The following is a 130,103-nucleotide window of genomic DNA, read 5'->3' as shown; positions in this document are numbered from 1 at the left end:
CCAAACAAATCGGGAGAGGTTCACAGCGCAATTGAAAACGGCGCTGGACAAAGGATGGATGGCGTGGGCAACCCAAGCAGCGGAATTGCATGTGTATCGTGTGGACTGGGAGAACCGGCGAAAAGACGGTCGAGGTTTCTATAAACTAAATGAGGAGAGCATTGCGACCGTACGGGAGGACCTAGCGCAAGACTATCGTGCGCTAGCAGACCAACACTCCAAAGAACTCACACAGCTCTTAGATGATTTTGGTGAAAGTCAGGAGGAGCTATTTCACCATATCACACAAGCCAGCAACACGCACACAAACGAGGAATCCATCGCGACGCCAATTCTGGGCACAGCCGAAGAAGAGGAACCTCAGGCCTGATCACCAGAGATGACAACAATGGACAATAGCGGGGACCGATGAGCGGAGTTCCCCACAGGACCAGACAGTGAAACCACGACCCAACAAGAGGTCCAGCCGCACGAGCCCACACTATCATCAGACCACGCGGAGAACGGTGCGGACCAGGCGAAATCTCCGCCCCACTCCCAGGAACACACAAAAACGGCCAACACCACAGAGGACGTAACAATAGAGGCAGAGCCACAGCCGACTGCAAGCACGACAACGGCGGAGCCCAACCCACTAACTCAAGAAGAGCCCATCGTACCCGGACCACCCACACACGGCGAGGGCGACTGCAGGAGAAACCAGCCCAACCAAATAGAGGAGCCACACCACGATGCACCTACGGTCCCTACATCACCTCCAGGTGAGGACACCACAGCAGAGCCGAACATCCGGCCCATTTTGGAAGAAGATTAACGGGATGGGTCCGACGTGCCAGGGCACTGTCCCACAGGCGTGCCAAGTGTTGTCCGGCGGAATAGTAACCGACGGACAAAAGCGTAGGAATAAGAAATTATATAAGAGCATAACGCATGTAACGGTTCACGCAGGAAGCGTGAACGGCTAATTAGACCCTGCACATATAAAGGGCAGAAAACCTCTGATGAAGGTGCGTGTAATTTTGGGAATGTAAAGAAACGCCTGATAATAGAATTCTATCTTTTCTGATCTTCTGTGTATAGCTACAGCTAATTCAGTGTGTGTGTCTTGAATACTTAAGAGTTTGAGTGCGTAGTATAACCCTTGATAGGGATTCGGTTGTAGCCATCTCCCCGTATACGTTGATAGGTTACAGGGGTTCTTCCCTTACGCATTACACTTAAACCCCTATTCGTTGTTCCACACCCACTTTGAGGTCTACGTCGAAGGATTGACCGTGGACCGTGTTCCTAAACAGCAACAGATAGTACCTCTCTGGTGGTTGAGGCAATTTTTTAGATCTTCTTAGGACAACTGGGCTCGCCGAATCACCACTGATGATCGTCTCCTCAGTTACAGTCTATCCACCTTCTGGATCGCAACTTAAGTGTCTTGCTCAAACAACTTGTTCTGAAGTGTTGGCTGTAGTCATACTTTGATCCATAGGGGCAACTTTCCATGTGGTCGCTCTTGTGTTTTGCATTGAGCCATCGTAAGGGCTCAACACGTCCGCGAATGTGACTCTTCTTGATTCAATAGGACAATTGGTTGGCTTATGCATTTCCGACTCATTGAACACAATGTCCGAACTTCAGACGATTTGTCAACTCTTCGGGTCCCAAAGTCGGTACCTAAAATTGTTGTTAGGTTCATAGGTTCATATCTGAGAAAAACACATTTTCTCGACCTCTGTCCAAGCTTTTGGTGTTCATCTTTTGGTACAAACGCATATGCTTCACGACCGAAAATCTGCAAGTTTCCATAATTTGGTTCCTTGCCGGTCCAGAGCTCTTGCGAAATCTTCAGTTCAAGAGGTTTACTTAGAGACATATTGATGATATGTACAACATTAAGTAGTGCCTTGGCCCAGAAGCCATTCGAGAGTTTGGAATGGTGCAACATAGCAACAATTCACTTCTGAATTGTTCTGTCCATACTTTCTATGATTCCATTCTGCTCGGACTGTGTGGAGCCATAAATTCATGTCAAATGCCGCGTTGTCAGCAAAAGTTGACAAATTCATCTGGCTTGTATTCTCCTCTATTGTCCGACCATAGGCATTTGAGCTTTTCGTTAGTCTAATTCTCGACCATGGCAAGCTGTTGGCCGGGCAGGACGGCCAAAGGTGTGAAAAGGGACAGAAGGCCAAGTATAGGTCAGAACCAAATCGGGAAAAAGACAAACAAGTGGAGCTAGCCGATAACCGAGTAGGGTGGAATGATAAAGCCTAAACAATTAATGATTTGTAACATTTTGTAATCGACCTTGCTTCCCATAAATAGGAAGCAAAGATTCTTATATAAGTATGTGTGATTGAGAGGAGGGCATGACTATATTGATAAACGAGAGAACTGTACAGACAGGTGCGCATGTTCTGAGAGAGTCGAGAGTCATAACCGATAGTCGATCAATTTTCCTTGTAATAGTTCTGTATCATTAATATAATTCTGTGCTCATGGGGAAACCCTATGTTTTATCTCTAAAGTCTCTAAGTGTATTATTCTTACTATGAAATTGTGTGCATGCCTCATTGGGAGCCGATTTGGCAGAAATCCATACCCTGCACCCCTTTTGGGCCTCGAAGCGATCATCTGTATTGACAAGTTTCGTCTGGAGCAGACGGTTGGGGGCTATCTCTAGTGTGAGATACCTAGGTAACATCTACATAGAGCTACCTCATGTCACGAATCCAACTAAGTACAGTGTTGGCGTGACATTCCGAAACCTACCTCTCCTTCCTACCACAATACCTTGATTCGGTTATGTTGGGAATCAACGCTTCGATTCACCTTCACCACTCGGCCACAACCGAGTAATCGCGGATCAATGCAGCAGAAAATAGGAACCAAACGGAGAACCACAACGAGTACACAGGGATTAACGTGGAAAACCCTAGATGGGAAAAACCACGGGAGTACAAGACTCCAAACAACACTATACAAAGAGAAGTATACAATGACGAGCTCCAAGGCGACGACCTTGAGCTCGCTGTCCTCGCCACAGGCGGCGGAAATACACAGAGGCGTCGTCCTCTTTCTCTCTCGCGCTCTATCTCTCTCTCTCTCACGGCTGCTCCCTCTTCACTCCTCTTGAGTGGAAAAACAGAAAAATGATCAGCAACACTAAAACAGTTTGCCCTAAGTCATATTTATACATATATGACTTTGGGGCTATTTACAACTATAGCCTCAGGGGCCCATAGCAGACATATTCACGGATATGTCCCTGCATTCGGATCGCTCTCCGGGTACATTCGTCATCCGGCTCCGAAGTCGGGGTCTTCCTCATCCGGTTCCGAAACCGAAACCGGGCTTGTCGGCATTCATCTCCGAAATCCGACCATCCCATCCGAAGGGACCGTAATTCCAACAAACTCCCCCTTCACTTCGGCATGGGATGTCTTTCCAATCCGATCCTCTTCCGGCATGCTTCCAGCTTGTCGGGTGTGAGCACCTTGGTCAGCATATCCGACCCATTCTCGTCCGTGTGGATCTTTGTCAGCACGAACTGCTTGTCTTCTATCCTTTCCCGGATCCAGTGATATCTTCGCTGGATGTGCTTCGTCCGGGAGTGATAGGCCGCGTTCTTCGCAAGGTGGATTGCACTCTGACTGTCGCAGTAGAGTCGGTACTCCTCCTGCCGGATACCGAGCTCTCTAATGAAGTCCTTCATCCATATTATTTCCTTGCCGGCTTCAACAGCTGCCATGTACTCCGCCTCCGTGGTTGACAACGCAACCGTCTTCTGCAGCCTCGACTGCCACGAAACAGCTCCCCCTGCATACGTCATCACATACCCTGATGTGGACCGGCTGGTATCTGCATCAGCCGACATATCCGAATCGGTGAAGCCGTCGAGTTCGGGCTTACCGGAGCCGAATCGGAGGCACACGTTTGCCGTGCCCTTCAGGTATCGGAGTATCCACTTGGCCGCGTTCCAATGCTCTTTGCCGGGATTGCTCATGTACCGGCTCACCACTCCGACTGCATATCCTATGTCCGGTCTCGTACACACCATGGCGTACATCAAGCTCCCGACGGCTGAGGCATATGGCACTTTCATCATATCCTCCTTTTCAGCCTTTGTCTTGGGACTTTGCTTGCTGGACAGCTTGCAGTTTGCCGGGAGGGTCGATCCGACCGGTCTTGCTTCCGACATGTTGAACCGGTGAAGCACCTTCGTCACGTACTTCTCCTGTGACAGCCACAACTGCTTCTTCTTCCGGTCCCGGATGATGTGCATCCCTAGTATTTGTCTCGCCGGACCCAGGTCCTTCATTGAGAAGGTTCGGTGAAGAGCCTTCTTCAGCATCCGTATCTTGACCTGGTCCCGTCCGACGATCAACATGTCGTCCACGTACAGGAGGAGTATTAGAAAGTCTCCTCCTTCGAACTTCTTCACAAACACGCAGTGGTCGGACTGCGTTTTGAGGTACCCTTCGTCGGTCATGAAGGAGTCGAACTTCCGGTACCATTGCCAGGGAGCCTGCTTCAGTCCGTAAAGGCTCTTCTTCAATCGGCATACCAGGTGCTCCTTCCCTTTCTTCTCGAATCCTTCCGGTTGCTGCATGTAGATCTCTTCATCGAGGTCACCGTGAAGGAATGCCGTCTTCACGTCCATCTGTTCTACCTCGAGGTCCATGCTTGCCGCTATGCTCAGCACCGTCCGGATGGAGGTCATCTTCACTACCGGGGCAAATATCTCGTCGAAGTCGACGCCCTTCTTCTGCTGAAACCCCTTCACCACGATCCTGGCTTTGTATCTCGGGGGGTTTCCGGCATCTCCCGGTTTCAGCTTGAACACCCACTTGTTTCGAAGTGCCCGCTTTCCTTTCGGCAACTCCACAGGTTCATATGTGTGGTTCTCATGCAGGGAATCCATCTCGTCCTGCATGGCACTCAACCACCTGCGGCTCTGGGTGTCATGCTTCGCTTCTTCAAAGCTCTCCGGCTCCCCCTCGTCGGTTAGCAACACGTGCTCTGGTTCCGGAAATCTCCGGGGGGCCCTTCTCTCTCTTAGAGGATATCTCCGTTCGGGAGCTTCGGTAACCGGTTCTTCCGATTCTTCTTCTTCATCCGAATCCATTTCGGGATCGGGGCCGGTTCCGGTATCATTTTCATCTTCTTCGGCCGGTTCTGTTTCTTCACCGTCTTCGGCCGGATCCTCGAGTGCTAACCGGTCCCTTGCCGGTCGGGACTGCTCCTCGTAGAGTTGATCCTCACCGGTCGACTTGGAGCTCTTCATCTTCTTCTCCGACTCCCAGTCGGCGAGTGTCTTGTCCTCCATGAAGATGATGTCTCGACTCCTGAATATCTTCTTGTCGACCGGGTCCCATACTCGGTAGCCGAACTCGTCGTCGCCGTAACCGAGGAATATGCATGGCCGGGTCTTTGGATCTAGCTTTCCTCTCCGGTCCTTTGCCACATGCACGTATGCGAGACACCCGAACACCTTCAGATGCCGGTAGGATACTTCCCTACCGGTCCACACTCTCTGCGGCGTGTCTCCGTCCAAAGGTACTGAGGGTGATCTATTTATCACATATGTCGCCGTCGACATTGCCTCAGCCCAAAATCCCTTGGGTAATTTCGCATGCGCCAGCATACTCCGGACCCTCTCCATTATGGTCCGGTTCATCCTCTCGGCCAGCCCGTTCAGTTCCGGCGTCTTCGGCACAGTAAACTCGAGCCGGATTCCCTTCGAGCGACAATACTCCTGGAACTGCCCCCGGTATTCCCCTCCGTTATCCGCTCGTATCGCTTTCAGCTTCTTGCCGGATTCTCTTTCCACTCTCGCGTGGAGTTCTTTGAAGACGCACAACACTTGGTCCTTTGTCTTCATCGGTGCCGTCCACAGTTTTCGGCTATGATCATCGATGAATGTTACGAAGTACTGGGCTCCGCCATGTGACTTCGTCTCTACCTGACACACGTCAGTGTGCACCAACTCCAATGGTGCGCTACGTCTCGTCGGTGGCCTTGAGTGGAAGGAGGTTCGGTTCTGCTTACCGGCCAGGCAATCGGTGCACTTCTCCAGGTGCACATGCTTCACTGGGATGAGGTTGTCTTCTGCAAGCCTCTTCATCCCCTTCTCACTCATGTGGCACAGTCTTTTGTGCCACAGCTCACCGGCAGTGTCGGCTGCCACATTCAACTCTTCCGGACATAGCCGGGCATTCATAAGGTACAGTGTGTTGTCTTTCCGGGCCCGAGCCACTATCAGGCTCCCCTTGCTGAACTTCATTACGCCGTTCCGGATGCTACCTGTGTAGCCTTCATCGTCTAGCCTCCCGGCCGAAATCAGGTTCAATCGAACCTCCGGAACGTGTCGAACATCCTTCAACAGCATTTTGCATCCGGTCGGGGTTGTCAACCACACGTCTCCTATGCCGGCAATCCGGCACGTACCTTCATTTCCCATCCGAACACAGCCATGCTCACCGGCTGTGTAGGATGAGAAGTATCTTCTCTCCGGGGTCAGGTGGAACGATGCTCCGGAATCGACCACCCAGGTCGTCTCATCGCCGGCAACGTTTAGCTCACCTTCTTCGGTGATGAGCATGATTTCTTCCTCACTTGCCGCGAGTGCCGTTGTTCCTTTCCGGTCCTGCCCTCGCCGATCCGAACCTCTCCGGTCCGTGGCTCCCCGGTATGCACCGTTTCTCTCCGGTGACTTCTTCGAGTCGGTGTCGTCGGCTCCGTTGTCTTTTCGGTAATGCCGACAGTTCTTTCGGAAATGCCCCGGCTTCCCACAGTGGAAGCATGTGGGTCTTCCTCTTGACTGCGACCGGGTCCCCGACTTCTCCCGTCTTTGCGGACTCCGGTTCCATTGTCTTCCCCGATCCGATTCGGTAAGCAGCGCCTTCGAGTCGGAGGCCGGTTCTTTATCTCTCCGACGCGCTTCTTCGTTCAAAATACTTGTCTTTACCGTTTGCAAGGACAAGTTATCTTCTGTGCAGGAGGTGCTGAGAGTCACCACCAAGTTCTCCCAGCTTTCCGGCAATGTACACATCAGGATGATGGCTTGCATTGCATCCTCCAACGGGAACTTGATCGCCGCAAGCTGATTCACGAATCCCATGAACGTGCTTACGTGTTCCACCATACTCTCGCCGTCCCGGTACTTGAGATTCACTATCTTCCTCATCAGGGAGGTCCGGTTCAACGCATTCTTCCTCTCGTAGAGGCCCGACAGCTTCTTCCACATCTCATGTGCGTTGGTGTCGTTCGCCACATGTTGTAGGACGCTTACATCGACATATTGTCGGATCGTCGCTACGGCTTTCCGGTTCAGGAGTTTCCACTCCGACTCAAGTACCCCTTTCGGTATTTCCGACCTGTCAATCGGTTCGTACAGGTCCCGAACAATCAGAAGATCCTCCATCTTGATCTTCCAGTCGGCGTAATTCTGCGCAGTCAGCACCATCATCCCCGGCTGCCCGCTGCCGCCGCCTTCCATTTTCTGCAGCAACCCGCTCTGATACCAGATTGTTGGGAATCAACGCTTCGATTCACCTTCACCACTCGGCCACAACCGAGTAATCGCGGATCAATGCAGCAGAAAATAGGAACCAAACGGAGAACCACAACGAGTACACAGGGATTAACGTGGAAAACCCTAGATGGGAAAAACCACGGGAGTACAAGACTCCAAACAACACTATACAAAGAGAAGTATACAATGACGAGCTCCAAGGCGACGACCTTGAGCTCGCTGTCCTCGCCACAGGCGGCGGAAATACACAGAGGTGTCGTCCTCTTCCTCTCTCGCGCTCTATCTCTCTCTCTCTCACGGCTGCTCCCTCTTCACTCCTCTTGAGTGGAAAAACAGAAAAATGATCAGCAACACTAAAACAGTTTGCCCTAAGTCATATTTATACATATATGACTTTGGGGCTATTTACAACTATAGCCTCAGGGGCCCATAGCAGACATATTCACGGATATGTCCCTGCATTCGGATCGCTCTCCGGGTACATTCGTCATCCGGCTCCGAAGTCGGGGTCTTCCTCATCCGGTTCCGAAACCGAAACCGGGCTTGTCGGCATTCATCTCCGACATCCGACCATCCCATCCGAAGGGACCGTAATTCCAACAGGTTACTCATGAGTGGTAACCAACAACCTGTTCCTCTAGAGGGGAGTAACACGAGCCATTCTATGAAAATCGTGAGCACACGATCTTTTTGTTCGAGTGGGATATGCCCACACCTTCTAAATCACATCGTTGATGATTGTGGCAAAGTACAATGCCCCGTCAACAGACCGATGTGGCATCGAACCAAAGACATCCAAATGGACTAAATTGAGTGTAAATTCGAGTTTCTCAGCTCTTTGTTGAGATGTGAGGCTATGGCTTGCTTGCCATACTGGCAATGCTCGCAAAATTGATGGTTGGAGAAGGAGATCTTAGGGATGTAGTCGGCTCTGGATAGATGTGTGATGCCAACTTTGTTCAGGTGACCGAGTCAACCATGGCATAGGGACAATACAGGAATATCTACCAAGAATAGGTCACCCTTTCTAAGGTGACATATAGTGGGTACAATGAGTGTACCTTCGGCCCCCGACCAAGCAGGAGGTTCCATTTATTGAGTGTTCACCCTCTTGACGAGAAGTTGGCACGGATGCCTACTTTGTCGAGTTGTCCCACTGAAATTAGCAGCCATGTCAGTTCTGGGACATGTCGGACATTGTCTAGTACTAGAGTAGAGCCACTCGGAAGGTTAATTTCTAGTGTTCCAAACTCGATTATGGCGCAATGCTATGAGTTTCCGATTCAAACTAAGCCACAATGCTAAGCCGAATATTGCTGAAATTGAGATCAGTGCGGGGTCACATGCTCTGAATCGAGAATGTAGTTGGTGGCTTCTTCGGTCATATGTAAAACTTCTAATTCGACCATATTCTCGATCACCAAAATGTTCGGGTCGTTGGATAGAATTTCGGGTAAGGAGCTGACAAAGTTTACCTCCTCTTGCCAGTGGATCTAATGTTTGAGCTTTCTTGTTCTTGACTTTGAGGGCATGGCATTTGACCTTGCTGTGTCCAGGTTTCTTGCAGTAATTGCATATTCGGGTGTCCTTGGATTTACTTCAACCTCTCGCATTGGTCGGTTGTCGAGAAGAACTTCTGCCTTCACTGTTCGGTTGGTCAGCTGAACTTTGCAACATGAAAGCATCATTTTCTGAATCCTATGTGAATGTTTTTCTCTGAGCAACTTCAGATAGAATGAAGCTCGTGATCTCAGAGTATTTGACGGTCATAACTAATGCATTACACACAATCATGAAAAAAGTTTCCCATGTTGGGGGAGACTACTCATTAACAAGAGAGCTTTCAAATCGTCATCCCCTGGGCAGAAATTTGCAAATTGATGCTTTCGTATTCGTTAATATGTGCCTGAACCAAATTGGATTCTGTCATCAGAAGATTGTAAAGGTGCCGGATAAGATAAGTCTTCCTGGTGGCCACCTTCTTTTTGTATGTGTCAGACAATGTCTTCCATAACTAGTATGTAGCCGGACATGACTGCACTGTATAATACACCGTTTCGGATAAGTGCATCTGAATGGTGGCATGAGCAATTCAATCTAATTTCATCCACTCATTTGACTTGTATTCATCTAGAGACGATTCATTTTCGATTGGGTTGATCTGAGCCATCATGATTAGGTAATCTTGCATTTGCTCCTTCCAAAAGTGGAAGTTTGTCGTCGAACTTCGTGAGACTCATCTCTGACGAGCAAGATGTGGAGGCCATATTTATCAAGAGTCGACAGGTCAGAAGTCTTGCTCAAAGTTACTGCAATCAATAGAAAGGGTACAACCATCTAGTTTACCCAAAGTTTGATCTAGCTGAATTGAATACAAACTAAGTCGATTGGTTTGAGGTTTTGCTTTATGTGTCTATGATCAAGAAGAAGATACAATCATATGGTTTATCTGAAATATGATCTAGTCGAATTCGCCACAAACTTGACAAAGGGGTGTCTCTTTCTCTCATGAACTGTGCGTTTATAATCAAGCAATCTTGACGAACTTCATCAGGAACAAAAGAAGATTAGCAGTGAAAATGAACCTCCAGCTCTGATACCAAATGTTGGAGTTGAGTTGTCTTAGATTAAACAGCAATATGATGATCTTGTCTGGAACACTAGTACACACTATGTACATGAGGTAATAAAAGACAAATATCAATGGAAGCTTGAACAAGAAACATAGAGGGGTAAAAGCATGCGAGTGGAAACACTATTATAGCTAGTTAGCTACTAAAATGGCCACAGCTAATTAGCTATTTGTTTAGCTAGCTTTTTGTGGGAAAATCATAAGGATGGTTTACGAAATTTTATGTTTTACTAGTAAAATACATATCATTTAATTCATGAGAATACTCAAATATTTGAACTTTAGTTTCTGACGTTCAAATTCTTGATAATCCTAAGTTCGAGTTTGAAATCCAAACTGATGGAGTACTCTGAGCATGAACGCAGACGAAGCTCCCGCAATAGCACAAAAACTCTAAGATCAACATTGCACCTTCAGAGCTACAACACACGAGCAAGTCGATCGTCGTCCAGGTATGTATCAGTTACATATTAAAAAAACTTATTTTTCCTTTCTGATAAATGCCTGTAACTTTGGTGCCTGTTCATCTTTCCCAAAAATCGAATAGGGCGAAGTCGTTGGAGTCCCAAACAAGGATATCTCGAAGATCAGGGTGTAGCAGCAGGTGTGTTTCGGATTGATAGAATTTCGTAGTACGGTTGATTTTTTCCTTTAGTGATGATTAGGGTTTGTGTTTCCCTGAAGTGGTTTAGGGTTTCTGATTACAAGTTTTTGGTTACAAATTTCTAATTACTATGGCAATGTGTTGTAATTTTGCACCAATTCTCATGACAAATTCTGATTAGGGTTTCTGTTTTTTTAAGTGGTTGATTTTTTATACATGTTGAAAAGGACAGATTATAAATTTCAAATTACTGTCTCAAAGTGTCGTAATTTTGCACCAAATTCACATTAAAAATTTTGTTTTTGCACCAATTTTGATTATTGATTTTCTATTTCAGGTGGCTCGTTCCTCCCTATCCTAGAGTGCTTAACTTCACAAACTTTTGCGAGACAAAGGAGGACTTTCACAACATATATGGTATGTCGCTCGAGGGTATTGACCCTGTTGTTCTAACAGATAGATTGATTAGTGATGTAGATTGGATGTCAGTATATAAAGTGCCTAGAGTGAAAGGCAAGGTCAAGCTCAAGCATGTACAATTGGACCTGTACGACGACTGCATGAGACTGCACCAGAAAGTACATCAAGAGATCCTGATCAACAACGAGTTGTCTGTTTCATTTGCCAGAGCTTTTGCATACGAGTATTGCAAAACAACGAAGGAATCTCGTGACCCTGAAATGTACATGGTAGCTTGGGCAATTTATAGTGAGGCATCGATAGAAAGTTGTCAGAAGATGGGGAGCTTGCAACAAAAACTAGCAAGTATTTTTAGCATGGTAGTTGATGATGCAATTGTCGACTCCCAACAAACCCGCAAGTATATGCCACTCCAACACACAATGAAAGTCAATGTCGATGAGACAGGTGAGACATTGCTTAGCTATATGCTAAAAAATGTCCATGAATCTTGTGAGACATTGGATTTTTTTAAGACTGATTTAGAGAAAGCAACATTGGTTGCTGCGATGGAGAGCAAAGTCATTTTGGCAGTTACAACAATTAGAAATAAGATTCGGGTACCTATTGTTTTGCTAGTATGTAATATGTTATAAATAACTTGTACATGAAAATGTGCTACTGAGGCATTATCTGGAACAGGTTGCTCAACATGAACTTGAAATTGAGGGGTCGCTGGATCCCCAGCGGAAAATTCAACTGCAGACAGAGATTCAGGTTCTTTCAATGAACCTAGACCTTCTAGGTGTAAATACCGTCGTTAATTACAATTTGGACAAGCTACAAGTAAGTTAATGATTCTTGTTTCTTGTTGTTGTATCTTCCTCATTAAGGAATAATTAATCAGTAAATTTCTCGGCTACATTGAAGGAACAATACTCCCGTCAAGAACAGGTAGTTAGCTGCCTTAAGAAGCAGCTACATTTTGCGGAGGGGATGGTAAGGAGTAGACAATAATTGGACCTGAACATTCTTGCTCCCTTACCAAATGAAGGAGAACCAGGAAACGATATATTGACTGTTCAAGCACGTTGCATCGCTTGTGGATTACGTGTAGAGGACAAATCTACTACTCTATTGGTTCACCTACAACCATGCCAGCACACATACCATATCATTTGTTTTCAATATGCCTGTCGCATTGCTGCATTCTGTTTGGGGGATTGTAGTACAACTCTCCCAGATGAGTGGAAAAAACACACAGGTAAATTTGCTACTTGTGATCATAGTATAGCTAATTAGTTCCATCTTTGCTAATTAGGTAAGCTGTATAAAGTGTGGAAACTATTTAGCTGTTATGGTTGTAGTGTAGTAGCTAATTACCTAACATGTTAATTAGCTAAGTGGTAGCTAATTAGCTACTACCATACTTTAGCTGAGTAGCTAATTATCTAAGTGGTAGCCAATTAGCTACTACCATAGTTTAGTTGAGTAACTAAGTAGCTAAGTGGTAGCTAATTAGCTACTACCATAGTTGAATACAATAGCTAATTATCTACTACCACAGTTTAGTTGAGTAACTAATTAGCTAAGTGGTAGTTAATTAGCTACTACAATACTTTAGCTCAGTAGCTAATTAGCTACTACCATACTTTAGTACAATAGCTAATTAGCTAAGTGGTAGCTAATTAGCTACTACCATACTTTAGCTAAGTGGCTAATTCGCTAAGTGATAGCTAATTAGCTACTACCATAGTTTAGTACAGTAGCTAATTAGCTAAGTGGGAGCTAATTAGCTACTACCATACTTTAGTTATAGTGGCTAATTAACTAGTACCATACTTTAGTACAATAGCTAATTAGCTAAGTGATAGCTAATTAGCTACTACCATACTTTAGCTGAGTAGCTAATTAGCTAAGTGGTAGCTAATTAGCTACTACCATAGTTTAGTACGGTAGTTAAATAGCTAAGTGGTAGCTAATTAGCTAGTACCATACTTTAGTTATAGTGGCTAATTAGCTACTACCATACTTTAGTACAATAGCTAATTAGCTACCACTTAGCTAATTTGCCACTACCATACTTTAGTTGAGTAGCTAATTAGCTACTACCATAGTTTAGTAAAGTAGTTAATTAGCTACTACCATACTTTAGTTATAGTGGCTAATTAGCTAGTACCATACTTTAGTTGAGTAGCTAATTAGCTAACTGGTAGCTAAATAGCTACTACCATACTTTAGTAGAGTAGCTAATTAGTTGCTGCCATATTGACAAAGAGTAGCTAATTAGCTAATGTCATAGTGTAGAAGAATAGCTAGTTAGCTAAGATGTAGCTAATTAGCGACCATGTTGTTGTAGAATCTTGTGGATTAAGGAGGGTGCATGAGGTGTCTAGTATTGATGACACTGCAACCGATGAGGAGATAGTTGCCAATGTGGCTGAAAGTAAGAGTCTTGCTATCACATCTCCTTCAGATAAGCTCCACCCTATTCTTTTAGAAAATGGTACTAAATTAGGCAACGATGTGAAAAGCCATGAAATATTGGAAACAACATGTAAATCTGAGGTTCACAACAATAGTGTTTTTGAACACTTGATGCAACATTTCTTCGAATCCCAAAACCTTGATTCCACCCCACTTAGCCCAACTACTAATAATGTCCAAATTGATCCCACTGTACTGGAAAAGCTAGCGCAAGACACGGCTGATGTGCAAGCCGCTGCTGAGGTGATGGAAAGGTTGTCGGAGGAGGACACACTTGCGCAATGGGTCAAAGAAGCAAGGCTAAATGGGCAACCGGCTAGAAAAAGGCTAAAGAAGGGGCCACGATCGGGGACAAGACCAGTTACTCGATCAAGGGGCTCTTGAATTGGAGAGAAATACTTATTAGTGGGATAGGATTGTTAGCGATTTACTATGATCTATTTGGACAAGTAAAACCTCAGATTGGTTGTCCATATGGCTCAAGAGGCTTCTGAAGGATCTGTGAGTGGAGGTGTCTGGCTCAACGACAATCTATTGCAACAACCTCAGCAACATCCAGTGGGCAAAGAACCTCATCTTTCACACCCGGACTAAGCACATCGACGTGCACTACCACCTTGTCCGTGAGCTTGTTCTCTCCGGTGAAGTGGAACTGTCGCATGTTCTGACGGATTGGCAAATAGCCGATATCTTCACCAAACCCCTCGGCTTAGACAAATTGCAGCAATTTTCCGGTGCTTTGGGTGTGCAGTACCTCGATATGCCGAACTTCACGGGGAGGGGTGAAAGGAGGAATGAGAAAGAAGATCGAGCCGAATCGGAAACCGATTCCGACTTCCGCCCGACTGAAGAAGTCGGACTGCACGGGATGGCTAAAGAAGTCGGAGCCACCGTAACGGAGAGCCGAAGCCGAAGCCAACCAAAAAAGGGGGAGGCAAAGCCGGGAAGACTAAGACACGGACATGGTCTGATGTCATGAAGGCTCTGAAGATTGAGGATGAATTGGAGACAACCAATTTGGACAAGAGCTAGACCGAATCGAAGGCAGCCGATTCTGAAGAAGAGTTCAATTCAGAGGAGCCGAATCAACTGAAGGCCAAACAGACGAGAAGGCATCGAAAGCTGCACCGACACGGAGGAACTAAGGGGTCGAGAAGCGCCAAAGTCTAAATAGCGAAGGAGCTGAGAAAGGCCTTATGAGAAAGACAAGCCGACCAAGAAGGTCAAGGTGCGCGGGACCGGACGAGTCGTGGAAAGTGGAACCGGACGGGTCGAGGAGCGCGAACAAGGCAGGAGGACGCCAGGGGGAGCCGGAGGAGAGGACCGGCGACCATAGACACTGACACTTCAATCCGACCTCAAGTTGAGCTTCAGGGGGAGTGTTGGCGGACAAGCTCAACTGAATCCAAATAGGTTGAATAAGCCAGACCCGGATCGGTATCCAGAACGGAGAACCGGGTACGTGTCCGGATGGTATTTGGAACCAATCGCCAGATCGGATTGTAAATGGTAGGCCATTAGAGGCCTACAAATCTAGCCTAGTATGTAGGCATATTTTTGGGATTTAGTGTCAGTCACTCGTATGAGCATTGAAGTACTTGTCAGTACTTCTGTTAGTCCGTATTAGGACTTGTATAAAAGTTCTCATTGAGCACATTGTATGTACAGAGTATTATTATTTTGAATTGAGTTTATGCTTTCTACTCTTCTGTATATTCTCTGTTCTTAAGCTTCCATTAAACCTTCATTCTTTGTTTTATTGTTATAATCCAGCTAGTAAGCCGGTTTTTCTACAAGCTTCCGCACGTTATTCTTTACAGGTTTCGACAACTACCTATTGCTCCGGCTTTTCCAGAAACGAGAACCACTATTCGTGGCTTGTCATGTGGTTAGATGCTCCGGAGTCAACGTACCACACTTCCTCCGATCCGGAAGTGGTCTTCTTCATGGAGTTCACCTTGTGTTTCATCACAAAAGTTGGCCCTTTTCCGGTCTTTCCGATCCCGGATCCTTCCGATCCTTCAACATAGTGCGAGCTTTGCCAATTCCCTTGTCCGGTCTTGCCAAATCCGGATCTATCCAAATCAGCACATTTCTTTGAGCACTTGCTCTCCCGGTGGCCTTTCTAGCCACAGTACCAGCATTCCGCGTCGGCCTTCCCTTGCCGGTTTCCAGCACCGATTTGACTCCCCCTGCTTGTGGAGGGTTTGGAACTGTTGTAGGCGCCATCTCTATGCCTCTAGTTCTGCTCCTACTCGCCGCCGTTATTGTGTGCCGACCCACCTTGTCCTCCACGGCCCCGATCCGCCTCTGTGTACATCATCCAGTTGTCCAATTGGGTGATCCTTGACCCACTCACGTGGTTTTCTTTGATCATCAACATCAATTGCAGGTTGAAGAAGGACGGTGGCTTCTCCCAGGTGCAAATCGTCGTACGGATTGGCCCATACCATTGTGCTAGACCACCGAGGTAGATCTAGATCATCTCGTCTTCATCCACCATCACGTTGATGGACCCAAGCGCATTGCAGATCTCCTTGATCTTGGTGGTGTAGTCAATGACCGACATGTCTTGTTGCGGGATATTGTTGAGCTCTTGCGAGCTGCGAATTCCGAGTCATGGTACTTGCGGCGAAAATCTTTCGGAAATTTTCCCATGCCTCCTTTGACAACTTTGTGTCTCTAATGTAGCCGAGCATCTAGTTGTGCACACAGGACACGAGGCAGTACAACACTATGTTCACTCCTTGTTCCCATGCCGGGAAGTCCTTGTGTGCCGAATCCGGCGCTGCTACATTTGCTCCTTTCACGTAGCTCTATTATTCGTGCCCCAGCATGTACTGGTGCATTTTATACGACCAGGGATGCATAGTTGCTCTGGTCAAGCTTTTTTGTATGAGGCGAGCTCGCCATGCTTCTGTCCATATCTTTCTTCTCTCTTTGGTCCATGCGTTCCTAGAAGTTAGGGTTCGTCTATTTTGATTGTTGGCAGCAAAGGTTCTCAACCCTCGCACTCTAATACCATGTAAAAGTTAAGATGCAGAAGCTTGTAGACGAACCAACTCAGTCGGGTAGCAAGAGAGAATAAGTGTAGGTTTAATGGAAGCTTCAAAAATACACAAAGCATACACGGGAGTGACAGAGAGAGAGTAGAACAACATAAACTCAATTTCAAAATATCACTCTGTACATAGAAATGTCCTACATAACACTTTTTATACAAGTCCTTAAAAAGGACTGACAAAAGTACTAACAAGTACTTCAATGCTCATACGAGCGACTGACACTAACTCCAAGGAATATGCCAACGTACTAGGCTAAGGTTGTAGGTCTCTAATGACCTACCGGTTACAATTCGATCCGTCTCTCCGATACCAATCCGGATACCTATCCGGTTTAGCTTATTCAGCAAATCCGGATCCGGTTCAGCTTGTCCACTCAACAACTGTATTGGATTGATTATCCAAGTCGAAGACTAGGCCAACTAGTCAAGCCGACCGGATGGTCCATGACAAAGTCTACTAGTCGGATCGATTGGATAGTCGACATAGGAGTCGGCTAGTTGAATTGTCTGGACTGTCGACTTGTGGGTTGGACAGTCGAGTCGACCAATCGGCCAATTAACTATTATTATTATTATTATTATTATTATTATTATTATTATTATTATATAACATATTCCTTCTATAAATATGTTGAGCTAGGGAAAACTTTAGAAAACAAGAAAAAAGGTGTAGAACATAGTAGTGTAGACAGAGCAGATACTGAGATATAGTGATAGTGTAACAGTGAGTAGGCAGGAGACAAGAGAGGTAGTGTAGGCATAGTTAGGTGAACTTGCCAAAACACTCTGCTCATCAGAGTTTTGTAATATGTTTTTCCTCTTGTATCTCTGGTATATAATGAAGATCTGTTGCCCCGTGGTTTTCCCCATTTTAGGGTTTCCACGTAAATCTAGTGTACTATGTGTGTTCTCTCTATTTTGTTGTTCTTCTGTTTCATATTATGTATAACAGTCGAGTCTATATTTCTTGTCGATTTACGGTCCATATCACAACATTTTTATCCATTTAATTCTCATAAGCCTTAATCAACATTGCCATCAAAGCCATTTCCCCTCGTTTAGGACCCCAATGGTCCCACTCATATCTTTCACACCCTTCTCACCGATTCTCGTGACAAAATGTAACGACTAATATGCTTTGGTGTTGGACATTGATCCACATATTTTGCACTAAATAAACAATGTATTCAATTTTTCCAAATAAAAAACCATAGTATGAACATATGTGGATATAACATGTTCAATAAGTACCATGTGCAAATGAACCTCATGAAAATTGTTCCCAAGAAGAGGTTTCAAGAGACAAAGGAAAATTTAATAAAAAGTAGAAGACAAGGCGACTCATTTGGGATCATCGTTAGAAAGGGGATTCTCTTATCAAATGGATGTACCTCCATTAAAACCACGCATAAGCAACTTCTAATAAATACGATCAAAATAGAATTTCAACCAATTGTGATACTCTAACGTAACAATGCAAAAATAAGCCACAACTAAAGTGCATGGTTTAAACAAGAACATATGCCCAATCAAAACCAAGGATAGTAAATACTATCAACCATAGAAGATTGTGTGTAAGATTACTCCTAACACACTTCTCTCTTAGTGGATTTCTTGTTCTCACACGAAGATCATTATGTTAGGGAGGTTCATTACGAGCGATTGTTACCAATTAGGAACACTTTCTACGGTCAGTCCTTCGACCTAGACCTCAAGGTGACTGCATTGCAAGGAATGGTACCGCCGTACCGTACTACGTAATGGGATACTTCCCCGTATCCTAGTAGCATATAAGGGAGACGGCTACAACCGACTCCTTCGGAAGTGCACTAGTATCCACACTTACGCCTACACCTTTACGATTAACAGTACGCAACAGATAACAAAGACACAGTAGGTAAAACCATAGGTATGCACCGAAATCAGAGAAGATAGTATTCTATTAGAATAACGCTCTATGCACCAAAATTACACGTTGTCGTGTGGCGCGTGACACATGTGCCGAACGTCGGGATGTGCGCGTCTCAAGCGCGAACAAGCACCGAGCCTCTATCCGCTAGTGTTTATGGATGATGGGCGGCTGAAGTGACGCACTAATGTGGTTAGAGTGAGAGACAGAGAAATAGAAATTGAGGAAGTTTTTAAGATAGATAGATACACATCACCAATAAGATAACTAAGTTTTCTTATTATTAATTTTCTATTTGATGCATAGATTGATTCATAGATTGTTTGATTCATCCATTGATTGATCCCCCCCCATTACACAAGCCTTACAAGGGTTTTTATAGGTTTATCTATCCTTCTAACATGCACAAAACCATAGGCTAAAACCATGGTTTTGTGTACACGGTTTTGTATGTTTGTTTCCTATTGTTGAGAATCAAGCTCAACTTGGTCTAGTCTATGAACTCACCTTGAGAGTGAATAGACACTCCAACAGTCGAGAGCCACCATTAAGTCACCACTTTGTATTCTAGCATTTAGTATGAGTCATAGAATCATATTCTATGACACATAACTTATGAGCTTTCACATTCCCTATGCTCCATGAGCCTTGTAGTTAATGAAGAGAGAGGGTGCCTATATAAAGCAGCACCCTCCTCCCACCTTGTATATGTTGAGTCTTCTCCTTTGTTAATATAATCTAACTTGCGTATACTCTGTGTCTTACTCCTTGTCTATCTCTCTCTCTCTCTCTCTCTCTCTCTCTCTCTCTCTCTCTCTCTCTCTCTCTCTCATACACACACACAGTTCACACCTATTCCGCTACACAAGAATCCTATCTTAGGTAATTGCTTCCTATCTTAGAAGTGCAAGGTTCAAATCTTGCTTGCACCCTTCTATATGCACTTGAATGTCATCAGACCCTAGGCTAATTTTCATATTTATAATCATTTGTATAATGTGTTGGAGCCACACTATTTCACAATTTCTCCCATTGGACACAGAACATCACGACAACGCTACCTCTTATAGAGGATTTCTGCCCTTTATATACACAAGGTCTTTTAGCCGTTCATGCTTCCCGCGTGAACCGTTACATGCGTTTCTTACGCTCTTACTATATTCTAATATTTCTGCGCTTCTGTCCATCGGTTACTATTCCGGCGGACAACACCTGGCACACGTGTGGGACAGTGCCATGGCACGTCGGACCCACCCCTTTAATCTTCCTCCAAAATGGCCCGGATGTTTGGTTCCGCCCCGATGTCCTGGTTCGGGGACGGCGTAGTGTCCGTAGGCGCGTCGTTGTGTGGTTCCATGACTTGTACTTGCTCGGTGGGGCTTTCCATGGTGTCACTATCTCCCTGTGTGGGCGGTCTGGGCTCTGTTGGCTCATCCTGTTCTACTGTGGCTGGCTCATCTGTCTGCGGACTCTTGGTAGGTTGAGGCTCTGTCGTGTCCGTAACTTCCTCCGTGTTGCTGGCCGTAATCGTACGCTCCGGTGATTGGGGTAGAGGTTCCTCCTGTTCGGCAGTCTCACTTTTCGGTATCACGATGGGCTCCACTCGTTGTTCCATGTTGTCTACCGTAGTTGTTATTTCTGGTGACGTGGGCTGAGGTTCCTCTTGTTCGGCAGTATCACTTACTGGTATCGCGATGGATTCCTCATTTGGTCGTGTGCTGCCGGCTTGCATGATTTGGTGAAACATGTCCTCCTGACTTTCGCCAAAATCGTCTAGTAGCTGCGCGAGTTCCTCGGAGTGCTGGTCCGCTAGCGTGAGATAATCCTAAGCTAGGTCCTCGCATACTGCCGCAATGCTTTCCTCATTGAGTTTGTAGAAACCTCAGCCGTCTTTCCTGTTGGGATTACGGTCCCTCCGGATGGGATGGTCAGATGTCCATGAATCGGGAATGAAGACCCGAATGAGGAGTACCCGGTATCGGAACCGGATGATGAAGACCCGGTTTCGGATCCGGATGATGAAGACCCGGTTTCGGATCCGGATGATGAAGACCCCGGCTACGGAGCCGGATGATGAAGACCCCGGCTACGGAGCCGGATGACGAATGTACCCGGAGAGAGATCCGGATGTGGGGACATATTTGTGAATATGTTTGCCAAGGGCCCTCTAGGCTATATTTGTAAATAGCCCGAAAGTCATATGTGTATAAATATGACTTAGGGCAAACAGTTTTGTTGTTGTTGCTCATTTTTCTGTTTTCCACTTAGAGGGAGCGAAGTGAGAGCAGCCGAGAGAGAGAGAGAGAGAGAGAGAGAAAGGAAGAGGTCGACGCCTCTGTGTAATACCGCCGCCTGTGGCGAGGACAGCGAGCTCAAGGTCGTCGCCTTGCAGCTCGCCATTGTACATTCTCTGCGTATAGTGATAGTTGGAGTCTTGCACTCCCGTGGTTTTTCCCATCTAGGGTTTTCCACGCTAAACCCTGTGCATTCAAGTCTCTCTCTGTGTTTTCGATATACTTCTGCATTGACTCGTGTTTCCTCGGTTGTGGCCGAGAGGTGAAGGTTTTTTTGGAAAGCGTCAAAACCTAACAATCTGGTATCAGAGCGACTGCAGTGCAGAAAATGGAAGGCGGCAGCAGCGGGCAGCCGGGGATGATGGTGCTGAATGCGCAGAACTACGCCGACTGGAAGATAAAGATGGAGGATCTACTCATTGTTCGGGACCTGTATGAACCGATCGACAGGACGGAAATACCCAAGGGGGTACTTGAGACGGAATGGAGGCTTCTGAACCGAAAAGCCGTTGCAACCATTCGGCAATACGTCGACGTGAGCGTTCTACAACATGTGGCGAACGACACCAACGCATATGAGATGTGGCAGAAGCTGTCGGGCCTCTACGAGAGGAAGAATGCGTTGAACCGGACCTCCCTGATGAGGAAGATAGTGAACCTCAAGTACCGGGACGGCGAGAATATGGTGGAACACGTAAGCACGTTCATGGGATTCGTGAACCAACTTGCGGCGATCAAGTTCCCGTTGGAGGATGCAATGCAAGCCATCATTCTGATGTGTACATTGCCGGAAAGCTGGGAGAACTTGGTGGTGACTCTCAGCACCTCCTGCACCGAAGATAACTTGTCTCTACAAACGGTAAAGACAAGCATTTTGAACGAAGAAGCGCGTCGGAGAGATAAAGAACCGGCCTCCGATCCGAAGATGCTGCTTACCGAATCGGATCGGGGAAGACAACGGAACCGGAGTCCGCAAAGACGGGAGAAGTCGGGGACCCGGTCGCAGTCAAGAGGAAGGCCCACATGCTTCCACTGTGGGAAGCCGGGGCACTTCCGAAAGAATTGTCGGCATTACCGAAAAGACAACGGAGCCGACGACACCGATTCGAAGAAGTCTTCGGAACGGAACGGTGCTTACCGGGGAGCCACGGACCGGAATGGTTCGGATCGGCGAGGGCAGGACCGGAAAGGAATGACGGCACTCGCGGCAAGTGAAGAGGAGATCATGCTCATCACCGAAGAAGGTGAACTAAACATTACCGGCGATGAGACTACCTGGGTGGTCGATTCCGGAGCGTCGTTCCACCTGACCCCGGAAAGAAGATACTTCTCATCCTATACAGCCGGTGAGCATGGCTGCGTTCGGATGGGAAATGAAGGTACGTGCCGGATTGCCGGCATAGGAGACGTGTGGTTGACAACCTCGACCGGATGCAAAATGTTGTTGAAGGATGTCTGACACGTTCCGGAGGTTCGATTGAACCTGATTTCGGCCGGGAGGCTAGACGATGAAGGCTACACAGGTAGCATCCGGAACTGCGTAATGAAGTTCAGCAAGGGGAGCCTAATAGTAGCTCGGGCCCGGAAAGTCAACACACTGTACCTTATGAATGCCTGGTTATGTCCGGAGGAGTTGAACGTGGCAGCCGACACTGCCGGTGAGCTGTGGCACAAGAGACTGTGCCACATGAGTGAGAAGGGGATGAAGAGGCTTGCAGAAGACAACCTTATTCCAGTGAAGCATGTGCACCTGGAGAAGTGCACCGATTGCCTGGCCGGTAAGCAGAACCGAACCTCCTTCCACTCAAGGCCACCGACGAGACGTAGTGCACCATTGGAGTTGGTGCACACTGACGTGTGTCAAGTAGAAACGAAGTCACATGGCGGAGCCCAGTACTTCGTGACATTCATTGATGACCACAGCCGGAAGCTGTGGACGGCACCGTTGAAGACAAAGGACCAAGTGTTGTGCGTCTTCAAAGAACTCCACACGAGAGTGGAAAGGGAATCCGGCAAGAAGCTGAAAGCGATACGAGCGGATAACGGAGGGGAATACCGGGGGCAGTTCAAGGAGTACTGTCGCTCGAAGGGAATCCGGCTCGAGTTTACTGTGCCGAAGACGCCGGAACTGAACGGGCTGGCCGAGAGGATGAACCGGACCATAATGGAGAGGATCCGGAGTATGCTGGCGCATGCGAAATTACCTAAGGGGTTTTGGGCTGAGGCAATGTCGACGGCGACATACGTGATAAACAGATCACCCTCAGTACCTTTGGACGGAGACACGCCGCAGAGAGTGTGGACCGGTAGGGAAGTATCCTACCGGCATCTGAAGGTGTTCGGGGGTCTCGCATATGTGCATGTGGCAAAGGACCGGAGAGGAAAGCTAGATCCAAAGACCCGGCCATGCATATTCCTCGGTTACGGCGATGACGAGTTCGGCTACCGAGTATGGGACCCGGTCGACAAAAGGATATTCCGGAGTCGTGATATCATCTTCATGGAGGACAAGACACTCGCCGACTGGGAGTCGGAGAAGAAGATGAAGAGCTCTAAGTCGACCGGTGAGGATCAACTCTACGAGGAGCAGTCCCGACCGGCAAGGGACCGGTTAGCACTCGAGGATCCAGCCGAAGACGGTGAAGAAACAGAACCGGCCGAGGAAGATGAAACTGATACCGGAACCGGCCCCGATCCCGAAATGGATTCGGATGAAGAGGAAACGGAGGAGCCGGTTACCGAAGCTCCGGAACGGAGATATCCTCTAAGAGAGAGAAGGGCCCCCCGGAGATTTCCGGAACCAGAGCACGTGCTGCTAACCGACGAGGGGGAGCCGGAGAGTTTTGAAGAAGCAAAGCTTGACACCCATAGCCGCAGGTGGTTAAGTGCCATGCAGGAGGAGATGGATTCCCTGCATGATATCCACACATATGAACTTGTGGAGTTGCCGAAAGGAAAGCGGGCACTTCGAAACAAGTGGGTGTTCAAGCTGAAACTGGGAGATGCCGGAAACCCCCCGAGATACAAAGCCAGGATCGTGGTGAAGGGGTTCCAGCAGAAGAAGGGCGTCGACTTCGACGAGATATTTGCCCCGGTAGTGAAGATGACCTCCATCCGGACGGTGTTGAGCATAGCGGCAAGCATGGACCTCGAGGTAGAACAGATGGACGTGAAGACGACATTCCTTCACGGTGACCTCGAAGAAGAGATCTACATGCAGCAACCGGAAGGATTCGAGAAGAAAGGGAAGGAGCACCTGGTATGCCGGTTGAAGAAGAGCCTTTACGGACTGAAGCAGGCTCCCCGACAATGGTACCGGAAGTTCGACTCTTTCATGACCGACGAAGGGTACCACAAAACGCAGTCCGATCACTGCGTGTTTGTGAAGAAGTTCGAAGGAGGAGACTTTCTAATACTCCTCCTGTACGTGGACGACATGTTGATCGTCAGACGGGACCAGGGCAAGATACGGATGCTGAAGAAAGCGCTTCACCGAACCTTCTCAATGAAGGACCTGGGTCCGGCGAGGCAAATACTAGGGATGCACATCATCCAGGACCGGAAGAAGAAGCAGTTGTGGCTGTCACAGGAGAAGTACGTGACAAAGGTGCTTCACCGGTTCAACATGTCGGAAGCAAGACCGGTCGGGTCAACCCTTCCGGCCAACTGCAAGCTGTCCAGCAAGCAAAGCCCCAAGACAAAGGCTGAGAAGGAGGACATGATGAAAGTACCATTTGCCTCTGCCGTAGGAAGCTTGATGTACGCAATGGTGTGTACAAGACCGGACATAGGATATGCAGTCGGAGTGGTGAGCCGGTACATGAGCAATCCCGGCAAAGAGCACTGGAACGCGGCCAAGTGGATACTCCGATACCTGAAGGGCACGGCAAACGTGTGCCTCCGATTCGGCTCCGGTAAGCCCGAACTCGACGGCTTTACCGATTCGGATATGTCGGCTGATGCAGATACCAGCCGGTCCACATCGGGGTATGTGATGACGTATGCAGGGGGAGCTGTTTCGTGGCAGTCGAGGCTGCAGAAGACGGTTGCGTTGTCAACCACGGAGGCGGAGTACATGGCGGCTGTTGAAGCCGGCAAGGAAATAATATGGATGAAGGACTTCATTAGAGAGCTTGGTATCCGGCAGGAGGAGTACCGACTCTACTGCGACAGTCAGAGTGCCATCCACCTTGCGAAGAATGCGGCCTATCACTCCCGGACGAAGCACATCCAGCGAAGATATCACTGGATCCGGGAAAGGATAGAAGACCAGGAGTTCGTGCTGACGAAGATCCACACGGACGAGAACGGGTCAGATATGCTGACCAAAGTGCTCACACCCGACAAGCTGGAAGCGTGCCGGAAGAGGGTCGGACTGGAAAGACATCCCATGCCGAAGTGAAGGGGGAGTTTGTTGGGATTACGGTCCCTCCGGATGGGATGGTCAGATGTCCGGGAATCGGGAATGAAGACCCGAATGAGGAGTACCCGGTATCGGAACCGGATGATGAAGACCCGGTTTCGGATCCGGATGATGAAGACCCGGTTTCGGATCCGGATGATGAAGACCCCGGCTACGGAGCCGGATGACGAATGTACCCGGAGAGAGATCCGGATGCGGGGACATATTTGTGAATATGTTTGCCAAGGGCCCTCTAGGCTATATTTGTAAATAGCCCGAAAGTCATATGTGTATAAATATGACTTAGGGCAAACAGTTTTGTTGTTGTTGCTCATTTTTCTGTTTTCCACTTAGAGGGAGCGAAGTGAGAGCAGCCGAGAGAGAGAGAGAGAGAGAGAGAGAGAAAGGAAGAGGTCGACGCCTCTGTGTAATACCGCCGCCTGTGGCGAGGACAGCGAGCTCAAGGTCGTCGCCTTGCAGCTCGCCATTGTACATTCTCTGCGTATAGTGATAGTTGGAGTCTTGCACTCCCGTGGTTTTTCCCATCTAGGGTTTTCCACGCTAAACCCTGTGCATTCAAGTCTCTCTCTGTGTTTTCGATATACTTCTGCATTGACTCGTGTTTCCTCGGTTGTGGCCGAGAGGTGAAGGTTTTTTTGGAAAGCGTCAAAACCTAACATTTCCTTCTGTTCTCCCAATCCCCCCAGTAAGTATGCAACTCCGTTGCTTGTGTAGCCCATGCCATCCAGCCTTTGTCTAGTGTCGCTTGTAATTGCGCCATAAACCTCTCCCGATTTGTTTGAAGAAGTATGCGCACGTTGTCGGTTATTACTTAGCAGTGGTTAAATGCTTCTTCCATGGTTTTCTTGAGGTTCTCAATTTCTTGCTTACTGACCATCGCCACTTCCTCATAATTGCTCTTTATTCCTACCCATAACTGAGATTCCTTCGAGTGTAATTCCTCCAGCTTTCCCATTTGATTGTTCAGGCGGATTTCGACCTGATGCCTCACCTCCTGTTCTCGTATGAGTTGCTCGTCGAACCACGCTTTCTTCTTTTCCAATAACGCCCGAAGTCATGTGATCGCTGTTTTCGATTTTTGCGCTTCCTCCCGTAGTTTGGTATTTTCTTCTTTCATGTGGGGGTGCGCTGCTGCCTCCGCTTCGAGTTTCTCTTCGAGGTCCTTCACTGCCTTTCAGCCTTTGGCTCAGATGTCCTCTTCTCTGTCGGAGGATTGGCAAAGTTCGGAGCGGAGGCGGTCAATCTCGGATTCCGCTAGCTGCACGATCCTCTTTGCTTTTGAGGCAATGGCGGTTTGGGCTTCAACCTCTTCTCTTAGGGACTGGGCTTCGGCGGTGTTGTCTCTTGGTCGAGATTCCTGTTGCGTCATAGTTGCGTTCCATTCCAACTCTACAATGCGTTCGTTGGCCTTTTGTAGCTCAGCTTGGGTCTGTTTAACCGTTTTCCAGACATTTTTGTTTTTAATCACCATAATATCTTTGGCACCCATACTGACCTTAGCCAGTTCCCTATGAACCTCGACGAGGGCCGCGTTTAATGGGGGTAGTTCAATTCCCATTCGGCGTATACCGACATTCCGTTGTCTACCTACTCTGGCTAGCGGCCCCTCATCATCGCTTTCCGTCGTTTGTGTTAGCACGCGCTCAACCATTTGTTGTTCTACATGCTCCTCGGCCATTCATTGTGAGACTTTTATTTGTTGCATTGCCAAAAATTCCATGAGTTCGTAAGTAGTTCCGAATTGTAATAGTTCGCCGAACTCATGGCTTGTGTCCGGAATGTCCAGATACTTCAGGACCTCGCTTTCCGCCGTAAATACGCATTTCCCCCATTATGATTCGGCCGTAATGATCGTTCGTGGTTCCCGGATTATTTCGAAAGTGGTGTTGGGCTCCGTAGCTACGGAATTGTCGACCACGGTGGTCGTCTCTATGGCCGCGAGTGTGTCTTTAACTAATCCACGCCTATCTTTCCTGTCCAACCTCCGTCGTTTCGGCCTCTTGCTCCTGCGGAGCTTCCTCCCTACACTCCATCCATTCTTCCTGTGTTGTCCACGTGCTAGGCTAGGCCGATTGGGGTTCATCCTCCCATTCTGTGGTGGCCAACTCCGCTAACCTCCGTTTCGTGGAACGTGGCGACGGCGTGGGTTTGCTGGGTTGTGATGCGAGCAGACCTCGGGGTGGGAATAGTATCGTCAGATACTGTTGTATGATTGGCCTTAGCTTCTTGCCGCCTTGATACACGTGCTGGTCTCGTAATGACCCCCCAATCGACCGCGCGCCTTTTGAAGGTATCAATGATGATGCATGCCTTCTGCTTTGGCATCCCATAGGCATTTACATGCACGCATCTGACCTCCAACAAGAACTTGGCTATTTCACGAAAGAAGGGGTCGGGGATTTCCTTCGTCCTATATGCCTTGGTGGACGCCGAATATGCCCTGAAATATCTCTACAAGGTTTCTGTGGGAGGGATGTCGAAATGTCTTTCTCCAAGCTATGACAGGTCAAGCTTCTTCCGGATGGATGTGTTGGTGACCGTGTCCATATTGAGTTTCCTAGCAATGTCCAGGGCTTCAGGGTGAGCGGATGCCTCGGCGACTTTGATGTATCCATCCAGGCGCTTTTCGATGAGCCATCTACGCAGGGTGGCAGAAATAGGGATCGGCATAGTAGGTGGGTGAGACCCGTGGGTAGAGGGAGAGGTATGCTAGCTATGGCGAACGTGAGCTCTATGGTATGATGGAGAGGAAGGTGAGTGAGGAGAGCGATGAGGTTTAGACGATTGGTTTCTGTACTATGCAGAAAACCTTCTATTTTCTTCTTTTTGTGGCCTAGGGTTCATTGGTCTGTGAGCCATCGTGGTGCCGCGTGTTCTTGCTCTAGAAGTTTCTGCATGCATGAAGTCCTTTTAATAGCGTCGCTATCTTCTCTTTTCTTTTCTTTTCTTTTCTTTTCTTTTTCTTTTCATTTTTTTTTTCTTTTTTCTTTTTTTTTTTTCTTTTCTTTCTGTAACAGTTACATACAATATTATGTTTACACTATAGTACAAGAAGGTCTCTATAATTACTCCACGGATTCTTCGGCTTTGTCGTGTTCGGCGGGGAACGGGTTAGGTGGCGTAGGTCCTAGGTAGGGTTTTAGGCGAAACCCATTCACCTTTTGTCGTAGCACTTCTCTGGCCAAGGTGCCAAGTTGAAACGTGTCGTTCTCCGCTCCAACTATCCAGTACGGGCCTATCCAGCAAAATCTTAATTTTCCTGGTATTTGCCCCATGCGTGTTTGAAAAACTAATACCACTTTCCCGACCGTAAAATCCTTTTCACGCGCATGCCGGTGTCAGTCCACGAATGCTTTGTGCCGCCGCTATTCCTGTTCTAATATGGCCATACTGCGTAACTGTGTTTCACCTAGTTCTAACAATTGTTGTAGCCGTATTCGTTCGGATTTGTCCTCTAGCAGCCGGTCTCGTACTTGAATCCGCAGACTAGGTACCTAGAATTCGACTGGCATTACGGCCTCCAACCCAAATGCTAGCCTGAAAGGCGTGGATTGTATGTTGGTCTTATAGTTGGTTCAATATGCCCATAATGCGCTGTGCAATTTGGTATCCCAATCTGTTCTATTCTCATTGACTATCTTTTTGAGGATAATTTGTAATGTTTTGTTCGTGGATTTGGCCAAGCCATTTGCCTGTGGGTAATACGGCGTACTCTTTTTGTGGACCACGGCGTAGTGTTGGGTCAGTTCGCTGATGACCGTATCCAGAAAATGACTCCCTTGGTCACTAATGAGCTCAATAGGGCAGCCAAAATGACACCAGATATGTTCGTAAAGGAATTTCATCATGACTGTTGCGGTATTTTCGTGTAGTGGTTTTGCTTCTACCCACTTGGTGCAGTAATCCGTAGTCACCAAGATATACTTATTGTTGGTTCAGGCAACCGCCAGGGTAAAGGGTCCCACAAAATCCAGCCCCCACTTTTGGAAAGGATCCAACAGCAACACCGGTTGATGTGGCATTCTCGCGACTTCCGTGGGCTAGCCCATCCGTTGGCATAAATCGCACTGTTTGCAATATTCATACGAATCCTTTTGCGTAGTCGGCCACCAAAGTCCTACTTGCCAGATTTTCTGGGCCGTAACATCGCCCGCGTAATGTCCTCCCACTGTACCACAATGAGCTTCACGTAAAACCATTGCCTTCTCATCCTGCCGTATTCCGCGCCTCTAGATGTCGTCACTGCCTTTGTGATATAGGACATTTTCGACTAAACAGAAATTACGACTCCGGACAACCAGCCATTTTTTCTCGTCTGTCCTTAATTGTGGTGGCGGTAACCTCGTGGTCAGAAAGAAGGTCATTTCCATCAACCACCGATCTGGAAAAGTCTTTTATGTTCTTGCTGCTAAAGTTGTTATACGCAAGATGTCCGCATCCGAAAAGTCATCGTCATCTTTTTCTACTCAAGAAATCCACCACCGCATGTTGCGTACCCGGTCGATGCTGAATTACAAAGTCAAATTCTTGGAGCAACAACATCCATCTAGCCAATTTTCCTGTCAATGCCTGTTTCCCCACCAAATATAGCAATGGCGTATGATCCACGTGAAACGTGAATTTTCACCCTAGCAGATAATGCCGGAATTTATTGATATTGTATATCATACCCAACGCTTCACGTTCCGTTGTGGAATAGTTACGCTCAGCCGTTGATAGTTTCCAACTAGCGTAGTACACTGGTCGGTACCAAATCGGCTCCGTGAGCTCCATCAGCGCACTATCTATTGCTATATCTGAGGCATCCACAAACACGTGAAATGGTTTCGCCCAATTTGGTGGTTGTACAACCGGTGCCTGCATTAGCTTTTTTTTTTATTTGTTTTTTTTACAGGAAGATACACCTTAGTATATTACTTGAAAAGTCTACATAAGAAAAACAGAAGGAGACATTTCATCTCACTTCTTTTTGTAAGATACAAAAGCTAGTACATCTTATGATACAGATGATGTCATATATGAACTAGTAGAACAATACTTACTATCCACTATCCAACATAAACGAAGGTATGGCATAATTCCACTTTGGACCAGCAATTGTCTTTGAAAATAATTGGAGTCCTTGCCATCGGTTCTTAAAGGCCACTTGTCGTTGCCACAAAACATCATCCGAACCCTGCAGATCATCATATTGGCCATGAAGTGTGTGAACAAACAACATCCAGAATTCAATAAGCATAGTGTTGAATTGTATATGGGCATTGTTAAAAACAGAATCACATCTCGCTTTCCATATTATCCAAAGAGCCAATGACGTAATTGTACGCCAAATGACCAAATTTTTAATTTTGAACCATGAAATAGAAGAAGGAAACGAGGTGAGAGAGCGCATCATACGCCTTTTCTTCCGTTGTTGTCCATTTGAAAGGAGTACGGTGGACTTCAGCATGTAATGGTGTGGCAAAATCCGCCAAATAGCGTATCATCCGACTGTGCCATCGTATTTGTCCCAGAAACTGGATGAGTGCTTTGGCATTTGTCGGCGTCTTTGCGTGAGTAATCGCGGAGATTTTGTTTGGATCAACTGTTATCCCCTCCTTACTGACTAGGTGGCCGAGGAGGGCCCCGCTGGTGCCGCCGAAGGCGCATTTGGCGGGATTCGGGCTTAAGCGTGAAGTTCGGCAACGCTCCAGGCAAAGTTGTAGATGCATAAAATGTTCAGTTGTTGTCCCATATACCGCAAAATCGTCTAAAGAGACCTGCATGAAGGTAGGTATATATTCCCCAAAAATCTCCATGATTGTCCGTTGAAATGTAGTCGGCGCCGTCTTTAGTCCGAACATCATGACGACCGCGACATAGACTCCCCAGCCCGTGACAAACGTTGTCTTCTCTTGCTCGTCGGGGTGCATACGTACTTGATTGTACCCACTGAAGCCATCTAGAAAGTTGTACATGTCATGCCCTGCGACTGCATCCAGTACGTTGTCGGTGAAAGGTAAGAGGAACGCGTCTGTAATGGTTACGGCATTCCATTTCTGGTAGTCCACGCACACACATATTTTGCCCTTTTTCTTTGGTACGACTACTATCGGGCTTAGCCATGTAGCTTGCTTGACTGGTCGAATGAATCCGGCCTTGAGAAGTTTGTCAATTTCCTCTTTTACGCGAGTCGCGTTGTCGTGAAGAAAACCGTCCCCAGGCGCAAACCGTGTATAGTGTGTGTGAACCGGCCCTTACACGTGGGCACGCCCCTTGTTGTATAGTAGATAGGTAGGCACAAAGGTCAAATCCTAGGTAGCAATATTCTATAGGGGAAATTGAGGAGTATCTCTGTCCGAAAGGACAGAGAATTAATGTGATGTAAACGGGTGAAACGGCCTCCCTCCTTGAGCTATAAAAGAGAGGGAGACGGGGGAGAGAAGGCATCGCGCGCTAGAGGGGACGAAGTGCTGTCGGACTGGGACCGAGCTCTTCTTCTCTGTCGTTCTCCATAGCTTTCTTTTGCGCAGGTTCTCAGGAAGCTGATCCTGCTCCGTGGAACGCCCGTGTGCTTCCGGTAGAATCTCCATCTTGCTCTCCTGTGTGCGTGGGTGATCAGGCGCCGGCATCCATCTCGCTGACCTGATCGGCTGTAACCTTTCAAGTCGTATGCATACATACAAATACATACACATATTTATATACATACACTAGCGTTCTCTACTCATGTCTCCTGTGTTGTCGGGCTGCGTCCCCGTGCGCTTCTTTGTCTATACGTGTGTGAGCGTCTCTCGCTCTCTCTCTCTCTCTCTCCCTCTTCTCACCTATTCCTTGGTCCAAGACCCCAGTGGTCCCACCTTGTTCTCCACACACAGCGTAATTTGGATTCATGCGGTATCGACGCTGTTGGACTGGTTTCACATCGGTCGCTAAATTGATCTTATGTTGATAGAACTTCGGATCAAATCCCTTCATGTCCTCGTGGGATGAAGAGAACACATCTTTATACTTCCTGAGAATTGCTATCATCGCCTCTCTCTGATCCGGTAGTAACTCTTTTGCGAAGGAGAGGAATCGGGGGTCTGACGTTGTACCTACGTTCACTTCTTCTAGGGTTGAGGCAGTGACTCGTTGTGAAATTTCCATTTCCCTCTCGAACACCGCCCGTCCTCTACTTAATTATAATATCGACTCTGGATCTGGTTCATAAGGCTCGTCGTGGAGCGCAATAGGCGTGGCGTAATCCACTGCAGTTTCTATTACGTCGATTTCGAATAGCGGAATGATTCGGGGGTGCTCGTCGAGGTATGCTTCTAATTCTGTATCATCCACCCCATCCAGCATATTTATATCTTCCGCGTATAACGGTGTTACCCCCTTGGGTTGTGCCGCCATTTCCTCTATGGGTATGCAAACCTTGGTGCGTCCGCGTCGAAAACTAATGCACTTATGTTGCCAACTCTATTTGATATTCGTCGAACGAAGCCAAGGTCTACCAAGCAGCATAGGATACACTCCTGGGGCGTCGAGGGTGAGGACTACCGCCGAGATGTTGAAACGATGTTCACCGATGATGATGCCTAATTTTCGGATTAAGCCTAAAGGCCTTACTGAGCGGGTATCCGCCATGCGAAGCCAAAATGGGCAAGCTTCCCATTTTGAAATTCCCAATTGTTCACATGTCTTCGCGCTAATTACATTGACGCCAAAGCCTCCGTCAATTACGCATCCTGTGATTTCCTGACCGTGTAATACCAACTTAATAGCTAAATTGTGGTGATCCACCACCATTGGTCCGGCACTGCTGTCCGTAAAGTTGGCGGAGACGCTTACCCCAGGTCTGCTCGTTATGTTATCCTCTACAGCTTGGCAGAACCGTGGAACTAGTTGAAGTAGCTTCTCCATGGTCAGTGTTATTTCGTAGCCTGCTAGTGCTTGCCATATGGGATCTGGAGATATTACGTCTTCCTCCAATGGCCCAACATTGTTCGCGGATTCCTACCGCATGCGTTCCGTATTGGCCGCGTTTGTTTTTTCGACCCATGTTGGGCCATCTGACGTAGCTCATCTTGCGCAGCCCAATCAACATTTTTCATTTGCTGCCTTGTCGTAACTTGCTGAACTTCCGCCATAATCGTATTGACAGCGGGGCCCTTGCCCTTGCGGAGTGGACATTGAGTGGCATAATGTCCGAGCTGTTGGCAAACGAAACAATGGACGCTGGATTCGCCTTTCTCGGCAGCTGGTGGCGTGTTCCTATCCCCAGGTGTGACTTGCTCCTCCCTATCTTGGTTCATTCTTCTGAAAGTCTGCAGTGGTTGTTGTTGGTCCCGGCGCGGCTCCTAGTGCCGGTCATTGTCCGAACTTTCGTCATAACGTCATTGGTTCCTATACTGTTGATGTTTCCCACGAGGCCCATTGAAGCCACCACGTTTGTTCACCGGACGGTAGTTTTCGTAACGTCGTCCTCCTTTATTATGTCTGTGGTTGCCCCGGTAGTCTTCGTCCTCCAGTTCTTCTTCCTCGGAATCGTTGTTATTCCGGCGATTCCGGTAGTGCCAGTCACCGCGTGGATTCCGATCCGTATACCGGGGTCGTTCTTCTTGGCGCCTTTGATCATTACGACGAGGTGGTCGTTGTGTTTCTATGCTTCGTACTGTGGGCGTGGGTCTGTTTAACATATTGTACTCACACTGCTCGACCGTGTGTGCTTTTGAGTGACAGATTGTGTAGTGGATTCACATGTTGCATTCCACTACGGAATGTCCAGAATTGAGGTAAATCGTGCACTGGATTGCTTGCCAAAAATGTCATTCCCTGTCCTGAGGTAACGCTTGTCGTAATGAGGACATAGAAAACTTTTCCTCATCTTCGTCCAGTTCGAGTTGTAACGCTCGTTCTATGACCATATCACGTGTTTCTCCTTTCACGCTATTGTTGTTGAGCGTCGTCCGTATCGGTTGCCGTAAGGCTGCCAAAAATGTCTCCCGAGCCTCGTCCTCTGTCGGGCCCCGTTCTAATTTCCGCCGCAGATTTTGGAAGCGTAAATTGAAGTCCACGACAGTCTCAACTGACAACTATTTGATTGTATAGAACTGCCCGAGGATTTCGCGTTGCGGCACCCTCCGATGAAAGAACCGTAGAAAGGCCGATTGCAGATGGTCGAAGGTCGTGATTGCTGGCAGTTCCATCTGCGAATGCCAAAATGTGTCGTGACTTGAGAATAGGAGAGAGAAAAATAAGATGACAGTAGAAGGTAGAAGGAGAGAGAGAGAGAGAGAGAGAGAGAGAGAGAGAGAGAGAGAGAAAGAACACTAGAAATGGAAAGAGAGTTTATATTATAAGAGAGCAAGGATTACAAAGAGGCTACAAACTGGTGTTGAACCGAATGAGTTGTGATGAATGAATAGACACCTATTCATAGGTCTTTATGGAGTATTCTAGAATGTTCTAGAATATTTTAGATATTTATGATATTTAATATAATCATGGAATATCCTAGAATGTTCTAGAATACTCTAAATGTCTTGTAATAACTAATAATACATTTATTATAACTATACATCATATATGTTAGTATAATAGTTAAAGGTCTAACATATAGACCAAGACGTCTTGGGCTCGAATCCTTGTAAGGCCAAAATCTATGTCTTCATGACATTATCCCCCCTTTTCGACGACAAGTTCCACGAGTCGGAAGACAAGATTTCGGACTTGGCTTATGAGGATATTTGTTGTGAAATGCAACAACCATTTCGGAGGCATTAGCAAGATCTCAAGAGGTTCCCATGTTCGATCATTAAGTGTATAATCTAACCAGTCAACTAAATAATACAGTTTGTTGCGAACGATCTTGGAGTCGAGAATGGCAGCAACTTCATATTCAGAGCCATCCGAAACTTCGATTGGAGGTGGGGGAGATGTAAGACGGCCTGGAATAGAGTTGGTTGTGTACGGCTCCAAAAGTGAAACATGGAAGACCGGGTGAAGATGCATATGAGGGGGAAGATCAAGGCGAAATGCCACATCATTGATCTTACCTGATATCACATATGGGCCAAAACGTTGATAATCCAATTTGCAGCAAGGTCGGGTTGTTTTAATGCGACCTTGTAAAAGCCATACTCAATCCCCCACTTGAAACGTAGTCGATGAATCACGTCGATGACGGTCGGCAACCTTCTTTTGAGTGTTTTGAGCATCACATAAATGGTGCAAAAGGATATCTTGAACTTCTTGGAGTCGGGTGAGCCGATCTTCAGCAGTCGGGTTTGTCGGGAGTTCGGGATGTTCAAGCATAGTCCAACGAGGATGGTACCCAATGTTTGCAAAAAATGGGGAATATCCAGTAGAAGAATGTTCTGAGTTGTTGTAAACAAATTCCGCCAAATGTAATAGATCAACCCAATCATCTTGTTGATAGTTGACAAAACAACGAAGATATTGGTCTACTGTTTGGTTGGTGCGCTCACTCTGTCTGTTAGTTTCTGGATGGTAGCCGGAAGAGAGTTTGCAAGAAGTATATAAGAGTTTGAACATGTGCCGCCAAAATTTTGAGATGAACTGGGGACCCCGATCACTGATAATATCATCAGGAAGACCATGATGCCGAAACACCTCTCGCATGAGTAACTCGGTTGTCTCTTGGCTCGTAATGGCCTTTGTGCAGGGAAGAAAATGTGCCATCTTGGTAAAACGTTCTACTACCATGAGAATAGAATCAAAACCCTTGGAAGGTGGTAGATCCGTAATGAAGTCCAATGAAATAGATTTCCATGGACTCTCAAGAATAGGCATTGGCTGTAATAAGCCATATGGATGATGTCGAGGTTTTTTGGATCGGCAACATGTATCACAACTACGAACATAATCCGTAACAAAATGGAGAAGTCGTGGCCACCAAAATGGCGAAGTTGTGGCCACCCGTTAACAAGGTACCAACTAGACCCACACAAGCAACATCAGTTGGGTAACGGCTAGGATGCAATTTAATCACAAGTCGTACCTGATTTAAAAATCCACGAAATTGAGACCTTGTACCATCAAATTTGGCCGGCAGACTAATCTTGGGTTCCTTCGGCGAGGTTTGAACTTCTGCTGCTTGTCGTTGCAATAGAGTAGTCTCCAATTGATGCACCCGTTGAGATAATTCTTCATATTGTTGTACTTTCTCAGCACTTACTTGTTGTAGGTCTCCCAATAATCTTTGATTTTCATGCTCTAGTGCCACGAATTTGGTTGTTAGCATTTTGAGCTCGGAGAGAACACGCATATATTCTTGCTTGCTGACGGACTCCATAGTTGCGATAGAAAATTGCTAGATTTGGTTGAATAAGGTTAAGATAAGAAGAAGAAGTTGGAGAAGAAGAAAAGAGATAGATTCGATTCAAACTGTCGTGACTTGAGAAAAAATAAGATGACAGTAGAAGGTAGAGGGAGAGAGAGAGAGAGAGAGAGAAAGAACACTAGAAATGGAAAGAGAGTTTATATTAAGAGAGCAAGGATTACAAAGAGTAGGCTAAGGGGCTACAAACTGGTGTTGAACCGAATGAGTTGTGATGAATGAATAGACACCTATTTATAGGTCCTTATGGAGTATTCTAGAATGTTCTAGAATATTTTAGATATTTATGATATTTAATATAATCATGGAATATCCTAGAATGTTCTAGAATACTCTAAATGTCTTGTAATAACTAATAATACATTTATTATAACTATACATCATATATATTAGTATAATGGTTAAAGGTTTGTAGCCCCTTAGCCTACTCTTTGTAATCCTTGCTCTCTTATAATATAAACTCTCTTTCCATTTCTAGTGTTCTCTCTCTCTCTCTCTCTCTCTCTCTCTCTCTCTCTCTACCTTCTACTGTCATCTTATTTTTCTCTCTCCTATTCTCAAGTCACGACAGTTTGAACCGAATGAGTTGTGATGAATGAATAGACACCTATTTATAGGTCTTTATGGAGTATTCTAGAATGTTCTAGAATATTTTAGATATTTATGATATTTAATATAATCATGGAATATCCTAGAATGTTCTAGAATACTCTCGAATGTTCTAGAATACTCTAAATGTCTTGTAATAACTAATAACACGTTTATTATAACTATACATCATATATGTTAGTATAATGGTTAATGGTCTAACATATAGACCAAGACGTCTTGGGCTCGAATCTTTGTAAGGCTAAAATGTATGTTGTCATGACAAAATGCAGCTCTACCATCCAACGTTAATCCAAACTCTGTCATTTTGGACTGGTGCGCTACCTCTTCTAGAAGTCTCTGCGCCATGTGATTCGCATTCCAGACATTCAAGAACAGGCGAATGTGGGTTGCGGCGTCTGTTTCGCCGTTGAAGCGGAGATAGGAGAAGGCCATGTTGAACGCTACAGCGGGCAAGAGAAGACCACCGTACTTGTGTGGTGATGGAACTTCCTGCGTGTCGTCAGGGTATTTGGTGAGTGGGAAGGTGATTTTGTGGTCCCGACAGATATCATTGAGCATCACTAAGGCAAGGTTTTTGCCTTGCACATTCCTCTACCTGGCGTGTGATGGACCTTGTGATTGGTCGGTCGTGTCGTCTTGGTTCTTTGGGACGTCTACGGCTAAACATCCATTCGTCGTTGTTCGTCTGTGAGAAGACACAGATCACCAGGCATGCTAAACATGTTACCGATTAGGAACACTCTCTACGGTCAGTCCTTCGACCTAGACCTCAAGGTGACTGCGTTGCAAGGAATGGTACCATCGTACCGTACTACGTAATGGGATACTTCCCCGTATCCTAGTAGCGTATAAGGGAAACGGCTACAACCGACTCCTTAGGAAGTGCACTAGTATCCGCAGTTACGCCTACACCTTTACGATTAACAGTACACAACAAAGAACAAAGACACATTAGCTAAAACCACAGGTATGCACCGAAATCAGAGAAGATAGTATTCTATTAGAATAACACTCTATGCACCAAAATTACACGCTACCTCTTACAAAGGATTTCTGCCCTTTATATACACAGGGTCTTTTAGCCATTCACGCTTCCTGCGTGAACCGTTACATGCGTTTCTTACACTTTTACTATATTCTAATATTCTTGCGCTTCTGTCCGTCGGTTACTATTCCGACAGACAACATCGACACAAGAAGGGACAAGTGTCAACCCTTCCTTATCCACTAGAGAAGAGTTGACACATTTGGCTAACTTCTTGTTAAACTCATAACTCTAATACTTAATTAAAATAATCAAACATAACCTATTAGACGTAAGAGCACTTTAATCAACTAATTCAAATGAAGAAATACTATACTTCCATTAATAGATATCATGTTAAATAGAAGTCAAGCCCAAATACTTCAATTATTAAGAAAATTTAAGCGATTAGATGTTGCTTACATTATGAGAGAGAAAGATTCTAGAAAAAGAGTTATACCCTAGGTGTTCAAGGACTACAAAAAGTGGCTTTTAGAATAAAAATTTAAACGCTTTATACCTTTTCACACTAGATAATCACAAAACATTTTATTCTCAACACTTTGTCTCTTGCCCTCTTTTCGTAGCATGTACACTTCTATTCTTGGTACTAATGTCATTCGAATTGTCATTCAAGAGCATGGGACAAGACGATTATGACAAATACTTAACAAAGTCTAGAGAGGATGTAGACAAGACATAATGAAGGTAGGACTTTCAAGAAGGGTGTACATTTTAGGCACAATTGATATCTAAGGAATAGGGAAGAGTTAGAAAGAACTTTGAGCTAACACCAAAGGAAGTGATGAAGCACAACTCACTATTGAGTATGGGATGCACCACTCAATTACAAAGTAGCCATTTTGATGGACTTCTTGAAATTAATGCTCTACTTTAACTAGCTAGTGGTTGGATGAAATACAATAAAATGATAAATCTATTGCATATGTTGAATAAAAATGTACAAATTTTAGTTCAAAAACTTATATTATTCCTCAACTTTGTGGCTCAAAACATTATTGGATACAAATGCTTTTGCTTTGTGCATTGCCCAAACACCAACTTGATTTGTTGTTGGAATCAAGTGATGAAACATATCGAGTGGGTAATAAAGGGATGAATATCAAGGTAATTCTATTTGGGTTTGATCCTTGGAAAGTAACAATCGGCAACGGTTCGGTTTGAACCGAACTGAACCACGAAACCATAGCTTAACGGTTTAAACGGTTCAACTTTAGGTTTTTTTAAACGGTTCGGTTCGGTTTTTTTAAACGGTTTAACAAATTTTTTTTAATTTAAAAAAAAAATACAATCTTTTCATTTTTAGACCTTATTCTCACATTTTAGGAACATCTTTAAAAATTAAAAAATTAAAAATAATGAAATATTAAAAATTTTAAATTTTAATATTGACCTAAGTTGAAAACCGAAACCGAACCGCAAAAACGTAGTTTTAACGGTTTTGTGGTTCACTTTGGTTCAGGTTTCAAAATTTTTAAATGGTTCAGTTTTGACCCTCTCAAACTGAACCGAATCATTGTCGATTGTTATTGGAAAGCTTAACATTAGAGAAATATAAAGATCATAATGAATAAAGTCACATGTGACAGAATATATTATCTTCCTTGGTGAAAGACAAACACATGACCATTATATTCTCGTTATTTTTCTTGCAAAAAGTCATCCACTATCTACAATTATGGTTTCCTATCCGTTAGTTATGAAAGTTCTTTTGGCTCTTTGGATTTTTACCATGATACTTAGAGTCCCATCCTAACTTTGCATATCTAAGATCGGGCTCAATGGACACTCTACTTGGACGTGATTTGTGTAATCTAAGAAGGGGAGGGGGATTCATCGTTTCTACTTTATATTTTAGATGTATTTACATTTTTATGCCTCTCATGCAATTGTTGGGTGCATTCATCCCCTATTTTTTAATAGTTTCAAATTTCTTTTATCCTTTTTGTTTGTTGGAACTTGGGGGAGGGAGAAATGTTATCTATGCACTTGATTTACTGTGTTAATGTAAATGAGGGCATGGGATTAACATGTAACCTCCTGAAACATGTGCCAAGTTTTTAATTCTTCTATGAGGAAGTCAATATGCAAGTGCACATATTTAGCTCCAAAATCTTGTGCATAGAATACAATTATTCTTGACCAAAAATCTCCCCTCACAAGGATACTAGTAAAAAGCCAAAGAACCTAAGGAATGTTCATAATTGATGGCCACAAAACTGGTAACTTTTTTGAAGAAAAGTAAAGGTAAGATAATGACCATGTGTTTGTCTTTCATTAAGGAAGATAATATATTCCATTACCATGACCACATCCCTTACTGTCTTCATATCTTATGTAATATTAAGCCTTACATTTGGGTATTTCTATGCATCTCAGAATTACCTTGATTATTAGTGTAAATATTGCTATACTTGATTATGTTGCAAACAACTTTGTCTTGACATGAAATATATAATATAATATTTGCCATTTTTTGAGATAATAATTAACATACAAATCAATGACTAATTGAAGGTTTTTTTGTAGAGTTTATTGTACATGGTGTGCTTTTTTAATTGCAAGAAGGGGGGGGGGGGATGGCTTGAGAGGCAACAAAATACATTGATTTTATGAGGTTATTAGGTTTCCTATGAACTTGGTGATTTGCCACGCTAACAACAAGGGGGTACATAGTTGTAATATTACCAGATGAGTGTACAATAATAACATCATTATTTTATCATATACATACTTGCATGTGTAAGGAAGAAGGTTGTTCGCAGACACTATGGCTAGGGGTGTGTTTTGGGGAATTTTAATACACATTCCCCACAACATTGTGTGTAAAAGCCAACATGATATATGTATAAACTTCCCCACATTATGTGAAAAAGTCAACAGGTATAAATTTGTTGCATGAAAAGTTCAAGTTCAAGTGAACATTTGTTAAAGCTATCATTATGTGTAGTGATGGAAGTTTCTACTATTATTATAAATAAATGGGAAACATTAAATAAGCTTACCAACTTTGAGATTTAGGCTAGGGGGTACAACTATGAAACTTGGCATTTATCAAATGGTAATGAAATGCTTGTATGTCTTTTGTTTAAGGGTTTTCCAAGTGTCGAACCACAAAGGTGTGGCATCTAACCTTGAACATAAATGGCATCTACCTTTATCGCTGCACACTTTCATTGTTTCCATTCGATATAACTTTATCAACCCTTAAAACGGTGGACAATCTTAAAGTTGTTTATCCCACATATTATACCCCACTTATTTTGTGGCATATCATTATGAAATTTGATCATGTTGAGGTAGTTATCAAAACCTATCCTTGGTTTCTAATGTCTTGTAAAAAATATATAAGCAACATCCATTGATTGGGTGATACACTATGATGGATTTCCATCTCTTCAACACTTTATCTATGGTAGGGCTTTGAACTTGTAGTGTATTGTATTATGTAGGCAAGCATCCACTTAGATTTTGATACTACAATAAGCACATCTCTTTGTCATTGCATTGAGTTTAAATGTAGCTTAGGCATCACATGCCTTGTCTTGAATAGTTGAGCAATTACCAATAAATTTGTGCCGCATTATTATAAAGTTTGGCCCAACTACATAGTTCAAATTATTTGTGCCTTAGTGACATGGGGTTTTTTTGTCTATGTGCATGTGCATGAAGCATGAACTAGGCTACCCCAACAATACAAAGTGTTGTCTTTGGAGCAATTCAAGCTACCACTCCGAAACCTTACAAACAAATGTGAACGGCTAACAGTTCACACATATGCAAATGCATGCTAAGGCAAGTGAAGAAGCCTCATATTATTTAGGTTAGTGCGGTCTAGTTATAATGTAAAAACCCAAATTGATTTCGATCATACCTCATGCAAAGCCCATGCTAGGAATCGTTTCCCCTCGCATTTTGACTAACTCTAGGCAATGGGCACATGGGTGCATGTTTGCATCTGGGCAATTTGGCATGAACAAGAAGAAGGGACGGTGAAGATGAGGCTGGTGACAACCGAAGTGTCGAGCACAATAAGAAGGTGTGATATCGTCCGATTTGATTGACAAATAGAGAGACCACATGACGCGACTCTGATACCAACAGTTAGAATCTTAATTAACGTAAAGCAAAATCAAGCTGTTAGAATCTTAATTAACGTTAAGCAAAATCAAACTGTTAGAATCTTAATTAATGTTAAGCAAAATCAACGAAGGAAGGGTGCTAGTCAAACCGACCACCTCGTAACGAAGGTGAGGGACAGATCATGGTTGGGTGGCTGGGTGAGATAGAAGAAAGAAAGGACGCTCTTTCTTCTTTCTTCTTCTTCTTCTTCTTCTATACATAGATATTAAAAGGTGGGGGTATATTCTATTCACCTTTTCTGAGCTTTTCCTTTTTTTTTTCTTCTGTGCAAGGCGAGAAAAAAGACGCAGCCCAGACGAAGCATTTCCCTGTGGAAGAGGAAGAGGAAGAGGCGGAGGAAGCAGAAGAATGTGGTGATGACACAGACAGAGATCGGAGAGAACTTCGTGAATCATCAACGAGGGATCGATCGCAAGGAAATGACGTGGCACGAAGAAATCCCCGATGGATCATTTGCTTTCTGGATCTTCTTTCTGATCCAATGACACCATCTCTGCTTCTTCTTTTTTTCCCCCCCATCCTTCCCGTGACACCAATGTCAGTAAAAAAACAGAAGAATATCAGCGAGAAGAGATAAAAGAATAGCGTTGCATTTTGATCTTCTTTCTGAAGGCATGTGATGCACTCCGTGAATTCAGTAGCATTACCAAATAGCAAGAAGGTCAAAATAACACAATCTCCTACATCTTTTGCATCCATTGGTAAACCTAATTATGCCTCGAACAACGGAACCATATGTCCATGATGATTTGACCCGTTTTCCGGTCGAAGATATAGTACAAAATCCTCTTCCTGGATATGTTGCACCATCGTCTGTTTCATTCAGTCCTGATGATAAGCTCATTTCATATCTATTCAGCCCGGATAGCACTCTGAGTAGAAAGATATTTGTTTACGATCCAACTTTGCATCGGCAACAGATGGTTATTAGCCCCCCTGGTGGTGGTGTGGACGAATGCAACTTGTCTGTAGCGGAGAAGCTAAGAAGAGAACGGTTGCGCGAGCGAGGCACTGGCATCACTCGCTACGATTGGGCGGGAGGAGAAGACAATCCTTGCTTGATTGTGCCTTTGCCTGGTGGGGTATGTTGTTCCAAACTTGTTCCTTTAGAGAGAGAGATAGAGAGAGTGAGATGGATGAAGATGAAATTGGAACTGTATAAACATCCATGCTTGGCCAATATGACCCTTGGGGATTTACAGCCATTACAAAGCAATCTAGAAAATTGTGTAGGTGACGGTTGGGAGATGTGGACATAAAGGAAATGTAAAAGCTGAAGGAAAAACTGACCTAATTGCTGAATTTATTTGCTTTTGAACTTACATGAGTTCAGTTCTGTTGTCCAGTAGAGGAGCAAAGAGCATGCTGCATGCTTATTGTCATTGAATTTGGTTCTATCCTCACTGGAAGTGCTTGAAAGGTAAGCACAAATTTTTAGGAATTCATGAAAATCATGTCCAATGTCTGCATATGTGAGATATTCCTCTATTTTCAATATGTGCGAGTGCAGGTGGATTATTGTGGTGAAGCTATTACAGGCATAACCATAGGGACCAACTCTAAAGGCTATTTTGAAATGGTTTAGGGTAAGATCAGTGGGAAACAGGTTATTCTAACACTTGGGATAAAGTGGACTTCAGAACATGTGGTGGTTCAGAGGAGTAAGGATTTGAGCTATAGAAAGGGGACTAGCTACCCCCTTCTTTATGGCATCTCTTAGATGTTGTTTAGACTCTATTGGTGAGGTAAAACTTTCATCATAATGATTCATATTGACCTCAACTGCCAAGGTATAATCTAAGATCATATTCAGTGGTATGGGACTCTGATGTGGTTTTATGTTCATCTCTTGTCCTCTGGGTAGAGTGGCTGTTATGGTTAATTAAGTACCCCTAAACTATTATTTCCTTCATGTTTTCATTTATTTCTATCATTAAGTAATTGACGCATATTAGAAGCATCTGACCCTTTTTGGGTGTGAATGTTGGGATGTGAGCTTGGGCAAATATCTGTCAACCGTCCTTGGTAGATTTCATTTAAAGAAATGACATTCTGAACGTATTCTATTTCCTTGCCGTATGTCTCCATGCATCGTTGCATTTGGTAGTGGCCCTAATTTTCTTCTGGCTTCCTTGTGTTCATCTTGGAACAATAAATTCATTATGTCATGGACCTTTTATGTGTCTTTTCTTTATGATAACACCATGGTTCATTCTGTAATGAGAATGACATTGATAAGAGTATAAACAGAAACGTCTCCAGCTTATATTTCAATGACGGCGCGGTTTTCATCATGCGGGCGTTCCGAGAATGCCTGCCTGCCGGGGGAACTGAGGCAGAAACCTTGGTTCCCCCACATTGCATTTATGAAAATCAGCCTTACGAAGATATGGTATCCCTTTGCATACACATGTTCATGAATCACTTGCTTCTGGAGTGGTGTTACATTCATTATCAAACCATACACCATGAGGGGATCCCTTCTACATTTCTTTTCTTTATATTGATGCTGTTGTGTGTTCTATAGCGTCACCCATTACAATTATGAAAAATAACCATGTATTCTCAATGTCATATGGAATGTGTTGATTCATAAGCAATTTCTCTAGCATGTCAGTACAATACTCTCTTTGTTTTACCATTTCATCTTATACTACCAATCCGAGCTATATATTGGCATAGCTTCTTCATGTAATAGCAAATTTATCTTACAAGTATTGTTGTTTGACCTGAAACCGGGGATATATTTCAAACTTCAAGTTTTTATATCAAATCCAAGGTACAAGTTTTCAGTAGTACATAATGGATCACATCAGATTCAGTGCTTGTTGTATGGCATGCCCAATTGTTTGAGGTAGGAAAATACTTTGCTCTATTGAGATATACAAGGTGCACAGATGTCATCATAATTGTGATGAAGGATCTTTGTGCACTTGCAGTACAGTCACATGAGATGAAAGGAGGCCAAGGGGTTTATTTTGGTACCACCTGTGTGTAATGGTGGATTTGGAACAGGAGTGACAGGAGACAGAAAATGGCTGAAATGCAGAGAAAACTGAGGAGAGGGAGGAGATACGGGTGGTTGTTGGAGTCCCACAAAATAATAACAATATGTTTTAGAGTAAAAGTATCATGTTTTAATAGAATGTGAATTTAGAGAATTTGAGCCAATTCACACCGGTTGATGTTGTGCCTTTGAGAGGCACTTGGTGAGATCATCTGCTGTATTCCATGCAGTATTGATTTTACAAAATGAGATGAGTCCATCCTCTATCACCTGCCTGATGAAGTAATACAACACATCTTCTTGTGGACTTCCGTTTTCAGCCCACCCAACAACTTGTTTATGCATTGCATGAGCTTTCCTTTTGGCTTCTTCCTCTAATGCTGCTTAGGTCACTTCTACCTTATCTACGGGTGCTTCCTTTTGCTTTTCAACAATGTATACAAGGAGCATTTGCTTACATCCCATCTAACTTATCTATGTGTGCTTCCTTTTGCTTTTTGACATCGTATACAAAAGGAGCATTTGCGTTTATTACTTCTGAGAAGATTAGGCCTAAGCTTTAGCATTTTTTTGTACCTCTGCCCATGTTATATTGTCTACATTATCTTTTACTATGGAGATGCATTTTTTGGTTGCCTCTTGACCTTTCTTTAGATTGACTTTAATGGTAAATCAATACTATCTTGACCTTATTCGATAATGTTTCCCCTTTTAGGTACTTTTCCATGTCATCTTTAACATCTAAATTCAATTGCCTTAAGAATGTCTTTTTGTAGGGCTTCTACTAGTGTGGTCTTCAAAAAGAACCACAATTCTGTTTTTTTTTCTAATTCCCATTGCATTTTCCCTTTCACACATCAAGACTTGGTGCTTCGAAGTATGAATATCCCTTCTTAGGAAGGAGACACGCATCAAGAAAACTTTTGTACTTAGGTTCCATGGGTCAATATTGGCCTCTCTATGGACGCGAAAAATATCTATCTATCTATCTTTATTATATATTATACCATTAACCTCTTAACCAATTGGTTGCCGTAAGGCGCTGTCTTTTCCCTTGTCTCTATTTAACTAGACTTGCACTTTGGATATCTCGCCCTTCAAGCATTCCCCGAGGTTGCCCACACTCTTCCTTTCCTTCTTCAGTACCTTCGTGGGATCTTTCATATATCTGGCCTGTCTTCGCGAGTCTCTTAGGACGCAGCTTAATTAGTTGTTCATCCAGAGTCTGTGGTGTTCTAGCAAGATAGTATGTATACTAGAGGCCAAAATTAGCCTATGAGACTAATCGATTAGAAATATTGGTGACTTCATGCTATGCACACTGAAACAAAAATAAAAGATTTAGATTTCTTAAAACCTCCATGATCATGATAGCAATGCATGTGTGGAATGATTTTGGAGACGATTTACAAGCATGAAGTTTATAACCTATTTGTGTGGGTTGAGTAGTGGTGATTGCAATCGTAAAGCTTGCAATCAGAAATAGAATGATCTGCATCAGAAATGGAATGATCTGCATCATTATGAGTAGCTTCGAAAGGCTGAGAAGGTGCCTCAAGTGGGCCAACACTTTACTGTCCACTTGTAAACAGAGGCAACAAAGTGTCATACACATCTCTGGAGCTAACTGATGTCCCCTTTGTACATGAAAGAAGTGGCTGAATTGCATCCTTCACAAAAACATCATGGCTAACCAAAATGCGTTTAGATTGTGGATGATATAGCCTTTACTTTCAGAACTGTATCCTACAAAAATACATTTCATTGCTTTATCATCCAATTTTTTGCGTTGTTGTTTAGGCACTAATGCATATGCCAAACAACCAAAAACACACAGATGAGCAACAAATGGCTTTTGGCCATGCCAAGCTTCATATGGAGTGATAGAGTGTAGTGCTTTAGTGGGACACCTGTTGAGTACATATGCTGCACACATGACAGCCTCAAGCCAGAAACTATGTGGTAAGGCCTGACTTTTGACCATACACCTCGCCATTTCCATGCGTGACCTGTTCTTTCTTTCAGCAACTCCATTTTGTTGAGGTGTATACGGCACTGTACACTGATGTTTTATCCCACATTTAGCCAGAAATGCATTAAACTCAGAAGACGTATACTCCCCCCGTCGATCAGAACGGAGGGTGCCCATTTTACATGTTGACAAATTCTCAGCCAAAGCTAGAAATTATTTGAAGCACAGAAACACTTCGGACTTTGCCTTCAATGGATATACCCATGCATGCCTAGAAAAGTCATCAATGAAAGTCACGAAATAAAGATAGTTCCCAAGAGAATGTGTCTGCATAGGACCACAGACATTGCTATGAACAAGCTGCAATTTCTGCGAAGCTCTAACTGAACCATCTTTTGGAAAGGAGGAACATTGCATTTTGCCCAAAATATAGCCTTCACAAACATGCTTCCGAGGTGTTTCAAGTTTGGGCAAGGACACCATTTCAGATTTCTGCAAGCGAAGCAAACTTGCAAAATTCAGATGACCAAAGTGTGCATGCCAAATCTTTGCATCTGAAATAGCATGAGAATCCTGTACTGCACAGGCTGAATCATTTATAGATCGTTCATAATCTACGAGCTTATACAACCCACGACATAAAATGCAAGAAGCAATAATAACATCCCCATTGGACAGATCATGAACTGTACACCTGTCATCAACAAATTTAACAACCAAGCCAACCTTGGCTAATGCTGAAACTGACAACAATTTTTTCTTGATCCCTGGCACAAACAAAGCATCTGACAAGATGAAAGGACTACCATCAGCAGTAGTCAAAATGATCTTACCAACACCCATAATTGGATAAGATGAGTTGTTGGCGCATGTGACAGTATTCCCTGTAGGGATAGGCTTCAATGAAGTGAAGAAATTGCGTTGGGAGGTAATATGTTTGGTTGCCCCACTATCGAAGTACCAAACATTTGATTGTACAATAGACATACATTGTTCAAGTGAAGATGGGTCAAAACTGCAAACAGTAGTAAATGTCCATTATTCATTCTGCACAAGATTTGCAGACTCTGTTTTTGGTGCAGAGACTTTTGCAACAACGAGTCCTGCCTCCTTTTTCTTTGCCTCTTTTGCAGTCAATTTTGGACAGTTCTTCATAATATGATCAATTCCTTTACAATATTTGCAAAACAGTTTTTGTTTCTGCTCTTGTTTTTTTTCATTCACTTGTGAATATTAGCAAATCTCTGCTTGCTAGCAGAAGAGTTCCATTTACCTTTGCCCAACTGACTAGCTAGGAAAGCTTGATCTTCAACACGCATAATAGACTTGTTTTGCCTAGACTGATCTTCCTGTGACAAAACGGAGACTAGCTCCTCGAATGATAAGGCATTGGGATTACCCTTCATCATTAAACGAAGAGTAGAAGCAACTCTGATATGAATCAGGAAGACCATTTAGAACGGTGTCGCGTTGTTACGCGCGTGCGTGGAGAACAAGGCGGGACCACTGGGGTCTTGGACCGAGGAATAGGTGAGAAGAGAGAGAGAGAGAGAGAGAGAGAGAGAGAGACACGCTCACACATGGATAGACAAAGAAGCGCGCGGGAACGCAGCCCGACCAACACAAGAGACACAAGTTGGGCAGGAGGTAGAGTATAAGAACGCGTATATAAATATGTGTATGCAGATGACTCGGATGGTTACAGCCGATCAGGTCGGCGAGACGGGTGTCGACGCCTGATCACCCACGCATACAGGGGAGCAAGATGGAGATTCTGCCGGAAGCACACGGGCGTTCCACGGAGCAGAATCAGCCTCTCGAGAACCTGCGCAAAGAAAGCTTATGGAGAACGACAAAGGAGAAGAGCTCGGTCCCAGTCCGACAGCACTTTGTCCCCTCTAGTGCGCGATATCTTTTTCTCCCCTGACTCCCTCTCTTTTGTAGCTCAAGGAGGGAGGCCGTCTTACCCGTTTACATCACATTAATTCTCTGTCCTTTCGGACAGAGATACTCCTCGATTCTCCCTATAGAATATTGCTACCTAGGATCTGACCTTGTGCCTACCTATCTACTGTACAACAAAGGGCGTGCCCACGTGTAAGGGCCGGTTTACACACGCTATACACGGTTTGCGCCTAGGGACGGTTTTCTTCACGACATTCGCCCCCTCCTAACCGCGCATCCACCGGTATGCGCCAAAATTGGGTTCCTGCTTGGAGAAAACCAGTCCTTGCTTTTATTCCTCGTTAACCGGTTCGTCCTCCGCCTCGGGCTGCTCATCGTTGCTGTCCATGCCCCCTAGCTCCGGCTCATCGTCGTGTCGTTTCTTGAACGCTTTGATCCTCTTCCCCGCTACCGGTATCGCCATTCTCGTACCGTCGAGCTCTGCGAGATGGTACGTCCCATTGCCGTTGGCGCCTGTTACTACGTAAGGCCCGAACCACCTCCTCGCAAACTTCCGCGTGGCCCTGTGCTGATTGTCGAGGTTGCTGTCGTAGACTAGCACCCAGTCGCCTTCCTCGATCTTCCTTGGCCTGAACCGGCGTGTTCGGTCGAACCGAGCTTTGTTCCTTATCCTCGCTACCCGAAGTTTCTTCGCGGCTTGCTCTACGTCCTTCGGCCTCCGCTCGAGCTGTTGAATCCACGCTGCCAACAGTTCCTCCCGGCTCATCTCATCCCTCCAGTCCACCGTGGCCCAGAGGAGATCGTTCGCTCTGATGGCATGATCGGCTTCTGTCCGAACATCAGCTCGGCTGGCATGAAACTGGTTACCGAACTGTGCGTAGTCCGGTCCGCCCACAAGGCATAAGGTAGCAGCCTTGGCCAGTCCCCGACTCGGCCTCCGCACGCCCGTACTAGCGCTTTGACAATTGGCCCGTGTCCGCGCTCCACCTTCCTGTTCGCCTCCGGATTGTACGCTGAGGTGAGCGAAAGTTTGACTCCTAGCCGGTCGAACAGCTCTTCGGCCTCTTCTGCGTCCAACTCACCACGGTCAGCCACGATCTTCCCTACGCACCCGTATCGGCATACTACGTCCTCAATCAAAAACCGGCACATGGCTGTCATCGTCTTGTTTTGCAGGGTTCGGCCTTCAACCTGGTTCGTTAGATCTTCCCGAGCCAGCACCAGATACCGCATCAGTCCTACCCCCATTGGCATCATCACCAAATCCACCATCCACTTGAAGTGGATGGTCGGAGGGTAGGTCGGGTGAAGCTCGTCCCGATGTCAGATCATGGAGTGCACCTGACAGCTTTCGCAAGTCGTCACGAACCGATGCACGTCCCGGTATAGTCCCGGCCACCAGTACTTCCCCTTTAGCTTTTCGAATGTGGCCCACGTTCCACAGTGTCCAGCCCACGGGCTATCGTGGTACGCCGCCAACAAATCCTCCTGTTCCCCCTTCTTCGCCACCACTCGGAGCGGGATGCCGTTCCTCTTCTTTGGATGCTTCCAGATGTATCCGTCCTGGAGAAAGAATCGGTAGGCTTTCTTCCGAATCCGGTTGGCCTCGTCCGTTGTCCATGCCGCGTCCGGTGTCGTTGTTTTCAGGAACCCGCCGATCTGCAGCCACTCCCCGTCGTACTTGCTCTCGTCGAAGTCGTTAAGTGTTGGAGAGCATTCCCCGTTGGTTGTCACGTAAGCCGCCTCGAAGAAGTCCACGCTGACTTCCTCGTCCTCTGAAACCATGCCGCCGTCGTTTTCGAACCTCGCCCTTGAAAGCATGTCGGCCATGGCGTTGTCTTTCCCGGAAATGTGTCGTATTTCCAGATTCAAGGACTTGATGTACGCTATCCACCTGAGCATTGCCAGGTCCGGCGTCGCGCATCCGAAAACCATGCCAAGAATTGGCAGACAGTCCGTCTCGATAATTACCTCTGCCCCGATCAGGTAGTCTTTATTGGCCTTTACCGCTGAAACAATACCCCAAAGCTCGCGTTTAACCTGGGCGTATCCTCGCTATTGCTCGCTGAGGACCTTCGCGCCGAACCGGATCGGGAAACGCGTGCCGTCCTCGCCCTCTTGGTTGACAACCCATCCGATCCCGGTCGGACTCGTGTCCACCGTTACGTAAATTAGAGTGCCCTGTCCGTAGACAGCCTTTCGGAGCGCCGGAGCCGTGGCAAGTGCTCCCTTCATCTTCTGGACAGACTCCGTATGCTCGTCTCTCCACTCGAATTTTCGCCCCTTTTTCAGCAACCCGTATAATGGCTCCGCGACGTGAGCGTAATGCGGGATCCATATGTGGTAGAACACGCACGCTCCCAAGAACCTCCGAACCTCTGTGACCGAGCTACAGTCGTTCTTCATCGCGGAGATGGCTTCTACCTTAGCTGGAGACGGTTTCCGGCCGTACGGCCTGCATAGGTGTCCGACGACCATTATCTCTGATTGCCCGAAGGCCGACTTTCCCCCGGAGAAGGTGAGCCTCGCGCCCTCCAACCTCTGCAGCACCTTCTCGCAGTCATCGATGTGCGTCGCCACGAATTTCCAGCATCCGTCCGGTCCGATCGTCTCGTCCCTTTCCTCCACCGGGCATCCCTTGATCGGGACGTCGTCCAAAAACGGCATGGTGATGTCCGGGATACAATCCCTCAGCACCTTGTTCATTGCGTTCACCATGTGAGCCACCGAGTTCGTCCCTCCTTGCGGCAGGGTACACATCCGTACTAGGCCGAGAGGAGTTCGCATTGTCGAGATGTCTCTGCTCTCTACGGCAAGCTGGAACTGATCGTACCCCGAGTAGAGATCACCGATCGAGTAAATCAACCTTTCGGCGAAGGCCTTTGCGAACTCGTCTATTGTTGGTCCGATTCCTGCGTTTCGAATGGTCACCTTGTTGACCGGCTGCAGTTCTTGAATAAAGCGCAGCGTGCTGTCCTTCTTCGGCATGGTAAACCACCGATTCGAGTATGGGGCACTCGACGGTTCGAGGATTCCCATCTCGACCTTTTGCATTAACAGCTCCATCAGCTTCGGGATATGAGCTCTGGGTACTGGAATCGGTTTGAGACTCCACGGCACATGCGGTATCGTGAATATCACCATTGGTTCCACGATTGTCGGGTCTACGCACCCGATCTCCTCCGGTGAGAATGTGAAAGCCTTCCCGTGCCTTCCGAGCATTCCCCGAAACCGGTCCTCCTCCGCTGGCAGTAGGAAGCCGCCCCCACCGACCTTGAGCTCCCGTAGCGTTATGTCGGTGAACGTGTGTCCTATGCGGGCCGGATTTCGTAAACTCGGGTCCGACGCAACCCCCTTTATTCGCAACTCGCTGCCCTCCGGCAAGGAAGCCGCGACTGGCCTCACCTTCCGGTCCACAGTCTTGTACCTCGTGTCCACTCAGGCCGTTCGAACCGACTCGAGCCCTCTTCTGAAGTCCGCGATGACTTCGTACATCCTTTCCGAACATACCGGAATCGTCCGGTCCTCTTTAAGGACTCCTCCGACTACCTCTCACAGCTCCCCCAAGGCATCGTTGAAGGAGACCGCCTCCACGGCTCCGTTGATTTCCTCTCCGAGGCCGAGGATACCACATGCCCAAAGTCGCTCCTCCGCCCTCTTCTTCTTCCGCCCAACAACGTCAACTATCGTACACCCTCCGTTGTCGGAGAACCAAAATTTCCTACTTATAGTACAAGTCTTCTTCGCTATTGTACACTTGTGGGGTTTTCCCGGAGTGTCCGGACTATCGCGGCCCCACGCCTTGATAGCCCTCTCTAAAAATCCTCTCGGCTTTCGCCCCCGAGGGTCTCGCGGTTCCGCTCATGGTTCGGTCTCACCGTCAGGAACTGGACTGAGTGACGCCCATCCTGGCTCTTGACCCTTGCATAGGCCGAGCCGTTGTCTAGCACCTTGGTCTCCATCCGTGCTGCCGTGATGTACGGTTCTCCTAGTATAACCGGATGTGAGGACGTCTCCTGCACGAAGAAGTGCTGGTCAATCTCGACATCGCCAATCTTTACTCGTACATTCGGGCAAGCTCCATGCAGTTCTTCGGTGCCACGCGTCGCTGCCCGTATCTTCCACCCGTGCTTGGTGTTGATCGGCCATTTCCCCTTCTTGTAGAAGTCCATGGACATCAAATTGATTTCTGAACCGTGGTCCACCAACGCCACCACCGGTTCATGAACATCTCCGATCTTCACGGGGGTCTCCGTAGTCGCTCTGGCCCAGTGCGGCCTCGAATAGTGGCTCTCTGCCAACTCGTCTTCCAGCGCCATGTCCTCTATGTGCGTCGTTCGCACCTCCATCGGCTTCTCCGGTTCTTCCTCCGTTGACAGCCTCTTCCTCTTCACCAAGTCTATGATGGAGTCGTGGAACTCCTTGGCAATCCCGAGCACTTCCCTCAGCGACAGTTCCACCTTGCTGTCAAGGATTCGTTCTTCCAGGACCTTTCGCAGGTCCGTGGTTCTTTCGATTTCTGTGCCCAGCCGGTATCCGCCCCTCTTGGGATTATCCTGGGCGCCGGTTACACCAGCCTCATTCCGCCTTTGCCCGAACCGAGTTTCATATCGTTGCGAGGGCCCGGCCCCTCCGGTTTCCCCTATCCGCTTGTCCTCCACCAGAGCCTCGTAGTTTTGACAAGCGGCTTCGACGAAGCTCGTCTTTTCTTCCACCGGGTCACTCCACCCGGTCACCTCTCGGACTCGTTTTTCCGTGCGGTCCGCCTCTTCTTTCCTTAGTCGTGCGCCGGCGAGGCCTTCTAGCATCGTCGGCCAGAACTTGGCTTTGTTCGTCTTCGGGGCCTCGCCACCTCCGACCCGAATACCAGCTGACGCCGAGTAGTGGACGGTCTCCGCGTGACGAGCCGCCGCCTCCTCCATCAGCCTTTTCATACCCCCTCGCCCGACGTTCAGATTCAAGGCCCTTCAGGTCTCGCTGGCATGCACCCGACCGTTCCACAGGTACACCACGTTGCTTCTCACCACCTCGGCGAAGTCCCCGCAGTCCTTTCGGATGTGCCCGACTGCGTCACACCACATGCACCTGTTTTCATCCAGAGGTCGTCGGTCACGGGCCTGTTCGCCACCATCCCTCCGTGCTTGGGCGATCTGGAGATCCTTTACCATCCGCGTCAGCTCCTCCAGAGCTGCTCCCCTAGACGAGCCCTTGACCATGCCGGTTGAAGCCGACCCGGTCTCGAGCCAATCTCGGGTCTCTTCCCTTCGCGTTGGTGGTGTTGGCTCGAGCTTCCTTGCTGCGACAGAGCCCGCCCCTGTCGATCCTTTGTCAACCCATTCCCGCCGTTTGTCGAAACGGCCACAGACCCTTTTCACCACGGCCCAGTCGGCCGTCAGCCCGTCATCAGTCTCCAACAGGAGGCCTACCTGCTCCCGATCCCGCTCGTCAACCGACTTAACAAACAATAGGACACGGCTTGTGTCCAGAACGGTTCGGTCAAGCACCGAGAGGCGCGCGAAGCGTTCCTCAAACTCCCGAAGGAGCACTGACGCGTTCCTTCCTTTGTCGGGGGTCTCCACCCACTCCATGAAGTCCCGCTTCGAAAGTCGAAGCGCATCTTCAAGCCCGTATCTTTCGAGGAGCCGACCTTCAAACTCCTCCCAGGTCCGGCTCTCGGCCCGTACCTCGAGCACCTCCGCATGGATGCCCGGCATCGCCACTCAAGGGAATCCGGCTAGTCGCCTCTCTTCCAGAATGTCCCTCATTACCATGTCAGCCCGGTAGGACGCCAAGTAGCTCGTGGCATCCTTCCCACTAAACTGGCCGATCGTACCGACAACCGCCTTGATAGCCCTATCAAGGGCGCCGGTGCCTTCGCGCGCACTCACTATACGGTCCACAACCGAAGCCATGGCTTCTGCGAGGTCCGACCCCCTCATCTTCTACTCCTCTGCCGCTTGTTCACGTCGGGTTCACCAAATATGTCGCGTTGTTACGCGCGTGCGTGGAGAACAAGGCGGGACCACTGGGGTCTTGGACCGAGGAATAGGTGAGAAGAGAGAGAGAGAGAGAGAGAGAGAGAGAGAGACACGCTCACACACGGATAGACAAAGAAGCGCGCGGGAACACAGCCCGACCAACACAAGAGACACAAGTTGGGCAGGAGGTAGAGTATAAGAACGCGTATATAAATATGTGTATGCAGATGACTCGGATGGTTACAGCCGATCAGGTCGGCGAGACGGGTGTCGACGCCTGATCACCCACGCATACAGGGGAGCAAGATGGAGATTCTGCCGGAAGCACACGGGCGTTCCACGGAGCAGAATCAGCCTCTCGAGAACCTGCGCAAAGAAAGCTTATGGAGAATGACAGAGGAGAAGAGCTCGGTCCCAGTCCGATAGCACTTCGTCCCCTCTAGTGCGCGATATCTTTTTCTCCCCCGACTCCCTCTCTTTTGTAGCTCAAGGAGGGAGGCCGTCTTACCCGTTTACATCACATTAATTCTCTGTCCTTTTGGACAGAGATACTCCTCGATTCTCCCTATAGAATATTGCTACCTAGGATCTGACCTTGTGCCTACCTATCTACTGTACAACAAAGGGCGTGCCCACGTGTAAGGGCCGGTTTACACACGCTATACACGGTTTGCGCCTGGGGACGGTTTTCTTCACGACAACGGTCTGCACAAGTGAACTATCTAGTATCATTTCATCACTATAAATTAATTGTTCCTTGACATCTTTGATTTTTGTAAGAAAACTGTCCATAGAATCACCTTCATTGATGTGCTCGCTCTCCAATTGTTTTCGGAGATAAGCAACATGAGCCTCATTTCTTGCTTGGTACAAAGTGGTAAGAGTATCCCAAGCATACTTTGCTGTCTTGCAAGAGCGAGTATGGGGACTAATGGCACGTTTCACAGACAAAGCTATCAAAGTATGTGCCTGAGCATCTCTGCCATCCCAACGAAGTTGCTCTGCAGTTGGTACAACAAAAACTGTAGCATGGGCAAGAGTAGGATGATCAACATCCTCGATAGAATCAATATCATCAGCATTTGTGTTCTCAACAACATGACGTTTTTCAGCCCCTTGAACCACATTCCACAACCCCTTTGCTACTAATACATGGTGCATCATATAAGCCCAAAGAGGGTAATTTGTTCCATCTAGTTTATCCCCAACAGCAAGCATCCGAAATACATCATTGCTCTCAGCCATGGCCGTGAACTGAACACGTTTTGATGTAAAAATTGGATTGCTGAAGGGAATAATGTACCTCTTTGACTTGAAAGATGAACAAATGAAGAGAAAAGGGAAGCAAGTCTGATTTCTGAGGGTTATAGGAATGTCTTGGAAGACTCAAGGAGGCTTTTTCTAGGATTGAATCGACTTGGAAGCAGAAAAAAAAAACACAACTGCAACTGCGCAGAGGAAGAAAACACGCAGAAATTGGTTTTTTCAACAACAAAAAAATGCCACCACAGATGGCACAGACGGACTGCGTATGAGAGCCGTTGCTTTGCTGCTCAAATGTCGCTTTTTGGCTCAGATACCACTGTTGGGTTCTTGTTTTGAATCCCAAAAAGCTTTCCCACTTTAGGGTTATGAGAGTATATATAGACAGGGGGAAAAAACCTCCTAAAGAGGGAAAAAATGCCCCTGTTTTCCTAAGTGTGTTCACACATATCATTGTCTTAAGTGTGTTCACACATCACTGTCCTAAGTGTGTTCACACACATCACTATCCTAAGTGTGTTCACATAACACTGTCCTAAGTGTGTTCACACACATCACTACCAAAATATGTCAACAGGGATATCTATACTAGAAGAACATTAATAGATTGCCCTTCACATGTAATCATAGATTGACATATTCGCATTCGTCGGGTTTCCCATTCGAATGCAAATGAATACGAATATGAATGTGTGGTCAAGTATTCATTTAACTCAAAAAAAAAGAAAAACTCTGTCGTTTTTAATTTCACAGGATAAATAGGGATAATAAAAGAGGAACTTGGGGATTTGACACTACCAAATTTTTATAATAAATGTATAACTTATAAGCTATAAGTATTCGTTTTATTTTTAATAAATAAATAAAATAAAATAAAGGCTCATTAATTTCTCACTTTTTATTCCCTCAAAATTTATGGATATTTTTATTTTGACATTAAAAATAGTACTTCAAACGAATCATATCTTCAAAGTTCATACTAATCATATTTGTATAATTAATATAAAAATATTCGTTTTTAAAAATTAATTAATTGATTGATTAATTAAAATAAGTTTCATAATCTCTCTTGACACTATAATCTATTAATGAATCATTGTTTTTTTTTTGGTGAAATAAATTTATTTAAATAAATAAATAAATATTTTATATTTATTTTGCAAAACAAATGGTTTTCTAATATTCTTGGGGCCATTTCGTATTCTCGAATATTGAGAATATTGCGCATGGAGAATATCACGAATATCACGCATGTGTCAATATATCCATGTAATTATAGGTATTTCAATAGGTTGAGTTGTTTAAGAGGAAGAAAGGAAGAAAGATATATTGATGTCTTTTAAGAGGCCGAAATGGCCTATAAGACCAAATAAGAGATTACATCTTGAGTGTTGTCTCGTCTTTGAGAACAAATCAAAATAAAATAAATACTACACAGTAAATATAAAAGTAAATAAGATGAAAAGAGAAGAAACGAGGGAATCTGGTTTTTGGCACATGTGAGATTCTCAAGTTAGGTATATTGTAGCTTTTGTCTTTGAAAGATCTCTAGCATAGGTCGATCCAGAATAGAAATGTCTCCGAAGCGAGGGAAGCATCTACGATGGTGGGAGATAATGGCTTTTATCTGTTGATGACAAGGGTGTCGAGGTCATGGTCCATGGGGCTGGTTTAAGAAAGAAATAAAGAAAGATATATTGACATCTTTTAAGAGGCGAAAATTGTGTATAAGACCAAACAAGCGATTACATCTGAAGTGTTTCGTCTTTGAGAACAACAAATCAAAATAAATTAAATATTACTCAGTAATATAAAAGTAAATAAGATAAAAATAGACGAAAGAATCTGGTTTTCGGCAAATGTGAGATTCTCAAGCTAGATATATTATAACTTTTGTCTTCGAAAGATCTCTAGCATAGAGAGAGTCTGATGAAAGGCTGAGTTGGTATATATGTTTTGAACAGATTTATATTCAAAGTGGCACAAACCAAGAGCTTTGCTTGAAAATATATGGAAGTCCATCATCTCCAATTTTAGACCCAACAGTCTCTCCTGATGGCTCTATGATTGCTTATGTGCGCGAAGAAGAGCTGTTTGTGGCTTCATTGAGGTGTGGGGAACCTAAACAGATCACATTTGGAGCTCGAGAAGCTGGAAAGGTAAACTTCAACATAAAGCTTAGGATTACGGAGAACTTATCAACTACTTTCATGCATCTTCCATTTTCAACACACATCAGAGTCTGTTCCTGAGTGTGCTGTAAAAATAGAAGCCATTCTAATCTTATTGACTCTAAGACTGTTTGTGCAGACTCATGGACTACCGGAGTACATTTCTCAGGTAATCTTTACGACGAAGACGACACTAACGTATCCACATCTTTGAAGCTACAGAACTTTATGCAGTGTGATGTTGATTTCTGTGAATTTTCAAATTTGTTTTGTGGAATAGGAAGAAATGGATAGGAGAAGTGGATTCTGGTGGTCTCCTGATAGCAAATATCTGGCCTTTGCTGAAGTTGATGCATGTGGAGTACCCCTATATCGGATCATGCATCTAGGCAAGCCTCAGCTTGGTGGTGATGCCCAAGAGGACCATGCATACCCTTTTGCTGGCCAATCCAACGTGAAAGTGAGACTTGGAATAGTGCCTTCAGCAGGAGGAGATGTTGTCTGGACAGATCTCCACTGTGCAGGTTCAAATCAAGACATGGATGATGAGGAGTACTTGGCCCGTGTAGCATGGATGCCTGATAATACACTAACTGCACAGATTCTCAATCGATCACATTCTAGATTGAAGCTGTTAAAGTTTGATATCAGAACAGGTAGCAGGAAAGTCATCTTGATTGAAGAAAATGAGGTCTGGATAAATCTTCATGATTGCTTCACACCTTTACAGAAAGGATTTGATATGCTGACTGGAGGGTTTATATGGGCAAGTGAACGAACAGGTTTCAGACATTTGTACCTCTATGATTGTAACGGGGTATGTCTATCCCCTCTAACTCAAGGTGATTGGATGGTGGAACAAATAGCAGGTGTTGATGAGGTTTCCGGTCAAGTTTATTTTATAGGGACTTTAGATAGTCCTCTTGAGACTCATCTGTACAGCACTAAACTTTTTCCAGATCCTAGTCTTCCATTGCTTAAACCAAAGAAGCTAACACAGGGTGAAGGAAGGCATGTAGTGGTTTTAGATCACCAGATGCGGAGATTCGTTGACATGCATGATTCTCTGCATACTCCACCTCGTGTAGTGCTTTGTAGCCTGGAAGATGGAAAGGGATTGATACCACTTTATGAACAGCCCACCCCAACTCCAAGAGCACGTAAACTGCAACTTTGTGCTCCAGACACAGTAGAGATTACCGCGTCTGATGCGACTATCCTTTATGGGGCTCTCTACAAGCCAGATGCAAAGCTGTTTGGGCCACCTCCATACAAAACTCTTGTTAGTGTATATGGGGGCCCTAATGTACAAACCGTCAGCAATACCTGGATGAATACTGTGGACATGCGAGCTCAATACTTTCGAAGCAAAGGAATCCTCGTTTGGAGGGTAACTGCAAATCCTTGAACATCTTTTTCATTTCTTAGTTATGCAGTCTTCAGATAAGCTTGCTACAAAAGGGTGTTCTGTTTGTTTGCCCTTTCAATTTGATAAATCTAGAAATTGCATGATTAATTCCAAAGGTATATAAACTTGTATTGCTGAGTGACATTTAAGACATTTAATCCTCTCATAACTTTTATCTAATTTATGCTGCATTGTTTGTTACTCACACATCCATTTTTCCTCGATACTCACATGTCTGAATGTCATGTTGCAAAAAGAGCTCATGTTGTCACTACAAAAGCTTCAGTGTAGAAGGATTCCTCATATTCCTTACAGTTAAAATTCATATACAGATTCAAGTGGCCATGGGCTAGACTGTATTTGGATTCTGGAATAAGCATTTGGTCTACAATATTTTAGTTCCAGTGATCATCCTTGAGTGAGGATTCTATATCATTGGCTCCTGGTTTTGCACTTACCATGAGTCTTTAGTATGTGATTCATCATTCACGTCATTTGTATTTCAAATAAGCAAGCATAACCTGTTTTGCAAGTAGATTGTGAAGTATTAATTAATGGAAGTAGAAAGGCCTTTTTTTCGTTGTCACTAAGTATAGATCCCATTGGGTTAAATATAGGGATGGTTGCATTTATCATACCTCTAAAGATGGCCTCTTAGATATGCCAAACTTGTTGCTAGAGTAGCATTTAGATTATTTGGTGATGATAGTGTAACTAATAGCTTCACACTGTAATCATGTTTTCTTCAACCAACCGAATTGATTTTTAACATGGAAACTTTGTGCTCTTTGAATGCCAGCTTGATAACAGGGGAACAGCACGGAGGGGTCTAAGTTTTGAAGGTTCTTTGAAGTACAAAGTGGGTTTTGTGGATGTTGAAGATCAGGAGACTGGTGTTCAATGGTTAATCAGGGAAGGTTTAGCAATTCCAGGAAACATCGGTATATATGGGTGGAGCTATGGGGGGTATTGTGCAGCTATGTGTTTGGCACGCTGTCCAGAAATATTTAGGTGTGCTATTGCTGGGGCTCCAGTTACAGCATGGGACGGATATGACACTTTTTACACCGAAAAATACATGGGCATGCCTGAAAGAAACCCAATGGTTTATGAAAATAGCTCGGTGTTGCATCATGTTCCAAGAATAAAAGGGAAAATGCTGCTTGTGCATGGTATGATTGATGAGAATGTGCATTTTCGGCACACAGCAAGGTTGATAAATGCATTCATTGCAGCAGGAAAAGAATATGAGCTCCTTGTTTTCCCTGATGAGAGGCACATGCCTCGACGATTGAAAGATAGGATGTATATGGAGGAACGGATTTGTGAATTTATTGACCGGAACTTATAAAAGAGTCTTTACACTGAATTTACAGGGTCCAGCCTGTGTAAAAAAAACATCAGTATTAAATATTTGCCCTTGGTGCTGAAGGTATCATGGTTCACTCCCAAAAAAAATGTACACTTCACTGTATCCAGGCTCTACAGATGTAAGTCATTGTTTTGGTATATAAATGTGAGATCAAAAAGCCATTAACTGTCAGTTTTTTATCATCTTTGGTTTATTTTATGAAAACACATATTTATCAGCCCCTAAGCTTTGGAGAAATTAACATCTTTATTGACTTTTACAAAATTAACTATTTCATTTTCATGGTCAAATAATAGACTCCATAGAAAGTAGAGTTTTGTAACCTTTTAGCACTTGTATTGCTTGCAAAGGAGAGGATTTTTCCGGAGTGTTGGTGCAAGGTTGCTGATTGGGTGGTTTGATGTCGTTTTGTTCTTGTGCATGGAATTGAGAACTAGTTATATACTTTTTGCCTTGCCATAAGTGTTTGTGTTCAGTTAAAAATATCTTTGCTGAAGCAAAGGCAAACATCTTATTATTGGCATGTATTTGAAAATTGGGAAGTAAATGATAATGCTCGTACAAAACAACAGATTGGTGAATTGATCATGTTGTCATCCGAAGTATACACTTAATATTTGAACCCCTACATTTCTATGATTTCGCAGTCTCATCAAATTAGCATGAATTATTTGGATAAAATATATAAGTGTTCTTTCAACTACCACCACAAGTCCAATCTGACATGATGGCAAATGAAAGAGTGATAAGTATGCCTGAAAACAGTATTCAGGTATGATGTAGTATGGGATGACATGTTTTTTAATGCTACATGTAGGTAATTATGAACTGAATAAGGTTTTCCATATCTTATTGTCAAGTGTGGCTATGTTACATAGGATACTGAAGAGCATACACATTCTCTTCTTGGAGTAATGAATTAACAAAAGATTTGCTCTCATGATCTTGTGTATATTTGTAATTATATTTCGTACAACTGAGTCTGCGAATGAATTATCACAAGTGAAGATTCTCATGGCATTTCAAGACATGTAATGATGCATTGCTACCACATTATCACAATTTTAAGCATCATCCATTGAGGTTAATTGCAACGATATGTTATTAACATAACACATGTCAAAGTTAACAACAAATGCAATAGTTGTGTTGTGACTTGAGAAAGGGTATATCCCACAGAAACAAACAGGGTTCACAAGTGAAAAGATTCTAAGGTTTGATAACCAATGTTGACTTCAGATTTAAATCTTCGCAATTTGAATGCAATTCCTGATGTTTACCAGTAGCGGATTTTAAACAGGATAGCAAAGGCTAAAGCAGAATATGGAAATCTTATTTTTTTACATCATATAAGGAACTTCAAGTGTCACCACAAATTGAATATAACATATCATTTCTTATAGATTCATGAGTAATGTGGATATGTAGGGCTACAAGTTCATGTTTTACTCTAATCTTTGAGTCAAATGATCAGGTCTTAGCCAATCGATTTGATGCTGCACTCATTGTATAATTCTTGGGTTTAATGTTGCAATCATGAAGCACTTCCACCACCAGTTTAATCCCAAAAAATGGTCTCGGGTTGAAAACGATAACATTGCCTTGTTGTCTTCTAGAGAAGATTCCCATTTGCAACCTGCATTGTTTCTTGTATGAGTAAGTCCTACAGAGCAAATGATTTATTCACGTTGAAAAATTATAATGAGTTGTTTTTCATACCACCTATCAAGTTATTACATTTAGCATTCGTCGAAGAATGTAACTATCGAAGATAATGCTCTTAGGTAATTTACACCATGCACCTCAACAAGATATCTCTGTGCAAAATCTTTTGTTTTCCCAAATATTTATGCCAGTGGTGCAGTGAAGCATGATGTGCATTCACCATCTTGAAGGTTTGAGGTGATGGGAGATGAGGTTATTGGTTCACAACGAGGGAACCATAATGGGTTGATATTGATTTCCTCTAAGAAACAGCTAACTACTCTAGGCATATACTTCTTGTGATCAGAATGCTTTGCATGCCCATACATAAATCAGGGATGTAAAATTGACAACTTCCAAGATGGTGGTCAAAGCATGACCAAAGGGCAACACAAAGATGAGGAAGAAGAAATGATAATATCATCTGCACTTATTACTATGTTTTCTTGTCATATCTTAGCGAAATTCTTAAGTTTTTATTAGCTCAAAACTTAACCTCCCAACCTACCAACAAACCCAAGCATCAATGCCCATATGAGAAGTCAAGTTTGACTAAGGGTAGTAGTAATCTCGAAGTTTAAGCACTTAGATGGGGTCTTCATGCGTGAGACCATATAGTTATGACATGGATTAATGTGGGCTCGGTTCAAGTGAAGATGGGGAAAGGGATCTTGGGGCAGCGACCCAAGCGGCTGGGTTCATCCCTAAATGGTATACATTGTGCATGTACGTTAGTACGTAACACACGCAGCATCCTACTTTATAACATCTCCTTAGTAGAAACATTGAAATGCTGCCATGGTGGTATAAGAATGGAGTTACTTTATAATATCTCCTTAATAAACTATTTGTGCATGCACATGGTAAAATCTACTCACACATCGATATTCGGTCCTTATGAACCTGCGTATTTTAATCTCATGGCATCAATTATTCCAGCCTCATCTGGCATTCCAGCATCTGAAAAAATACTGGCCATAAGGATATACGGTGCAGCACAACTAGTATCTAGTTGTATTGCGTGATGAAAAGCTAACTTCCCAAACTTCAGATTTCCCCATTTGCAACAAGCACCTAGCAATGTGATCCAAACAGCAGAATAATCTGACGATGGCATCGCCTTAATCACAGACATTACCTTATCAAAGTGCCCTGCACATCCATAAACCAAAAGCATGCAAGTATGATGCTCCAAGTTTGGTCTAATGCCATATATTTTGGTCATGTTAGTGAAAAGCACTTCGGCATCATCTAGTAGGCCTGAATGACAACATGCCGTTAAAACAGATAAGAATGTGACTCCATCTGGAGAGAATCCCTCCTTTTTCATTTGTTCGAAACACCTCAATGCCTCATGACCTTTCCCATCTTGTGCAAAACCAGCAATTAATGCATTCCACGAGACTAGATTTCGAACCGGAAGCTCTTCCAAGACTTGTTCTGCTTTAATAAGCATGCCACATTTGGCATACATATCCACCAAGGCAGTTCCAAGAACAATATCCTTTGTCAACAATTCCCTAGAAAAAATTTCATCATGAATTTGTTTGCCCTTGTCTATGCATCCTGTGATGCTGCAAGCCTTTAGAAGAGAGATAAATGTAAGAACATTTGGCAAGAGGCCCTCATTTTGCATCTCTTCAAAACAGTTCAAAGCTTCATGACCTTGCTCTTGTTCGGCATACCCCAAAATTAGAGAAGACCAAGAGATTTCATCTCGAACAGGAAGTTTCTCCAGCAACTCTTGTGCTTTCCCAACCATTCCACATTTGATGTACATATCCAGCAAAGAATTTCCAAGAATAGTGTCCTTCCCTAGCAAACTCCTACTGATAATTTGCTCATGAATCTGTTGGCCCTTGTCCATAGCTCCTATTTTACCACATGCCTTTAAGACGCAAACGTAGGTGACCACATCTGGCAAGATACCCTCACTTTGCATTTGTTCATGAAAAGCTAGGGCTTCATAGCCTTGCTCTTGTTGCACATACCCTGAAATTAATGCAGAACAAGAAGCTACATTTCGAATAGAAAGTTCTTGAAGAGCTTCTTCTGCCTTTGAAAGCACACCACATTTGGTATACATGTCTATTAAAGCAGATGCAAGTGCAGGATCTTTCTCCAGAAAATTCCAACTCACAATGTTATCATGAATTTCTTTGCCTTTGTCTAATGCCCCTATGTTGCCACATGCTTTAAGGACACATATGAAGGTAACTGCATCCGGAGAGACGCCATCACACTGCATTTGATTGAAACATTTTAGTGCTTCGTGGCATTTCCCCTGTTGGATATAGCCTGCAATTAGTACAGACCAAGACACTGCACTTCGAATAGGAAGCCCTTGTAGAACTTCTTGTGCTTTTAGAAGCATACCACATTTTGTGTACATATCCATCAATGCATTCGCCATTGTGATATCCTTCTGTAGCAAACCTCTCTGCATAATCTCATTATGGATTTGCTTACCCTTCTCTATGGATTCAGTTCTTCCACATGCCTTCAAAATCCAAGTGAAGCTGATTGTATCTGGAGAAAGGCCCTCATTTTGCATCCCTTCAAAACAGTTCAGTGCTTCATGATATTGCCCCTGCTGAGTATACCCTACAATTAGTGCAGACCAGGATACTACATCTCGAACACAAAGCTGTTCAAGAATTTTCTGTGCTTTTGCAAGCATTCCACATTTGGCATACATATCAACTAAAGCATTGCCAAGTATAGCATCTTTCTTCAACAAACCCCTATAAGCAATCTCATCATGAATTTCTTTACCCTTAGCTATGTCTCCTAACATTCCACATGCTTTCATGATGCAAGTCAAGGTGGCCTCATCGGGTGGAAGACCCTCATGTTTCATCTGCTCAAAACAATGCAGTGCTTCATGCCCCCGCCCATGTGACTGAGCAAACCCTGTTATTAATGCATTCCAAGAACCGACATTTCGAATAGGCAGTTTTTCAAGAACTTCGTGTGCTTTTTCAAACATGTTGCATTGGGCATACATATCCACCAAAGCATTGCCGAGCATAATATCGTTCTCTAGTAAGCCTCGGTTTAAAATATCATCATGAATTTGTTTGCCCTTCTTTATATCCCTAGACTTTCCACATGCTTTCACGATGCAAGTGAATACTATTGCATCTGGAGAGATGCCCTCATTTTGCATTCGATTGAAACAAGACCATGCTTCGTGACATTGACCTTGTTGAGTGTACCCAGCAATCAATGAAGCCCAAGTGACAACATTCCGGATTGGAATTCCTTCGAGCACTCGTTGTGCCTTTTCAAGCAAACCACATTTGGCATACAAATTCACCAATGCATTATCAAGCACAATATCTTTTCTCAACAAACCTCTGCTCACAATTTCTTCATGAATTTCTTCACCTGAGCCAATATCTCCAGCTTTACTACATGCTGTCAAGATACATGTGAAAGTGACCACATTCGGAGAGATGCCTTCTCTTCGCATTTGTTCTAAACAATTCAACGCTTCATTACTTTTACCATGCTGGGCATAACCTGAAATTAGGGCATTCCACGTTATGACATTCCGAAGGCTGAGTTCTTCATGAACTTGCTCTGCTTGTGCAAGGAGACCACATTTTATATACATACTGATTAAAGTGTTTCCCAGATAAGGGCTCCTTTGAAGCAAACACTTTCTATGAATATCAGCATGAAGCTTTCTACCTGTGTACAGATCCTTCTTCTTGGTACAGGTCTTGATTAAGGCAGCAAACGTGAGCTCTTCATGCATCATCTACCCCATGGATGGCGATTGCTTTGTTCTTAAGATTGGTAAAGTGTTTCCCAGATAAGGGCTCCTTTGAAGCAAACACCTTCTATGAATATCAGCATGAAGCTTTCTACCTGTGTACAGATCCTTCTTCTTTGTACCGGTCTTGATTAAGGCAGCAAATGTGAGCTCTTCATGCATCATCTACGCCATTTATCGCGATTGCTCTGTTCTTAAGATTGGTGGAGGGAAAATCAATGCATTTTCTAAACCCTTTGCTTCTATTTTGCAGCAATCACACTAATCACAAAGAGGAGACAAGAACGTAAATAATCATGTTTTTTCCGAGATCCGTAGGAACCGTCGCTACGATACGAATGACAATAAACTAATAAGAGTGTATCCGTACGTACAATTCTAGTGTTGGCAATACTTGCAACTGAGCTCCCTGTGGTGGTGGTGGTGGTGGGAGTGGTAACCATCACTAGCTCTATTATCTATATAATGCTCTCATTTTATGTTCCCCATCAATCTTGCTTCCCATCCCCTAGTATCACTTTGGCCACATTGTCCCGCTTCAAAGTCTAAATTCGCAACACACACCCACATATTCATAGATTGAACACTAATACCAAGATGTTTGAATCTGTGAACCACTTGTATATGGATCTTCCTAGTATTTAAATGTCTGGTAGTGTCTTGGTTGCATTGCCTTTAATGCCTTCACTTTTGTTGTCCATGTTAGCAACTAGCTTGTTGATACAAAGTATACAAGAATAACACAACATTGTCAATATATAAGAGCATAAGGAAAAGGCCCTTGCATGGCTTTTGGGCCATTTAATTCTTCTTCTTTTGCAACCTTATTCACTATTTCTTCTAGTTTATCTATGCATAGACCAAAGAGTATGGGATAGAGTGGACACCCTTGCTTCACCCCCATGTTGCTCATGAAGGGTTCTAAGGAACCACTATCCATTTTCAATTGGTATCCAACTTGATCATATATATCATGCTACAATTGATCTATACTCTAATACTTATTCCGATCCCTATCATTCTTTTTTTCCAAAGCTCGATCCTTGGTACAATGGCAAAGGTTTCCTTGAATGTCCACAAAACAACAATTTCCCCTTGAAGTTAACTCTGTTTCATAATTACCCCAAGTGTAACCAAATGATCAATAGTGGAATGTTTCAGTTGACCAAGTGATCGTTTGAGATGATGCTCAACCCCATGAAATAATCTTTTGTTCCATATTAGGGCTATATAGCTTGGCCATAACCAAGCTAATTGCCATGTTTGCTTGGTAGTTGGACACCAAATTTTTATCTCCTCTTTTATGGATTGGTTTAATCCAATTTATGTTATGACAACAAAACTTGTGCAAATATCAAGGGATTTCTCTCGTAACAATTCCTTATCCAAACTAACATGACATTCAACCATTTGTATGGTTGGTCCAGTTTAGGGGTGCATGTAAATGAAGATAGATCACTAAATTGCATATCGGACAGAACTTGGGTGAATGTGGATGTAGACTATAGTCAAATTGCATTCATATATTTCGTAGGTAATGAATGTATATATAGCTTTGAGAATAACTTGTGGATCCATGGGAAGGTCTCAAACACAAGTTATACACATGCAAAAAATGTATCTTCAATCATGCAACTATTGTTGATGTTGTGAGGAAATAGCGCTCGGCCACAACCGAGTCTTAAACACTCGATGGAAGAAAACAGAAAATAGAAATAAGATAGACACAAGATGTTAACGTGGAAAACCCTAATAAGGAAAAACCACGGGAGCCCATAGACTCAAACTATCACTATAAGAAGAGGATACAATGCGAGACTCAGAGGCAACGACCTCGGGCCCTATGTCTTCGCCACTCGACGGTTACAACAAAAAAACTTTCTGTATCTCGCGCTCTCTCTCTCAAGCTCTCTGTGTGTCTATACAACAATATCTCTACACACACACATTGTTAATAGGTGATTGCCCTAAGTCATGTTTATACTTATATGACTTTAGGACTATTTACAAATATGGCTATGACAGGTACTCTAGAAACATATTTACAAATATGTTCTTGGATCCGGTTCACACCGGATTCATCTGGATACCTTCCGGATCCGTCCAGTCGGGTTCCTTTCTTTGGCTCGTCCGATTATCATCTGGAGGGACCGAATTCCCAACAAACTCCCCCTTCACTCCGGCATGGGATGTCTTGTCAATCCGATCCGTCTCCGCACACATCCAACTTGTTGGTTAATAGTACCTTGGTCAACATGTCCGACCCATTTCCCTTTGTATGGATCTTCATCAGCAAGAACTCTTTATCTTCTACCTTCTCCTAGAGCCAGTGATATCTTCTCTGGATGTGCGTGGTCCGGGAATTGTAGGCTGTGTTCTTCGCGAGGTGGATGGCACTTTGACTATCGTAGTGGAGCCAAAATTCCTCCTGTAAGATCCCTAGCTCTCTGATGAAGTCCTTCATCCAGATTACCTCTTTGCCAACTTCTACAACCGCCATGTACTCCGCTTCCGTTGTCGACCATGCAACTGACTTCTGCAGCCTCGACTGCCATGATACGGCTCCCCTTGCATAAGTCATGACATATCCAAATGTAGACCGGTTGGTATCCGCATTAGCCGACATATCCGAATTTGTGAATCCTTCAAGTTGGGGTTTTCCTGAGCCGACTCTGAGGCACATACTCGAGGTGCCTTTCAAGTACCAGAGTATCCACTTGACCGCGGTCCAGTGTTCTCTTCCCGGATTGCTCATAAACCCGTTGACCACTCTGACAACATATCCGATATCCAGCCAGGTACACACCATTGCGTACATCAAGCTCCCGACGGCGGAGGCATATGGTATCTTCATCATCTCTGACTTCTCCGTCTTGGTCTTCGGACTTTGCTTTCCAAACAGCTTGTAGTTTGTCAGAAGTGTCGACTCGACCGGCTTCACATCTGTCATCTTGAACCGTTGAAGCACATTTGTCACATACTTCTCCTATGACAGCCACAATAGCTTATTCGTCCGGTTCCGGACTATGTGCATCCCTAGTATCTATCTTGTCGAACCCAAATCTTTCATTGAGAAGGTCCGGTTCAAGGGCTTCTTCAGATTCCCGATTTTGGTTCAGTCTTGTCCTTGATCAGCATGTCATCCACATATAGCAGGAGTATCAAGAAGTCTCCTCCATCGAAATTTTTCACAAATACACAGTGGTCAACATGCGTCTTGTGGTATCCTTGATCTTTCATGAAGGAGTCGAACTTCCAGTACCATCACCCGGGAGCTTGCTTCAATCCGTATAAGCTCTTCTTCAACCGGCATACCAGGTGCTCCTTCCCTTTCTTGACAAATCCCTCTCGCTGTTGCATGCAGATCTCTTCTTCGAGGTCACCATGCAGGAACGTCGTCTTGACATCTAGTTGCTTGACCTTGAGGTCCATGCTTGCTGCTATGCTCAACACAATCCGGATTGATGTCATCTTTACTACCGGGGGAAAGATCTCGTTGAAATCCACTCCCTTCTTCTGCTGGAAGCCCGTTACCATAATGCGGGCTTTGTACGTTGGTGGATTTCCGACGTCTCCCGGTTTCAGCTTGTACACCCACTTGTTCCGGAGAGCTCTCTTTCCTTTCGGCAACTCTGTCAATTCATATGTGTGGTTCTCACGCAGGGAATCCATCTCATCCTGCATGGCACTTAACCACTTGCAGATGTGGGTGTCTTTCTTTGCTTCTTCGAAGCTTTTCGGCTCCCCCTCGTTGGTCAGCAACACATGCTCCGCATCCGGAAATCTCCAGGGGGCTCTTCTCTCCCTTAGGCGATATCTTCTTCCTTGGTCTTCGGCCACCGGTTCCTCCGTTTGTTCTTCATCCAAATCCAATTCAGGGTCTTGTACGGTTCTGGTGTTTCTTCTTTTGTCGGTTCGGGTCTTTCTACGAATCCAACCAGTTCATCATGGTCCTCGTCTAACATCCATCTTCCAACCGAATGTGTCCTAGCATCTTCCAACCGATCTTTGTCGGTCAACCCGGAGTGCACTATCTTCTTCTCCGACTCCCAGTCGACAATAGTCTTGTCTTCCATGAAGACTGTGTCTCGACTCTGGAACATCTTCTTGTCAACCAAGTCCCACACTCGGTAACCGAACTCATCGTCACCGTATCCAAGGAATATGGATGGTCAGAACTTCGGATCCAATTTTACTCTCTTGTCCTTTGCAAAATGCACGTAAGTGAGACAACCAAACAACTTCAGATGTTACCGGTCCATACTCTCTGTGGTGTGTCTCCTTCCAATGGTGCTGAGGGTGATCTGTTTATCACGTACGTTGCTATCAACAGCACCTCAACCCAAAACGTCTTAGACAACATTGCATGTGCCAACATGCTCTGGACTGTCTCCATCACAGTCTGGTTCATCCTTTCGGCCAATCCATTTGGCTCTAGTGTCTTTGGCATAGTAAATTCGAGTTGGATTCCTTTTGATCGGCAGTACTCCTCGAACTGCCCTTGGTATTCTCCTTCGTTATCTACTTGAACTGCCTTCAGCTTCCGACTAGTTTCCCTTTCCACCCTTGCATGGAATTCCTTGAAGACGGATAATACCTGGTCCTTCGTCTTCAGTGGTGAGACCCACAACTTCCGGTTGTGATCGTCTATGAACGTCACGAAGTACTGCGATCCGACATGTGACTTCGTGGCCACTTGGCATAAATCGGTATGCACAAGTTCTAGCGGTGCAATCCGTCGCAACAGTGGTCTTGACCGGAAAGAGGTTCGGTTTTGCTTGCCAGCCAAGCAATCGGTGCACTTCTCAAGCTGCACTTCCTTCACCTCCGGAATGAGGTTATATTCGACAAGTCTTCTCATCCCTTTCTGGCTCATGTGACACAACCTCTTGTGCTACAACTTGCCGGCATTGTCGGATGCTACGTTCACTTCCTCCCGGCATATCCGGGCATGCATCATGTACAATGTGTTGATCTTCTGGGCTTGAGCCACGATAAGGTTTCCTTTGTTGAACTTCATGACTCTATTCCGTGTAGCCTTCATCATCTAGCCGACCGGCTGATATCAGGTTCTACTAAACCTCTGGAACGTGTCAGACATCCTTCAGTAACAACTTGCACCTAGTTGATGTCGTCATCCACACATCTCCTATGCCGACAATTCGGCATGCACCTTCATTTCCCATCTGGACAGAACCGTGATCTCTGGCTTTGTAAGATGAGAAGCACTTCCGGTCAGGAGTCATGTGGAACAACACTCCGGAGTCGACCACCCATGTCGTTTCGTCGCTAACAAGGTGTAGCTCACTCTCATCGGTGATTAGCAGCTATTCTTCTTCACATGTCACAATCGTGGACGTTCCTCTCCTTTCCGAAATCTTCTTCAGTTTCGAAATGTCGGCTCCCCCTTTGGTTTTCCGGAAGTGTTGGCAATTCTTCTAGAAGTGCCCCGGATTTCCACAATAAAAGCATGTGGGCCTCCCCCTTGACTTTGACCTCATCCCTGATTTGTCCCGGTTTTGGGAACTCTGAATCTGGCCTCTTCCCCGGTTATGGTCGTCTTCCATAACCAAGGCCTTCGGATCAGTTCTGGATTCCCGGTCCTTTCGGCAAGCTTCTTCATCCAACAAGCTCGACTTTACTCTTGTGAGGGATAGGTGTTTTCCTTCCGGCCCAGCGTTGCCCAAAGTGACAACTAGCGTCTCCCAACTATCCTGGAGGGAACTGAGCAACAACAACGTGAGTACCTCATCGGCTAGAGGTACGTCAAGCGAGGTCGTCTGATTTATGAGCCCATGTAAAGCATTCATGTGCTCCTCCATACTAGATCCGTCTTGGTACCGGAGTCTCACTAAGTTCTGGAATGCCGAAACCTGATTTACGGCGTTCTTGCTCTCTAGCATGGTACCGATTTTTTCCAGAGCACATGTGTCTTACTTTCTTCATTAAAGTTGTTGTTCAGGCTCATGTCGATGAAGCACCGGATGTATGACGTCGTCTTTGTATGCATCACCTCCCATGTCGTGGCATTGATCTTCTCCGATTTCTTGTCCCCAAACTGTACCGACAGCCAGAGATCTTTGACCATGAGCATGTCCCTCATCTTCGACTTCCACACTAGATAGTTGGAGCCGGTGAGCTTGAACATGCTTCCGAATGACTCTTCCATATGTTGTTCGCGTTGATACCATATTGTGAGGAAATGGCGCTCGGCCACAACCGAATCTTAAACACTCAATGGAAGAAAACAGAAAATAGAAATAATATAGACACAAGATGTTAACATGTAAAACCCTAATAAGGAAAAACCACGGGGGCCCACTGACTCAAACTATCACTATAAGAAGAGGATACATTGTGAGACTTAGAGGCAACGACCTCGAGCCCTATGTTTTCGCCAACCGATGGTTACAACAGAAAAACTTTCAATATCTTGCTCTCTCTCGCTCTCTCTGTGTCTATACAACAATATCTCTACACTCACACATTGTTAATAGGTGATTGCCCTAAGTCATATTTATACTTATATGAATTTAGGACTATTTACAAATATGGCCATGATAGGCACTCTAGAAACATATTTACAGATATGTCCCTGGGTTCGGATTCATCCGGATACCTTCCGGATCCGTCCGGTCCGGTTCCTTCCTTCGGCTCGTCCGGTTCTCATCCGAATCCCATCCGGAGGGACTGAATTCCCAACAAATGGTTGGTTACACCATTGATGAATTTTGAAGTTACTACAGAATGAGACAAGTATGATGCATTTATGATATGATAGCTATTATCTAAAATACTATAAATATAACATTATTTATCATATATGAATGATACAAATGAGACATTTAATGGCAATGTAGTCTAATATGTTGTTCATTCACATAATAATGTTTTTGGTTCCCCTTGGGTATTTAGTGTTAAGGCACAAGATGGTTGAGACATGAAAAGGTGAAAAGTAACCGAGCAAAAGAAGGAATTTTTATGCTATAAGATTTTCACAGGGTTCTCGTCACCCACTTGCATGGTGGGTACTAATGCTAAAACCTACAAGATTGAGATGTATGGCATGCACTATGATAGGAAAGGAAGATATAAACCTTGAGGAATGACTTTTTGATGAAAACATATTCCAAAAAGGCTTAGGTTCACATGGATCCGATGGCAAAGAAAGAAAGAATTCCATGCCTAACATAAATCTTCTCTATATGAAAGTATCCATATGCACAATATGTTCTTTGGGCAATGTTTAATTGTACACTTATATGCGTGCCTCTTAGAAAGCCACAAACATTATCTCTCTCTTTCAATGATCGCCCTAAAATATTGGTGTGAAGAATTTAGAATGCATATTAGAAGGCCAAGGGAGAAAATAGTACGTGATTAACAAAACCTTTGGCACATGAAAATTGTCATTAATAAGGATTGGTCTTAGAACTAACTTTAAACTAAAATTTATCACACTTGTTCTCATAAGCGCGCCCACACGCAGACACACAAATCTCTCAAAAGACATATACATGGGCAAAGGAGTAATGAATCAAGGAACAAGAAGGGAGACTTGCACAAATGAACCTAGTAACACTCATGAGAGAACATTTTTTTTGTTCGACCTAAATTCTCTCTCAAAAGATGTATACATGTGCAAAGAACAATGAAACAACAAACAAGTAGAGAGGCTTGCAAACATGAACCTAGTGGTGCTCACAAGGAAACTTTGCTCGTTATGTAGCATCTATCAAATTTAGAATGGACACGTCAATTATGTCGAGAAATAAAGTGGATGGCATAGAAAGCCGAAAGCAACAAATAAGCAAGATGGAGGATGAGTGGAGATAAAACCACGTCATGTTGGTGTTACGGGCATGACCATAATTTATCTCGTGGTAAGTTGTACCGTAGTATTCTACACACGAGGATAAAGTGTGAAGGTTAATCGAGAGTATAAAGAAAGGCGGATTACTTTTAATCCTAGGAATTGAGACAACCCATAAGAGCCAAGTGTGAACTTGCTTGGGGGCCTTAGGTATGGTTATCAATTTGAGGCCTAGCTACCCTCAGTAGGGACATCATTTGATTACATCAAGACTGTGATCTTGCGGTGACCAAACTCTTGTAGCGAGCATGCCAGTACCAGGTACGACTCGATGCCATGGTGGTGGTATGGGATGCCGATCAAGGCTCGAGTCCGTCTCGATCCCTTCGTTCAGAGATGGTCGGCATAGTTAATGTGTAGAAGGTAGTGGTGACTTTTGACCTTTGAGTGCTCATAGATTCTCAAAGGTGTGTTCACATAGTAGACTATGTTGAGCTTGATTCTCAACCATTTTCAATTCCTCATTTCTAGATCATGAGGTCTTCCATGCCTATATGTGTCAATTGATTGATGCATTTTCTTATTGTGTTCAAATTGATGGGTATGAAGCATGGGAAGTATTTGTTGTAAATGTTCAGAGGTTAAGTAGATATTATGAAATTCACCATTTTGCATAATATTTTAAATGCTCAAATGGCAATTGACTTTGCAAAGGAATCTAAACAAGATCTAGTGTTGCTACAATTGGATATAGAGAAAGCCAATGATAATGTGGATTGGTCATTTATAAATCATTTGATGTCTCATATGGGTTTTGGTGATCGTATGTCTAAGATGATATACACATTAGGAGAGGGTTGGGTTTCACATATGATGTTTAATGGAGGAGTAACACAACCTATTTCTATTCGGAGATCAATTAGACAAGGATGCCCGATAAGTCATTTACTATTCACTATTGTGACACATCCTATTCTTGTTAAGTTACAGAATATTGCTATGGAGGAAGAATTGATTGGACTAAGGTTGCCATTAGAGAAGCCATGTATTGTTCAAGCTCTTGCAGATGACCATATTATGTTTTTGGCACCTAATCAGGAAAATATTAGTAAGACAAGAGATGTGTGGGAATTGTTTTCAAATGCATGCGGGTTGAGAATTAATATGTATAATCTGTTATCATTTCATGTACAGAACAAGATGTGTTAGGGTTGGGGTGGTCAAGAAGGATAGTACATCATGGTATGATTTGTCGTCACCTTGGATATCCAATTGGGGTGGAAGTTTCTCATGTGAAACTAATACAGTGGGTATCCAAAAGGTTGGAGGATAAGTTTATGTATTGGAGGTCTCAATTCTGGCCTTTTCATGTACGACTCATAGTTCCTAATATTCGCGTACGTCCAATTTACTGGACGTACGCAAACGTTTGCAAACGTACGCGTATGATACGCGATATTCGTTTGGCTTTTTTTTTTTGACTTTTTTTGGGTTTTTTTAATTTTTGATATTCATAATATTTTGTGAATAGAAGTGACATCTGACACACATACACACACACTCTCTCTCTCTCTCTCTCACACGAGAACTGACAAATTTTCTCTCTCTACAAAATCTAGATATCTAATATACATATTACATACTCCCTCACACAGACAAAACCCATAGCTCCTCTCTCTCTCTCTCTCTAGAGTCTAGATATACACTCAATCACTGTCTCCTCACACATGCAAAACAGGGCTTCTCTCTCTAGACCACACATGCTCTCTCTCTCTCTCTCTCTCTCTCTCTCTCTCTCCCCCTCACACACACACACACTATGTACACCATATACACCATATGTATATATAATATATCTATGTACCGCGTATGGATTTCAATCATACTTGGAGCCTTTTCACGTATGAGTATGATACGAATATTGGCGTTTGAGTATGACACGAATGGGACGTATGGCTAGAACTATGGTACGACTTAAGGTGGTTCAATCAATTATGGTCTCTATGGTGTCTTATTATCTTTTTTTGCTACCATGGTTGAAGAAAGCTCTTAGAATGGTGTCACACTCAACGCGAGCGTTGTTAGGGAAAAGAAAAGGGAAAAGGACATTGGCGTGGTTGGCATGGGATCATGTTTGTACTCCGACGCATCTTGGTGGGGCATCAATATTGAATCTATATCAGCATGTGGTGGCTCGCCGATTTACTTTCATTCGATTTATGTTTGAAGGTGTACAACCTTTGATAGAAATGGTGGCATACTTTACAGAGTTCAGAACGGAATTAAGCTTGGAAACATGAAGGTTGAAGCTCATTGGTGGAATGTCATTAATTTTGAAAGGGATGTCAAATGTGCAAGGTCTCTAATAGTTAATCATTTGTTGACATCTTGGCAAAGTATGTTGGATTTTGTGGAATGGCATCCTCCACAAGAAAGGGAATGTGCCAATTCATTACAAATGGAGGTTTTGGTGACATGAAGGTTGTTGAGGTGGGAAGGTAAACAAATTCTTAACCTTCAATTGAATCGGATGGCTAGATTGGGTTATGCTATGTTGGTGTCACAAAGAAGATCAATGGCCTTTCGAACAACAAGATCAACATTTTGTATTCCAAAAGGTTATACTTTTATTTGGGATAAGTTGCAAGAAATATTGTCTTCTTATGAGCCAAATCCTGATTTAGATGGGGGATCTCAAGAGCTTGATTGGAGGTTTGTTGGAAATAAGAGATTGACTATGATTTCAACAAGTGTTGGTTATCAAAAGTTAATTGACAAACATAAGTGGTTGGAAGAAAGAGTTGTAAAGATATGGGGTTTTCATAAGCCCATTACTTGGTGGTTTCATGTGATCAAGGCAGGTTGGTGTTCTCGATTGATGCTACAAGTTAAGGTATTTATTTGGAGAGTTATGGTTGGAGCTTTACCATTGGGGGACGCATTAGAAAAAGGAAACATTACTAAAGGGTCGTGTTTCTTTTGTTTGGTGGAATTGGAACATAGTAGCCAACGATTTCTTTCATTCCCGATGGCAATGATGGTTTGGAGGTGTATCAATTCAATGTGGATGTCTCTAATTGGAGTAAGCATATCTTCCTTCAGTTGGGTTTTTGCACATATGGAGAACAAGGAACCGATGCCTCATGTCCAAATTTTTTTTGAGTTCTTGGGGTATTGGGGGGCTATGGTTCAATTGGAATACGCGGAATGCCTTCACTTTTGATCCGCAAGTTGGGGTGAGAAAATATGCTCTAAAGCTAAAAGGACTTCTTTTGTGGTGATTGACAGTGCTAGAGAAGTCACGAAATCTCAAGCATGAAGGGAGAGAACTCTACAAGGTCACATAGGATCATATTCTTTCGCCATTTGAATTGGTGTGTAGGGTGGCATTGAGTTTGGGGTCGTAGTAGGCTTTCGATCCGTAGATAGATAGATACAAGGGGTTCTATACTTTGTTGTAACTTAGGCATGGTGGTGTTTTTTCTTTCGTAATGAAAGCCATTATTTACGAGAGAGAGAGAGAGAGAGAGAGAGAGAGAGAGAGAGAGAGAGAATCAAGTGGAGATAGATACTCGGAAAGAGATGGATGTAAGAGGGCAAGAGGAGAAGATATTTTACAAAGAGATTAGATATTTCTTTTGCTCTTTGTTTTTGTGAGACTTTTTGGAGGGTAGCCAATGAGGAGCATCCAATCGATTCATTAGATTCTCTCTCTCTCTCTCTCTCTCTCCCTCACACACACACACACACACACGATATTTGCAGACCCAGAGCCCAGCAGAACAGAGCACTCCTTTCTTTCACCCAGATTTGGTTTACGATGAGAAGGAGCAGCCATGGAGATGGGGAATCATCAGCGGATAATGATGATGATGATGATGCCTACATGGCTTACATAGATAATGGTAATCATGATGATGGAGATACATACCATCAGCATCATGACCGTAGTGTAAGGGGCATGTTTTCATATGATGGTGATGATGATGATGATGATGATGATGATGGTGACATTGATGATGGCAATGGTGATGGTATGCTGTCGCACACTTTGCAAAGTGAGATGATGCATCGATCTACTCCCTGTAGCTTAGTTGTTGTGGATGCCCTAGATCCTCAGCAACCCATCATCTATGTCAATGCTTCATTTGAGTTTGTTACAGGATACAAGGCAGAGGAGGTCCTCGGCAGAAACTGGTATGCCCTCTTCTCTATATATAAATCAATTCTTTCTTCAATATTAAGTGACCAAACCCTTATTGGACTAAATAATAAATAGTATTGGTCCTTAAATTGGTGCTCCTGGCACTTAATTTGAGGTGATTATTGCTAAATTCCTTGATTAGGGCTTAATTAAAGGTGATTTCTAGTTAATTGGATTTTATTTGGGCTTGTAGTCTAGCATATGTATGTGGGGTAATGTTTTACATTGCAGACCCTAGATCTTCTATTTTAGTTATGTCTGAATAAGTGACCAAACCCTATTAGGGTAAATAATAAATACTATTGGTCCTTAAACTGGTGCTCCTGGCACTTAATTTGAGGTGATTATTGCTAAATTCCTTGATTAGGGCTTAATTAAAGGTGATTTCTAGTTAATTGGATTTTATTTGGGCTCGTAATCTAGCATATGTATGTGGGGTAATGTTTTACATTGCAGACCCTAGATATTCTATTTTAGTTATGTCTGAATAAGTGGAATTTAGGAATCATGTTTTAGAAATATAAATGTTTATTCATTGTAGTACGACAAGGGTGAAGGAAACTGCTAACAAGTTGGCTGGATAAGTGGGAACAACATAGTAATGTGTGTGTTTGGTGTCTTGACGGGGGTCAAGGCCCATACAAACATGCGAAAACGAGATTCCCCTGTGTTGGAGAATGTGTGTATATATGCACCTGAGTATCTATCATTCTTTCTTGCTTTTGTATATATGCATTCTCCTCTAACTTGTCTCATACTTACTAATGAAGGCCATCTATACCTATACATCAGTATTTTTTGTATGAAGAAAAATAAATAAATGGTTTACCGAATGTCTTTGGGGTTTTGAATTCTCTTAAATCCTTAGCGTGCATTCTTGCTAACATCTTGTCTTGTTCTTTTCAAATGTCTAGCCGATTCCTCCAATACCGAGGACCTTTTGCAAAGAGAAGGCATCCATTGGTGGATACAGCAGTGGTGAGCGAGCTGTGTCGGTGTTTGGATTATGGGCTAGAATTCCGAGGAGAGCTTCTTAACTTCAGGAAAGATGGAACACCCATGATGAATAGGCTTTGCTTAACTCCTATCCACAGTGATGATGGAACAATTTCTCATATAATCGGCATACAAGTCTTCTGTGAAACAAACATAGATCTAGGGCCTTTAGCATGCTCTTCATGGAAGGAGACCTTGCATCCAACTGAATGGTCTACTGAGGATTCAACAGCCCTTTACAAAGGTAAAACGCCCACATCTGAGCAGCCTTTTCGGCATTCTTGCGGCCTCTTAGACTTAAGTGATGAAGTTTTAGGTCAAAAGATATTGGCTCTTCTATCACCGAGAGATGTTGCATCGCTTGGTTCCGCTTGTACAAGGCTCTTTAATCTTACAAAGAATGAAGACTTGTGGAAGACGGTTTGCCAGAATGCATGGGGTGTGGAAACAACAGCTATATTGGAAGTGGTTCCGGGAAGCAAGAGGGTTGGGTGGGGAAGGCTAGCGAGAGAATTAACATCTCTAGAAGGAGCGAGCTGGAGGAAGATTATTGTAGGAGGGGCTGTAGAGCCTTCTCGATGCAATTTTAGTGCATGCGCAGTTGGGAATCGATTGGTTCTCTTCGGCGGAGAAGGGATCAACATGCAGCCGATGAATGACACTTTTGTTCTCGACTTAGGGGTGACATCACCAGAGTGGAGACATGTGCATGTGAACTCACCCCCTCCCGGAAGATGGGGCCATACATTGAGCTGCCTTAATGGATCCTTACTGGTTGTTTTCGGGGGTTGTGGCCGAGAAGGTCTTCTCAATGATGTTTTCGTCGTGGATTTGGATGCCCAACAACCCGTTTGGAGACAAGTTATGGGTGGGACTCCTCCCTTGCCTAGGTCTTGGCATAGCTCATGCACCCTAGATGGTACAACATTGGTAGTATCTGGAGGATGTGCCGATTCTGGCGTGCTTTTGAGTGATACTTTCCTTCTCGACCTCACAATGGAGAATCCTATCTGGAAGGAAATACCAGTCTCTTGGGCTCCACCCTCTCGTCTCGGACATTCTTTGTCTGTATACGAAGGATGCAAAATCCTCATGTTTGGTGGTTTCGCGAAAAGTGGTTCGTTGAGGCTGAGGTCGAGCGATGCATATACGATCGATCTTAGTGAAGAGGAGCCAAAGTGGAAATACTTGAGTATAAATCCAGGGGGTTCAGTGCCGCCTCCGAGGCTTGACCATGTGGCTATTAGTCTTCCAGGAGGGCGCATACTCATTTTTGGTGGCTCCGTGGCCGGGTTGCATTCCGCTTCGCAACTCTATCTTTTAGATGCTACAGAGGAGAAGCCAACATGGAGGCAACTTGATGTGCCCGGGCAAAAGCCGAAGTTTGCATGGGGCCATAGCACGTGTGTTGTCGGAGGGACCCGAGCCGTTGTGCTTGGGGGTGAGACTGGTGAAGAGTGGATACTTAATGAGCTTCATGAGTTCTCCTTAGCGACAAAGCCAGGCATAGGTCGATACTGAATCGAGTTCCATGATGTCTCGTCTTTCCATATACTACTACAACAACGCAAGTTGGTATTTCAAGTGGCTTTGGGTATGTACCATCCTTTTCTTTTCTCTCTTTTTGAAATGCCTCTTATCTAGATCCTAGATAAGATTGTAACTGTTCACCCTCAGATTTTTTAGGTATATTGTAAATCCTACCTTCTGAAAACAAAAACATTTGGAATTACCTTGTTCATACGTTGAGATGTGTAGCAGTTAAGAATGTATAGAACGTTTGCTTGAGAAGAGTGCTTGTATTCAAGTCTGTTTTATACATGCATTTCTTTGTCTTCTTCACAATTTCGTAGAGGAAAATACATATTTCAAAACGGTTGAGTATTACCTAGCAAGCATTTTTCTGGATTTAAGCAAGCGCAGTAAATTTGAACTAATTTAAAGAGATGGAAAGAATTCAATCAGCGAAAGAACTTATCAAATACAATGGATTGATAAGTAAAACATATGCATGAGAAAAATACACTATTTGCAATTCCAAACTAGAATTCTATTTAAAATTTGGCATACATTTGCAATTTCAAATAAAAATTGATACATGATTGGTGATCAAACAATGAATACCACATGATACATGAGTCTTTGACAAAAAATTTAAAATTACAATCTTGCTAATCAATTAAGAACTCCAGATTAAGTGCGAGAGTGAGCAAGAGCAAACATAACTTTGATGCTTGTAAGAAGAGATCGATGCATGAATGTATGCAAAGTCGAAAGCCTTCTTGTAGACAAAGCAAATGTGTTTGTATGCTTGGAAGCTCTTCTTATTTTTGTAACTGCATTTTGAACTCTTATGCCTTCTTTTGCATTGCTATTTTCGGATTGCACTTGTTATTCTGTCTTCCAAGGTGTACCAATACTGTAAATATCAGAAGTATAAGAATCCGACAAGGCATCGGAAGTATCACAATAACAAGTGTCATCATGTTTATAAGAAGTATGCCATCATCCAGGTTTAATACTTACACATGATGGCATACAATAACACTTTTGGTGACCATGGTGAACTCCAAAACAGGGTGTAAATGAACTTATCATATTTTGTTAGAGTGAATTTATGCCTAAAATGTATAGAGTCAACAAGAAGGAACTTGACTTCCCAAAAGCAATCAATTCTTGAGAAGAGGTCATGAATCTCACAAGTCATCTACATATTGATAGTATTTCAACCCCGCGATCCAATAGTTTAACAAACTATATGAATTCAATGATGAAATTGACAATTGTGTGGGAAATTAGAATTTTTATCGTCCATAAAGAGGCCAATTTTGACCTATGGGACCAGAGTATACATGTGTTCTTGATATGTGTCTCCTTCCTAAGAAGGGGTATTCATACATTGAAGCACAAAGTCTTTATGTGTGAATAAAGCATACACATATGAGCTCAGCCTTCTCGGTGGTGTCTTAAGTATAGCACTTAAGTTATCACTCCCTCTTAGTATGTTAGCATATCTTGAACGAATTGCACAATATGCCGAGCATGTGAAGAGCAAGTGACATTCATCCTCTTCCATGCCTTCATTGCATACTTTGCATGCCTTCAAATTTGTTACATTTTGATACCATGATGCAACTTCAATACCCAACTTGTGAGATCGAGTGTGAAGTAGTGTAAGGTTTCTATGAGCATTACTACTCATATTGGTAATGAGATAAGGTTGGATACGATCAATAGGCATTCTTGCTTTATATTGAGACCAACATTCAGGGTTGACATTTGCAATGTAGTATTCTAGCTTTCTCCTCTTAGCATCTTCCCCCTTCATCCTTAATGATTCCACCAACCTTTCCTCAATCATTACATACTGCATAGCATTGCCTGAAAGCTCTAAAAGATCATCCACACCCCATCTTCTAAACCATTTCCTTATGTCAACAACCCAACCGGATGAGAGAATCTTAGTTTTATGATTCTTTTGTAGCTTACTTCCAACATTCCAAGCAAGATGTGGTAATCGATGATTCAGCATATTCTTGCCTTTTGTAATGTATTTATATACTCTTTGGAGTCCCAATAGTTCTATGGGTCGAACACCTGTTTCCAAGAGCATAACCTGGTAAGAGGTGGTGCATTTAACTCCTAATTGCCTCCTTAAAAACATCTTTTGAATTTCCTCAATCTCATTCCATGCAATAAGAGAGATGGTGCCACCCCATACTTCTACTCCATAAAGCAATACTTGAGTTACCATGGCATTGAATAACATTCGTTTTACTTCCCATCCACAAGTATCACTTTGGTTGCATTGGTTCTCCAAAATGTAATACGATTTCCAACCGGCTTGGAGCCTAGAATCAAAGCATGCACTCCATTTATTTGTGGCGGGTACATCAATACCAAGATATGTAAAGCTTCGATCAAATTGTATATATTGACCTCTATATGTGAGCATAGGGTAATGATGAGGTTGGATGGTTTGCACTACCATCATTTTTGTTTTCCACATTCATTGCTAATCCACTACTATGGCAAAATTCTTCTAATACCCCAAGTAAATTTTGCATACTATCAATATCACTTGAGAAGAGTACCACATCATTTGCATATAGAAGCAATAAGATAACATGGTGCATCAATTTGGGGGCATTCAATCCTTCTTCTCTTGCAACCTTATTCACCACTTCTTCTAATTTATCAATACATAAGCCAAAGAGTGTGGGTGATAGTGGACATCCTTGCTTGACCCCCATGTTACTTAAAAAGTGCTTTGAGAATCCACTATCCATTTTTAGTTGGCATTTAACTTGTTCATATAAGCGTGCACCAATAACTCGGTACTCTAATAGCATGTCAATCTCTACCATTCTATTCCAAAGCTCACTTCGTGGTGCGGTATCAAAAGCTTTCTTAACATCAACAAAACAAGAATAAAGTGTTTTTCCTTGTAGTCGACTCTCTTCCATGATTACTCTTGATGTGACCAAATGATCCATAGTGGAGTGTTTTGGTCTAAATCTTGTTTACCCAAGTGCTCTTTTGCTTATACTTTCAGCCCATGTGCTTAGCTCCATAATAATGCCATATAATTTAGCACTAGTTGAGCTCACCATTATTGTACGATAATTTGATACTTGATTCTTATCTCCGGCTTTAAATATTTGGTTTAATCCAATTCATAAGCCAATCATTTGGAAATCCTTGTTCTATAGCTTGCTCTATAATTGTCATTAACCAACGACAAGTATGTGGCATTATCCATTTTAAAAGCTCACTTGAGACGTACGTTGCATCTGCTGCTTTCCCACTCACCATCTTCTTTATTCCCTTATTGACATCATCAATATCGATACATGTAGTGCATGATATTTCAATTTTCTCAACCATAGGAGCCACACCTTCATGTATATATAGCCTTTGTACATAGTCTAACATCTCCTCATTGCAAGAGAGGTTTCAAAGGATGCATTGCAAGAGGTGGTGTTAAGTGACCACAGTGTGAAAGAACTACCCTATGTTGTGAAAGAAGCGAGCTTGTACAATGAGGATCTTAAAACATTCCATGCCGGACAATACTAACAATAAGGAAATAACTAACACTAGGCAATGGTTGGTTTGGGAGTCTCAAACTCCAATAGTTTTAAACCAACCCATTTAAAAGTTTTGAAACTTAAACCAAAGCACGAAATTGCTTAAGCTAAAACGGTTTGTATTGAAATTATTTGAACCAAATTATTTGATGAACTTATAAGCTCAAACCAAATGGTCCGAGAAATTTACAAAGTGTTAAGACATTGGGTTGCAATTTCACGATTCAATTTGCGATTCAGTGCAAACTAAAGTTTTGTAACTTTTGCACAATTCTTTAATAAAGAGTTTTCCAACCATAACTCTTCTACTTATGAACCGAGTAAAGAAGAAAATATTGGATCTCCAATGTTAGAGCTTATTATGCTCATAGGCTATAGCTCTTAAGTTTATAAAGTGAAATCATATTTAAATAAATATTTCAAAAATGCTCCCTAAATCATTAAGCCGTTTAAGCAGCATTTTCAAGTCGTTCAAATTGCAAACCATTAATCCAATAAAGGCTCAAATTGAACCAAACTAAAGCAAGAGCAAATCAAACCATATGCAAATTTTGAAATCTAAACTAAACCGAACCATTTAAATAGTTAAGCCATGGTTTTTGAGGTTTAGTTTGTTGTTGTTTGCTAGAAATAACTACTATCGGAGTCGTTAGATAGTCAATGGAAGCATCACACATTGTCCATGACATAACACCACCACTACTAACCTTACCCTATAGATAAACCCTTGATGATGACATGGCATTCCCTTACATGGAGTTCTACAATTTGCAAGATGTAGATAAGCACATTGCATCATTTCTAATCAACATCTAGAAAACTAACAATATATGCTAATGTCGAAGTGAAGCTGAGTCCAAAGGCTCATTACAAAAGCACAAGGAGTGAGTTTGTTTGACCTATTTGGTTTGGCCACTTTGTAACACTAAATAAGTTGCAATAAAAAATCTTAGGATACCCACATGAACTCATAGTGCAATTTTATGACATTGTCATGCAAATTTGCAAGTATTTGTGAAAGTAGAAGGGGACCACTAGGGACCTAAACAAAGGAAGATGGCTTTGACAATGACATTGTTGAGGAAAGGTTGCAAGAAATGATATTTATTGTGGAGCTCTCCTTCTTCTTTTTTGTGCGAGTGCACTTGTAGGTACGCGTTGTTGTGATGTGGCATGTGAGAAGGGAGAAAAAATCTAGAAGTCAATTTTTATAATAAATTAAAGTTCCAATTGATGAAATAACCGAAAGGAGTCAAGATGAGATAAAGATTAAACTAAAAAATGAAGGTAACTCAAGTTACAAGAGCTAATTGTTTGAATGATGAGGTGTAGAATCTTGTGAAGATTAACAACGGGGGGAAAGGTGATCTATAGTACACAAGATATACAAATGAGGTATGGGATGAAAACGAAAAGGGAGAGCCATTTTTTGCAACATTCGAGTTAGCAAGCTTTCTTCTAAAAAGATCCTCACCAATTAGAGACCTCATGGTGGTCACTTGTGCACATCAATCCACAAGGAAGGCATATAGTGTAGTTGAGTTAGGGAAAGGAGCGAGTTGCAAAGAAGAAACGATTTTTACTTTTGTCCATCCATCCTTGGAAGCCTCTTGAAAGGAAAGCTCCAAAAGGAAATTGACCAAGCTAAGAAACAGGTTCAAGAAGCAACCGAATGGAAGGACCCGATAGAAGAGAAGACATGCTTGATGGAAGACACCTTTCATAACTACAAAGTTCTAGTTGAAGAAACAAGACCAGTGAACGACAATGGAGTCAAACCCTCCAAGAGATACGAAACTTGAGGTGTAGAAGAAGGGAGGAGCCAATCTCGGCACTAGCACGAAATGAGAAAGGTAAAGAGAAGGTCAACCCCCCCGACCTTCAAGCTTTGCTCAGGGATCTAGCAAATGACGAACTTGCGGCAGATAATGGAGGAAAGGATCCTCGATAGTAGCATAGAGTTCATTCTCCACAAGATCCTTGGTATAACCAAGAAAGAATTCCATAAAGTCATCATTGACCTAATGAAGAGTAAGAGGCACTCAATGGAAGTAGAAAGGGCAAGGCCCATGAACATAAATGTGGTGGCAACAAATGGATTTGAGGCTGAAAAAGACTTTGTGGATAGTCACTACATGAGGCCACATTGGGAAAGGGCAACAACGGAAACCTTGGTGCCAATAGGGGATGTTAAAGAGCCAGTGGTGGCATTGATTTACCATGGATCCAAAATCAATCTAATATCCATGGACTTCTACAAGAAAGGGAAGAGGCCAATCAACACAAAGCATGGTGGGAAGATTAGAACGACGTCCTGGGCAATCAAAGAGCTACACAGGGCTTGCCCGAATGTACGGTGACAATAGGAGTCTTGGAAATTGACCAACACTTCTTTGTTCAAGAGACATCCTCTCACCCGGTCATCTTGGGCGAATCATACATCACGACAACTCGCATGGAGATGAAGATTCTTGACAATGGATCCATCTATGAGAGCGACAAACACACATGAAGTACAAGACCGTGGATAAGAAGGCGAAGCCCGTGGTTGCTTCCTTGCCATATGACAATTGGCCACAGATAAAGGGAGTAACAAATGATCCTTGCTTAAGAGACCCACGATGCATAGGACATCAATTCACTAACAAAACGAGAGGGAAACTCCGGATCAGTGTGGGTGTCCTCCTATTGTTCGAAGAGGAGTGAAGGTTTAGAAGGATGCTCGAAAGCCACGATAGAGCTTTCGCCTTCTCTTTGAACGAGATAAAGTGTGTAGACCATACAATCGCGGAACTATTGGTGATACAAGGACTTAGATATGCTAATGTGGATTACATACATAAAATCAATGAATCTAGAAGTTAGCCACATATCGGGAAAGAACAATGTCATGGCAGACATGCTCTCAAAGGAAATGTATGAAGATGTGTTAATAATTAGTTAATTAACTAAGGGTTAATTAGTAACTAGTTATGTGAGTAGATAATCACATATCTGATTAAGTAGTGGAAGGTTAAGTGATATGCATGTGAGAGAAAGAGAGAGAGGAAGTTATACTTATGAACAATAAGACAAGTGGGGGATGATTAACAAGAGTGTAGCTAGATAACCTTTCTCTATATTAATATGCATCAAATTACAAAAATACCCACAATGAGGTATATATAGATCTCACGTGCAAGGGTGCACATGTGTGAGGAGAATATAGGTATAAGGATGTAAGTCCTATATTAAATGAACTTGGTAGTGGAGGATCTAGAATGTATCCATGCTTAGGTACAAGTATAAAATCCTATTTAAGACTTTATGGTTAACACTATAACTAGATTCTATTTAGGTAACTACTAAGTTACATGGTTGACTAAATGACTAAACTTAGTTGAGCTTGATATCTCAACATGATGAATGCAACATAGTGTCAGAAGATGAAGATGTCACTCTCAATTCTTTAAGACCCACCAAGCATCCACAGAAGAATGAGGTGTGTAAGTGCTCAACACTTTCAATGAAAGAGAGTATTAAGGGGAATGGCTAGTAGGTTCTTGAGTTCAATTACGGCAGACACTTCGTGGATGAGGAGGAAGCGTAACGAATCCACAAGAAAGCATACAAGTACTTCCTAAAAAGAGGGAGTGGAATGCTAATGATGCCACGGAGCTCTTTGAACAACTAGGTGTGAAGATCTCCCTCACGATTGCATATAACCCAAAGGGCAACTCGAAATTAGAGTGTGGGCACGAGCCCATAGTTAAGGCTCTTGCCAAAGCCTGCGAAGGAAGAGTCGGAGACATGCTTAGTTATTGACTTATGGCTTGTGGGTTGAAATAACCACCCACAATTTGGTGACAGGGTTCATGCCAGCCAAGCTCATGTATGGACAAAAGCTAGTGATGCCCATCAAAGAGACGATCAATGTCATGGGTAGCAATGTCGTGGGAGAATGAGATGAGCCGCATATAAGAAAACTCGAAAGAAGGCCAAAAGACTTGGAGTTGGCACTTGGAAGCCTAGAAGCACCTAACGTTAATAACAAGGGGACATAGTTTTTTTTCCATAAAAAATATGCTCCATTTGGTATTAAAATTAACAATGCCAAAGGCAATCTACAAATTGTACATAATAGTTTCCACTCCACAAGTATCTATCATAAAAAAGGACCAAATATAAACGATGGCATTTGGCAAGATAAGGCTAATTATAATCCATGACAACACTCTCAACCTTTGCCAACAACACCCATACTCAACATATAAACAAATTCCTGCGGTCCAAGAGAATACATATCTTGGTGGTAATCATACTCAACATACCCTAGTTGTCCACCCTAGCTGGTAGTCTAAAAACTCCATGTTTGCATTTGGTTTTGCATATACTGAAGTTGTTCACCATCACATGGATGTCCACTAGGTGTTGCTATTTGGCAAATGTTTTGTACGTCAAGATCTTCTTCAACTGTTGCAGTTGAAGACACAAAAACAGTCCATGATGCACCTGTTGCTTGGGGTAAAACGTGATGGGTTGCCTTCATCTCCACGAACATTGAACAAGGGGACATAGTTAGCTAGCAAAAGGTCAAGTTAAGTCACCCATAATTAGCTACATCCAATATTTGGTTTTTGACTCCACTTTTTCTCAAAATGGTTGTATATACCAACCTTGAATTTTGTTCTTCCACAAGGACAAAATTTTGTCCATCCCTAGTTGCTTCGTTCATCATACCGCACATAATTTTCCTATGTGACAGAGAATATCATTTATGCGTTTTTAGTCGTGCATTCACCCTTGAACTTTAAACAAGTTGAGAATTAAAGAGTACAATATATTAGGCAAGGTTTATAAGTATGTCCATAAGTAGGACAATGGGAGTTAGTTGTGAATGAGAAAGTACACAATGTTTATACTCCTACCCATAGGGAAAAAAAGAAAGATTCAAAAGGAGGCCGTCGATTTGGTGTGGTGAGTTTGTAATCAACAACGATACCTTGGTCCTTGTAAGCCTTTGACACACACTCACGATTCTCTATCATATGTTGTTGCTTTGCTTCCTAAGCATAGGCATTCATGTACCAAATATTGTGAATGAAATAATGAGCTCTTGTTTCATAATTCTCAAGAGATTTTTTGCCGAATTAAAACGTAATCCTCTTTTTTTATAGCTTGAACTACTTTTTCTTCTTAGTATGCATTGCCTCTTGTCATTGGATAGACACCAAGTTTGGCAAAATGTCTATTGAACATTTCCTTTGATCGTATATCCCCTTATAAAACACTTATAATAAGCTCCACCTTTTCCTTTAGATCATCCTTTATTAGGCTTTGAACCCTTGATCCCTTTTTCAATTAGTGGCAAATCATTTGTATCTTCCTAATTTTCTTTTTCTTCGATTGTCACTTTGGCCAGAGTTTCAAGTCATCATAAAACTTGCCTTTTGCATGTATTTCACCCTTTGCAAATACCATATTGCAACAACGATCCTCCCTTCAACCAACCCTTCCAAAATCTCCATTCTTGCATGAACCTGCCCATGACCGACTAACATCTTCTTGCTATTAGAGTCGACGTTTAGTTGGTTGCACTCTTTTTTCAATTGGAGTCATAATAGCGAAAGGGACTCGTCATCCCATTGATCCCACTTACGAAGTGACTCCATGCCTTTTTTGTGGTAGCCCAATTCAATACTAGGTCTTCTTTGCCTTTCAATGGGGTCCCCAAGTTATGTATATCCTGAATATCCACCTTATTGGGGAAAGAGAAGGACCTTTATTAGCTTGAGAACCATCAAAACCTTCTTTCGAACTCTTGAAGGGTGGTTTTCACACACATCCCCCTTTCCTTGAGGACTCTACCTAAATCATGAGCACCCTGTCATCCGTATGGAGTTGTCGAGACCATATCGTTAAAGCAATGACACTTCAAAGTTTCTCAACTTACTAGCTGCTTGAAGTTTTCCGATATGGCTTTTCATGATCGAATTGACCACCCGTCAAGATTCGTCTCATTTATGTACTAGTCCCTTGTATATTCTTCTCTCGGGAGCAGGGTGCATTGCTTCCCTCCAAACAGTCCAAGTCTCTCTTTTCATGATCCTCTCAATGGCCTTGACAAGTTTTGAGCCTTAGCTCTCTCTTTCCTTTTTGAATCCAGGGAGGGACCAGGCAGGGGAAGAAAACAATCAGACGTTTGAGATAACTGACGGCGGACGTCAGTGGCCCTCCAAGCTGCCCTACATACACAGTCAGAGACAGAGAATCGCCTCCCTTCTTCTCTTTCATTTTCTTTCTCTAACCCAACCTTTGAAGCTTCTCTTTAACAAACAGATCATCCAGAATTCAGGTGATTCCCTTCATTTTCCCTAACCTTTCCTCTGTCTTTATTGGTTTTGCATTCAGAAGACTTATACTCTTTCTTGGACAGCAGAAATTATTTATTTATTTATTTATTTCTGCTTTCCCTTGGAAACCCACTAGCGTTTTTTCTGTTTTCTTTTTATCAAATTAGGTCTCATGGACTTGGCAACGACTCACGGAACAAGAAAATTCGCAGGATTCTTGTCCAGGAAGGCAATCTAATCTTATTCTTTTTTCTCAACCTGAGAAAGCTTTAGGCACTTTCAGGATCCAGACGTTGGATTGTTTTGAACCACAAATGAAGCAGACTACCATAGTCCTCTTTGCGATCAGTGGGCAGTATTAGGGTCTAGTGGTGATTTGGGAGCTTGATAAATTAGATTGTTTAAGATAGAAACACAATAGAGGAAGATCATTTCGTCAGATGTTTCTTTAGAATGGTAGGCGGTATTAGGGTTTCATGGTGATTTTGGAACTCAATACGCCGCTGGGTTCATGGCTCCGGGAAGGAAGAAAGGCTGTAAGGTTGCTGTCACCGAGCCGTCAAAGCTTGATTGGAACAGAGGGGATCTAGTCCTTGCCAAAGTCAAAGGGCACCCATGGTGGCCGGCCAAGGTAAGTCATCTGGTCTATATGTCTAATTGCTTTGCCAAGTTTGGTAATTTGATATATCGTCTGTATATCTAATTTCTTTGACAAGGTAGTTCATTTCATCAATGATTAAATGCTTTTCCATGGTAGTTTATTTGATTTATGATATGTCTATCTATCTATAATTTCTTTGCAAGGGTATGTCATTTGATCTATATCTAATTTTGTTGTACTAAAGAAAAACTAGTGGCAGTGCCATGATTAGAAATCCTAACAATAACTATCAATTTACTATCAATTTACAAGTAATTAATAATTAATGGAGTCAAGAAAAAATAAGGCTGGAAGAGTCACTACCTACGCAGAGTTCTAATAAAAAAAATGTTCTCCATAGATATGTGTATGCAGCGTAACCTTCTAACAATTGCATTGTGTGAATATTTTTTAAATTTTGCATGCAGATTAGTGAACCAGAAGAGTTTGGCTTCTCCAAGGATCTCAGGAAATTATTTGTTCATTTTTTCGGAACTCAGCAAATGTGAGCCATATTGCCATTTGTCTTTCTTTCCTTTTGTAATTGTTGCATCTATAGATTTGTGCCAATTGGGAATAATTAATATCCATTCTCATACTCCTTTCAGAGGATTTGTTCAACCAGCATATGTGAAGAGTTTTACCCTAGAAGCAAAGAAAAGTCTTCTTGCAAAAATCAAAGGAAAAAAGAGCTCAGTGTCAGATTTTGCTCGAGCTGTCAAAGAAATTTGTGTCGCAGATGAAGGATTAACTTCTTTTACTAGTGATGATTCTCCAGAAGAAACAGGGGAAGAGACGAATACAGACTTTGAAATCATAGACAGAAACAAATGTGAGGCCGATAGTGCATCAGCTAGGGCGGAATGCAAAAGAGGCGGTACCTTAAATATATCACCTAAAAAGTTACAGAACCATCAGATTGATAACCTTGAGAATGGTTCTATAGCTGGAACTGAGAAATCAGTTGGAGTTCGAAACAACATTGCTCATGAAATTCAGAAAAAACGAAGAAAAATCATTGTATCAGATGAAGATTCAGATTTAAATGCTGGTAATACCTTATCTCCAAGAAGAGAATCTAATTATAGCCACGAGGTCTCTAAGCCAGATGATCAAGTTCAAGCTGACTGCATGTCTAAATCATGGATCCGGGATGGAATGTCAATTTCAGTTTCTAACAAATCTAATCGTTTAGCTGAATGCAGTGACAATGTTGGGGTAGACAAGGATAATAAAAATACTTTATTAGATGATGATAAACGTAATGTGTTCCAGAGAAAACATGCCGAAAAGTCTGTGGATATGGCTCATGTGGACTGTTCACATGGAGCACGTGGTGATGTTGTAAATAGGCATACAAGTCAAACTGTGGAAATATTGTTACATCATTCTATGCACGAGGATATTGGGGTTGACACCGACAATGTTAAAGCAGCTGAGGAATTACAACAAACGTTACCGCCTAAGAAAAAAAGAAGAGCTTCGAGGAAGATTGAGCGAGGAGTTACAAGTGCTGACTCTGGCAAGCAATTAAATTCAACATATTCACCTCCTCTAGAACATATTGAACAAGTGACTGAGTATAAATGTAGGAAGAGGGCGTCAGATCTTATTAAAGCAGAATCAGAGTTTCAGGTATGGTTGCCTGTTCACTCAGTGTATTTTTACATTTGATGTTTGATTAATATACCATGGTTTAGTTATTGATTATTATTTTCAAATGCTCTATGAGGCTTTCTTTTCCACTTAATTTTATTATTTCTTGGAATAATACGGAGCAGAATGTTGTTTCTGTAATCAAGCAGAGAGAACAAACTGCGACTGATTTAGATCAAAGCAGGGAAAACTCTCCAATCAATATTTATAAACGACAAAAAACGTCAGATGAATGTGATATGAAATCAGTCAAAGCTAAGCATCAGCAAGAACTTCTCAAGGCGAAAACTCCTGAGAATCTTCTAACAAGGGAATTGATACACAGAGTTGATGAGAATAAACATGTTTCTGTTGTGGAGAGGGGTGAGGCCCATATCCAAAGCAACACTTCCAACCAATCTGAGTTAAAAACTGAAGTGCATTTCATTTCTGATGATCACAATGGAGTTACACTTTCCAATCATGTTGAGCAGGTTACCAAATCTAGGTTCATTGCTGATAGAGATACGGTTCTACCTCCAAAAGCAGATAAATATCGAATTAGGAGTAGTATTGCTCACGGGGAGGCTGCTCTCCCTCCATTGAAACGGAGACAGCGTGCTCTTGAAGCAATGTCTGCGTGTGCTGCTGAGGCGGCAGAGATTGATAAACTTGGCACTAATGTTAAAGTGGAGGCACATCAGGATATAGTAGATGCTCAGTCCAGCCTTCATGTGGGAAAGAGTAGCAAAATAAAGGTTGAGGAAACAATAATGCCAACTGAACCCAGCCCACAAACCAAAAACCAAAACTCAGATACTGTCACGCAACCTATCCTGTCAGGTCATCAAAAGGCCGACGCATCACAATCAGGTAAGGAAATAAACAAGATTGGAGGCAGCTTATCTTCTGATCATAAAAGCGCCATTGCAGGTTTTGAATTCGGATCAAATGCCAGTGCAGGGGTTTTAAATCATATGAAGGATAATGACTTGCCTTTGCAGTCAATTCAAATTTCCGAATTTGGGAAATCCAAACAATCAAAGCATGACAATCAAAATAAGGCAGGAGATGTATCAAAAGTTGGCACGGAAAGGTTGGATTTGAAACACAAGCTTAAAACAACAAAAAATATCCCTGATTCTGATGGGCATATTGATATAATGTCACATGAAAACGTGGAAAAACATGAAGAACAACATGGAAAACATGGCAGACAACAAGATAAGCATCTAGAGCAACGTGCCAAATACGATAAACAGCAGGACCGGCATCTAGAGCAACATGCTAGACATGGAAATCACCATGAACAGCATCAGGATACTGCAACTAAGCCTCCTGATATTGCATCAAAGCATCAGGATCAGCATTTTAAACAGGGAGGAGTGAATCATGCTAAGGTTTCAGGTATTCCAAAGGAGCTCAAACCAGGCCTAAAAGAGATTATGAAAAGCACCAGTGCAATTGTGAGAGGCCGAGTTGAGGGTATTGGGGCTTCTAAGTTGCTGACAGAGTCATCCAACTCTAACAAAGTGAGAGAGGCGTAAGTACAACTCTGGTTCGTTCTAGTTTAAAACACCAGAATACCCTTTTGCAGTATAACACTTTATAATATAGAGTGATATTCTGGTAAATACCCAATAAGTCGGGTGTTTTGAAATTCCCTTATCTTAAGTATTTATCATGTTTCAGAGTTGAAGCTGCCAAGGAGGCCCAACAGAAGGTCAAAGAGGCTCTACAAAAACGAGCAGCAACAAGTTTTACCATTTCAAAGATTTCAGAGGTGGCTAATCTGCCAGCTAACTATATACACAGTCCATTCCCTGCCAGCAATTCCTTGTTGAATTCTCCTGTTCATACTCGAACTATTAGCTATGCTCAAGATTCTGTGGGGATGGTACATACACCCAGAGCTACAGTTGCAAGTGTATTAGAAACTCCTGGAATTTCTGGTGATGAAGTGAGGGCCAGCCCTGGGCAAAATTTAAGTTCGAGAGAGGCAATTCTTGGAGGCGATACTGAAGTATCAGTAGCTCGAGATACGTTTGTAGGCTTACTTGAGTCATTATCACGAACTAAAGAGAGTATAGCACGAGCCACTCGTCACGCACTTGATTGTGCAAAGTTTGGAATTGCAGAGCAGGTATGCTAATCATGATTTTATTTTTGTTTTCTGTGACAATGAATGGTTCATATACTTAATTAAGTAAGAATAAAATAAAAATTAGAGGTATAATTCTAACTTTGAAGAGAGATATATTGTTTGAGATAATGAAACATCAATTGATTCACCTAAATTTAGCTCATATTTTACCACCAGAAAAACTTGTATGAACAAAGAAACACATCTTTAGGATTCTGGACTGTCTACAACTTAATCTCATGTTCGAGAAGCTAGATTGCCACAAAGACTGGCTCACATTTTGGTGTTTCTTTATGGTAATTTAGAGAAGGGTTTACAATAAACTAGAGCCCAAACCCTAAAAACATAACTAATAGTCCATTTCAACTAGTAAAATCTGCGTACAGATACTCCAATGTACTCTCCACTTAGAATACATCTTCTACTAGGATAAAGAGCAAATCAACTATTAAACCTGCAAAAATCAACACTCTAAATGACTCTTCATTAAATCTAAAGATGTATTTCAATGTCAACAGATGAAAATGTTTGTTTAAATAAGAAAACTCTTGGACATATAGCCAAGTTTCACTTCTTAATGACTTAGCTTACCCTATTCACTTAATGCACTCCCTTATAACTTTTAGGCAACATATTGGGCCAAACCTAATATGACTTTAGAAGGCACTCCTTTACAGTTTGATATACACATCTGGATGAGCACATTCTGGCCCAGAGACCCGTGGTTTTGGCACCTTAGGTCTAGGGATCATTGGACCTCAGCTGTTTCTTACTGGCCAAGTAATGCTGTTTTGTCCGATTTTAAAAGATTCAGAGGAGCAAGTAAAAGGACAAAGGAGCTGCCAAATAATATCATAAAAAAACAAAAAATATACCTCCTGGTGACAAATGGTTGTCTAACCATGTGCTCATGCTGTGTTTATTTATTCATTTCATTTTGCCTCATATTTACTAATGATGGTAAACTCCTTTTAAAAATTTAGATATATAGATAAACGACAATGCAGATAGTTCAGCCTGATGATGTGCTCATGCTGTGTTTATTTATTTGTATAATTTTGCTTCATGTTCATTAATTATGGTAAACTCTTTGTAAAAAGTTTAGACACATAGATTGACTACAATACAGATAGTTTTTATTTTTCAACTTTAAATGCATTATAGTCTCCATCTTTGCACTTGTACATGCCATAAATAAACTTATTAAGTACTTTCACATGGGCAAGGGGGTTTCTGTCTATCCAAATAGATTCATGCAAACAATTAGCATACATGTTTAGGATTTAACATGCGAGTTTATAAATGATGTTACTGGTTGTAAGATAAATAATATAAAGGACAAAGCCCTGCATGTGTACTTACTAATAGAGTCTTCTACCTACTTTATGCTTTGAGCATGTGGAGTCTTGTGAATAATTATCACACTTGTTCAAAAGTTGAGATTTGTGAATATAACAGGGATTCAGCATCATAACCCTCTTTTATGTCTTATCAATTTTCTTTGTATTTGGTGCCAAGCTGCTTTGCAAGTGTGAATTGATTGCTTAAATGACTGAATAATGCTCCCAGGCTAACTTAAGGCATGATTATAAAAAGGTTGTCAACGAAGATGCACAAGCACACTCTGTATGTCTATCAAATTTCTTTCTACTTGGTGCCAAGCCACTTTGCAAGTGTGAATTGGTTGCTTAAATCAGACTTATGCTCAAGGGATAGCTTTGGAATGAGAATACAAAAGAGTGTCAATGCAGATGCACGTTACCAGAATATTTCATAATATGAAAGAATGATTGGAATCTTGTTTACTATCAATTTATGTAATGTTTAAAGTTTTAGGGAGCAGTCTTGTATTATGGCAATGACATGCTAGTATATATGAGTATCTGTATGGTGTACATCAAAAGTTAAATCATAGCAAGGCTGCTGGACAGAGCGACTCACAAAAAAATACAAAAACATATGAGAAGTAACCCCCATATATATACTGTATTATTCAGATGTTTGAATTGTAGATGTCTGTATAAATGTGAGCACTGTACTCTTACCAGGTTATGGAGATTATTTTGCAAAGGTTAGAGAATGAACCAAACTTTCACCGCCGAATTGATTTATTCTTCCTTGTTGATTCTATTACCCAGCTCTCTGCCAGCACACCAGGTGTATTTCTTATTTTCAAAAACTGTATCAGATCTCATTTACCTTGCATCCGTTTTTGGTTTTTAGTTTCAAAGACCTTACATTTCATTCAATTGATTGCATTAGTTTTTAGTTTCAAAGGCCTTAAATAGCATTTCATTCATTTGATTGCAATTCTAATTTATATTTTGTCTGGATAGATTAACATTGTCTATGTTTGTATAGGCGTTACAGGGGCAGCATATCCACCAGCTGTACAGGCAGCATTGCCGCGATTAGTACATGCAGCTGCACCACCTGGAAATGTGTGTCGGGACAATCGTCGGCAATGCTTGAGAGTAAGTTTTGAACTGCCCTAGAAGTTTGATACAAGGTGCAAGTGAGAAGCCCTTAATTGGGTAAGCTGTAAAGACAGGAGCAAAAACTTATCTTGTGACAATGTCAACCTCAAAGTGTTAGTGTGTGCTGCACTTTCCCATAATATCTTCCATATTAGATTATTGTTTGGCAAAGGTTTTGCTTGTCTGGTGAAGAGTGAGAAGTACTTAAAGTGGGTAAGCTGAAAGAAGTGCGTGGTGCACTTTTCCTTAAAATCTTCCATATTAGATTAATGTGGCACAAAGGTTTGGAACTCGTCTGTTTGAAGAGTGATGAAAATTTTCTAGTTTTTTTGATTACTCAATGATTCCAAATAACCAAGATAGGTTTAGGACTGTGATTAGGTTGTGCTTTATTGACCATGCAATCTATAGTGTGCATCAAGCTTAGACATAACCTGCAGATAGCTTCGGTAAAAAAACATTAGGAGTCTTCATGAATATCATTGATTGTCTTTTAATAAATCAATATTGTATACCATGTCTTTCTTTATTTACTAATGGTAAAGATAGCACATATGTGAATTACAGAGTTGGAATGCTGTAAATTTGTATCTGTTATAGTAAGTTATAAAATTACTTGTGTTTTCTGAAGTTTTCAGGGTCCAAACCAGGGGTGCTGTATGGAAAATGTATGTACGTATGTAAACAGTACCATTTCCTTAATGGAAATGGTGGGGTAATTATTTGATAGGAAACATTACCCAGTCAAATTTAAATGAATGAGCAGGGCTAGGATGAGTTTTTATGTTAAAAAGTAAATCAGTTTATAGAGACAAATAACTCATTAAAATAAAGAAAGAATATTGTGTAGATTCTGCATTCATAATGCTAATGACCGCTTTTGCTTAGGAAACTGTGAATTTTAGATTGCAAAAAACAAATAGCCGATGTTAGACAAATGTATGATTTAGTTTCGTATGTGAATAAGATTAGTCACATTTATGATTCAGTTTATTATGTGAATCACTAATAATGAGTGTGCATTATGTGTTTGCAGGTATTGAAATTGTGGAGATCTCGGAATGTTATGCCAGAAGAAGTTGTGAGGAGCTTTATAAATGAGCTGGAATCACACAATGATGAGAAATTGGTAGGAGTTCCACTTAAGAGGTTTGAACGTGCTGTAGATGATCCAATCAGGGAAATGGAAGGAATGTATGTGGATGAATATGGAAGGTTAGTAATGATTTTTATCCGGATAAATTTGCTTCAGTAAAGTTACTTTTGAGCTTTAAAATAGGATTAATGCTGGTAAATGGATATTTCAGCAATGCAACATTTGGTCTGACTGGATTACTCACATCTCGGATGTTTGATGATGAGGAGGAAGAAGTGTCCCCAAGTCATGCAAAGTCAGGTGAAGATTCCATACATCGTTGTCCTGATGCCACAGAAGAAGAGGCTACACAGGCATATACACTGCCATCAGAGAAACACCGACACATATTGGAAGACGTAGAAGGAGAACTAGAGATGGAGGATGCATCTCCTGAGGGAAGCATACAAGACTGCATACGACAAGGACATCAATCATTGCCCTTTACAGAGGACACATCTCTACCACTACCACCACTTCCACCTCTGCCACCACCTCCAGATTGGTCACCTCCATCACCTCCACCATTACCTGAATCTCCACCACCACCGCCCCCATCGTCTCCTCCACCACCTCCCCCTGGTTCTCCCCCTCCTGGTGCTTTTCTTTTATCATCATATATGCTGTCGTATGGATCCTCATCTTTTGGAGGCTCAAATCATCCGAGGGAACATCAGACTAGTGTTTCAACAGTAGGAGCTCATAAGATGCCTGGGGAAACTGGTGATGAGAATAGTTATGAACAATGTTATCCACATCATTATTCCATGCAGAATCAATGTGCAAGGGATGATCAAGGACTTAACAAGGATTATGCATATGGTTCATCTCCCACAGACTTCATGGTAGCACACACTTCTCAGTCATTTACTACGCGTGGCATGAATAATAGGACCCAAGCTCAATTTCAACATGGATCGCTAGGCTCTCAAACACGGTATGCACGCCTTCCATCACCACCACCTTTACCCCCTCGGTTGGTTGCATATGGAAGTTCAAAGACATTACACCGATCTTCCTCACCTTCTTTCCAAAAAGATCGTCGCATTTCTCATGCAAAATTTGGTGACTGGGGGCATCGCCGTGATTATTGCCGGAATAGGTTTGGAGAGGAGAAGTATTCATCTGTTGCTGCAGGTAATTTGATAATTTTAAGACGCAAGAAAGTACTAGATATGGAAAATATGACTATCTTTCGATATTTTTTTTTCTAGATTCTGTAACCTTTGAGAGTGCTGCTCACCATAATCGAATGCACTCATCTCATGAATCACGGCCAAGATCGAGTCATAACTATGGTGTAAATGCACGAGATCAGGCTTTGTCACCTCAACCAGCTATAGGCATTCCTGCATCCTTAGCATCAAATGTAGATGCACGGAATACTTTGTACACTGGCCATGGGACACGAATGCGTGGTGGATTAATGCTTAGTGTAACAGGTGAGTACTAGATACGATAGATGCAGGAGAGTCATTGTTTTTTGCCAGCCTAAATTCTGTGTTCATAGTTTAACTTTCATTGTGTTAACCTAAAATTGTAATGTATGCAGCAAATCAGTCGAAGGTTCAAGTTATGGCAAGACACAGAGGCTCAACATCGAAGTGGAGGCCAAATTCGTAGGGAGTGATTTGCAAAATGGAATAGGACAAATCATTTGAAGTGGATTGAGTAGACTGGCTTCAATGCATTTAAGTCATATTTGCAAATGACTACATTGTAAAATTCACAAGTTTATTCAGCTGTAGCATTATTGAGAGAAGATTCCACTGTCGTGATTATTCAGGCATGCAATATCCAGTTATCCTTTTAACAAGCAAAAATGGAAACCATGATAGTTAATTAGGGCACTGGGAGTGTTTCCATCCTTGCTTTACTTTTGAGAGACATGTACATATATATGCGGACGTGTCCAATCTATTGATTATGCTCATTGGACTGAGTGGTATTTACGGAGGGAGTGATGGAATCGTTAGGGATAATTCATTTTCACTGTCAGAGCAGTGCATCATGTCATTTATTCTTGGCTATTCGTTTTTTTAATAGAATCATGTGCATGCACAAGTTTTGAAAATTTGACAACGTTTTTATGAGTCTCATGTGTTAACGTGGAAAGAAAAAAGGAATTTAGTCGTTCTCAAACATTTTATTCTGTTTGGGTTGAGTTGCCTTTTGTATGTCAAAATTTTTTAATTTTGCCTCAATAATATAATGGTTGCATCTATCTGTGAGTTTTAAATTGTCGAAATCTATCTGCATGATATAACTAATGTTACTAAATCCAGATTCAAATGACAAGTTGCTGCAAATCAAAGGGAACTCAAATGACCTGTTATTTTTTTTGCAGTCTTGTATTTCTGGAGTAAGTTCTGTAGGGTTCACAGAGTTTGTAAAGTGAACATCTTTTGGAAATCTAGTAATATCTATTTATTTGTACTAGAAGTTATGTTTTCTTTGCCTCAGTATTGTTGCAACTTGTAAGTGTTGAAATGATCCAACATAGTGCAAAAAAGAGAAATTAAAGTGAATTATTCCAGTTTCACTCTCTTGGTTATGCTTTTTATTCCTTGGGCTACTAAGATGTTTCAATTTGTTGGGTTGCCTCTTGACTATGAATTCAGTAGGTAGTTTGTTAGAGCTAGATCTTAATGTAAGCGTATAATAAGGATATAATAGATAGATAGAAAAGAAAGGAGAGAGAGAAAGAAGGGTGCCGATCTAACCGACCATCCCCGAGCGAAGGGATTGAGACGGACTCGAGCCTTGATCGGCGTCTCATACCACTGCCGTGGCATCGAGTCGTACTTGGTATTGGCGCGCTCGCTTCAAGAGTTGATCACCACGATGACAGAGTCTTGATGTTGTTGATGATCTCTAATGAGGGTAGCTAGGCCTCATATTTATAGCTACACCTAAGGCCCCCAAGCAAGTCCACCCGACCTTAATAGGTTGCCTCAATACCAAGGATTGAAAGTAATATTTCCCTTCTTTACAGTCTCGTTTAACCCTCACAATTTATCGAGAATACTACAATACAATACTCCTTGGGGCATATATGGTCATGCTTGTAACATACTTGGATTATTTTAGAATACAATACTCTCTGGGACATATGGTCTCAGATTATTTTAGAATGCAATTTTTTCGTTTTAACATTGAGAATTCTTTTTGATACATGTAGTTTAGAAGATAATTCTTTAGAGGTAACCAAAGTTTTAGTTGTCACTGTATTGTCGCCAGAACCAAGAAGTTTTTTAGATGACTTACATGAAAAACTGGATGGATTTCAACGCCATCACGATGAGCGAGACGATACACTGATGAACCAATGCGTTCGAGGACTGTAAAAGGTCCACAAAACCGTGGGGCTAACTTAGTGCACTTACCTGTAGACAATGTCTTAGAATTGTGAGGTACACGTAAAAATTCCTTTTGTCCAGGGTTGAATACATGAGGTTGCCTATTATGATCGGCATAAAAACACGCTCTATCTTGAGCTGTTTTTATATTAATCCGTGCAATATGCAACATATCTTGCATATCCCGAAGAAAGTTTTGTGTACTTCGCAACTCATCATGATGTATATTAACATCAATCGGGGCTCATGGCTGAAAACCATACATTAGTCGGTAACTCCAAAATTGGGTGATAACGTTCCCATTTTGTTGGCTTTGCACCAACCTATGCTTGAAGCATGTCCTCAATAATTTGATTTACTCGACGTTCTGTTTGTCCATCAGATTGAGAATGATCCATAGAGCTTATTCTCAATGTACATAGTTTCTAACTTCTTAAAGACTTGTGTCCAAAAGTCGCTCGTAAACTTTGGTCTCGATCACTCACGATATCATTGGTAACCCATAAAAACAAAATAACTCATCAACAAATTGCGATCCATGAATTCGTTGGGTGTCTTGTGTTTTCCGGAAAATCACGACTGCTTAGTCCTGGGCGCTTCGGGTTTGTTATGGTCCTTTGAAATTCGTTGATAACAAAGAACTATTTCAACAGCCTCTTCAAAGGATTTTGGATCCTTATCATGCTCTATTCGATGATAGTCCGACTTGGGGATGCCATTGACAAAATAAGCTATCAACCAATTGTTCCCTTCTAGACCTGATTTTTGGATTTGGGTTATAGAATGGTGAACATAATCTTCTAGCGAGGAAAAGTTCCGGCTAGAGGGGTTTATTAAAGCTTGTGCTACCTCGGTTTGAGATGAAGGTTGCAAAAATTGACCCTTGAAAACTGTGACAAAGTCTGTCCAAGTATCAAGCAATTTTCCCGTAGTGCGGAGCCTATGCCACTAGGTGGTGGCCTTATCCCCTAGTTCTCGACTGACATATGCAATCTTCGTACTATCTGGCTTGGGACAACTCAAAATGAAACTCCCATCGACCCAACCACGTGTAGATTGCTTCTTCAATTCTTTCCTTTTTTTCTCTCGTAAATGGCTTTACGACAAGTGATGGTTCACCTTTATGCTCATCTGGTCTATTAGTATCACATTGTATACTAATGACATGTGCCTCAAGAGCATTATGAGATTGCCGAAGTTCAGAAAACTCGTGCAAAGTAGAATTAAGGAAATTTTGTATTTGTAAAAAATATGACTCAATGGGGATTGGCCCAGGAAGATTTGTATAAAGATTACGATGCAGAAGCTTGAATAGACACAACCGCCTCTCCTGAACAACAACAAAAAACACCGAAAATCAATGGACAGAGAACATAGTACGAGGGAATGACAGGGAGAGTAGAACACAAAAAACTCAATTTCACAATAACACTGTACGAACATATGTGCTCAGTGAGCACTTTTATACAAGTCCATAAAAGGACGGTTAGAAGTACTGACAAGTACTTCAATGCTTATAACTGAGCCACTGACACTAACTCCTAGGAATATAACTACCTAGTAGGCTAGGAGTGTAGGCCTCTAATGGCTTGGCGGCTCACGGGTGGATCTGGTTCTCTGATCCGGCTCTTTCATCCGATCTAGACCTAGGCGATCGGTCTTCACCCGATCAGGCTCTTGACTTATTCATCTGATCCGGCCCACGTTGAGCTTGCTCGTTCAACAATTTCCTTGAATTCCTTCTGCTTGGGCGGATGCCATCGGGTTGTTATTATGAGCCATTGAATGATAATTTCTAGCGAAGAAATAAGATAAGGTCAGACAAATAGTCATAACATAATGCTGCAATGTAAACATGTCATGGGCAAACATGAATCAATATCATGATCTCATGTCAATACCCCTCTAGACGTATGAGATGAGGTTCAAGATCAGGTTACTATGGTAACACAAAGGTGTTTTAAAAACCATGGGGGTGACAAATGAATGTTTTTCCCTGATCTCTATATCAATTTTTTCACGGTGGCTCCCCAAGGCTCAACCATGTATGCTCGCATCATGAATAGTTTATACACGAAAAAATGTTAACAATAAACTATGTCTCTGTGCCCACCCATATGATTTCGGCTCAAGTCCTATTACGAGGACCCTGAAGTGCACTTAGACCTATAGTCCAAACATGTTTTATAGTCGTATGTATCGATAATGTTGTATGGTCATATTTGAACTCGGGACCTCGAAAACAAATAGATTAAACACTCGAGCTAACCAAATGGTTTGCTTCTTTTAAATATTTAATATTTATGTGTATGAGAGATATGCGAAGGCATGTACTCATATATGTTTTCTAAAACAAAACATATATGTCTAGAGACCTTATTTCCCCCTTGTTAACAAGAAAACTATGTTGGTATGTTACCCAACCTCCAGTCTGATCATTACAATGATATACCCCAAAGTGCAACCTAATTGTCAAGCCACAAGAGCCCTCTTTTTGTAGTAGGCCCACGTGGCCCATCACATGGTTACGTCATTACGAATGCCTTCAGTAATGATGATCTCATGGTGGTATCGTAACCATTTAATGAGGGAGGGATGTTGGATGAGTGTGTCATAGGAGCAACCTCACATGAAGTGGATCAAGCCCTAATGCTCACAACATCATTGTGGCTATGCTTGTTTCATTGTTATATATTACAAAATCGAGGTGACCAACGGGGATAACAACAAAAACATTTTTTGTTGAAAAAGGATGGTGACTACGCCATTCTCACAAAAATGTGAGGATGACCACCAAAATCCTTACTCCGAAAGACAATCATCGATCAAGTAATATCACATACGTAATAACTAATATACACATATACATGTGTAAAGAATCGAATGTGATTCTGTGCAACGGAAGGTGTGTGTAGGACAGAGTGAAAGAGAGAGAGAGCCCAGATGGATGTAGCTCAATTGGTAAGGTTGCTCAATGGAGACTAGGTGGTCATGGGTTCAACCCCTACATTCCACAGTGGCATCTAGAGAATTAAGAGTATATGAAGTATATAATAGAGAGGTGAGGAAATTGGGTTTCGAACCCATGACGCAGTGCTTGTAGTGTGAACAACTTACCACTCCGGTAAGGTAATTACGAGAGAGTGAGAGTTATGGGCATGACCATATAATATCCTGTGGTGAGAATTTACTGTAGTATTCTATACACGTGGATAAGTGTGAGGGTTAAACGAGAGTGTAAAGAAGGGGATGATTACTTTTAAATCCTCGGGATTGAGATAACCCATTAGGCCAAGTGTGAACATGGCTGGGGGCCTGGATACCTCAATAAATAGAGGCCTAACTACCCTCATTTCATGATCTTGTTGACTACGTCGAGACTCTGTCTTGTGGTGGGTCAACTCTTGTAGTGAGCGCGCTAGCACCAGGTAAGACTCGACGCCACGGCGGTGGTATGGGATGCCGATCGAGGCTCGAGTCCGTCTCGATCCCTTCGCTCGGGGGTGGTCGGGTGGATCGACACCCTTCTTTCTCTCTCGCCTTTCTTTCTATCTACCTAGATCTATCCTTATCTAATGCTTACTTTAGTACATGTCTCTAATATTTGGTATCAGAGCCTATGTACTAATGTTTCTTTTGTTGGTCTTATCTTCTCGATAGATGGTGAACGATTGTTGTGCGGTTGGCCTTCATGCAGACAAGGATCAACAAGGAACTTCGGTAATCTTTCTTGTTATTTTTTGTCTATTTTTTCTTCTCCCATCTAATCATGTGTATGGTTAATATGTAGATTATTTTCATTAATTAAATGATGTAGTAGTGGTATTTAATTGGTTATCTAAAATGCTTACATATGTGCACGAGGTCAATACCTCGTTTGACATATAAATAATATGTGATGAGTGTCGTATGCGTACGAGGTTAATACTTCAATTACGTATTACGTTCACGAACATATGTTACGTTTGCGTATGAGGACACCTCGATTTTGTTGTAAATGATATGCGTTTGGTCTCGTATGTGTAAGAGGTCAATACCTCAATTGCGTATTACGTTGAACCCTTATTTTTGGATGTCTCGTGTGCGTAGAGGTATATGCCTCGATTACGTCATTTTTGGCTATTAAATATAACGATTTCTTTGATATAGGCATATGTGGTCACGTGTATACATAGTTGATCGTATATATGTGATAATATACATATGTGTATATAAGTTATTACGTGATTTTAAATCGAATGTTTTCCTTTACGGGGAAAGGTTCTTGGTGGCCGTCCTCACATTTTTGTGAGAATCGTGTTGTCACCATCCCTTTTTTCAACAATTTTTTATTGTTGAAATCCCCGTTGGTGACTTCGATATTTTGTTACGTAAAGAAACGCCAATAGCCATAATGATGTTGAGTACGTAGGGTTTGACCCACTTCATGTGAGGTCGCTCTTATGACACACGTATCCAACATCCCTCCCTCATTACATGGATACGATGCCACCAGGAGGTTATTCTTACAAGAGGCATTCGTAATGACGTGACCATGTCATGGGCCACGTGGGCCTACTACGAAAAGAAGGCTCATTTGGCTTGACCATTAGGTTGCACTTTGGCATATGCCATCGTAATGACGAGACTTGAGGTTAGGTAACGTACCAACATAGTTGTAGTAAATGAGGGCGAAATAAGGACTCTTGACATATATGTTCCTTTTAAAACAACATATATGGGCAAATGCCTCGCATATCTTTTATACACATAAAACATGAAACATTCAAGAAGAGCAACTTACTTGGTTGGCTCAAATGTTTAATGTATTTGTTCTCGAGGTCTCGAGTTCAAATATGACCAAGACCATACAACATCGTTATACATATGACTATAACACATGTTTAGACTTGAGGTCTAAGTGCACTTCGGGGTCCTCGTAATAGGACTTAAAACACATATGTGGGCACCGAAACATAGTTTATTGTTAACATTTTTTTCGTATATAAACTATTCATGATGCGAACATACATGGTTGAGCCTCGGGGAGCCGCCATGAAAAAATAGATATAGAGATAAGGGAAAGACATTAAATTGACATCCCCATGGTTTTTAAAACACCTTTGTGTTACCATAGTAACCTGATCTTGAACCTCATCTCATACGTCTAGAGGGGTATTGACGTGAGATCATGATATCGATTAATGTTTGCCCATGATATGTTTACATCACGACATGATGTTATGACTATCTCTCTGACCTTATCCTATTTCTTTTCCAGAAATAATCATTTAATGGCTCAAAATAACGACCCGATGTCATTCGCTCAAGCGGAAGGAACTCAAGGGATCCTCCTGGACAAATGTCCATTGAGATGTATTTTTCGCAAATAACCCAATAGCTTAGTTTCACCTCTCAACAGATGACCGAACTTCGGCAATCTCAAAGTGCTCTCGAGGCACATGTCATTAGTCTACACCGCGAGACTAATAGACCTGATGAGTGACAGGGTGAACCATTGTTTGTCGTTAAGCCATTTATGAGAGACAAAAAGGAAAGAACCGAAGAAGCAATCTGCGCGTGGCTGGGCCGATGGGAGTCTCATTTTGAGCTCTATCCCACTCCAGATAGTACAAAGATTGCATATGTCGGCCAAGAACTAGGGGGTAAGGCCGCCGCCTGGTAGCATGGGCTCCGTACTTTGCGGAAATTGCCCGATATCTGGATAGATTTTGTCACAATTTTCAAGGGCCAATTTCTGCAACCTCCCTCTCGAACATCTCGAACAGAGAGTGAGTGAGTGAGAGTTGCCCAGGTGGATGTAGCTCAGTTGGTAAGGTTGCCCAATGGAGACCAGGTGGTCATGGGTTCAACCCCTACATTCCACAGTGGCATCTAGAGAATTAAGAGTATATGAAGAATATAATAGAGAAGTGAGGAAATTGGGTCTCAAACCCATGATGCAGTGCTTGTAGTGTCAACAACTTACCACTAGGGTAAGGTAATTACGAGAGAGAGAGAGAGACGCAAAGTTGGGAGATGTTGGAGAAGGACAAAACAAACACTAATTTTGATGTATCTTCTTGCTACGGTGTCCGTTTCATTTGTTCTTTAGCTCTTTTCGAAGCCTGTGCAGAGAGCTTTCTAAAGAGTATCTATGCGTATCATTTGGTGGTCTTGGTAGAACGTTACGAGTAAAAATTCTATTCGGTTGTATGCATCTCATGATCGCTTGCTTTGATTCCTTCTCCAACACAATTATTGTAAGTGAGCTCTCTCCTATTTCTTGTCATATGGATGGTAGTGTTTTCATGAATATGGATTAGTCTCCAAATTCTTCAAAGGATGCTGTTACCCCGTACGAGATGTACGAAGAGTCAAGTGTGATGAGCGAGGGTCGAATGTTATCATGATGTTGTTGTGTATGTGTAGGGGGCATAAATGTAATTGTGAGTCTATACGTATGTGAACACATGCACACGTGTGTGCATGTGGATGGATACGAGGAGGTGTGAGTGAGTGTCCAGTATGAATGCTCGAGGGGGCTTACACCCCTATGTATCTACCCCCTCTTGTACTATTTAACCCCTTATGGGGAATGAATGAAACATGAATAACCATTTCTCTCTCAATCTCTCTCTTGTCATCTCTCTCTCCCTCTCTCTCTTCCCTCCCCTTAACGTTGAACCCCCTTGGGAGGGGGGTGGAGCCATTCTAGGCACCAACCCCCACCCTGCAATGCTTCTCAATGCTCATCCTGTCATCATCAATTCCACAATGCTTATCTCCATCATCACACCCATCATTATAATCATGCTATCATAATTATCATTATCATTCTCATTAACCCTAACCCTAAAAACCGATAACACCTTTTGGTGACCACTAAGGCGACCCCCCTTTGGAGACTTAGTTCAAGAATGATACGCGGCGATGCAAGAAAAGTGACAAATGATGGCGATGATGTGCAGGAACTGACAATATGTACAAGTCAGTGAGAAATTGAAGATTGACAATGTATTCATCACAAAACGAGGAATCGATGAATTGACAAAGAAGTGTTAAGCATCTCTAATCCATGTTTGGTCATAAGCAGAGACAAATATATCCTCTGATGTGTGTTAAAGTAGAGACAAAATTGTCCACAGTTTACAAGTTAAAGCACAAATGTGTCTCCTCATTATCACCATTTCAATCATCATCATCATATTCACCAAGATCATTCTTAACGAAGAGGGAGAAGATGATGATCATGATGAAGGCGAATATGAACATGAAATGCTATGTGGTTCGTGCAATTATGCTTCGTTGACAAAGACAGTGAAGGACGGAGAAATAAACGTACAACCAAATAGAGACGATTGAAGGGCCCGAAAGAAAGTGATGGCCGTACGGCCAGAAGGACCGAACAGAGCCGAAGACAAAAACGGTTAGACATAGCCGAACCGCAGCCAAAACGGAGGCTGGAAGAATGCCCAGATAGTGACGACTGAACAGAGCGGTCACGCAACTAGAGGCTGGCCGGACAGGGCTGGCGACAACGAGAAAGGCATCAGGAACGGTCACCACCAACCGACAGCAGCCGGAGCGGAGCGGCCGGAATGGTCGAACAACGGCTGAAGAGCAGCCGAGCAACAGTCGGAACGGTTGGAGTGGTCGGATAGTGGCTGAACAACAACCGGAGCAGCCGGGCAAAGGAAAACAACAGTCGGACAAGCGGCCAGATGAGAAGACACGGCGGCGTCAAAGCGGCAACGGGCAGATCGGTGGGCTACAAAGGCCAGACCAATGGCGGGACAATAGACAATAGCGACAACCGGAACAACCATGAACGACAGCCAAAACAACAACAAAGACATTGCCAAACCATGGAGGTGACGCACACATGAAGGAAATAGGACATAACAGAGGTAGAGGAAGAAAGAGGAAGAAGAAAACAGGAAATGACAGAGAGCAGAAGGATAGGAAGCAACAACAATGGCGGTGGTAGAAGAAGAAGAAGACAGAAAGGAACGGAACAGAAAGATGAATTAGAAACGGGAGAAAGAAGAGGATAGAAGAGAAAATGAAGAGAAGAAAGCTAACGAATCGCAAAACGGCGGGAAGAAGAGAAAGATGCAGACAACAACAAGAGAGAGACGTAAGAAGCAGAGAAGAAGGCAAAAAAGAAAAAAAAAAAAAAGAAAAAAAAGAAAAGAAAAGAAAAAAAGAAAACAATATGACCTAAATTAAAGCTAAAAATTGGAGGGGTATTAGACAAAAGGGTACATAATTAAATTTTAAAAAATCAAAGGGCACCGACAGAATTTTTAAAAAACTCATCAACCTAAAAGATATGGACACGATCCACACACAACTCACAAGATACAAAGAAGAACATACATATACACGACATGATTTTGGACCCATGACGAAGTTCGTAAGCCGACAGAACGAGAATGTTCGTGTCGCGGAAAGATTTGCTGATTGACAAAGATGTTCGAGTCAAGCACTCCGATCGAGGGAGTCGATCGTTGAAAGGATCGATGGAAGTCCCGGTTGAAGAAATATCATCATCAAGGCATGTGGGATCGACGTGCAAGGCATTCTCCCACGGGCGTGCCATATTGTGTTACCCCGTACGAGATGTACGAAGAGTCAAGTGTGATGAGTGAGGGCCGAATGTTATCATGATGTTGTTGTGTATGTGTAGGGGGCATACATGTAATTGTGAATCTATACGTATGTGAACACATGCACACGTGTGTGCATGTGGATGGATACGAGGAGGTGTGAGTGAGTGTCCAGTATGAATGCTCGAGGGGGCTTACACCCCTATGTATCTATCCCCTCTTGTACTATTTAAACCCTTATGGGGAATGAATGAAACATGAATAACCATTTCTCTCTCAATCTCTCTCTTGTCATCTCTCTCTCTCCCTCTCTGTCTTCCCTCCCCTTAACGTTGAACCCCCCTGGGAGGGGGATGGAGCCATTCTAGGCACCACCCCCCACCCCACAATGCTTCTCAATGCTCATCCTGTCATCATCAATTCCACAATGCTTATCTCCATCATCACACCCATCATTATAATCATGCTATCATAACTATCATTATCATTCTCATTAACCCTAACCCTAAAAACCGATAACAGATGCATGCATGGTTGAGTCAGTATTGAGCCCAAGAGGGGATGGTAAAAGAAAACGACGTATTGGAGATAATAATAATGACATGTCTTATGCTAATGCAATGCGACAAGATGATATTGAGAAATATGATAGTCATTGGGAACATTTAAGATGCATGGAAAATATATTAATGGAAGATTGTATGAGGGAGAACGTGAAAGTTGCTGAGGAGTTTGTTGACAATGAAGTGGCTAAGTTAGAAAAAGACAATAAGGTGTTTTTGGGCTCATTTGCTAATTTTTGTGATAAAGGGTTCATATTGTTTTTCACGGGGAAGACACCTTTCCTTTGGAGGGTCAAACAATGGTTACGTCGGATTTAACAAGCTGATTGTGTTTAGGATATTTATGCTGGTCATCGTGGATTTTATGAGGTTGTTTTGGTATCACAAGAGTATAAAGAGAAATTACTCAATAAATTGTAAGTTTTTTATGAGAAAAGTTTGGTTGATAATGTTCTGTGGACGCCACTAGTGGAATACCAAGATATATTAAAGCAAGAGTGTCCCGTATGGGTTGAGGTAGGGTGCACATATTCAGTGGTTTGGCCAATATTACGGTTAGTGATGGAAACGTTGGGAATGATCTTGGTGCCTCCTAGTGCTAATGCTCAAAATCGATATCGTATGTGTATTCTTTGGAATACTGCTATAAAGAGGCCAAGTTGTTTACAGATTGCATGCTTTGGTATGCCACCTATGTATTTTCGGCTTAAATGGGGTACATTTGTAGGACATTGTTTCCATTGTGGTGTGTTGGGGCATTTTATGGCTGAATGTCCTAAGAAAAGAAATAATGTAGTGGAAGTGGTACATGAAGAGCCTACAACTCATGATCAGATTCAAGCTTTGACAATTTCAGAGCAAAGAAAGGAACCACAAATTGTGAATGAGAAGGATGGAAAGGCTCTAGAGGATGAAGGACAATGGTCAATAGTTTTTGGAAAGATGAAGAAGTCTAATAAGAATGTTGGGCATAATGAATCTATGGAGAAGGTCACACCAATAAATCCCATGTGGAATAAACCATGGGCTTGTCAAGAGGACTATCCAAAGAAATTATCTTTTGATAATAAAGGTAATTTGTATGTTCCTTGGAATAAATGAAAATCAATGTCTCGTTCACATGAGGAGCTATCGAGGTCTTGAGTTTTGTATTCCCATAGTAATTCATATGCAATCTTAGGGGATTGATTTCAGGATATGGTAGAAACATCAGCAATGAAGGAGAAGGAGATTTCTCGAATAAAAGGAAAATATAAAGTATGAAGATCACCACATGGAATGTGAGGGGATTGTGTTCTAGATTTAGTCAATGCATGAGGTTTGGAGGATTGTGTTAAGTGACCAATGGGATGTTTTATGTGCAGTAAAGCATAAAGATCATCATAATGCTGGTTTAATTAGTTATTATAAGGGTTATACATTATGTTATGCTGACAAGGTTCATGGGGGTTATTTTGGGTTTGTCATGTTTATAAGAGATAAATTTCACCGAAAAGTAATTGTTTCAGATGAATTTGGAAGATTTATTGTGGTAGAAAGAAAGAAAGAAAGAAAGAAAGAAAGATATATTAACGTCTTCTAAGGCCAAAATTGGCCCATGAGACAAATGGTGTACAACAAAAATGGGATATTTACCCATTCATCGAAAGTAAAAATAAAAATAAGATAAAATAGAGTTTAAGCTAAATAGTTCTAAGAAAACAACAAACATGTTCTATATAAAAAACATGTTCTACAATGAGAATGATTCTATACTAGGCCTAATTTCATTTCCATCCAAGTCTCTCGAAGAGAAGCGGGGGGTCAAAGGGTTGCCATGTGGATGTGGCCCGTGGTCCCCATGTAAGAGGTACCCCAACCATAGCTTCGAGTCGACGTAGCTCACGTTCCCTTATCTTCTTAATCTTTTCTACTCCACGTTGAGATATGTTATGAAGGGCAAGTTCTTTGGTTAGTTGGTGTGTATGCATCAAATGTTTCACAAGAACAAAAGTTGTTATGGAGATCTCTAAAGTCAATGTTTGATAATGGTAGACCGGGTTTATTGATGTCATGATATGGCATGGTATAGCTATGAAGGGATTCAAACCCATTACCTTGTGTTACATGGGCTAAACCCTTGTCATTAAACCATGAATTGTAATACGAAAAATATTAGTTTCATTTATTATTTCTATAGGAAATTCATGTATATTCTAGATTACTCTAGAACATTCTAGAATCTTCAAGAGTAATCTTGACAACATTATAAATAAAGGCAAAAGGCATTATTCCGAACCAATTCAGCTCAACGCTAGTCTTAAGCCTCCTATCTATTCTTGTATCTTTCTTCTTATAATATAATATACTTCTTGTTGTCATCATTATCTATCTCTCTCTCTCTCTCTCTCTCTCTCTCTCTCTCTCTCCTCTCACGTGGTTCTCACACACTCTTTCCCTTCTTAGTACTAATCCTCATTCTTCTCCTCTACCTTTAGTACTAATTCTCCTTGCCTCTAGTACTATCCATGAAAGTTTGAACCGAATTGCCTTCAGCTTCGTATCCCTCATTCCCTTCACACTAATCTTCTTATCCTTCCTTCCTCCAATACTATGACAATTGTTAGCGCTCAAGAATACCAATCTGTTTTCTCGGAGTTGCAGTGCTTGAAAGAAAGGTTTGTCGTATTGGAACAAGAAAATCAACGGTTGTTGGGGGATCTTCAACAAATCTCTTTAGAAAAGCAGAAAATGCAACAACAACATGGAGAGTTAGCATTACGTGTGCAACAACTTGAAGCAACCATTGTAGCATTGCAACAACAAGGATCAAGTACTCAAGGGATTCATAAAGAGCCCAAGATCAGCCTTCCTATGAAATTCTATGGAACATGACCATAGTTCAGAGGATTCCTTAATTAGGTACAATTAGTCATTCAAATGCATCCTTCCCGATATCCCACAAATGCATCATGAGTGGGTCTAGTAGGAACGTTACCGAGTGGCTCAACTTTGGCATGGTTCACTCCATTGTTGGAAAAAAGTGAATCTCCATTACTAAATAATTTTGAAGAGTTTATACGGAGTTTAAAGCCTATTTTGGAGATACTGATAGCATAAGGACGACAATCAACAAAATCTGACGATTATGTCAAGGTGATCGTCCAGCCTCCACTTACGTTGCAGATTTTTGTCTACTTGCTTCCGATATCCCTTGGGATGACCAAACATTCATGGAGAAATTTTGATATGGTCTACGAAATGATGTCAAAGAGTTACTTCTGATGTTCTTCGAAGAACCAAAATCGCTCACAGAGGCAATCAGTCGAGTGGTACGATATGATAACCGGCTTTTCGAATGACGTTCGGAATGCCAATTACAAATGCCAAGGACCAGGTCGGAGCCCACATAGGCCTTGGTCGTAGCAAAACCATTTGCAAGGGAGTCATATCATGCAACTCCGACAAATACTCCAACACCGATGGAAATCGACACCACACGTCGTCATGGACCATTGTTGGAAGAAGAAAAGAAACGACGCCAAGTAAATCGATTATGTCTTTACTGTGGAGGACCAGGGCATATCGCAATAAACTGTCCACATAGGCCAAGAAGACAGGTAAATCAAATAGTTTCTTGTACTAAACCCGAGTCTATTTCGGTAAGAGTGTTTGATAGTCATAATAGTACTAATAGCCCAAGTTTATTGAACAAATTTGAAGTCCTTAGTCAGTTAGAAGAAGAGATAAACGACTAAGTCCATCAAAATAGGAGCTGTTTGGTTGGACATGCCTAGATCTATGCAACACTTTAGTGGTTCCATTCCCTCTAAGCAAGTTAGCAATGTCTTCCTAGCCCAAGTAACTATTAGTACTAAAAGTATTCCTCTAGTACATGTCTTAGCACTCCTAGATTCCGGAGCTAATTCTTGCTTCATGGATAAGAATTTTTCCCAAGCTCATCATATATCCCTAAGAAAACTCCCTTGCCCAGCCACTGTAGTAGTCATTGATAGTCGCCCCATTGCTTCTGGAAATATCGTAGAAGAGTTTGAGCCAATTAATGTTGTCCTAGATGATTTGGGATGTGTAGTATCATTCAATATAATTAGTAGTCCAGAACATCCCATTGTTTTGAGGTTACCATGGTTCGAGTTACACAATCCAGACATAAATCGGAGAACAAGAGAAATCCGGTATCGACAATCTCGAGAATCTACTCATAAGGTTTCCACCATTTCGCTACATCAACTGCATGAGGAATGACGCAAGGAATCAATGTTTGTATTCGCAGTATCAGTAAACCTTCCAGCACCAGTAAAGAGGAATCCATAGTTCAACTTCCAGAGAAGTATCGTCATTATGCCGACGTGTTTGAGAAGGTACAAGCCAATACTATTCCTCACCATCGACCATATGATTGTCCTATTGATTTACAACTAGGAAAAGAGCCACCATGGGGACCGATGTACAACTTGCCACCAACCGAGCTAGAAGTCCTTCGAGCCTACATAGAGGAGAATTTGGTGAACGGGTTCATTCAACATTTGAAATCTCCAGCCGTCGCACTTATTTTCTTTGTCAAGAAAAAGGATGGATCACTTCGTCTCATCGTAGATTACCATGGCTTGAATAAGGTCACCATCAGGAATAGGTATGCACTTCCCCTTATCTCGCGTCTTTTAGAACGGATTAGTGGTGCAAAGTTCGTCACAAAAATCGACTTACGAGGCACATATAACCTCGTACGGATCCGACTAGGAGATGAATGGAAAACCACTTTTCGCACCCGATACGGGCACTTTGAGTATATGGTTATGCCATTCGGTCTCACCAATGCGCCAACAGTCTTCCAACACATGGAAAATGATATATTCCGAGATCTCTTGGATATTTGTTTGATCATCTATTTGGATGATCTACTAGTTTATTTGAAGACTCAGGAAGAGCATGATTCTCATGTACTATTAGTACTAAAACAACTTCGAGAACATGGTCTTTATGCAAAACTGGAAAAATGTAGTTTTGTGTTGGGATTTTCGGTCCCTCCGGATGGGATGTCCGGAGATGAATGACGGCAATCCCGGTTACGGTTACGGTTACGGTTACGGTCCCGGCTACGGAGCCGGATGATGAAGACCTCGGCTACGGAGCCGGATGATGAAGACCCCGGCTACGGAGCCGGATGATGAACGTACCCGGAGCGAGATCCGGATGCGGGGACATATTTGTGAATATGCTTACCAAGGGCCCTTGAGGCTATATTTGTAAATAACCCGAAAGTCATATGTGTATAAATATGACTTAGGGCAAACAGTTTTAGTTGTTGCTCATTTTTTATGTTTTCAGTCGAGAGAGAGCAAAGTGAGAGCAACCGAGAGAGAGAGAGGGAGAGGAAGGAAGAGGTCGACGCCTCTGTGTAATACCGCCGCCTGTGGCGAAGGCAGTGAGCTCAAGGTTGTTGCCTTGTAGCTTCACCATTGTACATCTCTGTGTATAGTGATAGTTGGAGTTTGAGGACTCCCGTGGTTTTTCCCATTTAGGGTTTTCCACGTAAAACATCCTGTGTACTCTTCTCTCTATTGTCTTCGTGCATTTTTGCATTTCCCGTTTTCTGTGAATCGATCCTACTACTTGGTGGCGGCCGAGCACTGTTGTTCAACAATTTGGTATCAGAGCACGGTTAACACAGAAAATGGAAGGCGGCGGTAGTGGGCCTCCGGGCATGATGGTGTTGAACTCACAGAACTACGCCGACTGGAAGATAAAGATGGAAGACCTTCTCATCGTCCGAGACCTGTACGAACCGATCGACAATGCCGAGATACCCAAGGGGGTAATAGAGTCGGAGTGGAAGCTCCTGAACCGGAAAGCTGTAGCGACGATCCGGCAATATGTAGATGTAAGTGTTCTGCAACATGTGGCGAACGACACCAACGCATATGAGATGTGGAAGAAGCTGTCGGGCCTCTACGAGAGGAAGAATGCGTTGAACCGGACCTCCCTGATGAGGAAGATAGTGAACCTCAAGTACCGGGACGGCGAGAATATGGTGGAACACGTGAGCACGTTCATGGGATTCGTGAACCAGCTTGCGGCGATCAAGTTCCCGTTGGAGGATGCAATGCAAGCCATCTTTCTGATGTGTACATTGCCGGAAAGCTGGGAGAACTTGGTGGTGACTCTCAGCACCTCCTGCACCGAAGATAACTTGTCTCTACAAACGGTAAAGACAAGCATTTTGAACGAAGAAGCGCGTCGGAGAGATAAAGAACCGGTTTCCGATCCGAAGATGCTACTTACCGAATCGGATCGGGGAAGACAATGGAACCGGAGTCCGCAAAGACGGGAGAAGTCGGGGACCCGGTCGCAGTCAAGAGGAAGACCCACATGCTTCCACTGTGGGAAGCCGGGGCACTTCCGGAAGAATTGTCGGCATTACCGAAAGGACAACGGAGCCGACGACACCGATTCGAAGAAGTCACCGGAGAGAAACGGTGCATACCGGGGAGCCACGGACCGGAGAGGTCCGGATCGGCGAGGGCAGGACCGGAAAGGAACGACGGCACTCGCGGCAAGTGAAGAAGAGATAATGCTCATTACCGAAGAGAGGGAGCTGAACCTTGCCGGTGTAGAGATGACCTGGGTGGTCGATTCCGGAGCGTCGTTCCACCTGACCCCGGAGAAGAAATACTTCTCATCCTACACAACCGGTGAGCACGGCTGTGTCCGGATGGGAAATGAAGGCACATGTCAGATTGCCGGCATAGGAGACGTGTGGCTGATGACATCAACCGGATGCAAGATGCTGCTGAAGGATGTACGACACGTTCCGGAGGTCCGATTGAACCTGATTTCGGCCGGGAGGCTAGACGATGAAGGCTACACGGGTAGCATCCGGAACGGTGTCATGAAGTTCAGCAAAGGGAGCCTGATAGTGGCTCGGGCCCGGAAGGTCAACACACTGTACCTGATGAATTCCCGGCTATGTCTGGAGGAGCTGAACGTGGCAGCCGATACTGCCGGTGAGCTGTGGCACAAGAGACTGTGTCACATGAGTGAGAAGGGGATGAATAGGCTTGCAGAAGACAACCTTATTCCAGTGAAGCATGTGCACCTGGAGAAGTGCACCGATTGCCTGGCCGGTAAACAGAACCGAACCTCCTTCCACTCAAGGCCACCGACGAGACGTAGTGTACCATTGGAGTTGGTACACACTGATGTGTGTCAGGTAGAAACGAAGTCACATGGCGGAGCCCAGTACTTCGTAACATTCATAGATGACCATAGCCGGAAGCTGTGGACGGCACCGTTGAAGACAAAGGACCAAGTATTGTCCGTCTTCAAAGAACTCCACGCGAGAGTGGAAAGGGAATCCGGCAAGGAGCTGAAAGCGATACGAGCGGATAACGGAGGGGAATACCGGGGGCAGTTCGAGGAGTACTGTCGCTCGAAGGGAATCCGGCTCGAGTTTACTGTGCCGAAGACGCCGGAACTGAACGGGCTGGCCGAGAGGATGAACCGGACCATAATGGAGAGGGTCCGGAGTATGCTGGCGCATGCGAAATTACCCAAGGGGTTTTGGGCTGAGGCAATGTCGACGGCGACATACATGATAAACAGATCACCCTCAGTACCTTTGGACGGAGACACGCCGCAGAGAGTGTGGACCGGTAGGGAAGTATCCTACCGGCATCTGAAGGTGTTCGGGTGTCTCGCATACGTGCATGTGGCAAAGGACCGGAGAGGAAAGTTGGATCCAAAGACCCGGCCATGCATATTCCTCGGTTACGGCGACGACGAGTTCGGCTACCGAGTATGGGACCCGGTCGACAAAAAGATATTCCGGAGTCGTGATATCATCTTCATGGAGGACAAGACACTCGCCGACTGGGAGTCGGAGAAGAAGATGAAGAGCTCCAAGTTGACCGGTGAGGATCAACTCTACGAGGAGCAGTCCCGACCGGCAAGGGACCGGTTAGCACTCGAGGATCCGGCCGAAGATGGTGAAGAAACAGAACCGGCCGAGGAAGATGAAACTGATACCGGAACCGGCCCCGATCCCGAAATGGATTCGGATGAAGAGGAAACGGAGGAGCCGGTTACCGAAGCTCCGGAACGGAGATACCCTCTAAGAGAGAGAAGGGCCCCCCGAAGATTTCCGGAACCAGAGCACGTGCTGCTAACCGACGAGGGGGAGCCGGAGAGTTTTGAAGAAGCAAAGCTTGACACCCATAGCCGCAGGTGGTTAAGTGCCATGCAGGAGGAGATGGATTCCCTGCATGAGAACCACACATATGAACTTGTGGAGTTGCCGAAAGGAAAGCGGGCACTTCGAAACAAGTGGGTGTTCAAGCTGAAACCGGGAGATGCCGAAAACCCCCCGAGATACAAAGCCAGGATCGTGGTGAAGGGGTTCCAGCAGAAGAAGGGCGTCGACTTCGACGAGATATTTGCCCCGGTAGTGAAGATGACCTCCATCCGGACGGTGCTGAGCATAGCGGCAAGCATGGACCTCGAGGTAGAACAGATGGACGTGAAGACGGCATTCCTTCACGGTGACCTCGAAGAAGAGATCTACATGCAGCAACCGGAAGGATTCGAGAAGAAAGGGAAGGAGCACCTGGTATGCCGGTTGAAGAAGAGCCTTTACGGACTGAAGCAGGCTCCCCGGCAGTGGTACCGGAAGTTCGACTCCTTCATGACCGACGAAGGGTACCACAAAACGCAGTCCGATCACTGTGTATTTGTGAAGAAGTTCGAAGGAGGAGACTCTCTAATACTCCTCCTGTACGTGGACGACATGTTGATCGTCGGACGGGACCAGGTCAAGATACGGATGCTGAAGAAAGCGCTTAACCGAAACTTCTCAATGAAGGACCTGGGTCCGGCGAGGCAAATACTAGGGATGCACATCATCCGGGACCGGAAGAAGAAGCAGTTGTGGCTGTCACAGGAGAAGTATGTGACAAAGGTGCTTCACCGTTCAACATGTCGAAAGCAAGACCGGTCGGTTCAACCCTCCCGGCAAACTGCAAGTTGTCCAGCAAGCAAAGCCCCAAGACAAAGGCTGAGAAGGAGGACATGATGAAAGTGCCATATGCCTCTGCCGTCGGAAGCTTGATGTACGCAATGGTGTGTACAAGACCGGACATAGGATATGCAGTCGGAGTGGTGAGCCGGTACATGAGCAATCCCGGCAAAGAGCACTGGAACGCGGCCAAGTGGATACTCCGATACCTGAAGGGCACGGCAAACGTATGCCTCCGATTCGGCTCCGGTAAGCCCGAACTCGACGGCTTTACCGATTTGGATATGTCGGCCGATGCAGATACCAACCGGTCCACATCAGGGTATGTGATGACGTATGCAGGGGGAGCTGTTTCGTGGCAGTCGAGGCTGCAGAAGACGGTTGCGTTGTCAACCACGGAGGCGGAGTACATGGCGGCCGTTGAAGCCGGCAAGGAAATAATATGGATGAAGGACTTCATTAGAGAGCTCGGTATCCGGCAGGAGGAGTACCGACTCTACTGCGACAGTCAGAGTGCCATCCACCTTGCGAAGAATGCGGCCTATCACTCCCGGACGAAGCACATCCAACGTAGATACCACTGGATCCGGGAAAGGATAGAAGACAAGGAGTTCGTGCTGACGAAGATCCACACGGACGAGAACGGGTCGGATATGCTGACCAAGGTACTTACACCCGACAAGCTGGAAGCATGCCGGAAGAGGATCGGATTGGAGAGACATCCCATGCCAAAGTGAAGGGGGAGTTTGTTGGGATTTTCGGTCCCTCCGGATGGGATGTCCGGAGATGAATGACGGCAATCCCGGTTACGGTTACGGTTACGGTTACGGTCCCGGCTACGGAGCCGGATGATGAAGACCTCGGCTACGGAGCCGGATGATGAAGACCTCGGCTACGGAGCCGGATGATGAAGACCTCGGCTACGGAGCCGGATGATGAAGACCCCGGCTACGGAGCCGGATGATGAACGTACCCGGAGTGAATATGCTTACCAAGGGCCCTTGAGGCTATATTTGTAAATAACCCGAAAGTCATATGTGTATAAATATGACTTAGGGCAAACAGTTTTAGTTGTTGCTCATTTTTTATGTTTTCAGCCGAGAGAGAGCAAAGTGAGAGCAACCGAGAGAGAGAGAGGGAGAGGAAGGAAGAGGTCGACGCCTCTGTGTAATACCGCCGCCTGTGGCGAAGGCAGTGAGCTCAAGGTTGTTGCCTTATAGCTTCACCATTGTACATCTCTGTGTATAGTGATAGTTGGAGTTTGAGGACTCCCGTGGTTTTTCCCATTTAGGGTTTTCCACGTAAAACATCCTTGTACTCTTCTCTCTATTGTCTTCGTGCATTTTTGCATTTCCCGTTTTCTGTGAATCGATCCTACTACTTGGTGACGGCCGAGCACTGTTGTTCAACATTTTGAGTGCAACTAGGTGGAATTTCTAGGCTATGTCATCTCCTTGGAAGGCATAACTATGGATCCAGCTAAGGTCAAAACTGTGGTAGAGTGGCATACTCCCCATTCATTGTGAGATGTGCAATGTGTCGGAATGTTCCTAGTTCCTTACTCCCCCTCAAGTTTGGTTGGTTGGTGGTCGAGAGACCTAGGTTCATCGTGAACTTTTGCAACTTGTCGACGCCTAGGGCCTTTGTGAAGATGTCGACCGTCTTTAGGTTCGTGGTGATGTGTTGTAGGTTGACATCTCCGACCAGGACACACTATTTAATAAAGTAATAATGCACCTCAATGTGTTTAGTCTGAGCTTGGAATACTGGGTTGCGGGCCAAGTGGATGTTGCTCATGTTCTCACAGTAGAGGAGAATCGAATCCTTGATGGGAATACCTAGATCCCTCAATATTCTTTTGAGCCAAACGGCTTCACATGCGGCGACAACCGCGCCCCTGTATCTAAAAGATAATGTGCAGAAGTTAAGACAAAACAATAGAACACAGAATGGAGGTTTAATGGAAAGCTTGAATACGGGAGAGACAGACAGAGTAGAACAAAAAAAAACTCAATTCAAACTAATAACACTCAGTACATAGAATGTGCTCAGTGAGCACTTTTATACAAGTCCATGAAAGGACTAACAAGTACTTCAATGCTCATACGAGCGACTGACATTGACTCCTAAAAATATGCCTACATACTAGGCTAGATTTGTAAGCCTCTAACGGCTTACCGGTTACAATCCGATCCGGCTCCTTGTTTTGGATACCATCCGGACTCCTATCCGGATCTGGTTGAGCTTGTCTGCTCAACATTCCCCCTTAAGCTCAACTTGAGGTGGGATCGTAGTGTCAGTGTTTGTGTCTGTCGGTCCTTTCCTCTGGCTCTCCCTAGCGTCCTCCCGCTTGGCTCACGCTCCTCGTCCGGTCCAGTCCTGCTTTCCTCGACCTTCTCGGTCAGCTTGTTTGCTCCTTCAACCCTTATCACCTCACTTGCTGTAGCGGTGCTGGCGCCCCTCGACTCGTTGGCTCCTCCATCTCGGCCTCGGCTTCGGCTGCCTTTTTGTCTGCTTGGCCCATCGTAGATTCGGCTCCTCTAAATTGATCATTTCAATTGAATCGGGTGCTTCCGATTCACTTCGAATCTCAACCGAATCGGTTGTCTCCGATTCGTCCTCTTCATTGTCAGAGTTGGCAGTTTCCAACTTACCTCCGATCGTCAAACCTTTCACGACATCGGCCCATGTCCATGTCTCGGTCTTTCTGACTTTGCCTCCCTGTTTTTTGGTTGGCTCTGTCTTGGGCTCTTCGTTCCAGTGGCTCTCCCTGCATCCGATCTCGGCTTTATCGGCCGTCCTGTGCACTCTGACTTCTTCAGTCGGGCCGAAGTTGAAATAAGTTTTTGACTCAGCTTTTCGATCGTCTTTTCCTTCCTCCCCCTCAAGTTTGGCATATCGAGGTACTTCACACCCAATGCACCGGAAAATTGCTGCAACTTGCCTAAGTCGAGGGGTTTGGTGAAGATGTTGGCCACCTACCGATCTGTCGGAACATGTAGAAGTTCCACTTCGCCAGAGAGAACATGCTCTCGGACAAAATGATAGTGCACCCCGATGTGCTTAGTTCGGGCGTGAAAGACATGGTTCTTTCCCAACTGGATGCTTTTGAGGTTGTTGCAATAGATTGTCGTCGGATTAGATACCTCCACTCGCAAATCCTTCAGGAGCCGCTTGAGCCATAGGGCTTCGGTACTCGGCCTCCGTGCTCGACAGTGCTATTGTGGGCTGCTTTTTACTGCTCCAGGCGATAGTGGTACTTCCAAGTGAAAACGCATATTTATATGTAGTCCTACGTTCGTCGACATGTCCGGCCCAATCGGCATCCATGTAGCCAACAAGTTGTCCGGCTACACCGGTCTGATACAACAACCCCCTGTCCTTAGTGTTGTTGATGTACCTCAGTATTCGGTGCGCGCACTGAAGGTACTCCACGGCTGGATGCGCCATAAATTGACTAATCAGTTCGACTGGATAACTGAGGTCCGGCCGGGTGATGGTTAGATATATGAGGCTTCCAACTATTTGTTGGAACCTTTTTGGGTTGCATGCCATTCCGGTTTCGGGGCGAAGCTTCACATTCCGGTCCAGAGAAGTTGAGACGGATTTGCATTGCGTCACACCGAATTTGAAGAGCATACTCAGCACATAGTGGCGTTGATTGATCAATATGTCTTCCGGGGTGTGAATCATGCTTCGATCCCGAGGAAGTAATGAAGGTTCCCAAGATCCTTCATGTCAAACGATGCCACGAGTTCGGACTTGACCCAGTCGATTTCGTCCATGTCGGCATTGGCGATGACTAAATCATCAACATAAAGTAAAATACTAACCGGCCCGTTCCGACCTTCCCAGATGAAGAGTGAAGAATCCGACTTTGACGCGACAAACCCCATCCGACGTAGTCGTTGCGTGATCTTCGCGTTCCAGGCATGCAGGGCATGCTTTAGTCCGTTGAGGGACTTCTTTAGTCCGCAAATGGCCGACGTATTCATTCCGGACTGAAACCTAGGGGGCTGAACCATGTATACTTGTTCCTCAAGATCATCTTGCAGAAAAACATCTCCTCCTCCATGTCCTTCCGCCAATTTTGGATCCTTAGCCACTTCAGCATAGCTCTCCGGCTCATGCACGACTGCCACCTTCACCATGGACGCATAATGATGCGCCATATACTCATTATACCCGTACCTCTTCACGGGATTTTTTTGGCGGGTGGTTCGGCGCAATTCTTGATTCGCCAATTTCGTGTCCTTCTCAACTGACTTCGACCTCTTCCTCGGGGGTTCCTTCTCGGTTCTATCGGAGTCGGATTCGCTCCGATCTGACTCAGCTCGGCCGGTGTTGTCTTCGACATCTTCTTCTTCCCCTTTTCTTTGTGTGTGAACCGTCACCTTGGTTCCTTGTGCGGGGAAAGCACGACTGAGTCTCCACTACTCACTAGCTCGTCATCCAGTTTACCACTCCGGCTCTACCAATCTAGATCCGGTCCACTCATCCGGAGAGAAGTCGGACTATTTGGGTGTTCGAATTCCGTGATGCTTCTCTCTGTTCCGTATTCCACTGGAGCATCAACAACAATCAGCTTGGGTTTGGGTGGAGAGAAGTACGTAGATGCCGATTCATCAAAAACGACATCTTGGCTAACTCGGACTGCTTTCGATCGGGGGTTATAACACTTATAACCCTTCTGTTCATCCAAGTAGCAGACGAGAATGCACTTTTCGGCTTTCGCGTCTAACTTCCTCTGTTTTTCCTTCGGTACATGCAGATATGCAATGCTACCGAACACTCGAAGCTGTGCCAAATTTGGCTTCTTCTTGAAATAGAGTTCATGTGGGGACGCCTTTGTCCCAGAGGCAGATATCCGATTTTGGATGTAGATGGCTATCCAAATTGCTTCAGCCCAATAAAACTTGGGCATGCTTTTCTCCTCAAGCATCGCCCTTGCCGCTTATACCGGCGTCCTATCCCGATGCTTGGCCATGTCGTTCTACTCCGACGTATATCTGCAAGAGAATTCCCGTCGGATTGCCTTCGTTTGCAGATAGCTCATGAACTGGCCGGAAAAGTAGTCTTTTCCGTCATCCTATCTCAAACACTTGATCTTTCTTCCGGTCTCGTGTTCAACAAGGTTCTTCAAATCCCGGAAGCACGAGAAGACTTTGCTTTTCATCTCGATTAGATAGATCCAAGTGTATCGGGTGAAATCGTCGATGAAGGAGAAGAAATACTGACTCCTACCAATGCTCACGTTTTATTCTGGTCCCCACAAATCTGAATGGATGAGATCAAGCCGATTCCGGCTTCGATTCTTCTCACTGGGGAATGGAAGCCTATGTTGCTTCCCGAGCTGGCACGCTTCACAAATTTGGCCTTTTTGGTCACTAGAACTTTGGTAGTCCGGAAACCATGTGTTTCGATTGCAGCTCGTGAAGCGTTTCCGAAAGTTGATGTGGTCGATCCGCTTATGCCATAGGTCGATGTACAACTCGACCTTCTGCCCTTTTGCAAACATAACGGTGCCAACATCATTCGTTTCGAGGATAAACATCCTCCCGTCTTGGCGCCCTTGCGCGATGACTTTTCCCTCTTCTTCGATGAAACACCCGAGATGTGTGAACCGAACCTGCATCCCTTGGTCAACAATCTGTCCAACTAACACCAGATTCTTCGTGATTGTCGAGACGTGCATGACGTTCATCGACTTTCCCTTCTGCCCAACATGGCTAATTGGAACTTCACCAACATGCCCGATGGTATGTGGAGTATCGTCGCCGGTTTCGACGACCCCCGGTTGTTTCGGTTTCTCTAGGTAAGAAAACCACTCCGCGTGGCTTGTCATATGGCTTGATGCTCCAGAATCAACATACCATATCTCATTCGGTTTCGAAGTGCTTGGCTTCATTGAATTAGCCTTGTGTTTCATCACAAAGGCTAGGCCAGATCCATCTTCGGAATTGGATTTTTCTGGCTCTTTAGCGTAGTGCGACCTTTGTAGGCTTCCTCGACCGACCTTTCCATATTCGGAATTGCCCGAATTGGCGTGCTTCTTCCATCATTCGCTCTCTTTGTGGCCCTTCTGGCCACAATACCAATAGTCTGTCACGGTCTTCTCTCGCCAGCTCCCGACACTGCCTTGACTCCCCCTGCTTGTGGAGGGTCCGGAACTATTGTCGACACCATCCTCGTGCCTTCGGTTATGATCTTGTCAACCGCTTCCACCGCATGCCGACCTGCCTCGTCTGCCACGACCACGGGACCTCTCCGCCTCCATGTACAACATATTGTTGTCGGTTTACATACTCGTTGATGCACCCGCGTGGTTCTCCTCAACTAGGAGCATCGACTGTAGGTCAAAAAATGAGGGGGTATTCTCCCTTCTACAGACTGTCATCTAAAATGCTCCGAACTTCGACACTAGGCCCTCAAGATAGACCTACATCATTTCATCTTCCTCAACGGTCACATTAATAGAGGCAAGTGAGTCACATATGTCTTTGATTCGGGCCGTGTAATCAGCCACAGACACGTCCCTCTATCGGACATTGCTCAAATTCTGGTGGAGTTGCAGCTTCCGGGGTGTGTTGCTTGCGGCGAAAACCTTCTTTACGTTTTCCCAAGCTTCCTTCGGCGTGTTGGCGTCCCGGATATGGCTCAACAACTAATCTTCTACATAACTCTGCTTGCCGCTTGTTCCCAAGTTGGGAAGTCCATGTGTGCTGCATCAGGTGCCATATCATTAGCTCCATTGACATAACTCTAGTAGCCATACCCGAGCAGGTACTGGTGCATCTTGTACGACCAATATGCGTAGTTGGATCTATCGAGCTTCTCTGTCGGGAGCGAGCTAGCCATATCTCTGTCCATTCTAACCTTTTTTTTTTGTTCTCTACCGTGTGTTAGGGTTTGTCTTCTAAAATCACTCGTCGGCTGCAGAGGTTCTCAACCCTCGCACTCTGATACCATGTAAAAGATAATGTGTGGAAGCAAAGACAAAACCAGCTAGTCCGGAAAACAACAAAACACAGAATGGAGGTTTAATGGAAAGCTTGAATACACGGGAGAGACAGAGAGAGTAGAACAGAAAAAAACTCAATTCAAACTAATAACTCTCTGTACATACAATGTTCTCAGTGAACACTTTTATACAAGTCCATGAAAAGACTGACATAAGTACCGACAAGTACTTCAATGCTCATACGAGCGAGTGACACTGACTCCTAAAAATATGCATACGTACTAGGCTAGATTCAAAGGTCTCTAACAGCCTACCGGTTACAATCCAATCTGGCTCTTGGTTCCGAATACCATCCAAACTCTGATCCGGTTCTTCATTCTGGACTCTAATCCGGCTTGTTCGGCCAATCCGGATCCGATTGAGCTTGTCCGCGCAACACTATAATAGGCCTTTGAGCTCGACAGTGTGACTATTGGCTGCTTCGAACTGCTCCACGATATGGCTCTGTTGCCGAGGGAGAAGAAGAATCCCGATGTTGATTGTTTGTTGGCTTTGTAGCCAGCCTAATCAGCATCAGTGTACCGTTCAAGTCAAATCGGTGTGGCCGATTTGAAGAGAATGCCGAAATCCATTGTCCACATACTGAGCGTAACACTTGCTTAGCACAGTTTAGGTGAATGTTTTGTGGTGTCTGCATAAACTGGCTAAGGAGGCCGACCAGGTAGCTAAGGTCGGCCCAAGTAATGATATTGTCTTTTGACATTGTCGGCTCACACTCTTCTGTGCCGGAATTGACATCTAACTTTAGATTTCGATTGAGGGGGGTAGTGAGGGGCTTACACTTTGTCATCCCAAACTTGAAGAGCAAATTAAGGATATAGTGTCATTGGGAGATCACGATGCCGTCAAGAGTCCGAATTAATTCTATACCTAGAAAGTAATGGATCTCCTTCATGTCTTTCATTTTGAATCGGCTAGAGAGTAGCTTCTTGGTATGTTTGATATCCCTGATGTGCTCTCCTGCAATGACCAAGTCTTCCACATAAATTATGATGAATAGTTATCCTCTAGAGTCGTTCTGGATGAACAGAGAATTGTTGGACTTGGACATTTTAAAGCTGATTTGGTAAAGTTAGTGGGTTATCTTCGAATGCCATGCTCTGGGTGCCTGCTTTAGACCGAAGAGAGGCTTTTTGAGTCAGCAGACAACAGTTGGATGCATACTCGACTTGAATCTGGGTGGTTGTACCTTGTACACCTCCTCATCTAATTCGCCTTGGAGAAAGGCATTCTTGACGTCCATTTGATGGAGATGCCACCCTTTGGCTGTTGCAAGCGTGATCATGGTTTAGATGGTTGTCATCTTTGCCACCGGGGCAAAGGTCTCTTCATAATCAACTCCATGTGTCTACGCATAGCCTTTTGCCGATTGACATAGCTGTCGACATTGTGCTTCACCTTGAATATTCATCGGCATCCAATTGCCTTCTTGATGGCATGAAGAGGGGATGAGATCCCATGTCTCGTTTTTGGAGAGTGCTTGCATCTCCTCATTCATCGCTTCCACACATTGCGGGTCCTTCGCGGCTTCGGAAAAAGTTTTTGGCTCTTGAACTGTCGCCACCTTCATCATGAATACATAATGATATGCCATATAGTCATTGTAGCTAAATCAGCTGACTACGTTCTTCTCTCGAGTGGACCGACGTGGTTGTTCACTTGTTTTCGTGAACGCTTTCTCGGCTCCTGATGTCCTCATGATAGGTACATCCAATCCACCATACTCACTCTCAAGTGAGTGAGTGAGCCCATTCATTTCCATCTGAGTCTTCATACTCAGGCATTTTGGCATTCCCTTTGTCCAGTTTCGGACTTGGCTGCGACGTGCTTTGGTTGTTTGGAGGCTCCTGTGGTCCACTCAACCTGGTTGAGATGGGACTCGCCTCTGGTGTGAGTCTTAGTAGATCATCATCCTCCAATTCTATATCGAAATCGATTTCATTTGGATTGGATGGAGCTAGGTTGATTGTGTACCAAGATGCCGACTCGTCGAATACGACATCCCTACTCGTACCTTCTTGATAGAGGGGTTGAAGCACTTATACCTCTTTTGTTCGAGCGAGT

At 43.5% G+C, this 130,103-nt stretch overlaps 4 protein-coding genes and 1 long non-coding RNA gene across 7 annotated transcripts; 4 read left to right on the top strand and 1 right to left on the bottom strand.

Annotated features, from left to right (window-relative positions):
* The first annotated feature begins 43,044 nt into the window (after positions 1-43,044).
* LOC147860142 (prolyl oligopeptidase family protein) lies at positions 43,045-61,716 on the top strand. The gene is made up of 5 exons (XM_087324263.1): positions 43,045-43,551; positions 58,559-58,753; positions 58,905-58,934; positions 59,046-60,155; positions 60,973-61,716. Exons 1-5 carry the CDS (start codon positions 43,183-43,185, stop codon positions 61,522-61,524), a joined length of 2,256 nt encoding a protein of 751 aa, XP_087180389.1. The 5' UTR covers positions 43,045-43,182; the 3' UTR covers positions 61,525-61,716.
* On the top strand, positions 43,561-44,370 carry LOC147860143 (uncharacterized). The gene is made up of 2 exons (XR_015530217.1): positions 43,561-43,889; positions 43,980-44,370. It is a non-coding gene; the product is annotated as an uncharacterized LOC147860143 (long non-coding RNA).
* A 1,509-nt stretch (positions 61,717-63,225) lies between the features above and the next one.
* Positions 63,226-67,395, bottom strand: LOC147860141 (pentatricopeptide repeat-containing protein At3g09040, mitochondrial-like). Its single transcript, XM_087324883.1, has one exon. It carries the CDS (start codon positions 67,013-67,015, stop codon positions 64,145-64,147), a length of 2,871 nt encoding a protein of 956 aa, XP_087181009.1. The 5' UTR covers positions 67,016-67,395; the 3' UTR covers positions 63,226-64,144.
* Positions 67,396-78,454: 11,059 nt separating this feature from the next.
* LOC147860140 (adagio protein 1-like) lies at positions 78,455-81,853 on the top strand. The gene is made up of 3 exons (XM_087324643.1): positions 78,455-78,570; positions 78,611-79,040; positions 79,962-81,853. Exons 2-3 carry the CDS (start codon positions 78,664-78,666, stop codon positions 81,562-81,564), a joined length of 1,980 nt encoding a protein of 659 aa, XP_087180769.1. The 5' UTR covers positions 78,455-78,570; positions 78,611-78,663; the 3' UTR covers positions 81,565-81,853.
* Positions 81,854-91,405: 9,552 nt separating this feature from the next.
* Positions 91,406-101,585, top strand: LOC147860139 (uncharacterized). 3 transcript variants are annotated; one of them, XM_087324901.1, is made up of 12 exons: positions 91,406-91,467; positions 91,633-92,096; positions 92,534-92,610; positions 92,714-93,740; positions 93,887-95,283; positions 95,433-95,883; positions 97,932-98,040; positions 98,245-98,357; positions 99,397-99,575; positions 99,668-100,632; positions 100,710-100,937; positions 101,048-101,585. In XM_087324901.1, exons 2-12 carry the CDS (start codon positions 91,977-91,979, stop codon positions 101,116-101,118), a joined length of 4,737 nt encoding a protein of 1,578 aa, XP_087181027.1. In that variant the 5' UTR covers positions 91,406-91,467; positions 91,633-91,976; the 3' UTR covers positions 101,119-101,585. The 3 variants fall into 3 exon arrangements, with proteins under 3 accessions (XP_087181027.1, XP_087181029.1, XP_087181028.1); XM_087324903.1 differs by having other exon boundaries at positions 91,407-92,096; positions 93,887-94,613; positions 94,704-95,283; XM_087324902.1 differs by having other exon boundaries at positions 91,407-92,096; positions 93,911-95,283.
* The last annotated feature ends 28,518 nt before the right edge of the window (positions 101,586-130,103 follow it).

Source organism: Azolla caroliniana, unplaced genomic scaffold, assembly GCF_043228905.1.
Source record: "Azolla caroliniana isolate FFs.n. ecotype wild unplaced genomic scaffold, voAzoCaro1.0.p SCAF_9, whole genome shotgun sequence".
Taxonomy (NCBI): Eukaryota; Viridiplantae; Streptophyta; class Polypodiopsida; order Salviniales; family Salviniaceae; genus Azolla; species Azolla caroliniana.
The sequence above is the reverse complement of the archived record's forward strand: the minus strand, read 5'-3'. Positions and strand labels throughout refer to the sequence as shown.

Bases quoted from the DNA above. Each gene is read 5' to 3' on its own strand.
- LOC147860142 (XM_087324263.1), top strand. From the start codon at position 43,183: ATGCCTCGAACAACGGAACCATATGTCCATGATGATTTGACCCGTTTT. The intron at 43,552-58,558 runs GTATGTTGTTCC...TGTTTTGAACAG, and splicing joins TTGTGCCTTTGCCTGGTGGG to ATTTATATTCAAAGTGGCAC. The intron at 60,156-60,972 runs GTAACTGCAAAT...TTTGAATGCCAG, and splicing joins AAGGAATCCTCGTTTGGAGG to CTTGATAACAGGGGAACAGC.
- LOC147860141 (XM_087324883.1), bottom strand. From the start codon at position 67,015: ATGATGCATGAAGAGCTCACGTTTGCTGCCTTAATCAAGACCTGTACC.
- LOC147860140 (XM_087324643.1), top strand. From the start codon at position 78,664: ATGAGAAGGAGCAGCCATGGAGATGGGGAATCATCAGCGGATAATGAT. The intron at 79,041-79,961 runs GTATGCCCTCTT...TCAAATGTCTAG, and splicing joins GAGGTCCTCGGCAGAAACTG to CCGATTCCTCCAATACCGAG.
- LOC147860139 (XM_087324901.1), top strand. From the start codon at position 91,977: ATGGCTCCGGGAAGGAAGAAAGGCTGTAAGGTTGCTGTCACCGAGCCG. The intron at 98,041-98,244 runs GTGTATTTCTTA...ATGTTTGTATAG, and splicing joins GCTCTCTGCCAGCACACCAG to GCGTTACAGGGGCAGCATAT. The intron at 100,938-101,047 runs GTGAGTACTAGA...TAATGTATGCAG, and splicing joins ATTAATGCTTAGTGTAACAG to CAAATCAGTCGAAGGTTCAA.